The following is a 144179-nucleotide window of genomic DNA, read 5'->3' on the forward strand; positions in this document are numbered from 1 at the left end:
CTGTGGCCTAACAAATGGCAGCAGTCAGAGCTGTGGCGTTCAGCGCTGAAAGGCTGTGACATTTCAGAGACCTTCTTGAAACCCGAAGCAACAGCTTGAGTCTGGATGTGAAACACATTTCATTGTTCAGGTACCAGACGAACTAATGCCACAGAGATGTGAGACGTTGGTGAGGCTGGAGACCAAGGGTTTGTTAGGATGTCAGATGTAATTAGGAAATATGACACTTGTTTGATTTGCGAACCACGAACCGTAGATTGTTTAATAGATTGTGGAAGTAAGAAAGCAGCCATGTTGAGTATTTAGTCATCTTAGTTGTTTACTTAATAGAAGATGCTTTACAGTCTTTGATTAATGACTTTTAAATTAAAATAACAATTGAACTTTGAGTGAAGCCCAAGTCAGTATTTTAAATATTTGAAAAATGTTAAAACATATTGTAAAAGAAAAGGAAAACTTTTCAGTTGATTTAAATATTTTAGATGAAATGAGTTTTGCAAAAAATACAGTATTTTTATGAAACTAAAGAAAAACTGAAAAATGTTTCCATGTCCTGACTTTTATATGAAGTTAGTTTGGAGACATTCTGTCAAATAAGCAAATGATTTGGACCAACACACAAACAAGGTCCATCGTTAACTGCTCAGCAGAACCATAAGAAGGTTCATTAATCTCACAGTGACATAACTTTATTGTTTGGAGACTGAAGAAATACATTTATGGTAAATGCTTTGCTGACACAGTCACATTTTATAGCTTCATATAAAGCAAAATGTTTCATAATGTTGGCTAAAAATGTTTCAAAAATGGGCGGCGCATTTCTTTCAAATCTGCTTTTGCAAATAAGGACAAAATATTGTATTTTTATTTCTAAGACACCGAGGACTGATATTAAAACACCACAGTTCCGTTCACCACCTATTCAGATGCCAGACCACCCCTCCACCACAGCTCTGTGTTGTGCTTTTTGTCCGATTTTATTAAAATATCTCAAATTCTCAGAGGATATTTTCATTTTTCTCCAGCCGTCTTATTTGAAAAACCTCACACGCCGCTCCAGTGTGCGTCTGTGTATGAAATCCAGCAGGTTTCTTGTCTCCTGGCCCGGCCGACTTTGCAGTCTGCTCACACCCCCACAGCCCTCTCCTCTGGACAAACACAGCAGTCTCCTCTGTGATGGATGTGGAGTCTAAGTGCCACCACTGTTTTTAGCCTCCTAAATATTTCTGCTCTCGCACAAACGCCTCCATGTGCTTGACACTGGCTTCTTTGTTTTGGCCACTTTTTTTTGTGCAATATTTGCACCTGTTCCATTTGTCTCCACAACCAGCACGAGGAGTTTTGTGTTTTACCACATCATTTTGGTTTTGTGCATCTCAAAATAATCCACTGGAGACTTTCTGCTAACTTCCCTTGGCCAGGAAACATATTGCTTGTTATGGAGAAAAGAATCTGTGTGCGTACATAACGCCGTGCATACGCTTGTGTGGGCGAACATGTGTCCTAAATGTGTGTTCCTCGTCCTTTCCTCTCTGTATGTAAATGTGATCTGTATGTGTTTCGCTTTATTATTATGGCTCACAGGAGGAAACGCTGCAGGCGGCAGCATCGAGCCTGCGGTGCCAGACACGCTGCTCTCTGCGGCCTTCTGTCTGAGATTGGTTGGAATTAAGAGTGGGATCTATTTCAGAGGGCAGGCTGGCCAAGACACGGGCAGACAGGCAGGCAGGCAGGGAGGGAGGGAGGGAGGGAGGTTTAAGAAATGTGCTCTAAGGTTTTATGAGACTGAAGAAAATGGGAAGTCTGAGGGGTGAAATATAAAAGAGAGTTCAAATTACATGCATCAAAATCTAGGGTGTCAATCTTCACAGTTGTGTTCAATCCAATACAGGTACATTAATGGATGGAACATGTATTTTATCATATTATTAAGAGCAGTGAATGCACATTAGAGGCAGAGCAGTGGGTCATGATTTATAAGATGAATGTACCATTAATGGTTTATAGCTGAATTCTCTAATTGCCACCACATGATTTTTCCCAGAAGCGTTTTTCTTTCCCTGGTAATCACACAATCACACGCTTTTAGAAACGTGGCGGTTTTTGAACGGTGAAAGAAAAAATGTTCGTGCACACAACAATCGTGAAGAATGTGATGTAAACACGACAGGATGTACATCGATCCCCCTGCGCATTGATACACAAAACAAGACACACAAGTGGCGGTGTCAGTACATCAGGTATTGATCTGCTCATCCATGCAACAGGGCAGCACAACACGAGCCAGCGCTGCACTGGTTGGACACGTGTGTGCAGCCATGAATGTCTTTGTGATTTGTAAAGAATTCTCCGTTGCAGTACACAATGGACTTCTTGTTGTTGTGTTATCTATCATTTTACTGATAATCGCAACACAAAAACAACACAACTGCAGCTTCGTGCATTTCTGTAAGTGTTGACCTGATTGGCTCATAAAAACCAACATTAAACCCGATGGAACGGAAACCGGTCGGCGTAGTGTGGATATCGACCTGGCGACGTCCACGGCGAAATGAGAGGAGCTGCTTTGGGTGAAATAAAAAATCTGTCAGTGCTTCTGCAACATGCTGAACACTTCTGTGAAACACGGCGTCCCGACCATCTGTGTTTGGATCCTGTTTTTGGGGAGAAGAGAAGCTGTCGAACCTTTCTTCCTCATGGAACAGATACAGACTCGCTCCCTGGACGCTGCAGGTGGCTTCGTCAGATCCTTGGAGCGTCGCTGCTGCTAGAAAAACGTCTTGTGCACGACTAATGCACGACTGTTACCAGACACACAAACAGCTACCGTGTCATTGTCCGCAAAACACAAGCATCTGTGCAGAACACTCGTGTGAAGGCATCAAAGTGAAGCTGTGGTGTGACGAGTTTCTCTACAGTCAATGGGTGTTTTTAAATAAAGTTCTTACCCGTTCTGTGAATGGGACGTTTCTGGTCGTGCACGGTGGAGCAGTGGAGAGGCGAGCCCAGCCGGGACCGGGATGATGCTCCCACATTCACTTTCATTCACTCTCTTCCTCTTGTTCAGGCTCAACTTTCCACATCGAGATGAGTGTGAAACTTCTCTTAATGTTTCTCTGATCAGAACAAAGCTTCGCTACTTCCTGGACAGTTTCCTACTGAACACAGTAAAAACAACACATTTGATGTTTACTTTTTTCTTTAAGCTGCCGAGAAAAGAAAAGAAATTTCATGCATTTTATACAGTAATTACATTTTTATGCAAATACAAAGATATAGTACATTTTGCTTGAACATCATGAATCGCACAAATACAAACTTTAAAGAATGACTTCATTATTATTCTAATGTGAAAGGATTTATTAAACAAACACACACACACATGCACGACTTACTATAGTTGTGAGGACATAATGCATTCACTAGCCCCTAAGCCGAACCTTAACCATCACCACTAAATGTCTTACCTTAACTCTGACCTTAAACTAAACCTAATTCGAACCCTAACCCTCAAACAAACCTTTGAAACTGTGAGGACCAACCAAACTGTCCACGTCAACATTGTCCCTCATAAGTATAGATAGACACACAAACACACACACACACACAGATCTCCTGTCCCTCAGCTATACAGCGATAGGCTGAGGCTTTCTTGGGCTTTATTTCTTCCTATCTCACTGCACACACACACACACAGAGAAACACACACACACACAGAAACACACAGACACACACAGACACACACAATCACACTTTGACTCACTGACTTGCTCATACACATAGCACAGTATATCGGCTGGGGGTTTCTCTCACTTTATTTCTCAGATGTCACTGCACACACACACACAACACAGACACACACACACACACACACACACACACACACACACACACCCACACATAACACACAAACTGACAGGCACACATTCACACACTGACACTTACACATCTCCTGTCCCCCAGCTTTATAGCAGTTTATAGGCTGGAGCTTTCTTGCACTTTATTCATCACATCTCAGTGCACACACACACACACACACGCACGCACGCACGCACACACACACACACACACACACAATTCGTGTTGTCTTTCAAAAACAGCAGATATAATATGATCATTTTAAATCATACGAAAACTAGTTATTTTGGGGGATTATTTTATTTATCGGCCTCTCATGGTTTCATAATATTTCCTCGTTCTGTCCATCATAAGGAAAGTGATTAAATGTGGTCTAAGGTGCATAAAGTAATACGTCATGTAGCTGATAAAACCTTTTACAGGATGAATTCCAGAGTCAGATTCGACCTGCGAGCACATGGGCTCCGTGGGATCAGAGAATCCTGATTCCAAACAGAAGCGTCAGAGAATCAGCGTCAGAAACCGACCGTGAAGGGAAGACATCCGCGCCGAGCCGCTTCCCGCCTCTTTAGGGAGGACGGAGCGATGCCAGGAGACAGGCTGAGAGTCAGGGATCCACTGAAGGGTGTCAATAGAGTACAGGATTGAATTAAAGTGTAATTAGGGGAATCATTACCTGACACTTCTGCAGTTGGGGATTTGCTTAATTTACTGAACAATCCTTCAGCGAATGGACGGAGTCGAGAGAGATTCTTATGTCAAGGGTGACTGAGTGCCTGTAAGTGGTAGAGGATGAATTTATAATGCACTCCTAAATAATGGAGCACAGATTCAATCAAATCTTCTTTAAAAGTGTTTATACAGAGTTTTTAAAAAAATATGGCAAAGTCGCTGACAGAAGCATATTTTATCATACTGAAGGCGATGCAAGAATTATGAGGGCAAATGCTCTGGATACTTTGAAAATGATTGAGTTTGACTACTTTTTCAAGCATGTGACGGTTCTGAGTTAAATACACTTTTATATCACAGCTTTGATATCAGCTGAATTAATTTCCTTCCCTTTATTTCACCAGGAACAAATCTCATTAATATGCATCAAAATACTTTCTTTAATTAGCCAATTAAGATGCAAAATCGGTCGAATAAAGTAAAAACAATAAGTGTGAACAAAACCATTTTCCTCATTCTGTTCAAATTCATTTGACAAAACCAACAATGATCTCTTCTGAGTTTCAAGTTCTTCTGTGCATTGATCAAGGATTTATTTCTACACACAATTCAACCAATTGAAGTATTTGCAGATATGATTCCCTAGTACATTATGAATTCCAGGCATTTCCTCACTCACAGTTTCCTCTTTGAAATGAATCCAGCTTCTCTTAACAACAGCTTTTTCAATGTATAATTAACATAGCAAGTAATGATTCATAATAATTGCAAAACACATTTGAAAAAGTCGTGATTTTTTGGGATAGAGTCAACAACTAACTTACTCAGAGATTAAAACAAACTCAACAACATTAAAAGCAGACGTTAGGAGTTCCAGGGTTTGTTCTATTGATAAGGAAAACCAATATTTAACAGTGTGATCAGCATAAACATTCACATGAATAGAAAATATTAATGGCCCTAGAATAGAACCCTGGGGAATACCCTAAATATGGAGCGTTAGTTTTCCAAAATGAGTCAGTGTTGTGGGATCTATTAACCAAGGTGACATATTGTTGTGTATCAAAAGTCCTGGTCTTTAAACTTGTAATTGCTCAAACCAGCTGACGCCTCTGGATATAAACGTGGGGGCACTGTCGGTGACATTGCTGCTCGAGACCCACTGATCATTCTCAGGCTGAACAAAGTAGCAACACGCAAGTTACGTGACCGCAATTAGCCACAGCGGGTCCCTGTGGGGAAGAGATTTATAATCAGGTGCATGTGTTTGTGTGTTTCCTAGCATGTGTGTGTGTGTGTGTGATGCCTTTATTTTTAGAGAGGAGCTTTGTTTGTTGCTCCTTCAAGTAATTAATGTGTCCATGCCAGTTGAAAATAAAACCAGCAGAGGACCCTTGTGAGAGAATATGACGGAAGGGGGGAGGAACTGGAAAGTGTCAAGACATCTGCTGGTCGCGCTGCGTCCATTAACCATCACAAAACACAGGAACTGGTTCTTTACGGGCTCTAAGCGGTGGTGATACATGTTCTACTGTTTCATGCTTCATCGTTTTATTTGGCAGCAGTATGGACAAAACCTGTTTTTTGTCTCCTTGGAGGAATCGAATAAGAGTTTAAATCCTGAATCGCTCTTTCTGATTATTACCATGGATGAAACCATCAGGATTTTGAAGTGACAATCCCATGAAAGCCACGGTAAATAGCAGTAAAGGAGAGATAGGGGAACTTGTGTAACATTTCTGTTTGTCCTCCCTGTCAACGTAAAGACGTCCTCAAGGAGCGAAGGTGGGTAAAAACTAAAATGTGCCATTTCTTTTAATGCCTTTTTAAACCTGGCTAATCACCGAGAGCAAGGATACGACCAGCTAGTGCTCTGCGGGTAATGATGCAGCATGAAATGAAGAAAAGGTTTGTAAAATATGACCTTCAGCCGGTGAATACCACAAAGTAAACAACCACCAATAAAGAAGAAAAACAAATCTTACCTTTTAGAAAAGTGTTCAGTTCAGTTCACCTCCTGAAATACGCTCTGCACTAATAAAACACCCACCGATCACCTACAATGATAAATGCTTTCAATTAACCTCAGATTAGATTCCATTTGCACACAATTACTTCAGACGACCTCACACTTCACTATACAACCGTGTGTGTGTGTGTGTGTGTGTGTGTGTGTGTGTGTGTGTGTGTCGCAGCAAACACCTACAACCGTTTCCTCTCACTTTTCTTATCCCTCTCCCTGAGTCATGAAAAGCTCGGGCTCCTCAGTCCTCTCCTCCCACGTCAGTCGTTCTGCAGCGACTCCCTCAGATCACAGCATTCCATTTGTTTGTGAGTGTTTTTGATGGCACATAATTTGGTTTTCTGTGCACAGTCCCAGTGTCGATGGCAGCTGATGAGGTCTCGCGGAGCCAAGCCTTTTATTCTCCCGAGAGCATGTCCCCGACAGCATCTGGCCATGCCTCGCAGCCAAACACACAGACAGACACACAAACACACACACACACACACAGAGAGAGAATATATTATATTTAACTCGTTCAGCCTGCCTCACTGCTGCATTAGCTCCAACCGTGTGTCCATCTGCAGTCGTCCCATTAAATCTCACTGCAATCTGTTGTGTGCCGTTTAAAATCTCACTGCTGGGGTAATTTTCAATATTGCAGCGACATATTGTCTCTGATGAAATAACGATATTATTCCCCTCTAATATGAGAAGCGTTGGTTCATAAATGTCGCGCTGAAAGGATTTTGTCCCTGTAACCTGAAAGCTCGCCACATGAAATCCGCCAAACATACGAGGTCGTAAGTGATGAACACGGGAGGACACCAATTCGAGCGGGACAACAAAATATGCGATGATATATTTTTTGCAATAGTCCCGGCTCGAGGATGTAGCACTGTGTTTCCATTCTGTTAGGATTCTGATATATTTCCAACCTCAGCCACCGTATTATCTCAAACATGTCCTGCAGCAAGTGGCTGAGCAATACCCACAATTTGTAAAGGTAATGGTCGCAGGAAGTTTTAAATTATAACACCGGGGTGAGAGCGGTGCAGAATTAGTGAGAGAACAGAGGAGAAGGTTGAATTCGCAAATCTATCAAGGACAGTTATTAATTCAACCCCAAAAAGGAAAATGAAATTCCTCTTGTCTACACACACACACCAAAAAAAAAAAGTTTGCATTCCATTATAACATAACGAGTCAGCTCGCACGGCTTCTTCCCCCCCCCCCCCCAAATGAGTGCTGACCCATAATGAGGTCATTTGAGATCTAATGTGAGCAAACAGTGACCATAAAATCACTGCAAACATCTTGTGCAGCACATTCCAACTGTTCAAAAGTCCAATATTTACCTCATTATCTCCCAGATTTCCGTCTCTCACGACGCTGCCGTGGCCCCGCGGCACATGCAGAAGTGCTGCTGTTGAATTCGTGCTCTTTTTTCATCTCTTCATGCTCCCAAATATTAGACCCATGAATCATCATATGTATTAATCGGAGAGATAAAAACCCTGAGACAAAAGCAGCTCTGCTTGGTCGGCAGCAAGCGGAAATTGTTAATGCTGCGTTGGTGGAATTAAGAGGAAAATATTGTTGTTTACGTTTTGGAACCAAATGCAGGATTTATGGGAGGCATGGAAATATTCTAACCCCGCAAATAACCAAATTAAATAATTGTTTTGTACAAATCCCACAATAAACCGTCACGCTGAATACAAATATTGAGTATTAAAGTGGTTAGTTTTCTAAACGAACAAAAATAACTTTTCTTCAGGCCAATATAACGGTATAATGGTAAGTATATTATATCGATTTCATCTTTACCCCAACCCAAGTTAAATCAAAAGTTACATCCTTGTTTCTATCCAGTGTTTTAAACCAATTAACTTCATTGTCCTGAGAGTAACTGGCACCTGAACTACACAAAACTGGACAATTATAAAAACTGTTTATGGTGATTTCAGTGTATTCACGTATACATCAACACTAAAATGTCACAACTGCTTGTGTAGCTGCCCGACAAACGGTCACCATCTAAGTTCAGAGATACAAGAATCTGCTAATTAGCAATAAACACAACAACACACATTTGTTTTACCGAAGTCCGGTCGTGTTGGACAAACTGAAATGTCGGCTTTCGTGACGGGAATAAAAAACTTAGCAAAGTTACCAGGAAAGAGATATTTTATGAAGATATTTCAAAACTCTGGTCATCACAGAAGTCATTATTCCATTTCTCTGGGCAACAACGTCTGGAGCAAACTTCTTGGAAATCAAACCATCAGATATTTCAGTCTGCTCTCGAGACGTCTGGCCTGCTGTTCTCCTGACATATTGAAAAGTGTGTGATTGTCGGACTGCTAATCTGTCAAAAGATGAAACTTAAAAACATCTCATTCATAGGGTGATTAATTTGACTACTTTTGACATTTTGTGGAAGATCAAGAGACAGATTTTAACATTTCAATTTAATAATATGAAGATGGTGGATATGGAACATTGTAAACATCTGTTAAACTATTTGCTAAACTTGCTAACAAGCTCACATTAGCATTTAGCCCAAAGCCCAGCTGTGCATAGGTGCACATCCCCCCCCCAGGGGTTGTTGAATTATTTCGACAGGTGATTATAACAATGGAAGTTTCAGACGGGAGAAAGTCATTGTGAGGTTTTTTCTTACTTCTGCTGTAAACATAAAAATGAGCCAGATTTGGAAAGATGCATGTTTTCCCTTTGCAGTTAAAATCGTGCCAGTCCACTGACACGAATAAGCCGTTTGGGCCACTGTCCTACTCTGATGACACTCACAATGGATGAGCAATAGCCGTCCAGTCAGGCTTGTGCAGAATATGTGTGCCGCGTGGACAGGATTGGATCAGAGCTCTCAGGGTATTTCAGCTGGACACTGCACAAGACTGGAGGCTGTTTGGCTGAGGTCATTTATCAGCAGCCAGTCGCCACAGGCAGAGGCTGGGCACTTTCTCTCCCTGACCTCTGTTCTCTATAAACCAAGACAATGTCCTACTAACACTGGGTTTTATTCGGCGGGGGGAAAGTCGCTATGTCTGCGGTGGATTGTTCGCTTTTGTTTCCCCCCCGCAGGGAATGAATCGTCCTTGGCCCCCTACGGGCAAAATGCAGACCAGCATCAAGGGGGAAGGACTCTGCAGAGGTAACAAACACGAGGAGGAGGAAAAACATATCACTAACAAGGTTTGTACAATGGCCGGTGCCAGCCGAGCAATCTGTTTGGTCAGATAAGCATTCCCACCATGTTTTACGAGACCCTTAACCGCATTCAGCCGGGTTGGACAGAAAGGAAACTGGTTGCTAAGCTAAAAACAAGCAGCTATTGTTCTATTCATGGAGAAGTTACAGTTCGAACTCGATTTGTTTTGATTGTATATTAACATCACTTCAAGGGACAGTGAATAAATACATCTTGGACATTATTAATCGTCTTAGATGTCTTTGCTTTTCAGGAATTACTGTTTATTTGTTTGTTCTTTGTCTTTATTAATGCTAGTAATGACTCCAACTCGACCGTAGGTGTGAATGTGAATATGAGTGGGTGTTTGTTTCTGTACGTTGGCCCCACGTTACCCGAGCGATGTTGTCTCCACCCACCCACAACCCTCAAAGGATTAACGGTAAAGATAATGCATGTGCAAATGCTGAATATTCAAATGTAAATGTCCATGATGATAACTGCATGATGACAAAACACAATTTTTAATTTCCACCATCTTAAACTAAAAAAAGTCAGGAGCTCCCGTCGTGACCGAAAACTTGTCAAACATCGAGCTGCGACTCCCACGAATCAATTCAATACATCAGACTTAACAACAAGCAAGATTATATAAGACAGTGCAGTGAGTCAGCAAATAAATCTGAACCAACTAATGCTTCAGTCCAGGCTGCTGCAGTAATGGAGGAGTTTTTCAACATCAGTCCTCAGCTGCACATTCTTCCTCTCTTTGAGGTATGTGGATGTTCTACTACCTGATTTTGGTGATTTACGTCATGTATGGTGTATATTTCTAGTGATTTGGTTTTAATGCATGCAGAAGCGTTAGAAATCCCAGCTCCTTTCACCCTCTCCACACACACACACATGGGTGAAGCAGCATCATTTCAACAATTCAGACGACGGAGTCAATTCCTGCCTCCTTATTATACTAACAACTACTGACAACAATGCAAGAATAAAGTATAACTGCTATAAGCACGACTTATTGAAAGAAAGACGTGCACAAGGTCGCCTCCTGCTTGTTAGCCCAGTGTTTTTCCACTCGATAAAAAAATGCAATAATGTTTACGCCTTACTATGCAACACGGTGTATATTTCAATCTCTCAAGTTAATGGTTTTTCAACTGGAGTGACCACATTTGCGAAAAAATAACAATTTTGCTCCTGCAAATGAACACAACTCCCTGATGAGGTGAAAAAGTCTACAGCCCCGAGAATGATTTTCACGCGGGCTCCTTATCATATCATATCACATGATGCACACGCATGCACGAGCACACACAACCCCACCAGCTGTCACGCAATTCTTTTGACTGCGTGAATGTCGGAATCGTTCAGCGAGAGAGGCAACAACAGGGGGAGGCTGAGCATCTGGGGAGGCAGCGAGGAGAGGAGCGAGGAGAGGAGCGAGGAGAGGAGCGGTACGAGCGTCTCCCTGTGTGCAGAGGCTGACACATTTTATTAGTTCTCTCTCTCTCTCTCTCGCTCACCCTCCCTCTCGCTTTCAAACATGCTCCATTTGCATGAATGGGTAATGGCCATTGTGAAGTGAGCATATGTCAATAGGAGGAGGTGTGTAAACAACCGGCTATAAAAACTAATAAGATACTGTACATGAAACGTGTACACAGGGTTTGGGGGGGGTCGCATATAATACATGTATTTACGTGTTTTTAAATTCAGTTCTCACCAAAGTCACTGATCAAACAGGGATATCGTTACATAAGGACTATAATTATCATTTAATGGGTCAAATATGTCCTTTTGCAACAATCCCCTTACCTCAGTTTGAGCAGGAGATGGAACACAGGGGATAACTGTAGGATAAAATTGTGAAACTGTTAACAAATTAGATATCCTAAGGCAGAAGACACCTGGTACCTAAACGTCTGCCGACCCTAACCAAGCTGCCAACGCTTGGTTTTCAATAGGTGAATGAAAGTAGAGACGAACAGGCTCGTAGCTTCGCACACAGCAGAGGAAATGCTGCATGTGTCAACAGTAAATTTTTGCTGTCGTTCAGAAATATATACTCACCGAGATTCAGTTAACAGGGAACAGACAGGAAGCGCTTTGTGATTTATCTGCGCCAATGTTATGCCAAGATGGAAACGGAGCTAGAGAAAAGCATTTGGACGAGCCACAGTGAAACGCTTCCCTGGGATTACTGCGTCGGAGATGAACCTGAGCGATTCCCATGGTGAGAGAGCCCCCAGTCGGCTGCAGGAGAACTGAAGGATGATGCATCTCCTTTGTTGTAGTGAAATCAAACAGGTTCATTGCACTTATTGACCGTCTCACAGAGTAACCACAGCTGTCACAGACACTAGGTTCAATTTGATTAAGGCTTTTCGAGATATACGAGGCTGTAGTGAGTCGATTCTGACGAGGAGGCGGACGATCGAGATGTGACATTCACAGACAGACGCTGGAGAGCCGCTCTCTACTGGCTCTCACCCAGAAGAGCAGTTCCCTCTCTATCACTTGAGATGTCCATCACAGGAGCTAAACTTGGATTCAGGTAGTGATGTTGGCAAATGGCTGAGAACGTACACATCAGTCTAGAGAAACGCTGCCGGGAATCGTTCCGCATGCTGGACTCAGACCAGCTGCTGTACCTTGGCCTCTGAGCCTGTGGAGGATAAAGATAAAGAACAACTAGTCACACCGACGTCAACAAGATGGAACTTGCTCCATGATGTCGGATCCCGTGTGACCGACGTTCCCTTTGAGGAGTCGGACACCGCAGTGGAATGAGCCATTACTGAATGGGAGAATCAGTTCCTTAATGAATATTGCACAGTCAGGAAACTGCTCATTACGGCCTCGGACATATTACAAGATAAGGATAACTGCTACTTCGGGAGTTTCCTTCCACCAGTGCTAAGATGTAGGTGAAAGGGATCTATAGGCAGAAGTTTTATATAAAATAATCCTACTGACCCTTTAAAGAAGAGTTCCTCCAATAAAAACTGCTCCCCACTTGATTAGCATACATCTACATCACTGTGATATGAAAGTATGATGGTTTAATATGCATGTAACACATACATATGAAGGACTTATAGATGCAGTCGTCATATTGTTCCAGTCCACAGTTTTCCTGCAGCGAGGGTTGCAGTGTGTGTATCTCCTCTCTGTGTCGCGGGCCATCTGGGTGAGACAGCAAAGTTGCTCTCCTTGCTGCTGTCACTTTGCCACAGCTGAAAGTGTGATGGCCGAAACAAGAGAGGAGAGGAGCCCCGGGGACAGTGCTGACTCCGGAGTGACGCGTCGTCCCCCCCGCGCGCGATGAGCAGAATGCAACAATCCCCAGCAGCGGTGACACTGACTTCTTTGCATGGACGAGGAGGATACAGCTTCCCTCAGCTCTGACACTGACGTCATGGGATGTTTAACGTTGGGGTCAGAGCTGGAGAATTTTGATCCATCCAACCAAGCTCCTCAGCCGGGGGAAGACTTGTACTGACGAAAAGGAGGAGCAGCTTTTCTGACAGGCAATTTAAAGGAGGTTAACTAACGTGGAAGGAGTTGGACCTGTTTTCTACTGAAGCCTTGATTTGCTGCAAGAGATTCTGGAGCCTCTGATAGTTGAGCTCGTCAGACACTGTGGTAACATTTACGGGTTTTGGGGGATTAGCCAAGTTTTGTTTTGGGGGTAAATGATAAAGTAGTTTGTATTGAAGCCGAGTTTTTGATTTGTTGATGCAGGGGTTCCATTTAAGACCCGGTTCTTTGTCCGTCCATTGTTATTTTGTTCCGTTTCCATCGTAGCAGCAGGTATATGGCGGACGCACTTCTCTTGATGACCAGGGTTGGATACTTCTGGGTTCGGTGCTTCCCCCCCCCCCCTATATAAGAGATGGTCTTTTCTGACTGGGACAATCTTCCTATCGTAGCTCCTCATCACATTTGTATTTTGTTTTCAATAATACAACATCTCTGTCACACTCTACGCCCCTTACTTCTGACTTAGTAGAATCCATAGTTCTAGTTGTGTCAACTATTCTATTTTCTTTTAAATATTATTAATATTATACTATTTAAACATTTTATACTATTACTTGTCTTCATCCTGCATCTTCCTCACTTTTTTGAGGTGGTTTTGGAGCCAAGTCAGGACAAAGAACGAGGGACTCAAGTGATTTTGTGTGTTTTGCCCATTAAAGTCACTTTATATGACACTTGAACATGTTTTTTATCTTCTTACCTCTGTCGTTGTCTGATGATGTTGGAAAATCTCAGACTCTTAAATCACTTACTTCACTGATATATCACTTTGTGGCAGCTCACATCTGTATTTGGTGTATTTCACGAAGGCCGGGCTCTTTTATGCGACGCAGCTTTATTTGGAGGCAGTTACAGTCGACAGTCGGCGCAGCCTTGATTCTCCACATGCGATTGAAGAACAAGGCTTTGTTCCCACCAGGACACTTTTCTGTGAAGTGCTCCACTTCTGGCTGCTTCTCACCAACTTTGCTGGCGGCTTTTTTGTCGTAATACTTTTATTATATTGTTCTCGTTGATCCTGTGTTTGTGCTCCGGCTCAGGATCCGGATCTGCGCTGTAATTTTTTTAACATTATAACAAGTGGCAATATGTGACAGAATCGCACTGTTTGTTGCGTCAGAAGTGTAACAAATTGCAAGTAAGTACAGTCGTGCATTACTTTTACTTTTGTGTAACAATCCCCAGAGATTGTACATTAACTAACAACAGACTATTTCTATACGGTACAATGTGTGATTATATACTGAAGACGTAGTTCACAGGGTCTCCTCCAGCAGCTGCTGTATCCGATGCGATGGCAGGTGAGAATGTACTCGCAGAAATTTGTGTTGTTCATGTTTTTTCACACCAACCGACGCGTTGAGTTTTCACACATGTCCAGTCTTCGTATTAAAAACGATCTACTAGAGAAGCACGCGTGCAACAAACAGAGAGAAATATCATGTGTACATATTTTCTTTGTAACCTTTTCGTTCCACTTCTATATTGTAAGTGCATAATCAATAATAATGACTCTATACATACTGTGAGAAATTGCCTCATACATGCAGCGGCTGTAAATAATGCAGCTTCGTTTCATCTGCTTTTTTATCTGTGCTTTTCTTTTCCCAGTGCACCGATCAAGAAGTTCTTTTTTTAAAGGTGGAAGTGATTAACAGAATCAAACTGGATTTAAAAGCATTCAACAGAAGAGAAGGACGGGGATGATATTTTAATAAAAAAAACAAAATATTGCCACTGAAGCATTGCCAACCCTCCATTGTTAGGAAACAGCCTGATCCATCTCCGACTGCCTCTGCCCTGCGTGCTCAGTACAATAGTGTCTCCCACAGTCTCGCAGTGAAGCCGGCAGTTAATTAGAAAACAGGGTCTTTATTGAAAAAAGGTCTCGAGCTGCTCGTGTAGCGACGGGGAAGAAAACGAGAAGAAAAACAGGAAGATGATGATGATGCAGCCGGAGGACTGGACAAAGGGCTCAGCATTTTCTTAAGTTGATTAATGTTGGGTTTTGTGACCCAGATGAGCAATAAGTAACGCAGACACACACGGTATAGCCTCGTCAGGCTATTGGCTTTTTAATCACCGCATTATGTTTGCCTCTGACCCGGCTGAGATATGTGCTGTGGACAACATTAAGTCAGGATGATTCTCTTTTCACACAATTGACTGGTCGCAATTTATAATTCACGGGCACACAGAGGCGGTTAACTGTCATCCTGTAGCACTTAGCGCTCCTTATCCAAACAAAGGCGACGCGGCGTCTTCGCCGTCAAAGCTCGCAGGCGAGGAGAACTTAGAAGATTTATTTCCCGGCGTAAACACGTCTGCATATATAGCACAAGGAGGCTGATGTATTTCATCTCGCACCTGGAAGTGTCAGGGAAACGTGAATTTCCCGTCTCGTGGAGCGCACTTGGAGAAAACAAGCGGAAGCCAGCGCTGCTGTGACAAAGCCCTGACAAAGGCTGTCAGGTTTTTTCGGGCTAATTAAAACCTCAGCTTCACTCCGTTCCCTGTTCACTCCTCACAAAGACCCTTGAGTGGCGTCAATGAGCACGCTCCGGCTTAAGTGAATGTTTACCTCCCCTAATGACTATCTGTCTGGTGCTGAGTAAATGCGACTGACTGGGGTCTTCTTCTCCACCACTCGCCGAGCTCACACTCGCTCACGCTGAGACGAGACCTCGGCCCCGGGTCCGGGCGCCGCCTGTTTGTCGACACAACACCATTTGCCGGTTGTTGTTGTTTTGCTGATGATTGTTCGACATGCACGGCGGCGCACTGCTGCGGGTGAGAGATGCTAGTTTGAGTCCAAACCTCTGCTCGCTGTGCTCGGAGGTGCTTGCCAGCTCTGTTTGCTGCTTTAAATAGAATTCAAGTAGGTGGATGATGGAGCCTGAACTGTTGGCATGTGTGAATGTTAATATGAATGTGCTCTGGGTCTTTTCTTGGCGCATGGGAGACAACTGCCTTCGAGACGTTGTGCCAGCGAGCGGTTAATGTTGTGAAAGAGTCTATTTTAACCCAAACCGTGATCTCTTCCGCAGCCCAGTTAGTTTCGTAGCCGAAACCAAACGGCAGCTGGATGTTTCTGTCGGCGAAGGTTTCTGCCGGAGAGCTCCGGAGGGGAACTTCTCCCGACAGCGTTTTCTTCCAATGCCGCCCAGTTGCATGCTGGGATCGGCTATCCAGACCCACAACAAACAAAAGTAATAGAATGAAAAAAGCCTTTGATGATAGTGAAGGCTGGATGTGGCCCAGATTTTACTTTGTAGTCAAATTTTGTATATAGAGTCGACTGTTTTGTACTCAGGGTGAAGAAGTATTCACATCCTTTAATCAAAACGCCGTGTTTCCACATTACTCTGTGTCCGTGTGCGAGTCAACTGGACGTGTATTCGTTCTTAAAGCAACATCCAGGATCTCAGATGTGTCCTCACCTCTGGTGTTTTACCCTTTTGGTATTTGTCTTTATATACTTGATTCAGACCAGACTGTGTATTGTGCGCCTCAGGAAGTTAGTTTAAATGCTAATTAGGACTTTTCATTCAAGACAACTGTGAAAGTGTAAGTAAATATAAACTTGTTCAAGTTTGAATAATGTCATTTTGCCAAAGAAATAATTTAAGGATAAATAAAAGTCATTGTTACACTCATTTGCTTGAAAGAATCAATGAATATATTGATAATTATACAGTTATTACATTATTATTTATGCATTATTCAGATCCAAACATTGTCATTTCCATGGTATCATTCACAATTACATTTTCCAATACATATCTTCGAAGGCCATGTCATAAGAATGTGTTTATTTAATACTCTCAGGAAGAAGTCTCCATATATGTGGCACTTTGCAGTTTACGTCCAACTGATATGAAAACATACCATTTGATATATGATCTTTAAAACGAATCTAAAAGCTCAGCAGTGCTTGGCCGATAAACCTTTGTGAGTTCATCAGTGACTGACGCCTTCCACATTACACGGAGTCATCTGACCCAGTGTTCATATAAACATTTGATTAAAGCAGTACATATAATATATAGGGATTTATGCGGCCGTTTGCAGCACCCAGTGTGTTTTATAGAACTTTACTGCATGTTTAAGGTTTTTCATTATGTTGTATGTCATTTACGGCCTCGGTTTTATGTGCATTTCTACCTCCACTGTTCCTCAGTGTAAGAAAATAAATAAATAAGAACTTCCATCAAGGGACGATAAAAGTAAAGGGGGAAGCTGAACATAACCCTGAATACGAATAGAGCATTATGGTAAGAATAAATGAATAATGATTTACAAAACTCTATTAGAATTATGTTTTTGTTTTGCCGGTCCTGGATAATACTGGTTGCAGTGCCACAGAATTCCAGGCAGCGTTTTCTCTCCGGTGTTTACAGAATTCAAACCCTCTGCAGGAGGACGTCTTGGCTGGATGCAGTTGCCAAGGTTCCGCTTGTGCGATCTTCGGTGACTGTGGCCTCCGAGAGCACGTGGATGGCTGCTTGTTATAGGTCACTGCTCAGCCACTGTGACCTACAGCCTCCCTGCACCTCTCTGGAGCTGTAATGAGCCCTTTTTCTGAGACACTGTCTTTGAGTCTCTTCCTTTTCAGTCCTTCATGTGTGACGGGCTCCTCGTGGACATCCCGACGTTCCATCAACTGGCAATCAATCCTGCCTCATGCCCATCGCGCCTTCAAAAGGAAACAAGCACATTTGTCGTGTGCACGTCGCGGTAAACACTTTAACATATCTGCTCCTGCTCCCACAAACACGCACAAATTGATGAATGATTTATCCGAAGCGGTAAATATAAGCTGTGGGGACTTGCCTCCGCTCGGCTCATATGGGTTTCGGGGCCGTGGAACATGAGAACAAGGGTCTAAAAGCTCCCTAAAATGCAAAGGGAATCCACGGAGGTAATGAGCCATGACGCTCTCTCCACTAAAAAAGTCATCTTTTATTCAAAACTCAAAAAAAATTACCTGTGCTCGCAGACAAAGCTTTAAAAATGGTCAGCTACAGTGCAGCTCGGGGAAAACAGGCAGGTGGAAAGAAAGCCTGATCCGGAGTGTCAGCTGCTTTCAGGAGGTCGTCCTTCATCAGTCATCGTGGCTGCGAGGCGCAGGGTCAGAAGGAAGGTCACCCAATCCCAAGACGTGATGATGAAACCGTGACAAATCAACTCATTCTCTCACTCCGGGATCCTGCAAGTCGCTGTGCCGCGGGATTTCAGCTTCTTTTTAGAGTTCGGGAGCCGGAGAATCTCATGACTCAATAGTGTTCATTTTCTCTAATCCAATCCCTGTATGAAAACCTCCCTTTGAACACTCAAAAGGCTGAAAGGCAGCACACGCTTCCCTTCCCTGCGATTCGCCCGCTCTCTGCCTTCCCTCTGATCCAGGCTCAGTGTCCGACACACAAGCGGCGCGATAGAGTGGGGATAGAGCAGATCTAATTAAGTTTGCTGATGGAGAAAAGTGATGATTATTCTGCAGGAAGAAAGGGAAGAGAGGGGAAGGGGGCAAGGAGGCGAGCGAGGGGAACTGCAGGGGGGCCCTGGATGCACTCGCTTCCTTCTCATCATCTTCACTAGCATCACTTCAACCCACAACCATCATTACAGTCAGTGTTCAGAGAGGTTTTCATGGAGATAACTTCGAACAAACGGCATTTTAGAGATTGTAGAATGTGGAAGTATTGTTTCATTGTAAGGAACATTTCTGTTTGATTTCAACAGGATAATCTTACTCTTTTCTAATCAGACATTTTATTTTTCTATCTATCTTTCCATCCAATCCTATATGAAAAAGTGGCATCTTGCTTTTGATTCTCCTTTCCTCCTGTTTCCACCTTCCTCTCCTCGGTGATGCGCATTAATCTGAACCACAGGTGACTTGTATGGCTTTTCTAAAAAACGAGGCATGTGACTCCAGCTTCATCATTATCCTCTGACCATCGCCACATCCAGCCTGTTCCTCCCTCTCCTCCTCCTCCTCCTCCTCCTCCTCCTCCATCTGAACGCCTCCTACTCTCACTTCCTCCAGTTACGTCCCAGCCAACCGGGAGTGCGCTCGCTGCTGGAATAAATTAAACTGCGGCGGTGTGGCACAGGGAGGGAGGGAGGGAGCGAGCGAGCGCGTCGAGAGCCATTCACACATCCCGTGCGCCGGGGAGTCCAGTGCGCTCTGCCTGCGCTCCGAGCGCGTCTCTCCAGTCCAAGAGCAGGTGCACGAGGTGGAGGGCTGCAGCCAGAGATGCTCCTCTCGTCGCAAGGTGCTTCTCCTGGCCCCTGTGCATCCAGTCACTGGTGTGTGAATAACTCGTCTGCCTGGGATGTTTGACTCCTGAAGTGTCCGGGCGGCTGCGCCTCGTTCCGGGGGATTTGGACTTACACAGGAGCGACGACTGCGCATCTTTCGGAGGGCTGGAAATATGGCACCGTGAAAGACCGGGGACAGGAGTGCGCGCTCAGAGGAGCTTTGGATGTCCTCTTGTCTTTTGCGTTGACCCGAATTGTGCGTGTCTTTTTTTAAAAAAATTTTATGCATTTGTGGCGAAAGTCCTTGAAGGGAAAAGTCGTTTTTCCAATGCCGCCCCGTGTCTGCGCCGAGCCGAGCCCAACTTCCCGGTCCTACCGGGGGATTCTGAGGAGACCGATTCTGACCACAACACAATACTTACAGAATAAGGTAAATTAAAAATCAATCAAACAAAAGAAAAAATACTCTTCAGACCTTTTATTCACTTAAATCCAACATAGAATTTAAAGATATAAACGTGTTTCTTTGGTTTATTATGTGGGGGAAATTAATTATCAGCTCTATAATTGTCCCTCTGCCATAATTTCTGCAACACTGGACATAAGCACCCCCCCCACCCTCGGTTCATCTTCATCCCACTTAAAAACCAAAAGCAAAAAAAAAAAATGACTCTGCTCCAACTCCTCTCCCTCTCCCGCTCCTTCCTCCTCTCAGCAGGACGCATCCAGAGTGCAGGAGAATGAGGAGTCACCGGGGCCGGGGGAAGCAGCATGAGTGGCCCGTGCATCTCCCTTAGACTGACGGCTCTCATGTTTCTATGGAGGTGGTTAACACTAAGCCTGCTCCAGAGCTGGGTGTCGGTGGGGGCCGGGGCGCACGACCACGCCGGGGCCGGCTTCAGTGGCTCCGCCGGGCCCCTCGGCTGGCTCCTGTCGGACAAGGGTCCTTTTCAGCGCTCGCAGGAGTATGTTGATTTCACGGAGCGCTACCAGCAAGGATTCACCACCAAGTACAAGATATACAGGTGAGGGTCAGAGTCTGTGTTTTGAATCCCCCCCCAAAAAATGTTTCCCCAAATGTAGATGTGTGATGCCTGAGAGAATCTGCTCTCACATTCCTGGGGCCTTGGTTTGATGGGGAGAAGAAGCATTTTGCAGGATCTTTGGAAAAGAAAAAGGGAACAGATCCCACAATGCATTTCTTCAGACTATAGAAGATGCAGATTTTAGTAGGTGGGAAAACTGTGGGATGAGCTGAGAAGATTACTTAGTGGAGTTTTGCATACAAATGGCAGCTCTGCGTGTCGTCCATGTGTCGTCTGCCTGCTTCCTCTCTCTGTGGGCAGCAGGGACATATGGACCGGGTACGATACAGACCCACGGATTGCTGAATATCAGTGGAAACTCAAAGTGAAGATATACCGCAGGAGGGTTTGGGGCGAAGCAGCGGGACGTAACAGATATCTGACTGAGCCAGTTGATGTGTGACAGTGGGTAGACGGGGATGCCTTCAGAAGTGTGCTGCTGTGATGTGTCCTGGCTTTGTGCTCACAGGCAGCAGGATATTGTTTGAATGCTCACCACGGTGACATTATTCAGATTTGATCCCAGAGACAAGAAAGTGGAATTAAAGTCATATTTCAAGATGCAAACTCCCCCATAGGAACGCACGTAGTAATAATAAGCTGTCTTTTTCATTGTCAGACTGATAGAGGGGGGTAGAAATGGAAGGTGAGCACTGTTTCGAATGGAAATACTTTGTTTTGTTGACATAAATTGGCAATTGTGGCTCCTGTGTCTGAGAAGAGAGGACGACAGACTTCACACGTTCCACTCCGAAGTTCACTCGACGTGGAGATATAATGAATTATGCACACATGCGAACCTCGGCTGTGCGTGGCTGCTTTTTCTTCATTTGTTAGTCTGTGTGCATGCATGCATGTGTGTGTGTGTGTGTGTGTGTGTGTGTGTGTGTGTGTGTGTGTGTGTTCAGTACAGAAACGCCTCCGAAGCATTTACTCAGACTGATAAAATTCTTTTATGTGGTGGTTCAGTAAACTGTATGTTCACCCACACACTGTATATAACTGTCAGGGGAACATGAGTGTGTGTGTGTGTGTGTGTGTGTGTGTGTGTGTGTGTGTGTGTGTGTGTGTGTGTGTGTGTGTGTGTGTGTGTGTGTGTGTGTGTGTGTGTGTTCATGTGAGGGATACACCGTCTTTTATACACATGTTTATTGTACTAATTGCCCAAGTACATGTATGTGTGTGTGTGTGTGTGTGTGTGTGCTCCTTTTATTCATAGGTGCCAAGTTTTGTTTTTATAATCCAACAAAACCATTTTCCCCCAGTAGCTGAAATAAAGCTTGATTTCAGGCAACATGCTTCCAAACAGGTCACCGCACGTCTCAGTGTGACCACGTTGGCATTCTTGAGGGCGTGTGATGTGTCTGACGCCGTGTGTGTGCGTGTGCCAGGTAAGTGTTGTGATGCCCGGTGACGGGAGCGCTGCCGTCGGAGCGTCCACAGCTGATGCCAGCTGAACAGAGGTTTGACTGACACTGGCATTTAGCAGCTGACAGGGGTGACAATGCCAGGCAGAGATAGAGAATGTAGCGCTATTGGCCTGCACTCATCCATCACTTCCTCCTTCACTTGCTCTCTGTTGGCGTCTTCTCCCTGTCTCCGTTCCTCCCTGTACTCCCAACACCACCCCGCCCTACATGCATGCAAATCCAATATTTCCATACACAACACTCACCCACCACTTCTATTTCCAAAGCTATAGCACTGACTACTATACGACTTGCATTGACCTCTATCAGCAAATATCTAGAAATGCAAACTTGACGTGTAATCCTCCTTCCCCCCCTCGAGGTGCAGTGGCCTTTTCAGTTTCCTCTGAAGGATGAAAGAACGCTAATTAGAACAAAAAATCCAATAGGCACTCGAGTGAAGAAGTAAAATATCATCCCGTTAAAAAAGTGCAACTCTATTCCCGTGTTGTCATTCGCCTTTTTTTTTTAGGCTTTAAATAAATAAATAAATAAATATCTTGCCCCCGCAGCGGTGTCATCCCTCGCTGAGCAGTCGAGGACTAAAGAGATCACAAGTGCCTTCAAACTGTAATGGGCTGCACACTTTCTCTCTTCTTTTTTTTTTTTTTTCGGGCTCCAAAACTGACTCATGAATTTTGAAAGCCATAAAAAGTCCTTTTGTATTAGTTAGAAACTCCATCCTGCTTCTGGAAGACACATCACCCCGCGCTATGGGTCAGTTACAGGGGCTGTTATTTCCTCCCTGAATCGTCACAGCTTCGTTGTAAATCCCCAGATCCCGGTCCGAAGCCCAAAGTGGCCTCTGAGGAGTCTGGACAGTTCCCCCCCCCCCCCTTCGACGCTTCTGGTCCTCGCATGAATAGAAAGACTGCGGCGCAAGCACATTGCGGAGACCGAGGAGTAGCAATAAGAAATCATTTTTAATTAACCACAGGGTTTAAAAGAAGGTTAAATAGGAACATTAAAATCTCACCTCTCCTTCTCCCTATCCCCACGTCTATCTCGTTTTCTCTCTCTCTCTCTCTCTCTCTCTCTCTCTCTCTCTCTCTCTCTCTCTCTCTCTCTCTTTTCTCTGCCTCCCTCCCTCCCACTCGCCCCGTCCCTCGCTCCTTCCCTTCGTCCCCTCGTCGAATGATCTCAAACCAATTGCTCTCCCGCGCTCATAAATATTCTCCAGAGCTCAGTTGGCCTTTCCCGTCAGGGGGCAGGAGTGGGGGGGAGTCGGGGGGGGGGGGGGGGGTTGAGAGGAGAGCGGGGGAGAGGCAGGAGGAAGGGACTACAGAGGAACCAGAGATTTATCCCCCCCTGCTGGTTGCCCACTGCACTGGAACCCCTTGTCACCATTTCTTAATATAATAATTACTTTAATAGAAAAATACAGAAGGTCATATTTAGACTAGAGGCAATAAAGTGATTGTTTTCAAGACCAGATTAAAAACACTTGAAGAATCAAAGGTTTCTACCACAAACATAATGTGAGGTTTTCTTTTTTTTTAAATGTTTTAATTGTGATTTTCAAACTGCAAAGCCTCCGAGTGAAAGAGGTTTTCTCTTCTCAAGGACTGACCAAATATTATAATGGGGATTAATGGATTCAGTGGATTTTAAAGCGCTGCAAAAGGAGTATAAACAGGAAAACACTTCATCTTCCATTCATGTATTCGTTCTTCCGCAGATGAAGGTCACACACCTCACAACACTTTTCTGGCTTTTAATTCGTGATGAGAGTCAACTGGCTGCCACGTTTCCTCGTGCACCTCGTGCACCTCGCTGTATAATCAATTAACATTTCTCCATTGACTGCTTTCAATGAGAGCATGAGCTCAAATTAGAGACGGTGCTGCTGCTTCGAGCACATCAGAGGTGGGAATGGGTGTGAAATGGAAAAAAATAAGTTTCCTTTAATAATTCAGACGCCCGAGATGTTTGGAAAGCGTTTCTGCGGACGAGAGAAGCTGCTGCTCCGTGTCTCCTTTTGTGTCGTGGAGCCATATCCACAGACATATTATTCAAAATGTCAGCTCCTCCTTTCTTCTTCTTCATGGACCATAACTTTTATATCACGCCTCATCTCCCGTGTTTTCTCCTCTCTCCGCTCTCCGCCCGCTGGCTATTCTATCAACCTCACTTGATATAAGGAGTCGTCTCGTAATTATGGAGTGATTAGTGTTTCAATTATATGCAAACATGTTTGCGGATGAGATAGGGCGCAGAGGCAGAACATCACAATACCTGCACTGCACTGTGTAATCATGCCATTTTAATTTGAAAGAAGTCAGAGCCTATTGTGCTTTATCTGCCCCGTGTGCACGAGCGTGCCGTTGTGTTTTTGAAACGCTTCAGATGGAGGAGCACATTTAGAAGAGATTATAAAACGGGATGGAGTAAAAAGTGTAGACTGCTGCAAGAAGCAAAGAGGAGAGAAGAGAGCTTTAAGGAATACGTCATCATGCAGTGCAAGGAAACACAACGCTTCCACAGACCACACCTTTACTGAACGTGCACAGGGAAGTCAAATACAAAAACTCTTAAAGTCTTTAACTCTCAAGCACATTGCATTTTTTCATTTAACAAATTCAAGGCGCTGCTTGGTTTTCTTTTTCACGGTTTGGCCCAAACAAAGACCCAGCGAGGTTAAAACCTGGCAGGCACAAGAACCAAGATGCCCGACTTTTAAATAAAGGGCTTCAAACACGTCTCCTCTCGCTCGCTGCCATCGGAGCGTTTCCCTCTTCCACACTGCGGACAGCTTGTATTTTTGGATACCTTTGCATGCAGGTATGCTGAACGGTGATTGGCAGTCAGTGGCAGCAGCAACGTACAAAGACAGGAGGGAACAAAGACGACAGGCAGGCAAATATAGATGTAAAGAACGCAGCATTTCAAAGTTTTACAAATGTACAATGACAAAGGGAAAGTGTGAGTGAAATCTTGCAGGTTGGAAGTATTTTATTAAGTCGATAAAAGACTGGGCAGGTGAGCCGAACCAAACCTGAGCTGTCATTTGCTTAAAGGTGCATTTTAAATGTACAAAGTCAAGTTGGGCACATGTGTGAGAAGAGAATAAGATACAAAACAAAATCTAAATCATGAAAATCTCAGAAACAAATCACATTCAACATGTTTGCAAGACATTAAGGTTAAATATAAAAGTATTTCACTCTTCATGAACACATGCTAATGGTCTCGAGTGTAGGAAGTTAAACTAATTGGTTAAAACGGAACGAGACTTTAAATTTGATCTATATGACACCGACCTTTGACCGTATAGAAAGATGGACGACATGACATCTCCACAAAAGTAAAGCCAAATTTATCTTGATCACCCCCTAGTGGCTTGCTGCGGTATAGATCATAAACCCAGCCTCCTTCATGTTAGCAAGTGGGACATTAACTGGCTCTTATCACACCGATGTTCAAGTGTTCGTGTTTCTGATAAGTTTGGTTTTAATCTGTTATTTGATGATATACAAACAAGGTGAAACGTCTTGATTGACAGCTGAGACTGCCTCGCGATTGGTCGAGCATGAGTATTGGCGGGACCTCGTTACCTTGGCTTCCCTCCCTGATCTCTACTCTGCAGACACCATTAGTACAAGATGGCCGCAGCATATTGGCTCAGTTATTGTACAGCGGGAGGAAGAGGGGACGTGTTCTTCATCTTTATATAGAAAAAGACAGCCTGTCAGATATTAGGCTACATTCTGTAACAAAAGGTTTCTGAAAGGAGTAAAGTGCAGCCAATTAGCATCAGGCATGTTCATACCAGGAGCTACTCATGCTGATGATTGGCTGTTAAACGTTACATTACACAAACATGTCACAGACACATGCTGGAGAGACACTGTAGAGCCAATCGAAAGTGTGCCTCCATTGTATCAGGCCTGATGCCAACAGCCCACGATGCAACATATGCAAAAAGGACATTGCTGGCAATGAATTTGATGAAACACTTCAACGTGCGCGGAATTAATTTGAGAGCACCAACTTGATTTGTGTTTCAATCGAAGAGCCGGAGCTACTCTCAGGATCCGAGTCTGCCCGACGTTACAGAGCCTCCTTCAAAACCTCCTCCACCAGATTCCCCCTCATCTGAGGCCACTGAGGAGATTGAAGGATGCAATGTTTGGCAAACACTCGCCGCAGTCATCTGGTGATCAGATTTTTGTTTATTGTTATAATGTTAAAGGGATAGTTCACCCAGAAATGAAAATTCCCTCATTATCTCCTCCTTTGTTGCAGCCAAATCCAATACATTTAAAGACATTAGTGAACTATCTTCAGACGTAAAAAAAAAAGAAAAAGAAATAACATAATATACCTGCATACTGCTCTTGAGGTGTCATTAAAGTGTCCACAAGCCCCGACATTTATATTTGGGACAAAACAAGGTCATTAACATCGTGTTTTAAGCCACCAGAAGTGGCTAAGCTAGCAAACGTTAGCATTTCCGATGGTCCCTGAATGCACCTCGTCGGAAGATATCATCGGACATTTAAGGAAGTTTTTCAGGAACAATATCGAAGTCGAGGTTTCACAGATTTCTGCCTCAGGACGTTGCAAGATAATCACACATTTGTCCAATTTCACAAAAAACGAACTCACACAGTTGCTAAATCCAAGCGGCTTCGGGATCTTCTCAACTTTGCCTCTGGAATCTGTGCAAGTAAAAAAAAAGCATAATAAGGTGAATAGATTAAAACTCTTTGATGATTCCACTTTGGTATAATTACAACATATGAAAGAGACGATTAGATGCAGCAGGTTCATGTCACGCTTCATCTACCGTTACCGTCGTGTTTCTTTAAACGCGGAACACACTTCCCCTCTGCCTATTCCCCCCCGACGTACGTAACCAAATCAAACGTGACCTTGTGGTTCACAGTGTGCGTTGCAGTTGCCAGACGAGAGCCGTTCATCCTCGTTTTCAGTTGTCTCGTCTGTTTACAATCAATATATTAGCGCCTGGGAATTATTATGGTAAATATTTGTTCTGGGCAGAACGAGAAGAGGAGCTGGAGGTTTTTCTCTCTCGTGTGAATGTGGCTCGTTGGGTGAGAAAGAGACGAGTCCGTGTATCGTCCTCCAGTCAGAGGTTGAACGTGTCTCCGGGACAGAAGCCCAGTGGCCTCGTCCTGCTCGTCCCGATCACCACCAGCAAAGGCAGTGACGAGGACTTCACCCAGCACAGAGCTTATGTCTTCTGACAAGTGTGTGATGGGGGAGTTATCAGGGCCAGAGGTCCACGGAATAAGCTTTCATGAAAGAGAGACTCTGCATGAGGGGGTTTTTGTTTGGAATCGCTTCAGCCATGATAACTGGGAGTAAAGAGGTTTCATAGCAGTGTCAGGAGATATTGTTCTATCCCTTGATCGTCAACTTATAACATGCACTCGACCAATCACGAGGCAGTGTCAGCTGTCAATCATAGCATCAAATAACTTAAACTTACATCAGATAAGAACAAGCTGAAATAACAGAAACCATCTTTGGATCGATGACTTGACAATCATTTTTATTTTGGTCCATTTCCCATCTGGTAACATGGAGGAGAATACATGTATGAGCTATACTGCAGACAGCCACCAGGGGGGGATCACGATGATTTGGCTTCACTTTTGGGGTCCGTCAATGAGTCGAATTCCCCAATAAGGTCTTTTAATTGCTTGGTTCATCTTTGGTTTTCACTGATTATTTTACTCGGGGCTACGTTGTAGTTTTTAAATGCATCGTTAACACGCTGAGAGTTTTCAAGCACCTAAAATGGAGAAGTTTGGAAACTTCCTGTCTGTAGTAGAGACAGAAAGTGAGAAGTTTGGAAACGATGATGCAGTCGCTCACATTCTCCTCCTGATTGGTTCTTATCAGTCATGACTCATCTGTCAGTGGTGAATGCAAACAGCTGCTGTCGGGGAACAGGCCTCGGACTTTTCACCATTGTTGTTTCTCATTCTCATTATTTTCTGCAGAGTAGACAACCTTCTTCCTGTTTACACCACGCTCAGTGTACATGTGTGTGTTAATATGGACTGAGATACATTCTGACACGGAGGTAAAACACATATCTGGGCTGAGATCATTTCCCTTTTAAGCCTTTTAAAATGAAACCGTATTCGTGTGGATGCAGCCTGAGATACTGGTGTGCACACCATCATCTTTAAACTAGAGCCAGGTCACAAAACAGTGTTTAATTGTAGAATGAAATAGATGTTTAGATGTGAATATGTGTTGTTCTTCTGCATCGATGTGCTGCCTGGGCTGCAGCTGCAGTGTGCGATCAGAATTATAAAAAAAGTGTGTGTCTGTGTGTGGCTGTGTGTGTGTTTGTACGCGCCGTGTGCATTAACAGTATGCTCATGTCCCATTGTGTGCACGATGTGATTCCTGGCATTCCTTGTTTTGTGTTTGGAGGAAAGTGTCTTGTCAACAATGTTTTGACAAATTGCAGCACAAAAGGAATCAGCCGCCTCGATGTCAGCAAACCCTGCTGCACATTATCCTTTCTCTCTTTCTCTCATTGCTTCCTATTATCTGAGGTGGTAGGAATATTCATGGAAGCCAGAAATCAATAATACAATTACCTTTTCCCTTTAAACGAGGCCTTTCCTCTGAAAACATTTTAGCGTTTCACATTTTCACAAAGTGGGCTGTGAGCTTGAATCACCTCCACGGACCAAAGTAAGGTTAAATGGTGAAAATGAGCATTGTTTTATTTTTCTTCTTAGAGAAAGAAATAAATATCTACTACTTTATATGATAGATTAATTTAAGATGGTGTTAAGTAGTAAAAGGGTTTTGGTTTGGAAATGGAAGCAAGTTCAGTCGGAGACATTTACATACAGGACACACACACACACACACACACACACACACACACACACACACACACACACACACACACACACACACACACACACACTACCTCCTTGTGGAGTGGATTCCAGAAGTATAACCTATAAGCAGGAGGGTTTGAGCAGTAATTAGGTTGAAGTGTCGAAGGTTGTACAGCCACTCTGTGGGTGTTGCTGCTCGCCAATCAGCTGATGGGTGTGGCCCCCTGGTGGTAAAGTTTGAAGGAAACAGCCAATCAGTGTGCTTGTGTAACACAAAGGCTGTGTCTGATAATCACTCACTCACTAACCCTCTACTTCACTAGGTTGGGAACTGATTGGCAAAAGATAATTTATATTATCTGTCATTGTTGCAGAATCAACAACAACAACAACAACAACAACAACAACGTTCCAAATCCAACACTAGATTTTAAATGTTTATTTTACACTTAATACTTTTGGATAAAAAGCACAATGAACGAGCATCTTTCAATGTAGAAATAACCTTGTTTGTCTCAGGTTGTAGGAAACTATCTCTAAACATTCAGGCAGCTCTACAATATTACAGACCAGGGTGTTTCATAGTTTGAGCCTGTCTTCCTTCCCGGAGACAAAGTCCAATGTCTCAACGATCACGATTCTGTTGTTTGATCCCAACACTTGATCGATCCATTCATTATCTCGATCCTTTGAGGGAGGTCAGCTGGAGCCAATCCCAGCCGACAGTGGGCGAGAGAGGGTTCACACCACGGACAGATCGCCAGTGTCTCACAGGGCGAGAACATCCGGAGACAAACAACCATTCACGCCCACGTACGAGTGAGTTTCCAATCAGCCTGACCCCAATCTGCATGTCTTTGGAGTATGAGACACATGGGGAGAACATGTTCACTCCACTAACCGCTGTTCCACCGTGCCACCGCACAATTAAGCCACGATGTGATAAAACTGCTCTTTGACATAACTTCAGATTAAATCAAATACATAAAAAGGCTTCTTCTCTTTCTTATTTATCAGTTTCTGATTCTGTGAAAACAACGAACTCCCCAGAAACTATAACACATCTGTGACTCCATTCACTGAGCCTCACCTGAAACTGTTTGGAGAACCACCTCCCAGTTTGAAAGCCTTTCCTGTAGAGGTGGTGTAACCATTGATAAACTTATAGTTCTCCATCTCCTGATATTTCAGTTTGCATGATTGCAGCCTCCTCTTCAAAGCTTGACTAGTGTCTCCCTCTGACCAGACTTCGTTAGTAGTTTCATTTTGAAATTTCAAGTTTATCGTCTCCATTTTGACTGAAGTCTCGATATGAAAAATAAAAATAGTATCCATCAGATACCTCGATTTACCACAAACCGAACCAGGACAACTTCCTGACGAGGAGCAGGGAACTGATCTCCTCGTCAGTTTGTCACCCGGAGGTTTCCAGGACTCCGGGGAGACTCTTGAACAATGAGTAATGGTGACTCACTTCTTGTCGTCTGTGGTTTGACTCCAGGCCTCTTCGTGCCACGCGAGGAGCTTTATTTTTAGTCGAGTTTTTCTTCGATTGCCAAAGCAAGAAAAGAAGAAAGATGGAGCGCGTCAGATCTGTGTCGCCGCAGCGTCTCTTGTGTGAAGTTCATTTATTTTGTGCCATTTGGCGTCGAGATCCTCTTGCAGGACGAAGTGACAGCGGTTCTAATCGAGTGTTAGAGACACATCAGAGACGTGACGCAGCGAGACGAGCAGGAAGCAGTATGGCGTCTTGTTTATAAGACCTCTCAGCGGGTTTAATGGGATCTTCACAAATTATTGGCCTGATGTTTGTTTGATGTTGAAAAAAAAGCAGCTATTAACTCCGTCGTTACACTCGCTCCCTCCGACTCGATCTCGCTTTCTCTTCCGTCTGTCTCCACGTTTGGGCGGATGAATAAAACCGGCTCATCGGTGGCGCCGCTAACAAAGTTGATGTCTGGATACATGAAGGAAAACGCTCGCAATGCAACCGCCACGCGAATAATTCCTTTTGATGTCGCTTTGTGTGTAATTCTTAATTTCTCCAAAAATCACGTCTCCGTCGCTAATTGTGCAAACACGTCGAGAGGGATCAATGTCACACGAGATTAGAACCGAGAGGAGAATAAAGGGGAAACTGCGGCAAAGTCAAAACGGGGGGGGGAACGTGGCTGTGCTTTGCTTGTTGGGTCGTCAAAAATAAATGTAATTTGGTGCATCTCACTGAATCAAGCGTGAAGGACTTTTCGCTCATTTTGCACAATTCTCTTTGGGGAGATCCTTGAAATAACTTTGAGTCCACATCAACCGACTGTTTTGCGCTGCGGTTATTTTGGTATCTGGGGTAACCCGAGAAACACAACTATTTGTTCTCACTCAGGCCTGAATAATGAGAAGCAAATGTTTGTCCATCACGGTAAATGTCGCCTTTTTCTTCTACTCGCTTTTTTCCTTGGTAAATTTTGGATCAGATTAAAATAATAACAGATATAATGATTTTCTTTGAAGTGGTGCCATTTTTGACTTTGTGTTTACTGCCCATTTCATTTTATGTGATTGAATATAACTTTTTATTTTAAAGAACAATGGACAGAACCTCAAAGGGCTCTTGTCACAGCCAATTGTACTTTTTCCAGGTCAAATTCATCCTCTAAAAATAACTTATATATTTTACTGATTGAACAGCAAATGCATTTCGAAGACTTAAACGCTTTTTCTTTGATTTTCAATCCAAATAAGGTGGAAAATCTGTTAATATAATTATCTGCCAAGGCATAGACTGTTAATACTGAACGTGTGTGTTAGATTATAAAAGAAAAACATTTAAAAAATAATCTGCTCTTGCAAAGTTTACGCTATCGGCAACAAAATCTCAATTATTATAATTTTTTCTTGTCTTTTCTTTGTGAGAATGAAGAAATGATGAGAAGCGTGAAATGGAGGGAAGGAAAACATTTTTTGTGCATGTTCCTAAAATATGATTCGTACAAAGAAACCTTCTTTGCAGGAACAAAAAATTGCAAGTGAACATAAACTAGTTAGATGTATAAAATCATAATATCTAGCGGCTGAATAACATCCAAATATTCAACATAAGTTTATGTGCATACTTGTAATTTCACTACTTTATAAGTCAAGAGGTCAAATTAGACTTGAGTTTACACCATCGATATGGTTTTGTTATGCGCATGAATTACAGAAAAAGAAAAGAAAAGTATGTGCTACATTCCTCAGTTTCTCCAGAGTGTAAATATTTATGCATTTGTTTTCCTAAATCACCGCCTGACTCCAGCGTTTTGATGCCGCGGAGCGACGACGTGGACTTAACTGCTGTAAAAGTCATTTCACCGTGTCGGAGTACAACAGCGAGCGGAGCGGAGACGAGAGGAAACTGTGTTTAGTGGTAATCAGCTCGCCGGGAAACTGGGTATAAATGCAAATGTTCAGAACACCTGCAAAGTCGAGGCCATTTCACTTTCTATTCTTACCTTCCTCTCCTTCATGTTATGTATTATGATGGGTTGAAATGAGGTTAACGGTAAACCTTGCTCTCTGGACAACAAAGTTTGAGTAACGTGGACTCTGAATCGGGCCGTTTCAGTGTCAGTGATTTAATCCCACGAGCTCCTCACACGTTTGCTGGTCTCTGGTTATTTGCCGCCTGCAGGTTCATAGGCCGCAGATGAAGTCAGGCTAATGGAAACAAATAACACAACTCGTGCTCACATTCCTCTGAAATGATTCCAAATGGACCGTGCACAATTATGCGCTAATTTGAGACGGGTTTCCAAACCAACGTGTGAGCGATGCTTCTGGTTTCCAGTCATTTAACAGGATGATGAAGTGGTCACAACACAGCTTGTGGGCTTTTTATTAACCAGGGGTCAGGATTTCACCCTGAGGAGGCTCTTTATATAGACGCTCCCTACGGTGTTTCTCACAAAGAAGAATGACATTGAGGCCGATTCCAAACAACAGTGGATGTGGGCCAGTGCCAGCGAGTGTTGATATGATACACAAGGCCACATGAAAACAGAGCTTGTTCAAATACATTTCTATCAGGATACTGAAGTGATCTAACTTACAAAAGACACTTTAGAGGTAAATGGAAGTTTTAGTTCTTCCAGAGAGCTGCTGTTAAAATACAGATTTTCATTGTTTGAGTTTTGTTTCCATCCCCCCCCCCCCCCCCCCCCCCGCCTGCTCAGTGACACACTGAACTGACCGAACACAATCTGCATCTCTCTGCTCTGCTGCGTGTTTCAACTGCATCAGCAGCTTATTCGCTGGGCTGCTGCCTCCCTGATTTGTTATGTTGAGCGCCGAGCGGGCGCCTCAGGCCGTCTGTGCGCCGTGATGGATCCGAGACACCCGGGCGGTGATAGACAGGTAGCAGGGTACGACTCCCCCTGCTCTGATCGCTGCCCCCGCGGCTCCCGCAGCCCCTCACCTCCGGGTGCACGGGGCTGCGGCGCTCGGGGGGGGTGGGGGGGGGGGGGGGTGGCTGACAGGTAGCTTTGCATGGAGCCTCCCTGCTGCACAGAGCTACGGGTGAAATAAACCTGCTGCCTGAATGTGTGTGTGTGTGTGTGTGTGTGTGTGTGTGATCGGGTATTCCAGTCAGCACTCATCCTCTCACCGAGAAGTGTTAAGGGTGAAATAAACCTGCAGTTCTCCATGAAACGTCAGATGTATGTCTGAGTGTGTGGTTGTGTTGTGGGAAAGGTGAGGTTTGTATTGAGGATACTTCCACAACAGATCTCTGTGTGTGTGTGTGTGTGTGTGTGTGTGTGTGTGTGTGTGTGTGTGTGTGTGTGTGTGTGTGTGTGTGTGTGTGTGTGTGTCTGTATTCTGCAGCTTAACTGTGGCACCATTCATAAATGTCCATCAAGCGAGCTCCACAGCAAGTCGGTGGTGTCTATCACATCTAATCTCTTTCCACTCGCTCTCTGCTGCTCCCTGCTTCAGCCGGCCCCGGCGGACGGAGGGAAACACACTAATGGCCGATCGTTATATAGAAACGCAGACATGAAATAGGCCTTAATGAGCTGTTTTCTGCTCTGTATTTCTTTCCCGGGGGGGATCATTGTTATTGGTGGGATTGATTGGCAGCAGGACCCCGCGCCGCGAGGCTCTCCGCGATATTCTGGGCGATAGAAGTTGTCGCAGCAAGGGCAGCTTTGTTTGGATGTTTGCAGCTGCAGGGTGTGCGTTGCTGCGTGTGTGTGTGTGTGGGCATGTGTCTCCGCTCGGCGTCTGCAGGGCTGTTGGAGCGCTGCAGGTTCGTACGATTCTATTTGCGTCATCGTAAAAAAAGACGATTCTTTTTTCAAGCCGACTGTTTATATCTTCGACGGCTTGAGGGACTTCCACATAAGCTGGCAGTTTTTTTTTTCTCGAGATGCGGTGTTTGTGGATGTCAAACAGCAAAGGAGCTGAAGTGTCACGTTGTGTAGTCCTGTGCAACCTGCAGATTGTGTCTGTCTGCATCACACAACAGCAAATATTTGGACGGGAAAGGGATTCACGAGTGCGGATGCTGCAAGTTGCTCATGATATAGACAAAACTGTCTAGAATTCACAGAATGTCTTTTTTTTAAATGAAGCTACTCATGATGCTAATTTATGTAAAAATCACTTAAGACCTCTTCGAGCTGAAATAACCCTCTGGGAGTATTTTTTTTTTTTGGCTAATCCAGTGGAAGAAATGTGTGAAAAATCAATGTACTTCACATTAGGGCAGAGATACAACTGCTTAACCTTCAATAATGAATCAATCCTCAGAGAATTATTACCCAGCTACAGCCCCGCGGAGATTCTATTGTTTTCCTCAATCCCAGTGGCCTCTTCAACCCTGTTTTCAGCAAACCAGCGCTGATAAACCCATCGTTTGCGAACCTGCCTGCTGCCAAACACAAGACGTGCAGAGTTCAACTCAATTCAGCTTTATTTGTATAGCGCCACTGCACGGCGTACATTATCTCAAGGCGCTTTACAGAGGGAAGGGCGAGACCTCACGATATTATAGAGATCCACAATGAGCAAACATAGAGATAGTGGAGAGAGGAAGAAAATCCTGGAGCGGAACGGGACTCGGTGTGTGTGTGCGGCCGTCTGCCTCGGCGTGATTTAAAGGAGAGGAAGATAGAGATAGAAGAGGAGGAGGAGGAAGAAGAGGAAGAGGAGGAAGAAAGGGAGAGAGGAGAGAGGAGAGGGACACCAGGCACAGCTGCACATGCTGTCATATTGGAGTATTTCATTTTTAATACCAATACCTTGAGGACTTATTGTGTTATTAATAATAAGACTGAGTAGATCAGCATGAAATTAAATTAATTACAAAAAAATAATGGTGCCAACAGTGAGTCTTGAGGCAGATTTGGATTCCTGCAGCTCTGGAGTAAGAGAACCTGCAGACGAGGAAAAGAAAAGAGGAAAAATCACACATTACAGGAAAGAGAACAACCGGTGGAGACCAAACCAGAGCTCAAAAGACAGGATATGTATTGAGAAAACAGGAAATATAAAAGACAAAGTAAAAGCTTATATTGTCCCATGTCTTCAGGACAATTGGACTTTATTTTCTGATGAATTTACAAAAACCAATAGATGTAGTGTAGGTGACTTTGTTTGAATTGGTGCAGTAGAATACAGACAGGTCTTATTTGTTTCATGGTTCACAGATTATTGTCTCACGCAGCAGAAACACCGTCCCCGTCCTATTTTCAAGACAAGACTTTGATTATATTGATATGGACACATCGGCCAGTTAAACAACTTTCATCCTTTGAATTTCCGGAGCCAAAACTTAGTAGAAGTCGTGGAGAGCAGCTGATATTGGAATCTGTGTTGTTGGTTTCTTCCAGGCGACATCATCGGATAATAAAGTCATTATATACTGTAACAGTGCAATATTCTATTCAACCACCTCTCAACATTTTGTATTTATTCTCCTCTAAATACCTGAATAGATAGAACCAAGTGTTTGTGTCGTAGATGTTGTGGAACCATGTGGATCTGATAACGTTCACATCAGAGATCGTAACTTCTCTTTCTACAGATTTTCAGGTTCCACGAACATTTTACCGTATTTAGCTTTTCTGCTTTTGTTTCATTAAGAAAGATGATGCGTGGTGAATCTGCAACAAGACAGCAGATAGTTATCTGTTTTTCTAACTTGACATTGTAAGTAGTGTAAATATTGTACAGGTTGAAACATATGTCTATTATTTTGCGTATATTTATATAAATGTATGCAAAAATGTGGTAATACGTTGTGTTGCAACCAATCTTTGACATATCCTGGTTATTTTTGCATGTAAATCTTTGTTATTTCAGACCCATACCTTCCAACTTGTAGAAAATGTACCTTTTTATTCGTATTTCCTTTTTCCCGGGAGATAAGTCAACCTTCTACCCAGCAGTGATTGAAAGGTCTTCAATTTCTCCCCTACTAGGTTGGGAAAGAAGCATGTTTATTACCGGCTGTATTTGAATAGAGCTAATCTATGCATCAAGCAGCAGCTCACAGTCTGCACTTGGTAGATAAAGGCAGCTGGCATGCTCCGAGGCCAGGCTGAATATCAAACGGCTTCAGATGAGGCCTGTTCACGGCAGAAGAGGCCCTGGAAGCAGCAAGACTCCAGCCATGATTATAGCCCCTGTCGCACCGCGGCGCCTCTAAAAAGTGACTTGAGATGAGAAAAGATTGCGCTATTATTTAAAATGGGTGGAAAGCACAATGTTTTTCGCCGTGGCGCAAAAGCAATTCACTGAGCCGGAGGTGGAAGCAGCGTGACACCATTCATCTTTAAAAGGGTGGCACAGAAGATTCACTCAGAGGTCGTACGGACACGACGGTTCGCGCGCGGCGAGGAACCGATCTGAATGTGAGCCTCCTCCTGAGGGGCAAGCTGTGTCCTGTCCACTTTGAAATCCCAACGACGCTTTCCTCCTTTTCACCAGGCGCAAAACAACTGCTCAGATCAACCCCGGTGGATTTAGACTTTTCATTCTATGTCTCCAAACAGTTTCCAGATTGCCGTCAATTTGAGCGACGCTCTCTAAAACACGTATCCTCTCTCCGACGTCTGCATGCGGCGTTCTGGTGTTGTGTGTGTGTGTGTCTCGTGCTTACACTGTGTTTGTGTGACATTGCAGGGAGTTTGGCCGCTGGAAGGTGAACAGCTTGGCCCTGGAGAGGCAGGAGAACAATGGCTTTTCCTTACCGCTGGACCCCGACTTCCTCCAGACCATTAGGCAGCTGGGCAGGAGGCCCAGTCTCAGCGCCATCACCGACAACATTATCAGGAAATACGGAACCCACTTCCTGCTCTCCGCTACGCTGGGAGGTGAGACGAGCTCTGTATCTTCTATCTGACCTACCTTTTGCAGCACCATGGGGGGGGGGGGGGGGGGGGAGAATCTGGTGTTAGGGCGGACAAGCGGCTCTTTGAAACCACGGGAAATGTTCCAGGAACCTCTTTGTGACCTTGCTCGTGCATCGCTGCCATTGTGGAGCATCGACTATCAAATTAAAACCCCAAAAAAAGGAGAATTCTCTGGCAAACGCTCGCTGCGAAACGTCTTTTAAGCTCTAACGCTTTGTGCATCGCGCTCAAACAGCCAAGTCTTCCACTGAACATTGGCCCAGCTGTGAATATGAGATGATAAATGATTGTTTAAGCTCATGTTCTCTGATTCAATGAGTACAATCTGTGTTTGTGGTTGTTTGACAAAAAACTGTCTGCTTCCATAACAATAGGTGCAAGTTAGCCAAAGCGCTGTAACGCCGAGCAAAAGCTCCCGCGGTTATCTGCGGCACGATCTCCTCCCAGCTCCTCGGCTCGGCTCTTTTCATCTTTTGTCTCTGGTGCACAGACTCTCCGAGCCACGCTGGAAACCAACAGTATTTAAAACAGATAACAAACACAATTCTCTGCATTATGTGAGGAGAACAACAGACTAACTGAGGCCTGATATAACCTAGTATCCCTTTGCTTGGGGATGTACTTTATATGTATATGACTGGGATTATTATTAATAGCAACTACAGGCAATAAATGAGGCATTTTAAATATTCATATATCACCTTAAAATGTATTCTTAGTAATGTGTTACGACTTGAAAATGCTTTTAATGCTTTAACGTTCAGAAAACACAACATTCCTCAGACAGTCCATCGCTGCAGCTCCTCCTTTCAGCCTCTGTCTGGAACACTTGGTTTTATCTTCCAGCGCGTATAGGAAATGTCGGCCAACACTCTTGTTGGGGTCGAACCAGAATAGCCGCTAAAAACATGCATTATGCAAAAATGTCGGGCATCACAGCGGTGGAAGTTTCGGCCGCACAACCGATGAAGCGTTTTAGGAGCTTTAGGAGCAGTGTTTTCTGGGAGGGAGAGAAGCTCCCTCGCACTTTGGGGATTTTAATTTTGCAGACTCGGGGAGTGCATCCCTCCGCCGAGCGTGTTAGAGAAAGTGGAAAGAAATTCCTGGGATCTGCCCCCGGAATCGTGCACCGCATCAGTTCTTCCCGGGCCCGTCAGTTCAGTTGTTTTGATGTAATCCTGGTAAAAAAAAAAAAACGGCAATTAAAACAATAGCTCCTCGGCAGAGTTGAAAAACCTCTGACACACTACAGGAAAGGGAAGAACTGAAAAACATGTTTATTTGCTCTCTTGCTGACGATCAGATACGAAGATGGACGCCACTCTCGTCTTTTTAGACTAAATATTAAAGATGGAACCAGAAGATAAAAAAATGAAAGTAGGGGCCTGGCTTTGACCTCAGGTTAAAACACTTCATCTACCACAACCTCCTGTAATTAACACGTTGCATTGTCCAATACCTGTAAATTGTATAACACATGTATATCTCATAGCAGCAGTGATTTCCCTGCTCTTTAAAGGTTTCAGTGACGGAGAGAATGAGCTGTGACGCACGTTTAACCTTTCTCTCCTCCCGGTGTTAATGTACTGTATGTCAGCTCTGAGTGTCTCTCCAAATTAAAACCCCATCGCCCATAAAACCTAACGTTGTTAGAAAGCTTGTCTCTATTGATCCTTCACTCCTTCTAGCGTCTGTCAATACTCTGTCGTCTGAAAGCCTCGGCTCTGTTTGTATTGAACGACAGCGTCTCCATTCGAGTTATTATCACTGAATTTTGGATTTCTCTGCAGCTTCTGCACTTTCAGACGTCCTGTTTTTCTGCCTGTGTGAGCGTATGAACATCCGACCACCTGTCCTGGGTTAATATTCACAGCTTTGCCACCGGGAGCGTTTTTGTCTGCGTTTATGTTGCAGGGGGATGAGTCATAAATGAAGTTTATGGATGTAACTGTGCACATGTTGTGTGTGTGTGTGTGTGTGTGTGTGTGTGTGTGTGTGTGTGTGTTTGTGTGTTTGTGTGCGTTCACAGGGGAAGAGTCTTTGATGATCTTTGTGGACAAGCGGAAGTTGAGTCGGACGAGCGAAGTGAGCGAATCCAACGGCACGGCGGTGACTCTGGAGGCTCTGCACCAGCTGGCCGCCTCCTACTTCATCGACCGGGAGAGCACCCTGCACAAGCTGCACCACATCCAGATCGCCTCCACCGCCATCAAGGTAGAAACCTGCTGCTCTTTTTTACGCACTCCAACACAATGGAGAAATATCTGAAACTCATTTATTTCAGCTTTTAAATTGCCTCCATTGTTGAAGGGTTTCTCTTTTTTTCAGAGAAACTCCGTGAAGACGTTGTTCAAATTAGATTTTGTCTCGGTGGATAAACATGATTATTGTATTTTCTTACAAAACATGGCAAGTGGTCCAGATTAGCTCTCGCTGAAGAATTAATGAAATCTCGGCTGATTCGGAGAGTTTGAAAAGAAACTGCACACTCAGCAGGTTAAGTTTCTTTTAATGAGAAGAAGAAGAAGAACTTATTTCCGTCCAATCAGGGCAGTTATTTCTTGTGGATTTAGTCTCCAAATTAACTTAGTACACGATAAAACCATGGACTGTAAAAGGCATGAAGGGAAACCAGAGTGTTTAGATTGCCCCCTGGTGGCTGGCTGCAGTATAGGTCATAAACCCCACCTCCATGTCAGTGGATGGGACCTGAACCATCGTCCTGGGATCATGTCTGGATGGTGGGAGCGAATGAAAACGTGTTGTTCATCTTTACTTACTGTTTCAAACACTTAATTTTTACTTGCAAACGAAAATACACAGTTGAGTTACGGACATCTATAAAGTGTAAATATAAACCGTATAACAGATTTATAATATTGTCTGGGACCGGGTGACAGTGCATGAAATCCTGCAGCCCTTTTGCTTTTTGTTTTATTACACTGGGACAAAATGTGGCGACCAAGTGTTTCCTGTGATCCCGAAACTTGTACTTTCTGATTAATAGACTGTGAGTCATTGACTCAGACAAACAGCTGATGACGTGCTTGTGTTTTGGAGACAATAACGCTGCTCGTGCTTCCCTCTGGGAATGACTACGGGAGCAAATTAAGAAAATTACCCTGCACAGTGGTCCGTACTTGCCAAGTACTTACCACTTGCTACCAATTACTGAGCGCAGTTTACGACCCATCAATCGGCCCTTAGTGGACGACTGTGGCCCGTTTCAAAAGCTGAATATGCTGCAGATTATTAAAACACGCTTTAAAGGAAACGTTAAAGGAAACCTCAGTTCGAAGGGTGACAACATTACACCTTCATTTACATACTCCAGCCTCCGTAAGGGCTGATAAAAAAAACACGGTGGTAAACTTTTCATATGTGACCGACATTCTCTCGAGGAGCAGAACTGCTCCAGATAAATATTTTCACGGGGCTGTATGAGATATTCAGCGAGTTGCAGAAAAACCTCATATGAATAAACACATTTACTCCACATTAAACTGGGGAGCAGGCGGCGGAACGTGTCGCACAGCGGCGGTTCTCAAACTTTTTCTAATCGCATCGTGCTTTGATTTGGCTTTTTTCCCCTGACTGCCGTGCACCTGCGTGTCAGAAAGCATATTTTTCTTACTCGCCCTCTTTTATGATGTGGTTAAGCTTTATTTAACAGTGAAGAACCGGGTGTGACTCTTGCTGCACCATTACCTTCGTTCTCCTCAAGGCGCCACGAGGAGCCACGTGATGCTGCTCGTCCTGCAGCTCGTGCGGCGTTATGAAAAAATCGTGTTCGCTCTTGAAAACGATGGATTTAACGATTTTTGTCGATGAGCCACAAACGTATCTGACTGGATGGAAGATAAATTAAAGATCATGTTCTTTTTCAAATCATCATATTGTATTAGAGATCGGAGATTGACTTTAAATTCCTTATTTAGCTGCGTGATTAAAAATATCAATTTGTCCCTCCTGGCCTCCCGTCGTCTTCGCTTTACGACGCTTTGATGTGAATCCGGAGGGAACATGCACATTTGCACGTTCAGCGAGCGAGAGAAAGAGATGAAGCGAGCGGCATTGTTTACTCCCCTCCTCACTCTTTCATGTGTGCATCCACCGCTTTGTATAGGGAACAGCACACTGTGCATATCAAAATATGCTTATGATGTAAATATCACCCCTGCATCTTTTACTGCTTAATGCCTTCAGGGTGTGTTCATTCATCACGCTGTCAGCAGTTATCAAGCGGAATGAATTGAATCTACCGGGTTTGCCCTTCGTGCCGCAGACTTAATTCTCTGCTTTCCCGAGGAATCGGATTCCTCACATGGCTTTTTGCTGTGTTTATGTTTGCCTGCGATAAATAACAGATTAACGTCACGAGTGTAGGTAAAATCTGAGACGCCCATCGCCGCACGTTCCTGTTTGTTGTGTCATTTATTATTCTCCAGGCTTTGCTGTCTCTGCAGAAGCAAATCACAGTATGAAGCAAAAACAACTGGACGGATTAGCACAGAACTTGGTAGACAGATAAAGGTAAAGGGGATAAAGAACCAATTGAACTGCACGATAGACGCTCCGACACAGGAAACTGAGTTTTGACTGTCTGCGTGGACGGTAAAAACTTCATGGATGAAGGAAGAGTGAGGCAGCAATCACGCTGTGAAAAGTGTGACCAACAGCACAACACACAACTGTACAACGCAGCAATGGAGCAAAACACCAAGGTGGAGATCTCTAACGTCATTATGAGAAGTGTACAATTTATTTTTGGGTTTAGTATGTCTATATTACAGTCGAGACACTGCTTGGATAATAATGAAACCTGGTGGACAGAGGCAGTATCGTTCAGGAAAGAAGCAGTAACGTTCTGGTTTGGATCCAGATCAGGGGGCAGGTGCAAGATTTATAGATCTTAAATAAAGACGTCAGGCATCTTGAGCGTTAACAGTTTGTCGCAGTTAAAAATATAAATCTGGATCTAGTGAATTTAAAGTTGGTTTCGTTATGAGACTTTTGGGGTTTATAGTCTACTACTAAGTGCCGTTCTAGCTTCTACATTGTAAAATGTGTCAAAACGGGGATAGTACTTCATATTCCAGGTGGAACTCCTACACACAGCAGGTGGTTGGTGGGTAACATGGAGCCAGTTGAAGCTCTAATACCGAACTGCAGCGGAAAAGTAAGAACATCAGAGTGTGTTTCTCTCATTGTGACTCTGTGGCTGCAGCTAAGAGACTAAACAGCTTTTTCCCTTTTTCCTGAGCCGCGGCCCATTTTTCATGCACTCGTCCTTATTGATGCTCCACTATACAGTCCATCAGAGATAAAACTGTACATTCTCTAAAGTGAATTGGCAAGAGGACGTCTGGCCGATTTGGCAGCAGCAGCCACTGAACCGGGGTCCCGCTCAAAACCCCTCTGATTGAGATGAATAGAGGAAAAGCTCTCGGGGGTGCGTTTGTTTGTGAGGCATTTTCAGGTGACTGATGTAAAATACTCACAGCGTCAGCAGCCTTTAATTCCGAACACGGGGTTGTTACCTCGCCCGCGATGAAGACGGATGCCAACGCAGAGCTGCATTTAAGAGCAGCACTGGTCCCCTGGTTTTTTAAGAGATAACAGATTTTAAATGGTGGAGATGTCTGGCCCCGGAGACCTGCAGGACGGAGCACATTAGCACCGGGAAATAATGAAAGACGGGGAAAATGAGATAGCAGCGTCGGGAGGGGAAGGAAGCGGGGCGGCTGTTAGACGCTGGGATGAATCAGCTCTTTCATCTGGGTAATTTTCTTCGAGAGCCTCCGTCATTTTTGCGGCGTGAGTCAAGGTGTCGCGAGACGGGACGAGGACGGACGGGCGGTGTTTAGTCCAGGATCCAGACAGGTACACACGAGGTGCTGCATCAGTCTCATCGCCTTTGATTTGCAGCTCTGGCATATTGAAGATTCATTAAACCAAAGTTGGGAGGAGAAGATCATTGACGGGGAGGAGGAGAAGCGATAACGAACGTTTGACCCAATTCGCCGTGCGAGGCCCTGAGTGTTCAGTCAGTCGTGCAGCGTCATGCTTCGTTTGTCGGAGTGGGAAATAAAAAGTTAGAGCATCGGATAATGGCCGAGGAAGAGCTGCAGAGAACAACGGCACAAATCTTCATCACTCTCGAAGGAAGATAAATGTTGTTTTCCTCTTGTCACAAAGTTCAACTGCTTCAACCTTGCACACGAGCCGGAGGTTTCTCTTGCTGGACACGTTCGCAGCAGATGCCTCAGGTCGTTGAACGGTGGATCGATGGCGGCTTCCGGCTTCAGTCTTGTTTCTACGGAAAAGTACCGGGGAGGCAAGATTAGAGTTTTTATTCTTCCTTTTTTTCCATTTCGAGAATATATTTTAAAAGTAGAGAATGTAATATAACGCAATCAGAGGATTTTTAGCATTTTGTGAATAAAGTAAGAATCCAAAGATTAAAGTCGACTCTTCAGGTTCATCAGATGTTGGATTGACAGCAGATGCACTTTTTGGCAAAATCTCAAGAGCAAGAATTCCCGTGTTTTGTATGGATGTTACAATATCATTTTACGCTTCCTGATACCAAGACCGATTCCTGGACTTTGCGTATCGGCCAATTCCGAGAACCGATCTGAAACCGATTAAACAAAATCACATTTTCTTCACTACTCTAAAAACAGTACATTACAGTGCAGCTGGTGTTTAAGTGATTTTCAGGAAAAGAAGATTTCAGTTTTATCTGGATGAAGCTAATATACTTAAAAGGCCGTACATAGATTTACGTATTTGCCGATGCCACACTCAGCATTTCCACAGTATCGGAGGTATCGAAGTATCGGTATCGTGACATTTGTAGCATTTCGTAGAGGCAGGAAAAAGTTCATCTTTACTCTTGATTTAAAGTTAAATTCTCCCCTGATGTAGTTCAACTTTATCGTCTGTACTTCCGATTTTTCTCAACATTTCCACCTTTTCTTGAAATGCAAAATAGCCCCAGTCCTTCTCTGTCGATACCCGGCTGTCGATGTTGAGATTTTTCTTTTAAGAATTTCCCTTCCAGCTCCGTCTCCTCTAATCTGCAGCCGGTTAAAAGACGTGAAGCCCGGAGAGAGAGAAAATAAATACACAGGATCAGAATTTCTCTCCTGGCCCCTTTTCAAGTGACTGGTGCTTCCTGTGAAGTCGCAGAGCTTAGTTCCCCTTAAAGAAACTCAGTGAATATGACACAACGTACAGTATTAACTTCCACTTTCCCCCAGCGAAGGTTCCCCTCTGTTCCCCCGTGGCTTTGAGTGGCGTTTTGGTTTTTTTTTTCTTTCAGGGCACACAATAATCTCATTCTGATGCTATTTTCTCCCTCTTCCCCCTTTTCTCTCGCTCATAGTTGATAAGCTTATCCCTCGCCGGTTGACATTAGAGTGTAAGCCAGTGCAACAAAGTGGTCTTAAAACATGCATTGAAATCCTCAAAGACTGAATAAACAGGCGGAAACACATCTCTGATGCAAATGTGGATTTTTCGACACACACGGCGCTGCGGTGATTAAGCAAACGACGATTCTGGAAGGTGCGGCAAATCGGACAATTTGGAAATGAGCGATGATTTCCCCATGAAGCGTTTGGTGCCGTCTCGTAGTTCTGCAACGATCAGAAAAAGTGCAGCCATTTAAAGTCCATTGTTCCTCAGATATCCGACATCAGCGGCTCACTAAGTGACATTTTAGTTTTTGTGGAATTATTCATATGAGGGATTCGCAGCGGCGATGAATCTTCATCAGTAAAACGCTGCCGCCCCAACTGCTCTGATAATACTATTAAAGCCGTGCGTTTTTTAAATAATGCATGTGCCTCGGAGCGATCTGCGCTGGTGGACCATGGTAACAGGCTAAGTGCTGCGATGCCCCCCCCCGAGACCACACACCAATAACACAAGAGGCTATCATCTATCTGTGCACCGTGCAGAACATAATCTGATTTAGATAATACGGGTATTTTAGCAGCCTACTTCTTTTATCACGGCCTTTTTATTCAATTTATAAGCTGCAAATATTTAGTTCCAGCGTCTGCAGAAATCGGACACGTACAGCGTGGTTTGGGCAGAATGAGAAATCTTTATTCGTTATGTTACACTCTCCTTTTGGCACAAAACTATTATTTTGTGTCTTAAATAAAGCATTTGAGGTGTGTGCGTGTGTGTGTGTGTTTGCAGAGTGTCTCCAGTGGGAACACTGGACCCCACAACAGGTAAAAAACGAGCTGCCGTGCCGAGCTCGCTCCGGTTGCGATGCCAAACACTGGCTCTGGCTCTCACCGGCTCCAGGAGTTGAAACAACACGACGCTGCTGTGTTGTCTGAAAGTGGAACTTCTCCAAGCAGCAGTGTTTCCCTAAATAACGGGTCTGGCAGCGGGCAGAGCTGTTTCCTCCGTCGGGCTGTGGGATGGAGCCGAGGAAGGGGAAGCTAACGGGGCTCGTTTGGGAGTATTTGCTCGCTGCTTGAAAAACACAGGCTGTAAAATGAACGAAGGAACAAGTGTTTATGTTTTTCTTCTGGATCCAGAGAGATCAGTGGATGATTTGATGAAGACGACGTGAATCATAAAGGCTGAGGGAACATTATGACTTCAGCAGTGACGAGATGTTGATCTGTTTTGAAAGAGCGAGTGTTTCAATATTTGAAAAGAACGAGCTTGTTGAATTGCACAACATCCGTCCATCCATTATTTATATCAGATGTATTTAACTGTTTGTCTGCTTTGTTGCTTTCTAGCTCACTAGTATAAGATTCTCTCTAATTTATTGACTTATTGTATGAATGATTAATGTTGGTGTTTCAACACAACACATTTATTGTTGCTGTTTTACTGTCAAACTCCGGATTCACGGGCTGATATGTGTTGTTCTGGATTAAATTATAGTTTTTAATATGATTTTCTAATATAATGGATACACTGGTCACACATGGTCATTTAAAATTAGATATTTTTCCCCATATTTGCCAAATCATAATATAAGAAGTATGTCTTTCTGTTGAAATATATAATTTCACGAATGCAAGTTTGGAAAGACTTTTTTTGAGTTGGGTTAATTGGAGACTTTAAATTGACCATTGGTGCGACTATGGAAGTAAAGGGAGGTTTTCCTCTGCATGTCAACCTCGCCCCCCCCCCCCCCACAAACCTTAAGGATAAGCTCTATGGATGGATGGATGGATGGATGGATGGATGGATGGATGGATGGATGGATGGATGGATGGATGGATGGATGGATGGATGATGGATGGATGGATGATGGATGGATGGATGGATGTTCAGCCATATCAGTAAACCATGAAGACATAAAGGGTAACAGATCTTCTGACTGTAGCAGTTTCAGGACTAAAACGCTCTTTTAGTCTGAGAGATGATATTTAAAGGCCGGAGGGCAAAATTAAATTCATAACGATAAGATAAACAAGTCACATCCGCAGCATGTGTAAGCACCAAAAACTGCTTATTCCAGAAAAGCCTTTAAGTGCAATTAAATGTTCCATTAAATGCAGCTGTTAGTTATTCCAACACAGTCAGCACAATTATCTTGTAGTCAATTATGGCCCATTAATAATTCCCCCACCAACGGCTCTGTGTCATTTACATATCAGCTTCTTTTTTTTATTATTATAGAATAACTTGTGTGTTTTTCTCCCTTTTTAGATTAAATTGAAAAAGAAAAAAAGAAAAACTGTCCCACGAGTGCTTGAAAGTAGAGAAATCCAAAAAGGGGATTTTTCTTTTTGGGGTCGATTTCTAATGGAGGAGCTGACTGTGCACACATGCTCTGCTCCACTGGGTTTCCTTTTTGCAGATGGTCTCATTGCTATGCATAGAAAAACCATCTTTAGATTTGCATTTGGTCAATTTTCTTCCCCTTTAAGTTAGACATCTGTCTGTGTTAGGGACTAATCCCCGGCTCCCAGTGGAGGCTCCTCGGATTTTAATTAATTGTGTTAACGCATCAATATTAAAAGAGAGAAAAATGGAAGTGGGTTTCTCTCGCTCTCTTTCTCGCTCACAATGATGTCTTTGTATTCACAAGACCCTATTTTAATGATTTTAAACTGCACAACTCAGTTTATTAGACATTTTTTTCCAGCGGGAGAAGGACAGTGGACGGACGTGGACGGCACACGACAGAGCTCCCAGCTTTTTGTATTCCCTCTGCGCTTCGTTTCCTCGTTGACCTTGGAGTTGTGAAAAGTAGACGTAAAAAAAACAAACAAGAAACAGTTTTTCTGCCCACGGCGGCAAAAGTCTTGCGTTTCCTTTTTCCCCTCCCGGGTGTAAACCACCGCTGCTGTCATTAATCTGGCAAGGAGATGTGGTTACTGTTATTGAACCTGTGGGAAAGTATTAAAGGAGACACGGCCGTGGTGCTGGGCGATGATTCGCCGGTAACGGGGGGGTGGGGGGGAGGAGATGGATGTCCCTTCAGGTTTGCAGTTCATCTTTGCCGCCCGCGAAGCCTGGATGTGTGTGTGTGCGCTCTTAATCAGGCTTTTGTCAGGGATGACGGAGCCGAGAACAATCCAACACCAGCTAAAAGCGGAGATGAGAGATTCTCGCGTGTGTTTTTTCTTTTCATCTGTGTGTGTGTGTGTGTGTGTGTCTGTGTTTTGTCACCATGTCCTATGCGGTCTTTGATCTCGTAATTCAGGATGACGTCCCGCACTCGAGGCAACGATCGGTTTCCATACACGACTGTTGTTTTTTGGGGGATTTCTCACTCCCTCGCACGGCTTTTGTTTTCGCTCGTCATCCACACGGATGAGGTTTAGTTTCAGGAGTCGTGACGTTCTGACGTCCGCGGTTTCTCTGGAGTTTTTCGAGCCCCTTAAAACAAAGATCTTTGAAAACGCTGCTGGCCCCGTTTCAGTTTGAAAAGCCTGTTTCAGTTTGTGTTTGAGTCTGGACAGGTAGAAACAGAGCCGTTTGAAAACAGTGCAGAAACTGACGTGCACTTCTTAACTGACAAATGGACAATCTGCTTCCTGTTTACACCCCCACACACATGACCGGTGTTCGCTGGTAGTCACATGATATGTGTGTGTGTGTTTAGATATAAGTTTTCTGAAAAGTTGAAGATCCCCTGTGCACAGCAGTTCTTCTCCTGGGTGCCGGCTGATTCAGGATCAAACAGGATAAGAAAAAGAATTTTAAATAAATCCCAGTGCACGGCAGGACGCCAGGTTTGAATTTATTTATTCAATATTTTGCAATATGACAGGGGGAACATATAGTTCACACATCGCTGTTATGGCTATTTCAAATTTCTCTCTGAAGGACAAAGGTGTAAAAAGCCTTTTTAATGTCAGATGAGATAAATGAAAATGTTGCTCAAGCTTTCAGTGTTGATTTTATTTGCAGATGTTAGCTGCTCTTTGGCCCGTTTTTTTTTTTTTTTTTTCAACTTCTGTTTATTGGAATTTTACATGGATAATTCACAGTCAACATTTGAAATACATCCTACATAACTCCCTTCCCATGTGCCCTCCCCCCACCCCAACCCAGCATCCCCTTGACAGACACACCACCAAATATTTAAATAAACATCTGTATACAATGTTGAGTAAATAACACACAAAACAAAAACAGTGAATAAATAAACATGTAATGTACACTCCTTATAAAACTAAGTACATCAGCACTGTGCTATACCAAAGGAATTATGAATCCTCCCAGTCTGTTATTTGGGTTAAATTGTCATAGTATGCAAGAAAAGGCCTCCATACCCTTTCAAATGTATCTGCAACTCCCCTCAGTGTATATTTAATCTTTTCAAGCTTCAAATAGAACATGATCTCTTTAAGCCATCTTGTATGAGATGGTGGCACCGGCCTCCTCCAGTTAAGGAGGATAAGGCGCCGAGCTAACAGAGTGGTAAAGGCGATCACAACATGCATGCCAACCGGCCATACTGTGCCTTCGGGCATCACCCCAAAGAGTGCAATTACAGGTTGAGGTTCAATCGTCATGCCATAGATGTCACTCAGCGATCCAAAGATTTTCTCCCAATATGTTTGGAGGCTCGAGCACAGCCAAAACATGTGTAGCCAGGTTGCAGTAGCTAGCTTACATCGGTCACATGTAGGATCAGTATTAGGGTATATTCTTGCTAATTTCTCCTTGGTGAAATGGAGACGATGAACTATCTTAAACTGTATTAGACCGTGCCTAGCACAGGGGGAGGAGGAATGAACCCGGCCAAGGATTGAAGCCCACTGACCATCAGCAAATGACAGGCCTAGGTCTTGTTCCCAAAGTGTCCTTAAGTTATTCAGAGACTGTGGGTTTATCGCGTCAATTTCCCCATAAATCCGGGAAATGGCGCCCTTGAGACCGGCATTGAATCCTAGGAGACTATCTAAGGGCGTGCTTGTGGGTTGTGCAGGGAAAGGATGGTAACCCCTTTGTACAAAGTGCCTAATCTGTAGGTATCGAAAAAAATGGGAACGGGGCAACGCATACCTCCCTGACAATTGATCGAATGAAGCGAACACCTTGTTAACATATAGATCCTTAACAAGTCTAATCCCATTGCCATGCCAGGCCCGAAAGGCCAGATCTGACTTGGAAGGGGTGAAAAGATGATTTGCCAGAATAGGAGCCTGTATTGATGCGCTCTGCAAGCCAAAATGCTTCCGAAATTGTACCCAGATCTTCAAGGTATTGGCAACTACAGGGTTTTTGAAAGAACCAGAATTAAGCGGTAAAGGAGCTGTGACCAGGGAGTGGAGTTGTAATTTAAAAGATTCCAATTCAACCCAAGCGGGAGCGTCCACATCTGCACCACTATTAGCCCACATTATGACCTTTTGAACATTGCAGGCCCAGTAATAGTGAAGAAAATTAGGCATTGACATTCCTCCTAACTTTTTCGGCCTTTGTAAAAAAGTTCTGCGAATACGGGGGGCCTTTCCATCCCATATAAATGCAAATAGTATTTGGTCCAGTATAAAAAAATGTTTTTTAGGAATGAAAATCGGAATACATTGATACAAATACAGAAACCTAGGAAGAACATTCATCTTGATTAGGTTAATCCGGCCAGCTAATGATAAGGGTAATGTGCGCCAGCGGTTTATGTCCTGCCTGCATCGATCCAATAACGGTGTGAAGTTTAGTTTATATAACTTGTGAAAAGACCGCGGCACCACCACCCCAAGGTATTTAAAATGGGAAGACACTCTCTTGAATGGGAAGGCTGTGGCCGGGATATCGAGAGCTGCTTTGTTTATGGGATAAAGTTCGCTTTTTTCTAAATTCAGTTTGTAACCTGAAAACTTTCCAAATCGTTCCAAGGTAGACAGGACGTGCGGCAAAGAATATACTGGGTTAGCAATGTACAAAAGTAAATCATCGGCATAAAGCGAGAGCTTGTGTGTTGTGTCCCCTCGAGTTATCCCTTCAATTGCCTGGCATTGACGAATAGAAGCCGCAAGCGGTTCAATCGCCAGAGCAAAAAGCAGGGGACTCATAGGACAGCCCTGTCTCGTGCCTCTATGTAGTGGGAAATATTTTGAGTGAGAGTCATTAGTATGGACAGAGGCTAAGGGAGAGGCGTACAACAATTTAACCCAGGAGATAAAATCATCACCAAAGCCAAATTTCCTCATGGTCATAAATAAATATTCCCACTCCACCCGGTCGAACGCCTTCTCTGCATCTAAGGATATTACAAGCTCAGGATCATCCGAACTGGTGGTAGTATAAATAATATCGAACAGCCTACGGATATTAGAATAGGAATGTCTGCTTCGAATAAATCCGGTTTGGTCAGGTAACACCAGCTTGGGAAGAGCACTTTCAAGCCGCAGAGCAAGGGACTTAGCGAGAATTTTACAGTCCACATTTAGAAGGGAAATCGGTCTGTGAGACCCACACAACAAGGGGTCTTTGTCCTTTTTAGGTAGGAGACAGATGGAGGCTTGGTTCAGGGTTTCAGGGAGATGGCCAATTGAAAATGATTCATTAAACATTGATAGTAGTATTGGGGATAAGTCTTCTGCAAATTTCTTAAAGAACTCCACTGGGAACCCGTCTGGTCCAGGGGATTTGCCAGATTGCATATATTTAATGGCACCACAAACCTCCTCCAGCGTCAGGGGGGAGTCGAGGGCATCTTTCTGAGAGTCCTCAAGGGTTGGTAGGTTCAAATTCCGAAAAAACGACTCTGAATCGGAAGCCTCATCGTCACATTCAGACGAGTATAAGTTTGTATAGAACGCTACAAAAGCATCATTAATCTCCTTGTGGTCTGTGGTCACTGAACCCGAGGTGGTCTTGATTTGAGTTATCTGGCGTGAGGCTGCGGTTTGGCGGGCTTGGTGAGCAAGAAGCCGGCCTGCTTTGTCGCCAAACTCGTAAAACGAATGTCGGGACTTTAATAACAGCTGCTCTGCTGCTGAGGTGGAGGCTAGATCAAACTCAGTCTGTAGGTGAATCCGCTTTTGATAAAGTTCTGGAGTAGGCGTTGAGGCATACTGATTGTCCAGCTGTGAAATTTTGACAGAAAGCTCTTTCAATTTGGCCATCCTCGCCTTTTTGGTATTTGAGGCATAGCCAATAATTTGGCCTCGCAAGTATGCTTTCAGCGCTTCCCATATGGTGCTATGAGATACCTCCGGTGATGCATTGGTCTCAATAAAAATTTGTATGTGGGTTTGGATGAATTTTACAAAAGCGCTGTCAGAGAGTAGAAGAGGGTTCAGGCGCCACTGTTTATATGGGGCAGGATGATCAGGGAAATCTAGTTCAAAGGATAGGGGAGCGTGATCAGATATAACTATACTATGGTAAGTGGGAGGGCTAGAAGAGGGTATAAGCCGGGCATCTAGAATAAAATAATCAATCCTGGAAAACGTATGGTGAACTGGTGAAAAGAAAGAAAAAGCCTTTCCTGTAGGGAAGTGTAAACGCCAGGGGTCAACCATTCCATACTGCTCAATAAAGGTACTAATAGCTGTGGCCATTTTAGACAGTGGTGCATGTTTGGTAGAAGACCGATCCAGACTGGGGCAGAGAACACAATTAAAGTCACCCCCAACAATCAAGTGGTGGCTATTGATCCCAGGGACAGTAGAGAAAAAAGAGTTAATAAAAGCGCTGTCGTCCCAGTTTGGAGCGTATACACTGGCGAGGATAACAGGTTTATTGAAAAGCTGACCGGTGACTATGACAAACCGGCCATTCGTGTCTGCAATTACCTGATCACTATCAAAGGTAACACTTTTGTGTATAAGAATAGCTGCGCCCCTGGCCCTAGCGTTGAACTTGGAATGAAAGACTTTCCCCACCCAACTCCTCTGAATACCCGAAACATCTGCCCTTCGTAGGTGTGTCTCTTGGAGGAAGGCTACCCCTACCCCAAGTTGACCTAAATGTGCCAGTACCTTGTTCCTCTTCACGGGGTGATTTAGCGATTTCACATTCCAAGAGATGAACTTCACTTTTCTACCACTATTCCTAACTGTACTCATACTTTACAGAGTTGTGCTGTACTAGCATATATAGGGCAAGAAGACAGAACATTGCGCTATGTAGTACAAAGAGTGTCACAATAAAAAAGGATGGCCATAGATAAGAGTAAGACATTAAAAAAAACAAAAAGATGCGACGTGTACATTACATTACAAAAAGACAAAAAAATAAAAAGGATGCTTCCCCCCCTCCCCCAGCACTTACCCAAACTAAGTGCATTAAAACCCCAGAAAACAAGTGCAAAAAGGTGCATCTTAGCTAAACAACGCTTGCACCTAACTCTCCTCATCTAACAGAGGATAACGAAACACGTTTAAAGAGTCAATTATTATGTTGTTTACCTCCTTTGATAACATATCTGCCTGGTGTTTGTCACGAGGCTATATTCTGCCTGACACATTTTGCCATCAAACATCCCACCTTCTACAAACAGGCCATTGAGCTTTAATATTCCAATATAATTAGGGCAGGCTACTATTCCCAGATTGGCCCATTCAAAAGAAAATAAATAAAAAATACGGAAAATATTGAAATATAGAACACAGGGCATTATAAATTCTGAAGTAGCATTAACGTAGACAACTGTGCATTTTGATGTAACGTTAGCTTACATTTGTCTCACGGAGTGTGTCCTCACGCTATAGATTGGGTTACATTGTCACAGTCTTGTACTGGCTGTAGTGAGCCTACATACCATCACTCTCCGTCGTTTTCTGATGTCACCGCTGGTAGAATCTTGGCCTTGACAAAAGCAGCCGCCTCCGTTGGGGTTTCAAACTCGTACTTCTTTCCGTTGAAAAGGAACCGGAGCCTTGCTGGGTGTAGCAGAGAGTATTTCACTCCCGCCTCCCGAAGCTGTTTCTTGACTGGGAGGAACGCGGTTCTTCTACGTAGTAGGTCCGCGCTGAGATCGGGGTAAAAGCTGATCTTTGCTCCTCGGTATTTCAACTGCCCTTTCTCCCACGACATGCGCAGAATCTGCTCCTTCGTCTGGTAGTAATGCATGCGCACCACCATAGCTCGCGGGGGACCTGTCGGCTGCGGCGGTCTCAGAGTGCGATGGGCACGGTCCACCACAGGTGGGCGAGTGAAACTGTCCTCTCCAAACACCTCGGTCAGGAACTTTTCTATAAAGGCAGAGGGGTGGTTTCCTTCAATTTTCTCCTCCAGACCAGTCACCCTTATATTATTCCTCCTCGAGAAATTCTCCAGAGTGTCCAGTTTAGCGTGTAGCTTGGAGTTTTCAGCTTGCAGTGCGGTGTGGGAAGTTTCAAGCTCAGTAACTCTCTGATCCACGTCCGTCAGAGAGGTTTCGATGCCTGCAAATTTTTCAACGTGCATGGAGACGGTCGTTTGGAGGGTCGAAACAGATGAACGTAGCTCTGATAATATCTCGTCCCTCACCGCAGCCACATCCTCTTTGATGCCATCTCGCAGTTCTTTCAGTGCCCCGTGCGTTAGCTCCAAGCTAGCACTGCCCGACGTTTGCTTGCTAGCACCGGCTTCGGGCGGCATGGCCTGATCATTCTTGCCAGCTTGTTTACCTCTCCCGGCTTTGTTTGACATATTTACTGGTCAGACAGAAACGATTAATGGAGTAGGAGGTTTAAGTTAAGGAAAGCGACGCGACTTTAAACTAAATACGTGTTTCTAACAAATAAAATATGAAATAGGTGAGGAGAGTTTCCAGAAGACGTCCTCACTCCGCCATGACACCGGAAGTCTCATCTTGGCCCGTTTTTTTAATGAAAAACTTTTCTGACGGTCGCGATAAAATCAACAGCCGGAGATTCAAAGAAGTTCACTTCCAAGGTTTGACTCTTCTCTTAGTGGAAGTCGCAGGATAATGGAGGCACTCGTGCTGGATGCTGGAAGCCACCTCACACTTCCTCTCAAGTGCAGAGTACAGTGAGGAATAAAGTTTGCATGAAGCGAAGCCCAGAAACTCACTTTAAGTCTCAGCCCAGAAACTATTTCCCAAAGCACAGCAACAACCCAAGGTCTTTTCTTTTTTCTTCTAAATGAACGAGTTGGGAAAATATCCAAAATACTTAATTGTTTTACAAAGCTGCACGGGCTGAGTTTGGCCAGAAGAAGAAGGGCCACGTTAATTAAATGTAAACAGAGAATACATTCAGTGCAATCAGTGTCCTCGCATTACTGTCAGTTACCTGGAATTCACCTTAATGCATCCGTCTGTGATTCGCAGCAGATTAATGGCCTCAGCAAACGGAAGCACTCTCCACAGAACGAGCTGTGTGGTTTTACTTTGTGTTATTGTGTTATTGTCAACCCACACACTGAATGACAACTTTTTTATTCATAATACATGCAGAAGGCTGAATGTACTTTGGAAGTAGGCCAGCGGTGACTTTTAATACATCACCCAGCTGATAATAGGAGTCAACACATTTGGCTCGGGCGGAAGCTTTGGATGGTTTTGCCTGAGCGGCTTCAAAAGCTTCATTTGTCCCAGAGAACCGCGTCGTCCTGGCACTCGGGAGGAGATCTGATTAAAAACACACCATAAATAAATCCAATCAAAAAAACAGATGTTATACAAGATGTTATTATCTCATCTTCTGCCGTCTGTTACGTTTGCTGCCATTAAGATAACATTTTACATCAGACCCTGGCATAAAATCTACATTTTACATGATGGGAAAGGGGATTTCGTCAAACTGAAAAGTACAAATCTCTGAATTTGAATGAATTTGACTACCTGCAGTCACACAGCACAAATAAAAGGACATAATCTGATTTTGTTCTTCCTCTTCCTCCCATATTTCCTCAAATATTCCATAAAGTGAGCTGAAAACACATGGACATTGTCTTCATAGCTGTGTCTCGATTCGGGGGCTGCGTCCTAGATTGTCCCAATTTGAAGGCTTCTCCAAATGTGTCATTCCACCCCCGAGCAACGGAGGCGCCACCGGGTGGATCCCTCCTGGCCCGACTTATCCCATGATTCAGTCATTCATTCACACATCTGAACAGAAAATCATCTTTTCAATGTTTTTAATCGTCTGTAGCTCGGTTGCTAGTCGACGGCTGTAAGGGCGGGAAAAGTGACCAGATCGTCCCAGTTCCACTTCCTCCACTTTTCAAAACATGTTGCTTCTTGTGCTTCTGGCGCCACCTGGAGGCAGAGTCTGTGCAGTTGTGATCATGGGGCGGAGCTGTGGTGTCAAGCACCAATCACGAGTCTCAGCTGTCAATCATTTCAACCTGTTTATATAGCAGCAAATGACTGATTACTGGGAGAATCAACACATTGCAAACACAGTGATAAGAACTAGATAAAACAACAGAAACAATCTTTGGAAGAAATTATTTCTACTTTGAGTTTTTTACTTTGGCCCATGATGTCCCGTTTGCAAACATGGAGGAGGCGAGGTTCATGACTGCAGCCACTTGGGGACAATGAGGATGTTTTGGCGTCATTTGTGTGGAGCTGTCAAGTCGTCCATCTTTATAAACAAATCTACGTTGTGCACTGATGTGATTTTCTCGGACTCCCACGTAGTTGAAGGTGAATAAAACTGAATTAGAAAGCTGTGGGTGTGGAAATCAAACACACTCATCTAGTCTCCAGTGCCTTTGTGGATCACAGCCGTCGTATTTGGCGTAAACCGTCCAGTTTTCATTGCTAATTATGAACACATAGCTGTTCTGTGACAGATCGTCAGATATACAAAAACGCCGTAGTGATCCGTGGCGAGCGGATAACAAAGTTGGCCGTATCCTCTGAGGACTTGCTGGTTGATGACCCTCCCTCGGAGCTAAACCAACAGTTTTCTGCCAATTTGTTTGGCGCCTCCAATTTGTGTCAGTGAACCATTTCCTAGATTTGTTCAAGAGTTCTCCTGGGATGCGAGAAAACTGAAACTAACCAAATGTGTTCTCTCTCCTCGAGCCCGCAGTCCTCCAACGCTCAGCAACTGACTCGGAGTGTCAATTATCCTCTGGCGGAGACGTTACCCCTCCCACACATGCAGCCACATCAGCCTCCTCTGGGAGCTGTTGTGGTAAAAACCTGCTCGGCAGCGTTCGCTCCGTCGCTAAATTGTCAAACAGCCATTTTGAGAAGCGCAGGGGAGCGGGAGAAGAGGGCGGCTTGATTGGTCGTGATTGAAGAAATCAGTGTGAGCTCACATCACATATATTTAATAGAGATTTGTGTTCCGCTGATTAGAAAATAACCATTATGTCAGCGCTGTATGTTGCTGTACGTTCTCTGTTTGTCTTCTTGGCTGCGTTCAGACATTTAATTTGATTTATGTAAACATAAAAAAGGGGTGCGTTCAACACCCGAATGTAGGAGGAGACGCATCTATAGATCTCTAGAACGGAACGGAAATATGTATTTTTTGTTTTGTTTGTTTGTCTCTTCCTCCGCACACTGTGTCCTGCTACCTATCTACAGTGTATCCCTATCTATGTCTATGTAGATGCACTTATTGGTGAATGAAAGTAATTAAAAAAACTAGAACTAGAAAGGGGGCGTGGCCGCACGGTATAGGACACCTCAGCTGGGGACTGAACGCTAGCGACGGTTGTTAGGGACGATCTGATTGAGCGGACTCAGACTGGAAGTGACTGAGGAGGAGGAGGAGGAGGAGGAGGAGGAGGAGGAGGAGGAGGAGGGTTCCAGCCAATCACTGAAATGACAGCTGACAGCGAAGAGGAACACAGAATCAAAATGTGATTGGTTTACTGTAAACATCCAAGTCAGCTCATTAGAGGAGGTGGAGAGTGACAGAGAATAAAACGAGTGACAGAGAGAAAGTTTTTACTGAATTTACACGGAAGCTTCATTTGCAATGCTCACAGCTAGAGGTCCAAAAAGGGTTTATTGTTTTATTCTATGTTTAAATGCTTTAAAAATACAGTAAATTACTTTTATTGAAAATATTAACCTCAAAAGTAATACAATGGAAACTTGAAGGATTATTTAACCGCTTGATGGTCTTGAATATCAAATTATTGCTGAATGTATGTATTTGAATTTGCAAAACTGCGTTTAAAGAAATCTGTAAAATAACTAAACGTACTTTCTACTGTAATTTGACAGGAAGTGTTTTTCAGGTTGTACTGTCCATTGTACTGCCTTTTTTAAAAACAGGCGAGTTTATATACATGTTGCTGCTGATTGGATGAAACCTCTGAATCAGCCTCCAGACGAGAAAACACTTTACCTGGAAGTCTGTTGCACAAACAGAGCAAACGATGACGAATATTTAATTTATTATTATTATATTTATAATGTATTTGTGCCCGGGGTGTCTCCTCTGTAGCTCCACCCACTTGTTACCCGATCGGCCCTCAATGAGGTGCAGTCAATCTCCTGCTGCCAATCGGCCGGGGAGTTCAGTGTGTGTTGCAGTTGTGTTGTGACTGTGTCTTTATGTTAATGGTAAACTCCACGGTTTGTGTTGTTTTCTGTGGTGGATGTGGGTCAGTGGCTGAGGGCCGACACCCCGTGTGGCAGCCAGAGGGAACAACAGTTAATAAATCCATGCTGGTGTGTTTGCATTCAGCTCGAAGCTCCACTGCTCAGTCCCACACGTCCGCTGGTCACAGACTCTTTGTCTTGTTAAAATAACACAGCACTTTTTATTGAAGGTAACTTCATCCAGGACCAGAAAAATGAATCCTCCAATTGTTTCAGAGTTAATGTTTGGTTGTATAACAGTGAATCAATAAAAATGCAGTTCAAGTTCTTTTTTACAAGGGAATAACGCGTTAAATTCAAAGATCCACGACACGTCAATGAGAATTAACTGGATTATTTATCTGGCCAACTGGATGTCGGTGAGTTTTCAGCAGCTCCAGCTCACAGGTCTGGGAAAGTGCGGCTGCATCTCTGAGAAAAGTTGATGTTCATGGCTCCGGGGGGGAAACTGAGCAAAATCTGAAAACGCCTCGAGCTTGAGACAGTGTTGACACGGGCTGAAGTTTAAAGTAGAAAAAGTCCTGGTGGTGCAGGAGTCTGAGAGGAGAGAGAGAGAGAGAGCGAGAGAGAGAGAGAGAGAGAGAGAGAGAGAGGGAGAGAGAGAGAGAGAGAGAGAGAGGGAGAGGGAGGGAGAGAGAGAGAGAGAGAGAGAGGGAGGTGTGGCCTGTTGCTCATCCCTGAATCCACGGCCCCGCCCACTCTCTGGTTATACAAAACAACCTTTGTCCACTAGCTGCTTTGTGAATATCTGCTCTCAGGCTAGAGAGAAAACAGATGACAAATAACTTCAATCAAAGACATAAGAAGAGAAACTATGAGCTAATATTGTTTTGAAGTTACTAAGACAAAGAAGAAAGGGCTCGAAATGTTTGATGGATCATCGATGTGGACGTTATCGCCACCTACTGGCCCGGCATGCTTGTTTGTGCATTTGTAATCATTTTTTGTGTTCTAGTCTGGACGGAGATATTTTGTAAAACAAAGGTTGGGTGGATATCGTATCTTGACAACACCTTGAGAGACTCATGTTCACTTAGACACACGGAATAAACTGACTTAGATTCATGTTTTCAAAAGGTCAAGGTCGCAGTGACCTCTCCAAACAGGTTTGAACGTAACTCAAGTCTGTACTTAAGGAACTTCTTCAAATTTTGCCCTCAAAGATTAACAGACCTCAGGGGTCAAAGGTCAGGAGAACCAGTGAAAAAGACTGAAGCTGCACTGGTTGGCAGGGGCAGGAAACCGCAGAGTGGTAATAAAGCTTCATTTGTAGAACGAGTCGTATTGAGCGATGATTTTGTCGCCAACTCTCCGATCACATTCCAGCCTTTTGAAGTCCTGTTTACAATATTACCTCCATGTAAAAGTTTGCATCAGGCAATTACACGAAACCCCAGGTACGTCTATAATTGAGTAGGACACGCGTACACCGGCATCACAATGGATGTTATGTGTTTGTGTGCGTCGGTGGGCATCGTAATGGGTAAACACAACGCAGAGAGGAATTTGACAGATGACACCGCAACTTACTCATTATGCTTTTCTCCGGGGATCCTTATCGCAAACTCAATTTCCAGCCCACTAGCTCACAGAGTCATTATCCTAAATATGATTTGCACCACGGAGAAGTCTAAATAATGCGTGATGTGTTTTGTTTCTCCGGAGAGCACGTTGTGAACAGGAAAGGGTGTTGTTCATCTTATCCTGCAGTGACGTTTCACCGCGTGCTCCTTTCTTTTTTCCCTTTTTATCTCTCCCCCTGTTTATTTAATGACATCAGTGGCATCTTTCTCAGTATGGATTATTGTTTTGTGCCTCTGTTCTCCTCCCTTAAGGTGACCGAAACAAGGACGGGCCCTCTCGGATGCAGTAACTATGACAACCTCGACTCTGTCAGCTCCGTTTTGGTTCAGAGCCCCGAAAACAAGATTCATTTGCAAGGTTGGCCATCCATAATTGAACTCCCCCAATTTCTGATGGAATTGTCACAGTGTCTGTTCTCTGGCAAGCTTATAACTGCAGCGCAAGAGTGTCAGAACGAATTTGGCTTCAATCACTCTTCCGCTTCTTCTTCTTTCCCTTTTTTTCTTGCCACGCATGCTTGCGGAGTTGTGAAGTGAATCCCAGACAGTAATGATTTGGAACAAAAGAAGCAGAACTGCGCTGTAAAAATAAAACTTTAAGCGAATCTCAGCTTATTGCATGTGACGCAGAGCATATGTCTAACGTGGCAAAGAAACTGTGATTTTGCAGATGTAGCGTTCAACAGCACATCTCAACACATTTTCTGAAGTACCTCGAGCTCCGTCCTCATTCATCCGTGTGTCTGTCCCCCGCCTCAGGCCTGCAGGCCGTGCTGCCGCAGTATCTGAGGGCCAGGTTCGTGCAGGCGGCTCTCAGCTACATCGGCTGCAATGAGGAGGGCCAGTTCGTGTGCCGGGACAACGACTGCTGGTGCCAGTGCGCCGCAAACTACCCACAGTGCAACTGCCCCGAGGGGGACCTGAGGGCCATGGAAGCCAGTTTACTGCAAATCCGAGATTCCTGGAACGTGGCAAACCAAGACTTTGAGGAGTCAGGTCAGTGTGTTTTTTTTCTCTCTTTGTGCCCATTTGACGAGTGTGACGGCAAATTACAGCCCGTTGTTATGGAGAAGCCGACGGGCGAAGAGAACAATGACAGAGGGGGCCATGAAAACAAGGGACAATTGCATCCAATCACTGTAATGGGAATTCATCAGGACACGGAGGAGCAACTTTTAAAGAGGCATCTTGCAGAAATATACAAAAACAACAGAAGAGCATCTCACCCTTATTAACTGAAATGACATTGATTTGCTTGCTTTCTTTTCCCAAAAGTCCCACAGTTACATGTGGTTATAGCATAAATTCTAACACAGAAAACAAAATATGAAACCGTCTCATAAACCTAAAGCTCCTTTTACATATTTTTTATGTAAAACCTACCAAACAGTCACAAACCAAACTGCAGCCGCACCAGTAAGTGGATAAAATAAATCTATTGTTTGTTTTTTACGGTATCATCATATAAACTGCGAAACTGCAAAAAAATATCTGCAAATACACTTGATGAACCGTCGAGACGCTCAAAACGTTCGCTGGACAATTTGCCAAATTAAAAGTTTGACAAATTGGAGGCACTTTAAACACGAGTGGTGCAAAAAAAAAACCTTGTGAATCCAATACGGCCCGAGAAGCAGCCCTGCTTATTGATTGGCAGCATCCCCCCCCCTCCTCGGTGGCCTAAAAAGCAGCCAGAGACAGTACAGACCAGCGCTGACTCTGTGGAAAGCGCCGAGCAAAACCTCTCAACATCTGTCATCTCGCAGCGTGCGTTGTCAGAAACAAGCAGGCGTCCTCTCCTCGCAGCAGACAGATACCTTTCCCCTGCCGTCCCAGCTCGTCTCTGCGAGGGGGGGGGGGGGGGGGTGGAATTGCACGGTGCAAAAATTTCAGTGTCCGCAAAACGAAAGGGCAGTATTTACTCTAATGTGACTGGGTCAGCAGTGATTCAATCAAAGGACGGTTTCCCCCCCACTCCATCACAGGAGGAGGAACGAGCTGCCGCGGCTGCAGCCGGTGATGTAACCTGCAATTTAATACTTTCCTGCAGCTCCACTTGAAAGCTGTTTTATTTATTTCTTTTTTATTAGCTGACCCAATTTAATGTCGGCCCGGGTAACGTGGCAGAAACGGGCACATCAGCCGACCATTGTGCTCACGGTGCGAAGATGAAAACACGAGTTCACACGAGCCTTTCTGTTTCAAGGGGGGTTTATTATGTGCGGCGCCCGTGCTGACCATTAGCAATATTGTATTTTAGAACATCCCTCCACATTAAGTGAAGGCGTGAGCTGCATCCACCGGCTCTGAGGGCATCTCGCAGCTTCAGTCATTTCCCAGCCCCCTGCCTGAAGCTGCTCTCCATGCACCTCGCTGGCTGAGATTCTTATTACCGGCTACAAGCTTCTGTACCGAGGGCAACTTGATTAGCGCGCCCAGCTGGCGATAGCTCAAGCGGCGAGGTGCCCCGAGAACCGCGGCCGCAGCGCTGCTTTAAATAAGGAAAAATAAGTAAGTTCTCTTAAAAAAATCCCCCACGGATCCACTTGTAGAATTGATTTTAATACGTAACAGCAGAGAGATTAATAATCAGGACTGTTTTTAAATGAGGTCTCACAGTCGGCTGGTGGTGGACATGATTTGCTTTCGACCCGACACTGAGTGTTTTAAGGTTTCCTGTGAGGAAACCTGGATCAGGATCTTAATTATAAAAGGTTTCTCCTCTGCGTCGTACAGGTTCCGTTGGACTAATAATGCCCATATTCATAATTATATATTGTCATCGTGTAACAGATGAGACTGATTTACGAAGACATTCATTATTTATAACTTCAATCATTCTGCAAAAGACCAAATTCAATGCACCTCATTACCCTTCAACCCCAATCTTGTTGTTTTTAATAATGTCCGAGCTGTAACTGTCCTCCTCCCCAAATCTGACCATACCTGCTATTTTTAAAATCATACTGCAAAAAAAAAGGGGGGGGAGCTCAGTTTCCTTCCTGGATTCGGTGGCTGACAAGATAATAATGGTGGGTAGAGAGTGGGTGTCCAGGGATGAGCTATCGTTGTCTTGGTGATAAAATAACTGTCTGGTTCAGCAGAAACCTGCAGTTTGCACCTTATTGTTTTGTCTACTGGTTTTTGAATTACCAATATCTTTTTATTATTTATTTGAGCCTCAATTTCACCGGAGAAGTCTCTGAAGATGCGACGTCTGTTTACTGGAGAGGTGTCGGGATAAATAGGGCAGAGGAGGGGAGGACGTTGTTCAAGCCCTTTGTCTTAATTCATTTCCTGCACATGTCTCTTGAGCTTGATTATTAATAAAGATACAGTAGATGAGAGCGTAGAGACCCAACCTGAGCCCGCGGGGAACCGACAGGTCTCACTGGGTCCAGACGGCAAATCGGAAAAAGCTGCAATCGACTCAGATCACATGTTAAATTATGCTTTTGATGGACATTTTCAAGATGGTCTCTGCCCACATGTGTAACCAGGGTAAAGAGGCAAACTGTGACCATGGTAACAATAACTGTGGCGCCACCGCTTCTGCCATAAACCAGACAAAGAATGAAAGGACACATCGGGGGCTGCAAACAGAACATCTTAAAAACACAGTTAAAAACTATAATTGTTCTTATTGTTCGTCAACAATTACCTTCAAATCAACTGATCACACAAGTAGTTATTATCTGTGTGAGCTTTGTTCAAAAGATATTTAAAAATATGTCCCTGAGCCACAGTGTTGCTTTGGGTGAGATGTTTATTTGAAGTTTATCCCACAAATACTATGTTGCTGTGAATATTTTCATTTTAATATTGGCTGCGATATTTAAGCCTTTTGGACAAATGAAAATCAAAAATACTAGTTATAATTATTGCAAAAAAAAATATGTTTGCATTCGTAACTTATTTTCATGAATATTTACAGCTTGAGGAACAAATGGACTGATCAAGAACAATTTATTAATTTTGAATATATTCGTTAAATTTGCTGCCATGAGCAAAACAAATACAGAACAACAGACCTGGTTGTTTTAACATTTTAATTTTTATAAAACAAATGCATTTATCAGGAAGCAAAACTCTTTTTATGTGAGGTGGAATCAGAGGGATAAACACGGAGGCTGCGTGTGTCTCCTCAGGAGAATATCTCTCATTTAAAAAAGTAGGCCATGCAAAGACCCCCAAATACCCTTTAATATATTTGAACACAAGCTGTTTAATCAAGTTATTAATTTCACAGGAACATGTAATACACCTTGCATAATCACCAGGGAAGCCATTGACACATAATTGGTTTTCTAATCAGACGCTGTATTATCAAGATAACGTCAACTAATTACAAACAGTCGCTCGGCCAGTTTCTCATCAGCGTTGCATATGCATCGATTTTCCATTCAACCAATCAAGATTAGGACGATGATGATGATGACATTGTTATTGAAAGCCTTGGAAATGTAATCTGTGTATTGTGTGTGTGTGCAGCTCGGAGGGACTTCAGACTTCAGATGGATATTATCCTCTGTGTTCCGTGTCCATCCTGCTTCTTATAAACAAACCTTTATTAAAGAAAGGAATAAAACGTACATCTTCGTATTTGCATCAAGAAGCATCACTTCCAGTTTCTTCCTGTGGCATTTCAGCCCATATGTCCGGTGCAAAGTGATTCTCTTGCTTTTGCTCGGACTAAATTAGCCAAATATTGCAAATCTGACTAATTAGATGTCTAAAAATGTCCTCAATCTCAATTCGGATGAGACAGAAGTCGTTGTGTTAGGAACTGATTGTTTCATTAGGGAGGTCGGCCCCTTTAATGGACTCCTGGCTCCTGATTAAGAGGCGTTTATTCAAGTGACCGGCCTCGACGCTCTTCTGCCAGTGGCCGGTTATCTGTTTCCTGTTCTGATCTGAAATCCAGAGATTTCTGCTCCTAAACCTTTGGAACTGCTTTCCTCTTTCCATCGGATCCGCAGAATCTGTGGTTTGTTTTAAACGACTCATTTCTATAGATAAGCCTTTTTTAAAACACCATACATTTGAACAGGATTTGCACCTGAGTTGCATCAGGTAGATTTTCATGATCCCACAATACTTTTGTTCTTGTTTTGACAAGTTATTGTGTATTTTGGTTGTAAACTGAATTCATGTGTATGTGCTTGATGGTTTAACTTGCACCGGAGAAGGAGAAAGTTTGTCCCTCACTCATCCCTCTTCCTCTCCTGCCTTCCCAGAGGAGTTCCAGACCTTCGTTCGGAAGCTCCCCACGTTCTACGCCCTGAACACGTCGGCCATCCAGTACTTCTGGACGACGGAGCCCAGCGTTCACCAGCGCTACAAGCAGCTGGAGCTCAACGCCCAGCAGCTGCTGAGCAAGGCGCGGCGCATCGTCAACAAGCTCTTCACCCTGAGCAAGAGGTGTCGGACGCAGCCCAGGATTATCATGCTGAGGGAGAGGTGAGAAGCTGATACGTATTCCTGCTGACCTTTCTGTGGAAACCTGGGAGCGTGTACGTACATGCCCAGTCTGCGTGTTTGTTACCCCCCTGAACTCGGCATTGTACTAATAACACAGTGTACCTCGGCTTTGATATTCAACTGGAGTGAGCTTTAGTGTCTGATGACTTGGCCGCACCCACCCAGCCCCCCCGGCCTCCTTTACGTCCAGGAAATCAAAGCTATCCGCCTGTGAAATTAAAGTTTGCAGTGTTTTACAGGAATATGCTAAGTTTGGGAGATTTCTTTAACGTTGTTTAACGAGCCCGCGATGGAAATCGTAGACGGAGAGGAAAAGTTTCCCCTCCTCCTCCTCCTCCTCCTCCTCCTCCTCCTCCTCCTCCTTCTCCGCAGCTCACTCAATCTATTTTTGTCTTTCTCTCGCAAAAAAAAAAACTCAAGTCACGTCGTGCACACAGACTCCAAAGCTTCTGAAGGAGGAGTGTGATTAGGCCGGCGCAGCTGATGCAGCCACATTTATTTTAGGAGTCGTTTCAGGTGAGGATCGCTCGTCCTCTGCGATTTCGAGCCGCAGCCTCAGTCCCCCTCGTCTCCCGCCCACCCTCACTTCCTGTTAATTAAATGAGGGAACATCATCCACGGCGATTCAAAAAGGTATAGCTTACTATTCTCCGTGCCAGTATTTCATCAGTCACCCGCAAAATCTTATTAGACCGTACGATATGTATTGTTAACCTTCGAGCTGCGACGATTTTCTGGCTTCAGAGAGAGATTTTGATTGTTAAACGGGGGGGGGGGTGAGCTGAAGTTACGGGTTTGATGCAAGAAGGGCACGGAATATAGGAGGAGAGGATGAAAACACACAAAAGGCTCGTTGCTGAATGACCTCTGTGAAACTGAAATCTAATGTGTGGTGTAAAAATCAGATGCAAACAGCCGGAGAGGGAGGGAGGGGGAGAGAGCGAGAGAGAGACACTCAAAGAGAGAGAGAGAGAGAGAGAGAGAGGCACATTAAAAGACACATTAGGAAGTTCATTAAGCTGCGATGCATTTACATTTAAACTCGCTTTTATCCAAAGTGACTCACAACTGGAGGACGACACTATAGCGTCAGTATAGTTTGAGACCTGGAGGTAAGAAAGTCCATCTGTTCAACAGCAGTGGAACTCAGAATAGTGGAAACAGTCCCTTTAGGAACATTTATATTCACTAGATCTGCACTTTTCATTAAGATCCATAAATCGTTCTCTGAGAAATCAATGAAAATGTTGAAAAACTCCCCATCGTGCAATGTTAAAGAATTCATGGATCCATCCCCTAATGCAGATCTGCACGGAAATTGAACTGGTTCTTCCCTGGGTCATGCTGGGTCCCTCTCGTTGGGGTGTTTGGAGAATAGTTGCTCTCTGGAGAGATGAGTCTTCAGGCTCTCGAACATGGAGAGGGATGCTGATCTGATAGTATTTGGTTCCTCGCTCCACCATCGAGGAACCATGATGGAGTTCAAGTAGATCGGTGCCTGTGACTTTCAGACATCGTGAGTTAGTCGGTGAAGGTCGAAGAACTTCAGCTTCTGCTCGGATTGAGGAGGAAGTAGTCGACCAAGTATTGCAGATGTTCCTCTGTCCAGCCACACTCTCCAGCTCCTCCTGGGTCCAGATATGAAATCAATATCCATTTACACTTCTGAGTCTCATCTTTTCAACTTATAGTTTTAGCTGCAGCTTTTCTCTGCTCCTCATAAATCAGGTGATGGGATCTGTAGTCTCAGAAAATACTAAATTAAAGAACTTGCAGTGGCACAAAAGTTTCACACGTAATAAACGGCTTTAGGAAATCTCCTTCCAGATCATAAGTAAGATCCCAACATTTTAAAAGAATCCACCCATTCATTGTTTATAGCACTAATCACCCTCATGTCTTTGGACTGTGGGAGGAGCCTTGAGAAAACCCACTCAGACACAGGGACAACATGCAAAGGATCCCGGCTGAAATGGGATCTGAACCTGGTTCGGCAAAGATGCTGCACAACTATATAGACAATAAAAACAAAATAAAAAGATAAACGATACTGTTAAAGAAGACATAACCATAATCTATCTCTGCCTCAGAAGACGTGCAAATTACAAATCCAGGGCTAAAAATGATATTGAAAGTAACGGAGGAGAAATGTCTTTCAGTGTAAAACAAGACAGATTCACACGCGCAGCACCGCAGGCGCAGAATCTAATATTTAATCTTCCTCAGCACTTGAGCTTGAGCAGAATCTGGGGCAAATTTGGGAGAGAGACGTAAACACAGTGATACGATATCGTAGCAGTGATGAAAGCAAATACTTAAAGTGGGAGGTTTGCATCCTGCTGTGATTTAACCTGCTGCTCTCTAAGGATCTGAGGGAAGAGTGTGACGCTTCAAAGCTGAACGTTCAGGCTCCTCTCAACCGGAATATTGCACTTTTTCCTCTTTATCAAAACTTCAGTGTGGGATATAATATCTCATTTTCTCATTTAAATGCAAACTTTTCTTGTTCTTGACTGAAAAGAACAATGATTTCCTCCATTTCCACAACATGTTTCCTCAGGCCCTTGTGTGTAAATGACCTAGTTCACTAAGGATTAGTTTCTTTCTTTGCTCTTTATAAAAAGACGATATTCATCCTGATGCATCTTCGCTCCATTATTCATTTGACTGAAGCGTCGCGGTCTTTGTCAGATGAAGAAAAGGCAAACAGAAAAATATATCGTACTTTATTACTTGACACAGTGAAAATCCATTTTTGGACTTTTCTTTTATAAGTTTCAGGAACATGGAGATGAGGACAGTGTGTTTCTTTTCCAGCTGCAGAGAAGAGAAGAGGTGTCAGAACATCACTGATGGAGATCTGCTGGTTTTTTTTCCCGCTTCGCCAAGTGAATAAAACACTTTTAATGTGAAAAAAAAAAAAAAAAAACTGAAGTGCATATCCCACAGGGGGAAATAAAAGTTTTTGCTCAGGAGTGAGAAGTGAATCGGCGTCGGCAGGAGGAAGTTGTGTTTGCGTTGATCCGTGTGAAATGAGCTGACAGACGATGAACAGATTGCCGGCGCGAACACCCGGCTTCTCTCTGGCCTGCACTTCACACTGCGTCTCCGTGACAGTTTACACGTCCTGCTGACACGCCCGCGCTTCATGATGGCGTACCGCGGCAGCTTCCCCCTTCCCTCGCTGTGCACAGCCGCCGCTCTGCAGATGAGCTCTGCACGGCCGACTCCACCCGGCGACTCCTCGGAGTTAACACAACACATCGGCTGCGTTTCCACAAATTGTCTCCGTGTTTCAAACTCGGCTGATTTGAGGGAAAATGTCTTTTTGCTCTTTTCTCTTCCTGCGCGTCATGATGCGACTCTCGCGCTCGCTGTGATGTCGTTAGAGCGTCTGAGTGCACACATGTGAGTGGAAACCCCCCCCCCACAGTTTAAGACAGTGGCTCTTTTTTTCCTTCTGCACATTAAAAGGTGTAATTAGCTCATTCTTCGGCAGAATGAAACACATTCCTGCAATTTTCTCCTGTTTTTTCACGCTGCATAACAAACTGACAATTATTTATGATGTGTGCCAACATTAAAGCAGTAAATGCTTAAGTATAATGTGCAGCTGCGTTTGAAATTGTCACTTGACGCAGGTGTCTCTCCTCTGCAGCATGAACACAGGTTCACCATCATCTTCAGAGCACATCATCACAGTAGCTCTGGCATTTCTGTGCCTGTTTCCTTTACAGTCTTTGAAATGTGTCTCGTCAACTCGGCCAAATTTGTTTTCACCTGCATGTGTTTGAAAACAAAAACTACAAAACCCAATCCAATGACCTTTTGGAGCAGATCCTTTTCAGCCATATGAACTTTGCATATGAGCTAATGAACTAATCCGAGGGTCGGGTGTTTGATTCCTGGCTCGTCCACTCTGCAAATTGCTCCTGACAGCTGCGCTCCCAGTCTTAGAATTAAATCCACGTCTTCTTATTCATATAATTGTTTTTTTCGGCGGTTGGCAAAGAAACCTTCCTGGTACATTACGGAACTGGAGGATGGATTAGAACCATCCTTGGCTTCTTCTACACCGTGAACGCACGACTGAGACAAAGCACTAGACATAGAGGAGCTGTGTGAATGTAAATGGGCCAATGTCAACTGTAAAGTGCTCGTTAAGACTAAAGTGCCATAGAAATAGAGTTAATTTACCATTAAGCTTCATATCCACAGTATCAGAGTCTTCATCTTCCGAGTTGAGGAGATTTTTTTACACATGATGTTGTATGAAAGGATTTTATTTGTATTTGTTCTTATTGTTGCTGTTTTTTAAATGAATGAATTCATCCATTCTGCTTTGGAAACAAACCACAAAAGCTGGCGTTCAACATTTGTCATTTATGGGACATTAGGGAACAAACTGTATTTGTCCCTGTGTATAAATGGAACTTGGTCCTTTCAGAGGATGTACCGAGGTCGCCACTTTATTTTGATTTGCTCTAAAGCTGCTATTTTAATCTGTGGAAGTGGAAATAAACCTGCCTGACGATCATTTAGGTTGAAATCCTCTATGCTGCACATATTACGCAGCTTTTATTCAGTCAAACAACTGTTTGGACAGATATTTGTTTCCTTTTCTCCCTCAGAAATATGTTTTTTAAATGTAAATTGCTTATACATGCACCAGTGTTTCCCCCCCCAAAATTAATTTAGCAGTCGCACACGGCCGTAATAGCAACACCGCTAAGTGCCAGGGAACAAAGAGCGGATTCAGAGACGTGACAGATGTGAAACAAAGAAGGTGAAAGGCTGATTTATCACATTATATTCCTGTCATCCAGTCCATCTGCTCCTCTCGGCACAAACAGGAATGCTGATTTACTCCTGGTTTGTCAGAATACATATTTAATTTTTTTAAACAATTGCTGCTTTCACAGTCCCAGTCACAAACTCCCAAATTTGAATCGTGTATCAGAAACACAGATTGTAATGTTTTTATAATCAGATGTTCTATGAGGACAGAAACTAGTGGACTTATTAGCTTCCCACTTAAAGGTAGTGGGGTTTTACTTTAAATGCTAGATCATTAGATGTTTGTTATTGCTTTTGGTTTAAAGTGGACATCATGAGACACTTTCAATCATCTGATGGAGAGAATGAGCTCGGTGACGTTTTTCAGGCTGAAACCAAACATCTGGACAGGTTCTCCTCTCTAATACGATTTAATTGAGATGTTATGGGATTGTTTATACCTTGACTTCTTTGAAATCACGACCCACCAGTAGAATCAGACGTCCCCCCCCCCTCGTAACCCACTGCTGTCGGACTGGTTTGGGTCTCTGGCGGCACCGAGTGCGTAATGCAGCTCTCTTCTTCTGCACTAAATCTTAACTTCAGGATTAAACACTTAGGAGTGTTTTCTCACTTTAGGAGCGAATGAGTTGTGACTTCTTTCTCCCCCCCCCCCCCCCCCCCCCCCGAGTCGCCACTGTGCCGCAGAATCCAATTTCACAAGTGGTCTTTTTTAATTCCCGTGCACACAGATCATGACTCTCACAAACACACTCAATAACATACACACTAAAGCACAACTACGAGTGCAGACTATGTACTTTTATAGTAAATGGATTTTTTCAATTTGTATTTCTCCCATGAGGGTCGGGACCCCCCCCCCCCCACTGGAGAATCTCTGGATAATGTGAAGGGATACAGAGCTTTTGGACGACCCTCACCCCTTCAGTGTATAGATCGTTGACCTGAGTCACATTCATTCAGACAGATTTATGTATATGCCCCTAAAAACGTGGATAAATGGTTATTTTATTGGATCTAATTGTGTCTATTTCTTATTCAATCCCAAATATATTTGTCGATTGCCTTAAAACGTCCTCATTGCTTCCCACATATGTTTTATAAATGTATTTATCTTGACAGTAAATTCAACCTTCTCTCTGTTGCAGGCCCTTCAGCTACTGGCTGCACTACATCCTCTCCATCATGTACTGCAGCGAGAACAACCACATCGGCTCGTACCTGGAGGAGACGCGCAGCTGCTCGTGTCCCTACGAGCACCCGCCCTGCCAGGGCGTCATCCCCTGCACGGTGGGCGAGGGCACCTCCTGCGCGTCCTGCTCCTACGAGAACCGCTCGCGCTGCGCCACCTGCAACCAGGGCTACATGCTGAGTCAGGGCGCGTGCCGCAACGAGGTGCCCGACTCCACCGACCACTACATCGGCTTCGAGACGGACCTGCAGGACCTGGAGCTGCGCTACCTGCTGCAGAAACGCGACAACCGCATCGGCATCCACGGGATCTTTGTCAGCAACGACGTCAGGCTGAACAACTGGTTCGACCCGTCGTGGAGGAAGCGGATGCTGCTGACGCTGAAGAGTAACAAATACAAGTCCAACCATGTCCACATGCTCTTGGGGATGTCTCTACAGATCTGCCTTACCAAGAACAGCACCCTGGACCCCTTGCTGTCGGTCTACATCAACCCGTTTGGGGGGAGCCACTCGGAGAGCTGGATCATGCCCATTGACCAGAACAACTACCCAGACTGGGAGAGGACTAAATTAGACTTTCCCTACGACTGTTACAATTGGACTTTGACTTTGGGCAACAAGTGGAAAACATTTTTTGAGACTGTCCACTTTTACCTACGGAGCCGGATCAGGGGCCCCTCGCCGAGCGGAAACGGGACAGTGTATTACGAACCGTTGGAGTACCTGGAGCCGGGGCGGAACCTGGGCTACATGAAGATCAACAGCATCCAGGTGTACGGCTACAGCATGCACTTTGACCCGGAGGCGATCCAGGACCTGATCCTACAGCTGGACTACCCGTACACTCAGGGATCGCAGGACTCGGCCCTGCTGCAGCTGCTGGAGATCCGGGATCGGGTCAACAGGCTCTCCCCACCCGGAGCTCAGCCTCTGGACCTGTTCTCCTGTCTGCTCCGGCACCGGCTCAAACTGTCCACCACGGACGTTGCCAGGATCCAGGCGGCACTGCAGATATTCGCTGCCAAGCAGCCCAACTCCATGGAATACGAAACAACCAAATTATGTAGCTAATAAGTGGGCAGCGGGCCAGCTGCACAGATGGCGGAGCAGTTATCACACACGCCTGATGATGGCTAAGAGCAATTCTGGAGCCGTACAGGGGACATCTGGGTGACATTTTTGTTGTTGTCATGAATCTCAAGAGTGCGTTCGAGATTCTCACGTCAGCTTTTTCGTATAAATTTGTACAACATCGTAGAATTAAGGAGGATTTCACCAAACTTGCCTCGTAGCTTTCTTTTTCCCCCCCCTCCCCTTCTCTCCTGATGAAATAATAACTTTGACAGTCGACAGTATAAATCTAAAGCTCTGCCATCACTGATGTGTCGCCAACGTGCTGACGTTTGTATATTGCACAAATCTTGAATCACTCTCATAAACTCAAATACAATAGCTTTTTTGCAGATGACGTATTATCCGAGCAATGTAATCACGACCATCTCGACACCAGCACGTTTTGTTTTCTCCTTTTTGATTGATTTAGTTCACGTTTATTTTCCAGGTGCAAAATATCATGGACCTCTCTTTTAAAGCCGGCACGTGACGGACACCTTCATTGTTTTTCTCAGCTTTTCATTCAACAAAAAAAACTCACAACTTTTTTTAAACTCTAGTAAACATTTTGTAAGAAATAAACTGAAATAAACAAGGTGAACAAATAGATGCTGTGCTATTCCAGATCTGCGGAGAAACCACGACACCGTTATCATAACAATATATGTTACATGTGCTTTTATTTTTATAATGCTGTTGTTTGTGAAACAAAAGTTATAAAAACACTGTCTATAAAATGTATAATACAGTTTGTTAATACACTAAATAAAATACATTTTTATGTGTGGTCTATAGACGCTGTACGTCTCATGTGTGTGATACTGACGACACATGATTGTTAATCAATATTTGGCAAAGCACAAAATGGAAAAATTTACATAAATCAGCAGCAATTATTTTACTACGTCACAAACAAGCAGTTTAAAAACTATTTCTAGGAGACAGGATTTCTGAAAGTGAAGGACACATCAGATTCTTTTTAACAAATCAACCCAGTGCGTTTTACATAAGATAATCAGTTTTTTTTAAATGTGTTTATATGTTGGTATTTAGTAGTTTCAAGATTTTAAAACAAATTGTTCCAAGTAGAAAGAAAAAGCGTTTGAATCGGAGAGTTTAACTGGAATGCGACAGTTTAAACATCTGCATTTCATTTATGAGAAAAATGTTAAATCCGCTGGTTTGGTGAATATCATTTGGAAACGTTCCCCTCGTCTCTGAATGACACCTTTCGAAAGAGCATTACACAGAAAGAAAGAAAATCACTTTTTAGAGTGAAACCTCGCAGTGATTTTCTTCGAGAGCTCAGAACCGAGGACGAAAGAGGTTTAGCAGGAAAAAGACGGTCGCTGGTATTTCACCTTTAATATCGGCTTCACCTGCATCATTAAATTCCCCCTGGACATCAAACCTGTGTATGTGTTGTGATGCACCAGGAATCCATCGAGCACGGATACACGTCGTTGTTCATGCACACGTTGCTTTGAAGCCACAGGAAGATCATTCCTGGGCCTTGGATCTGTTCTGGATTCTTGCCGATGGACGTCTGTTAGCGGCGTTGAGCACGGCACGGCATCAAAGCCCCGTTATCTCACGTGCTTCCCCCCGCTGTTGTAATTTGCAAGGGGGGGTTATGTCTTACTCCACGCCGTGAAATAAAAGCATCCCACTCCCGGTGATTTGTGCCATACGCGCCGTGTGCAGCCCTGCACGGCGCCGAGCCGTTCTCTCACTCCTCTCTGATGTTCAACCGTTGTGTGTACGATGAAAGCGAGGCCGCGCCGAGATGCGGATTCAGGGACTGGAATCGCCCGGAGCATTCCCCGTATTCCCCATCACACGTTCCGTCAGCGGTGATGCTATCTGCCAGGAGTGTTCAGAGGAATGCAAATGGCTGCTTCCCAGTAGAATGGTGGAATAAAAAAAGGGGGCAGATCAAGTTGAAATTACAAGTTGGACTTCAAAGACTTCTCAGGCAGTGGCTGACATTGCGTCGGCACAAATGAACAATTAACTTGTCATGTTTCACAGTTTCTGGTGAATACATTTGCACTTTTTTAACTTAATAATGTCAGAATAAGCTGCAGATGCATTAAATGAAAAGGCCGTTTGGTTTAAACTCGCACTGACATAAACTGCACGTTTCTATTTTGGTGGAAAACAGACATTTCTTGGGGGGGGGGTTAAATCGAATCAGACACGCTGCAATATTTCACCAGATTCTTCCGTCATATCTGAGCCGAATCTCTGCAACATACTAATGCTGTGATTACACCCGACCAGCAGGGAGCGAACCCCCTCCAACATTTAATGGAACAGAGCATAAGCCCCATCATGCGCCGGAGTGTCTGGTGTTATTCCTTTGTCATTATTTCTGTGCATAATGATTTGGGTTTGAAATCATCCGTGCATCACAACAATCAAAAGCAACATCTGCGTGGAATGTTCTACTCCGTGGCTCGTGAAGTGGGAGAGCGAGCCGGGGCTTTTGTTTGGATTCCCACCAAATAAGGGATATTTTCATTAAACCACACGTCCTAGTGGGAGCAGGGAGGTGGTCATGAATTGCATTTCTTCATGCTCAGGCAGCCATCATAACCCATCCATCAAAACAAAGCCAAACTAGAATGGCACTTGGTCGGGTTCATTTCCCCCGCCAAGGCCCCACAGTCCCCCTTAAATTCAATCTCGCCGCATCCAAATTTCACACATAGATATCACTCGCCGAGATGGGCCAGACTTTTTCTTTTTCATCAAGATCGATGAATTATATCCTTGGGACTATGGCGGAAAATGTCAAAAGATTCCTATCGCATCTCGCAATGTCAAAGAATGTGATTAAAAAAATAATAATAAAACCCTGGATGTGCACCTTTTCCCCCACATCTGTGCCAAAACCCTAATGTTTTCCTTTCTTGGCCCACGTCCCATCCTTCCATCAAGTTTCAAGGAAATCTGTTGAGTAGTTTCAGCGTAATCCTGCTGATAAACAAAACCGCGGACAAGGGTGAAAATAGCCTCCTTGGCCGAGGTAAAAATAAAACGGTCAAAGTGCAAGATGAGCGTATGAGACAGAATTTTAAAACGGGGCTGTCGGTGTTACTGCAGAGCTTAATGGGAACATTGAGCTCAGTGAAGGTGGGAGCTGAAGCAAAAGGCATTAGGCTTGTTTATTATAATGGAAAAAATGTGTTTTGTGTCACAAAGACTTTTAAATATTAAGATGTTTCTTTGACCTTTTGCTGCTTTGGGACACGACTGAGTGATGAGGAGTTTATGTCGCCGCCGGTCGAACTAAAAGTCATCCTGTAATAATTCAAAGCAAAAGCCCATGAACTCTAATTTGTGGACACAAGTTTCATGAATAGACCATTGTGGTCTTTGTTACATAGAGTGCAAGGTTATAACATATTTTAGTTTTCACAAGACAGAGCAGTGACGCACACAAGGTCTGCACGTACAGAAAAACTGACAGTGTTATTAAAAACACCGTCCAAGATTAAACTACGACAAAAACTAATATCAACAATCCAAAAAAGTGGTGGAAAATGATACAATTTCAAATATAACCTGATTTCAAGATCACATGAAATTCTCATGTGGGTTTTTTTCCATGTTCCACATCAGAGCATCACAGCTGATGCCCCAACAGAGCTCAGCGCTGATTGGCTAATGAATCTGTGGCTGCGAGAGTGAGAAGTTCTTCTTTCTTTCAGGCTGTGGTGACTCATCCTGTTCTGAGGTTTTTGGGTTTTTTTGAATTCCACATTATTTAAAAAATGGATGATGTGTTAAATGCAGGATTTCACATGTGGAGGCACAGAGCCAGACTACTGCTGAACGTGAAGTTTCCCACTGTTATCGAGCACCATCCTCATTACATTTACACACCTCAGCACGTAAGTTACACAGTTAACAACACTGAGCCAACATCCAGAAACATAGGCTGATAATAGGTATGAAACAATCTAATCACAAGGTGTGGAAGCCACGTAATTGGACGAAATCTCCTCCGAACGAAAAGTGGAATTCGTTAACGGAAACGATTCGTTATATGTAGCCGCCGCAGCTGCAGGGAATCTAACCATGGTTTATTTTTTAAAATGCTGTATTTCTAAAAGAAAGCGTTTGTGTCCACATCTTATCAGAACTCCAACAGCTCCGGCAAACGATGGGTTTCAACTCTCAGGCAAGAACCATTTCCCTCCTCGGGAGACAGACATTCAGTGATTTGAGAGTCAAAATATTTCCCCCCATCAGCATGTGCTGCTTTTGCTTTTTATTGTTGAGCGTTGTGTTGTTTCCTCTCTGCAGCCCGGCCCTGGCTGCGGCCCCCCCTCCGGAGCAGTCTGCACGCCTCCTTGATAACGTACTTCATACTTCACCACACAGGCTGCAATCAGACACAATTCCCAAAGTGACCCCCGGGAGTCGCGGCCCCTCTCTCTCTGGCGGGGAGAGGAAAAAACTCTCGTGCAAACTCATAATGCCTTAATAGTGGCACTAAAACGTAATGTCGAGGGAGGAAAGTGAAAGAGCACCGTCTGCAGAGAGTGCGGTGGGTGAAGGTGACCATATTATCATCATCATTGTCTCAATGCCAGATCCTCGGAGAAAACGTTCCCCTCAGAAACCTGAAGCCGGCTGACGGCCCGGTGCAGCGGCCCACGACTTCCAGAGGAACCTGAAAGACAAGATGAGCAAATCACTTCATATCAAAATAAACGTCTGGGGCGTGAAGGAGCTTTGAAGGTCACTGACACGCGTGTGGCCCTACCTGCCGTGCACTCGCGCCATATTTTTTTGAGAACACATGTTTAGGGGGATAAGTTATTTTTATGCACATTATGCTTCCTTGCCAGAGGGGGTAAGTGAATCTAATTTAGCGGCAATAAAACTAAATTAATGGACTACAAGCATCGGAGCACATAAAGAGCTAATTCCATCTGAAAGAAGCATTAACACGGAGAATATGTAATTGCGAAAGGGGGTCTATAAAAATTGTGATTTGCTCGGCCAAATGCAAATGTGTCCCTCAATCAACTCTGCCAAGTTCTGCTCAGGCGCGACGCACAAGCCGGGTCCAAGTCGAGCTCCTTTCCCCCAAATCATCAGATTTGAGTGCAGCCCCGGAGTGAATAAAATATTTGAGATAATGCAGTAGAAGAGATTAGAACTGAGCAAACTAACTTTCAGACTTCCTGAAAACAGTTTCAGGAATTACCTACTGCAAACATCCCTGCAGGTTCCTGTCGGTTGATGGAGCCACAGATAGCTGTCAATTATCTTTCAATGCAGACCCACGTGTTATTATATCTGCTTCGGGTGTTGGAAATCAAACCTGATAACACACTTTTCTAAAATGTAATGTATCAAGAAACTCTGATGTGAGATATTTCTGCCGTGAGCTTTCAGAAGCTCCTTCAATGGAAGCAGGACGCACCGTGCTCCCGCTCCTGCTCTTATTATTATTCACTTCTCTGATCTTTGTTTTTTTCTTATTCTTAAAAGAACACACAGAGGAAATGAGACCCAGACTCCTGTAACAAATATACGCTCACCTCATTTCTTTAGAAAATAAAACATGTCTCATTTTGTTCCGGCACATCACAATTTGCCCTCTCGCCCCAACCTCCTTATGAACGCCAGGAAAAAAAAAATACGTGTCCATCTCTATTCCAATTGCTTATGATAGCAGCAGCGCCTCGGTTACCTCTGGGGCCAAGAGATGCTTATTTGAAAAATCGCCCAGACGTGCATGGAGGTTGCCAACCTCAATTTTTGATGCAGTTGCTCATTTCAAGTGTCTTCCACGGAGTCGTGGTCCGGCCCCACCGGAGGCCCGGCCGCACCAGCCAGCCTATAACCGGCACCTGCCCCCTGCCGCTCTGCGTGTGGAGCAATCAAAGCTGATGCCACGCTACAGGTCGACTTCCGACGGAGCTGTGGTGTCGTGTAATGAGGAAGGTTCAAGTATTTTAGGCTGCGGTGAAGGCATGAACCATTTTGGAAGGTGGCCACTAGCTTTAGCTACTTCGGCTTAATGTTGCTTCTCAAAGATGGTCACAGAAAATGATTTTAATTTATCCAATGTCTTGGAATCTGAAAGGATTTCAAATGTCATACAATTTTAAAAATATATATATACATTCTTGCTCCAGGGAACTAGTTCTACATATCTGATGTTGTGACATTCAAACAAATGAAAATGTGAAAATCTTTTTGGCTTTTGCTTTTTTTTTTCTGCACAAATTAGAACAGAAGAAAGTGGCAGAAGCTTTTTCTGCTCTGTTGGACACAACCAGTAAGTGGCTTTCTCCCAAATCTGTCATTTCCCGTCTCCCCTCGGCGTCCTGACTCTCTTCTTCACCATCTCTGCCATTTACCTTTTCTAAAAACTGGTATTTTTTGGTGATGATATTTTGGAAATCCACGTTTCCTTTTAATCTGAGTGCTGCTAATGGGGAGAGTAATGTGTGCGATGCTGCACAAACACAAACTCTCCTAGAAGCTGCAAATAACACAAGATAAAACCACACACCCACTCTGTTCATATACATATTGAACTGGATAATGAATAATGTTGCAAGAAAACCACCATTAGTCGTTATATAAATATAAATAAAGTGCCTTGAGATGCTGCATGTTGTGGTTTCGATGCTACAAATAAAATCAAACTGAATTACTGATGCAACTCAAGGTGTCGGGGAAACAATGGTAAATATCGCAAGGATTCTTTTTGTTTTCTTCTTCCAACCTGAGATGAAACAAGCGACAAACAACCAGCGATTCCTGTGTGTTACTGCTGAGTTTGATACAAGAGGAGGAATTTGCTGTCTTTGCAAGTCATGCATGCTGCAGTAAGTGCAACCTGAACGCTGCATTTTCCTGCTCCTCGAGAACAAAAACCTGCAGTGACATCTGAATACGCCTCAGGCTTTTTACTGAGACGTTTCAAGACATGAAGCGTAAACAACAGGAACAGAACGTTATTGCAACGTTGCTCATTGTGGAACCAGCTGATGCGACCGACAACCTGCAACACAACATCGTGGAGCTGCAACACAATGAGCTCAGAGCTACAAAAACCTCCCTGTGCTGCAGTTCTGTAAACTCAACCTGTGTCTGTGTGCATTTCTTGACACTAAAGACTTGTTTCTATTCAAGACAGATCTGGAGAACCAGCTGCCAGGAGCAACCTCATCACCACCATCTGACATCGGACGCCTCACCAGAGATGAGCAGTTCCAGCTTTCTCATTGGTAAAGTTAGTATGATGTGTGTATTCAATAATTTAGTGCAGCCTCGAAGAATACAGAAATCTAAATGGCCCCCGACACAGACTCACGTAGTGTCTAGGCAACAAGGGCTTGAGTAAATATTAGTATATATCAGCATCTCATAAAACGAATCCGCCTGCAGCACGTCTTCTTTTACGAGGAGTCTCGTTTCTGGGATGTATTTCTCCTGCAAATCACATGAATCCAGTGCGGTGATCAAAACAGACTAACTGATGAGCGTCGTCCTGGATGTAAATTAGTGTAAGTCTCGTTTTTTTTTCTCCGTTCTTCAGCCACATGAGACACGGGAGATTGAGTGTGGATGAGATAAGAGGAACAAGTTGTCAGAGTGAGGAACGGCTGGGAGATAAACTGATTGGACTTTAGATTGGTTGTGAAAATGGTCTGCATAAGTAGTTCTGTCATTCACAATCAGTTTCAATGCATGAAAAGAATCTCAAATGGAATTTATGTGTCCGCACTCCGGTCGTATTGTTTTCTCTCCGTATGTGAAGTGACACGTGTTTGCTGGCAGAAGATCCTGCATGATGACATCCACCTCGTATGGCTTCAAGAGAAAACCTATGAATGTGGTCAGTAAAACATATTTTCTATTTTTTACACAGATGTTAACGACAGAACATTTAATCTTTAAGAGTCGAGTCGTGAGTGTGGGCGAAGAAGCTCTTTACTCGATATTTGGGGCTTTTTAACTTTTTAAAAAACCGACACAAAAACCCCAGAGGAAAGAAAAACAGAAACAACGTCATACATCTCCTTTTAAAACATCAGAAAACAAATCCCCGAGTCTTAATGGAGCCTAATCTACTTTAGCTTTCAGGTGTGTAGTAGTCGTACTTCAGAAAATGTTCATCATCCTCAAACTACTGCCAAATAAATCACTTTTAGAAAGTGCTCGGATGCAAACGGAGCCAACGCCTGCACTGAATTAAAGATGTCACCGAGGCACATTCATTTGTCAAGGTCCTGCTGAGTCACAGCTGACTTCACTTGCACTTCACCACCTGTAAACAAGGCGGAGCCCGTTTGTCATTTAACAAACAGGAGATGCGTCGGAGCACGGATCCAGAAACACGGACATTATCATGCATGGGGAGATGTTTCATTTTACTGTGGTTTTGTGTTGTAAATCAGTTTTGAATTCACTCATTCAAGTGACTGTATATGTGCCCAAACAAACACCGGAGCCATAGAGGACGAGCAGAAACACGAAGGGAATAAAAAGAGGTGAATTCCCCCCCGAGCGAAGTCGATTGACACCAAACACACGTCTGCATGGGTTCAGAATCTGCACGCATCCCAGGGCTTTGTGAATCCGCTTCATAAATGTAAAAGTCAGGAGGATAAAAGAGGGTTAGAGCAGTGGAGGAGAGAGAAAACAGGAAAGAGCCGGAGTTAACGCTGAGTTGTGAGATCAGAATGGAAAGTCTGTGTGTACCTCAGCTAGCTTACAGCTAACGTCTGTACAGACAGTTCATTTGCAGGTTGGGGTAAGGAAGTCAACTTTGTTCAAAAGACATATTAGGTGAAAATTGAACTTTTAGCCTCTGAACCTGCAGAACGATGTGAACTGGCTCGTAAAGCATGAGCCTCAATTTGCTATCGGCCTTTGGCTTTTTCCTTTAAATATCTAATCTGTGTCTGAAGATTTAAATAAACTGGGAATGTTGTTATCTCAATTCGTCCTGAACCTAAATGTAATAATTGTTCCACTTGCAAAAAGGCTGAAATCAGAAAGAACATCAGACTAAACAGCTAAACAGAGTTGGAATCACAGACTATTTATAAAGATGGACGCCATGACTGTTCCCTTAAAGTGAAGCTAAGTCATCTGCATTGCCCCCTGGTGGCTGGCTGCAGTATCTTTCATAAATCTCCTCCATGTTAGCAGATGGGAGAAACTGAAACAGTACACGTCTTAGAACACGATGATCTAAATTCATTGAAATGAGTCATAATGTTGTATTGAAGACGTATACAATAACTATAAAATGATGTTCCATAAAGAAAGTACACTAAACAGAAGTGTCTACACCAGGAGCCCCAAAATATTGTCTGTTGACCCAAGATGCTTGTTCCTCAGAGATTTGGTCCAAAGTATCAACGTCACCTCGACACCTTGGCTCAAAGCCACGACCTCCTCTGTATCCCGGATATTTGTCCCCCATTTTTTGTCCGATATAAGGAAGTAGAGACACACCGTCCATCTTTATATTCAGTCTATGGCTCATACAGTTACGCTTGGTCACTCTAGGACTTGAAAATCCCTCTGAAAGGAGAGACAGGCCTGTTGTTGCACAAGGTGGACGTGTGATAAGTCCCGGAGACACAGATGGACCGTGGTCATTTGACTTTCATATTTATCAAAACGGCCACAGCTTGGCGTATTACCTTGACGGCGGTGTGGAAGTGTAATGAGTTGCAATATACTCTGATGTTCCAAAATGGAAAAACAATATTCAGTCGATACGTGCACAGCAATGCTCTGGCAAGATTTCATATTGATATAATCTCATCCGCTGATGGATGGATGTGCAATAAGAGTCGGTCTGTGCAGCGGCTGATGCCAAGAAAAGTCTGAGATGATTATTCATGATGTGAAGTAGTTAAATGCCTTCATATAGATGTTTGCTGGAGCTGGCCTGAACAGTGGTTGTGTGGGATTTTCTAATACAGCAGATTTATTGAGTCAGGGAGGAAATAAGCACAAAATATTGTAATGCAAGCTGCGCATTTTTTAATATCCTAGCTGTGTTATAGTAGAAATATCCAGTGGTGAAATAACAGCGGTAAAACAATGCAATTTATAACACAGACAGAGAAAATCTGTGCTGACAAATAATAGCATTTGTCAGAGTGAGGAATGTTATTAAGGAACATTAGGTTTTCTGCAAAACGCTCATAAAGATGCATACAGTATGTAAGTGAAAATTAATGTCTAACGAGGATTAAACGCTCTAATAAAGCATAAATCTTTATCTGAGAAGTCAAACGATTATCGAGATATATTCAGGACAAGAAGAAGAAGATGAACGGGAGCTGATGGATGGTTTTAAAACTCCCGAACATACCAAGCCCCCGAGCTGCCATCTTGGGTTTCGCTCCTTCCTGCTTCAGCCCAGCAGACGACACCATGTAGAACCAATAATACCTCATAAAACCTTTCAGCTGATATAAAACATATATTCTCACCTGGTTTGATCCCATTAAAACCAGTTTTTTGGGACTTTATGCTGGAACACGGCGAGTGTGTGTGTGCAGCTGAACGTTACAAGCACTCTTTATAAACACTTATAAAAGCAGTTCTTTATTGTACAATCTGTTGAACTGTGCGACGTGTGCATTCTCATGATTATGTTTCTGGCACCGGCAGAGGAGGCTGTCACCGTCTCCAAACAATATGAATGCATGCTGTTTGTCATCGGAGCCCAGGCCGTTACTCGGGGGTATTTTCCCATTTATGACAGGATTTATTTTTCTCTCTCTCTCCCTCTCTCCCTCTCTCCTACTCTTTCTGTTCCTTTAATATATGTCCTGACTTGCGGGCACTTCCTCATTATTCCTATCTTGATATCTGCCACTGTTAATGAGTGGAGGGACTCGAGTGGCAGAGTTTGAACATTTGGATTAATGTGGGCGCTGCAGTGGGGAAGTTTGGGAATAGTGCGCGCTCTCACAGTTCATTACTGTGGATATATGACATTTTAAGGCTGTGAGACGCCGGGCTAATGATGCTCCTCTGTAAACACTGGAGACTGCCAGCCACTGCACCTGAGAATGTTCCTCTAATAGCAGGAATGTCAACATGGTGACAGGTCCACTTCCTTCTGCACCGGCTACTGTACTGCTGCTTCTTTTACTACGTCAACCCTGTCTCTTCCTTCCTTGTTAATTGTTAATAGACTGTAACTTTAAGACAGCACGGGATGTCCAAAATAACCCAGGCACCACTTTGATACAACAACATCCGTACCAGCTCATAATAATGAGAAGACTCAATTTCATCCAGTGAGTCTTTATCTGTGCTTCAACACCGCTCAGGGAAAGTCATGCATTCTTAAATAAAGGCCGCACTTCAACTTGTGTTTGGCAACTTCATTCTCCCCAGCACCGTGCACATGTTTTCTTCTTCCACACAGCAGCCGCCAGCGCTCGCGCATCAACGACAACACAGACTGTGTCACTGCAGTAAAGCATACTGATGTAAGACCTTGCTTCTTTTTCACTCAAAGCAATGGTATGAATAAAAACGCCAAGCCCCAAAAAAAGTTGAATTAACAAAGTTAAACAATGAAGAAAACCCCCAGCTAGATTACATCTTTGTAAGAAACTATTTTATGCATAAGATTTATGAGGCAGAAATATTTGCAGGTCACATCATGAGGGACGAGAGGAGTGAGAGGCTGGTGGAGGACGTTTCTTTGTTAAAGCCATTAGCATTGTGATGTCAACCGAAAACTATTTTAATATATTATTGAGGGAAAGCAGGAACAAATTAAAAACCACTGGATAACAGAATTTTAGCTAAAGTTGCTTCAACCACCAGAAAAAAACTGTCGACCAACCAACAACCCAAAGTCAATATTCAATCGACTTAATTGTATCTTTATTATTTATATTTCATAAAAAAACGATGATGATAACTGGTAATGACCAGTCAAGCCAGTAGCTAATCCAGTGGTGTATGAGGTACCACACTGGGCAAATAAAAAGTAGGCTTGTCAGTAGTTTAGCAGGTATCGTACTTTTACTACTTACTCTCCAATTTGTCTGACTTTTTTATTTGACCTAATTGTGCCTCAGATTCTTTAACGTTGATCTATTTCATGTTTCGAGCTCCTTCACCCTGATCAAGACAATACAGAGTTGTTCCAGAGTCTTTTCTCTGAACGTGTGTTTTATTTTTTTGTCTGGATTTAATATATCTGGGCCAAATTCGAACGTGGCGACAGCATCAAAACTCCTGCATCACACAAACGCGTCTCCTGGTGAGCTAGCCATGGAAGTGGAGTACACCGTGTAATAGAGGTCTCATGACAGAGTAGCAGGGCTGTGTGGGTGACAAGCAGAGCGGAATAACCAACCACACCTTCCCCACCAACAGGAGAAATGGACCAGACTAAAACATACCTCTTTTGTGACAGTAGTGGTGGAAAGTCTCTTTGTCCCGTGTCATGATTTTGTGCTTCCTGTCGTCCCTGCTGCCGAAAGTCTCTCTCTCTCCCGCCTCCTGCTGCTCTCTGCCTGCACATCTTCACCTTCCACCTCCTCCCTCGGCGAAGTATTAGGATTATCCATTTGAAAGTGACAGTGTATCATACATCAAATGTGCGGCATTGAGGGGAAAAAATACATCTACAAAAGCACTTCTTTGGTAATCTTCAAAACCATTAACTGACAATGACACACCCCAGTGACAATGCAGAATCCACTCTCCTGCCTCAATGTGCTGTCTCTCAACTTCTCAAACTTCGCCGCACAGAGAAAACCTGCAACCTGGTGAACAAAAGGAAAAGATATTAGTGTGATAACCAAAAAGCTGAGCAGAATAAAAAGGGCTTGGATATTATTTCATATGGCCGTTGAATAAATATGTCTGTGAAAGCTTCCCTTTGCTAAATTACTGAATAAAAGCTGCTCAAAGACACATCCCGTCTCCCTGTACGCATATAGGTGAACTGAGGTGATCGGTAAGACAACGTATACTGATTTGAAAACAGTTTGCTCATGTGCAAGCGACTGCTAATTCTTAATTCCCAGGAAAAACAAATAATAGTTCATGCATGCAGTGATGTCAATAGGTAGAGTTGAATCTAGGGCTTGATTAGCTGACTTGTCCGTAGCTCGCTAAAGCAAGTCGCTAGTCGCTAGTCGGATTGTCCACTCCCGGTGGCCACTCTCTATTTTCCTTGTATTTAATCTGTACTTAGAATTATCTGATCATATCTAAAATATATTATATATCTTGTCTTCCGTCTCAACAACAAGCTTAAATATTGAATTCTTGCTGCAAAGTATTTTACCAGTATTCTGAGTATTTGAAATGTCAATGTTGCTAAAAAGTTGTTCAGACAACTTTGTGTTTTTTTCGCCTTTGGCCTTTGTATTGACGCAGCACTGTGTCAATACCCTGACTCCATTCAAATAGATGAGAGGGCTGAGTTCTTCTTTCATTCCAGGACGTGGGTCTGTGCACGGCCAAGGTAACAGCGTAGCAGCGAGAACCCTCGAGTGCAGTAAACTGAGCAAGGATGCGTTTTATAGCCCATGAATTCAACTTTTTATTTGTAAGAGGAACCTTTCTTCTTTCATAAGGTGCATAATCTCACTTAACACCTTCCAGTGCAGCCCGGATCAGATGCTGCCGCGTTCACCCCCGCGGAGCATAAAGAAAGGATCCATAAAAAGTGTCGGAGCAGAAGTTGTCGTGGGGACCATGTCACGCCGGATACAAAGCATTGTCATTCACCTCTTAGTTTCATTTGCCTGTTGGGCATGAATATTTTATTTGCACCGGTATTGATTTGGCCATGAAAACACATAATGGGCAATGAGGGATTCGTTGAAAGGCATTGATCACCTTAGAGGCCCTGACAGCAACCTTTTTTTTTTCTTATATATTTGAAGTAATGTCATTTTGCAAATGGAGGTCATATTTCAACTTTATCGAGTCCGGCCCCGTCGGCGCGGCAGCAACATGGAGTCAGCATAAAAAAAAACGCCTTCGGGTGGCAAACCCCGCCTCTTGTTTGGGGATAAAATATGCCATCCGAACCCGGGGAGTATTTATCAGGCCTCAAATTGATAATGTCAACAGCACAACCCAACCACTTCGCATTCTCACCTAATAGAGCTCCTGTCCTCTGCTTGAGCAGGAGACAAATTATCTTTTGATTTGAAATGGACCATTTCCTTAAATACCTGTATTCCTAATGAGTCCACCCCCGTCCTCCCTCCCTGCACTGGTTCTCTGCTTGTCTTGCTATTAGTGTCCAGGGAGCTTGCGGCGAGTTGCCCGACTGCCTGGCTGCCTGAGTGATTAACTGAGGCTCGGGGCTGACAGGCTAGCTGCCCCTGATAGAAGCAGGAGGGGGATAATGTGGGTCTCAGTTTAGCAAGGCAGAGAGGACAGGAGAAAAGAGCGGATGGGTTAGAGAGGGAGCAGAGAGGAGGGAGAGGCCGAGATGATGGAGAAGAGAACAAATGGACAGAGTGAATGCAGGGGCGAGAGGAGGATGGAAATGAAGGAGAACAGAGTGGAGAATCAGAAAAAAAGAGTCGGGGTTTTCTACCGAGCGGAGACGGGTTGTGTGACGGCGATGAGGAGAATGGCCGCGCGGCGAGGAAAGTGAAGGATGATGGGGCATCATCGGGAGCAGGGATGTGAGGAGCGGAGGAGGCACCGGGAGAGGGAATCAAAGCACGGGGGGCTGCAGATGGAAGTCCCTCTTGAGATAAGAGTAAAGTCTATGTAGTGATAGGGGCTCAAGCAAAAGTAATGATCTCGTCCAATTGAGAATAGGCCGTCTGAGTCTCGCTTATAGCTCCTATCTAACGGATGATGCAGTGGGGGCGCAGGTGTTTCAGATACAGCCTTTAGAGCAGTTCTCCCTAAAGCCTTCCCTATGTGTAGCACATTCGTTGGTATGGGATTCCTCTAAAATCACACATTTACGGCCAGAGTTTGTATTTTTTATTTTTTTATTTTCCTCCTCCCATGCCAGGGAAAGTGAATCAACCTGACAGCTGTGCGTTGAAGCCCATGAAGAACTGATGAGAGGGTGCAACTTTACACACAACTCTCTGGTGGATGCGGCGCCGAGAGTGAAAACAGGTTCATTAGCACAATGGAAGCGGTTCCGTGACAAGATAAGGGATCTGCAGCTTCTATCCGTTGGCCCGCACACATCAGTTTTGTTCTGATGAACATGTTTGAAATCAACTCAGTCTCCCCCCCCCCCACCCCCCCTTACCCCCCCTGGGGGTTTTCTTAATTGACACCGACGATCAAGATGCAGCAATTAAAAATTTCCATTTATAACTTCACGGTTGTTACATTAGCCTGGAGAATTTAGACTTTAAAGCAGATTTTTTTAGACATGTTGCAGTCGTTCAAACGCAGGAGTTTCATTCTCACTTGCAGTGGATGTGTGTTTACATGTATATTAATGAGCTTCACCCACTTTGTTTTCTGTAAGAGTGGAGGATCTCCTCTCTGAAATAAACTACTGACAGAGACGTCGGTCAGGAGAAGGAGAATATTACCGAGCCGGCACATTGTCAATCATTACCCATGAGCTGCAAATGGAGAACACATCACACTGAGGGTTTTATTTTTTTAAAGCCGAGAGAAATCCGACAATTTCGGTGACAATAACTATTGAAAAAATTCTGAGAAGACAGATAAGATTCAGGATTCATTTTTCTTTTCCCCAAACATGAAATCCCAGTGGCAGCATTTTCCCCCCCAAGAAAATGCTTGGCTCTGTATTTTGTCACCTTATTAGTGTCTTCCTGTCCGGGCGCTGCTGTGGGTACTTTCCATATGTGACAGTGTGACAGGATGTGGAAAAAGCCACTGGGCACTTTCAGGTGAGGAGGTGTCATCGAGGACCAACGTGAACTATGTTGGGAAATAATAAGTTCTGTGCTTACTGAAGCCTATGGGGCTCCGTCTTGGCGTGTGCCTCAATACCCCTGGTTGTTGTAATATGTAATATTAATGTATAGGTGGATATTAAAGGCTGACACTTTGCCAGGAAGACGAAGGCTGGTTCAATTCATATTTCAATGTGATATAATAGGTAAGAAGAAGGATCCTGCATGAAGCGTTTGTCTTTGGTTTCTGTTAAAGCAAAGCGGGAACTCGGAGCTCATGCACTATGTACACATCCCCTCACACACACACACACACTTATTCGCCGGCTTTTATTAAAAAAATATCATCAGCCGCGCTCTTTCTTTGCAGGCGCCATGGAGGCGTGAAACAACTTCAGAGGCAGCGAGGGAGGAAAACTCTGCAAAGGCTGATTCAACAACTTGAGATGAAAAATACTGCAACCTGTCATTTGCCATCGCTGCCACACTCCTGGCATTGTCTTTTGAAGTCCTCTCCCAGGCATTAACTCATGGTTAATTAACATGATAGAAATGTTAATGGCGGCGCGGCAAATCACAACAACGAGCAGCCATTAGAGGGCTCACACACACAGACACACACACTGACAAGGATCGATTTTTACCAGCGAAGAAGTTGAGTTGTTGTGAAAGAGATGGAGACGTCCCTCTTTGATTGTGGTTTTTTTATTACGAGACACTTAATTCCAACATCTGAACGGAGCCGGGGAAGATGCACGTTTCATGGGCGTTCATCACATCCACGGCTGCACCCAGGAAGACTGACATCTACACCGTTGCACAGTGCAGCCAATTATTTCCCCTCTCCAAATGAGAACTGCTGTGCTGACGCTCAAATGCTGACATATTCAGCAACAGCGTTTGAAGAACATCCCCCCCCCCCCCCTTCACCTTCACAGTCTCTAGGAAGGAGAAAAAACGAGAGAGAGCTTCAAGTGTGGGCCTTTGGAATCAACTCGTTTCAATCAGACTTGCATCCGGCTCCTCTAGAGGTTTTATTACAAATACATTAAAAGCGGCAATTATTGTGTTTATCCTCTCGCCCATGTTGTTGCTGTTCCTGCAAAAAGCCCCGAGGAGAAGTAAGAGTTGGAGGCGGAGGTGAAAGTAGAGACGACGAGGAAAGGAAATCAACCCTCGGGCCCAATCCTGCCTCCTCATCTGTTCCTCCATCACGAGCAGAAAAAAGAAAAGGGGTTCACGTAAACTTCCTTTAAGTGTCAATTCACAGAAACACAAACACCCTCAAATCAACCTATAGCACTTTTCATTGTAAACAAATGCATGATGGGAAACGGCCGGCAGGCATCTGCCGCCGCAGAGCTCCGCTCCCTCTCATAAGAACTAAATCCGCCCGACTAATCATCAGAAAGATGACAGTTTCTTAAAAAGCGATGATCACACGCCGGATTTGCCTGTGTTGACTTTTATTCTGCTTCGCCTGAGGGGGAACCAGGAAGATCTGAGTGCTCCCTGCTCCGCGCCCCTCCATCACTTCACGTCTTTCTGTTTCCGCTCCTCGTTAATAATCATAATAAAAGCAAAACCTGCTTGCGTTACCACCCAGGTACTGGTAAACAACACGGGTGAGTGTGCCACGTCTTCAGAACTGTACAAACCCTTAATGCTTTTAATGTGTTTCTGCTAATTTAGGAATAGAGTGGCTGCTTTTAGTGAAAACGTCTCTTTTTCCAATTCAGCTTTTAATGTTGTGTTACCTAGAAATCATTTCTTCTTCCCACTAAGAGACTTTCCACGGAAGTGATTATGGAGCCACTGACGGTATCACCTCAGCTTCTGGAGAAACAAAAGCAAGGCCAAGGAAGAAAAGCCTCTTCTACATATCACTCAGCCAAACCACAATTAGGAATGAAAAAAATAAAAACCAGTGACAGGCTGTCAAAGTGCTGCCTTCACCCCCCCAACCCCCCCACCCCCCCACCCCCCCACCCCCCCCACCACCACAATGCACAGCGTGATCCTCCGGCTGCCTGCTTGCCTCTGCCTAAATGCTGGATTTATGAGTCTTTAAATGAATACTTGAGGGAGGGAGGATTTACATCCTGCTGCGGGGACTTCAAGTGTTTTCTGTTGAGTGTTTGCTGAGACGAGATGACACTGAATATTTATGATTTCTTTTTTAATTTGCAGAAGAGCCCTGCAAACTTTGTGGAACACAACACGAGACACAACAATGCGACGGTGTCAGATTGTCTGAGACACTCGTCCGTTCTTTTTTAAAGTCAAAACCAGGTTGTCAATGTAAACAATAGGTGAATGACACGACCAATCACAAGTTAGTGTCAGCTGTAAACTTTTTATATCATTAACTAAGGAGTTTAAACCAAACTTACCAGGAACATCAACAACTTGAACGTACATCAGTGTGATACGAACTACAGAAAATGACAGAAACCATATTTGTTTGAACTTTCACGTTTTAGTTTGGTTCCCTGAGTTTTGCTTTCTTCCCTGACTCTTTAAAAAGCTGCAGATTATTCAGAAAACACTGAAGACCGAACAAAGACAAAGACTCGGATCAGACAAGACTTAACAATCGTGTTTTTCCAGATGGTTGGTTTGGTGATCATAGTTCTGTCATGACTCGGCTGGAGAGAGAGAGCGGGTCAGAATACAAATGAGACTGCGGGCTTGTCAGTGGAGTGTCTCTGCTAATTATGTCCAACCAGACGGATTTCCACGTCGGGCTCTATTTCCAATACCAATGTTCCCAGTGTGCCCTTAATGGAGCGAGACGAGAAGTAGTGAAGTGGGAGAGTGCAGCGGGTCAGACTTCATGGTAGAGGATCTGTCAATATAAAGGTTCAACTGATCACAGACCAATTTTATTTCCTTTCCTAATCTGAAACAGACCTTAAACCTGAATTGGTAACTTGTGCAACCGCTATGACAATTAGTAAATTTGTCTTTTTCTTTTACACACCTAAGATGTGAGGCAACTTTATAACTTATTTGTTTGTGTCCGCGATTATCAAGTTGAATATTCACTGTCAGTCTGGTCTCCAACTCACTTCTCCTGGTCAACTCATCTGTATCTCAAGGTATCAAATGCTCCATAAAGTTCACCGCAAGAGTTGCTCTCTGAGTTTGTCTGCTGATCGGTGTGTTTTGATATTTTAAAGGTTTTCTGGCTGAATATTGGAGATAAACGCTGGTTTTTAATTACTTCTAAGTCTCTTCAACTTCACAGCACACGTCTAACAGGAGATCGAAACCCACTGACCGAAGTTACACTGAGCAAAAGAAGCTATTTGAAGTCAGTGTTCCATCAAACTAACTGTGAAGCTGCCGTTTCCAGGTTTAGTGTTGATGTCCAATCCAAATAAAGAAATCAGATTGTGATTTTCTTTATCATAAATTACTTTTAATATTCAGAGACTTTTGATTTATTGATGATGTTAAAACACTATTGATTAAAGCCTCTTTAATGCTGAATTTGTTGATTATTGGATTTTTTTCCTGATCTTTACAGTGGAAGCAGAACAAGTTTTGTGGTTTATCCGACTCAACCAACATCAACACTTCTCTCTGGCAGAACAAGGTTAAAACTAGATTATTAAACAGACCATTGTGATTGATACTGTGTTCGTCTGACGTCCTCTAGGGATCCAGTGGTGTTGTTCCACCAGAAAACAGCTTTAGCTACTAAATTATCAATAACTAAGACAAAACAATGTAGGGTTAGGATCTAGAACCATTCGTTGTGCCCCAAATCAAACCCTGTCATGATAGAAATGCTTTGAGCTACAACGATCTGCACAGATCTGGACACAAAGTGGATGTGTACTAAACGGACCACACAAACACAGCTGCCCCTTCCTGTCCCGAGTGTGTTTTGTTGAAAACAAAGTTTGACGGTTTAATTGACCCTCAGGACTCGTAATTTCATACAATCGGCCCGATCATCTGACCTCGGCCTCCTTCAGCCGGGAGGGAACGCACCAGACGAGCAGGATGCAATCAAAAGAAAGGCCTGGTGTTATCTGCCCTCTCCGAGTCACAGACAGCTCGCATTAAACACTCAACATTTCAAGTGTGCTACTGTGCTTCGTTAGCACCGCCCGCACCGCCCGATCCACGCCAAGGACGACCCGCAGAACGAGGTTAATAGGGTTCAAGTGGTTATCGGAAGTAATTCAATCCTAAATCTGATTTAAAGCTCAGCTATGTTTCATTTGAACTTGGATTTTTTTTATTTATTATTATTTACGTAGCACGTTCAATTTGTTCCGTCTGTCGTGATAAAACTGTGATTGTGGAACACGGATTTTCTTGCTTGATTACAATCTACATGATTGCTCTTGGTTGTTGTTGCGTCTATTTTTAGTTCATCGTGTCCAAAAATCTCCGCAATGACTGTCGGGGACAATGTCACATAAAAAAACAGCAAAAAACAATTTGTAGTAAATTATATTTTCCCATGAACTGAACAAACTTGGATTGTTCCTCCTGATATGAAACCTTTAGTGTTTACTGGAGCCCACCTGATGTGGGGTGTTGGGGCCAATGACGACATAAGGGAGCCAATAAATATATTTAGAAAATAATAATTGTGACTGATTCCTCAGATATTGGTGTTGAACCCTTATGACAAAGAAATGTAACTTTATATTTCTACAGTTTAACCATAAACAATATTATAAATAACAAGACAACAACAAAACAACTTGATATATAGAAAAATATATTTAAAAAATATATTAAATTTAAATATAAATGCAAATCTACATTTTTCATATTGACAGACAGAAACAGCTCGTCCAATAAGTCTGTGAAAGGCTGATATCACTGATATTATTGGCCTGATGATATATTTATCAAGTGGGATCTACTATAAATAGTTTTCATATGAATTCAAACATCAGCGCGACTCCTCATGTCTCCCCCATCTCAGATCCTGTTCCTCTGACTGCCATGTAAATTTAGACCCAAATCTTAATTGGCTCGATTTAGGTCAGAGTTTTGACAGTTTTCGTCTTTTACTTCTTGAAAAGTGGGAGAAAGGCTCCGGAGGACAGACGGTCTTTCTGTCTCTCGTGCTGTTTTGCTCAGACAGGTCTCATGACTTGAAAGCATCACATTGACGCAGACTTTTTCAAATTAAATGCGAGAAATTGGCTTCGGGTTGCAAAAGCACTCGATTGGTCCTTGAACATCACGTTCAATGAAAAGCGAGGCAACAGTGAATCCACCAGTGGGCTTCACAACACTGGAGGGGGGGTGGTAAAGATTGAAGAGATGCTCATATCACTGTCTTCTGTCTGCTCACGCTGTGGGCCATGAATATCAGCTTGAGAATACCAGCCTTGTGATTTCTGACCTTATCTAAGAAGTGTTTTATGAGTGAGCGTTAGCACCTCCTCCGTCACACACACACACACACAGACACACACACACACACAACATCCTCCTACTGACAGGAACGAACACACCTTTGACATTCAGTAAAAATGAGCAGCAACAAACTTAACATCCGTCATAAAATCCTTTGAATTAACACAGCTAACGATTTGTTTTGTAAATGATCTTTTTCTGTGGAAAGTGCTTAAGATCACATTAATTATAACTCAAGAGTAATATGCACATAAATGCATTCTTCTTACTTGCACTAAATGAACATTTTGTATGATATCGTTTCCTCTAGGTGACCTATTTTAGAGCTTTTCATGCCCCCCCCCCCCCCTCGCAAGACAAGTGCAGTTGTCTTGCGAGGCCATCGCTCACCAGCGTGCTGCAGTGACCCGTTCTCCAGGCAAGGGGAACGACTTGAAGAGCAGCGCAGACGACTTCATGGGGCTGCACAGTCCACCCACCTTTAACTAATGACTTGGAAGTAATGGCCTCCAACAATTTTATATTTTCCATTGACAGTCCACATTACAGCCGGCAGCATAATAATGGAACCCGACTGTGATAAAGGAAGAGGCAGAAAGAGATGGGAGGAGAGTTCAACTATAAAATAAGTTCCCTTAGAATAATTACCCTCCTCTGTAGGTGTGACATGCTCCAACAGCTGCAGTCATTTACATAGATTTTTGCAATTTGAATTAGTTTTGGGAAGTATTTTATTATTTATTATCAGAATTAGAAAACATTTCTTGAATAAATTTGTCATTGACTATAAACGTTTAATTTGTTTTCCCTATAAAATCCATACTGGGAACTGGGCAGCCCACTCCTTCTTGCCATATCTGGGCCGACGGTTAGCCAGAGAAATACCACATGACAACCATAGGTGGCCTGAACTTGTTTTGTGCTATTTGAACCATATTTACCATTTAGCACATGGGCCACTTCAGGTTCATAGCCAGGTTACATCTTCCATGTTTGCCAGAAAAGACCCCACATTTGTTTTGGGACATTTGGTCCACATTGGTTGATAAGAAAGCCAGATGTGCCGCATCATCGCCTGAAGTGGCCCACACATCTGTATGCGACTGCATTTCGGCAACAAGATTAGGGAGAGGAGTCTTGGTTTGTACCTTTTAACACATGTTTCCCAAATTTATCCTAGCAACAGTCTCAACTTTCAACAAAACAATAACCAAAAATGTTTGTATCATCTTCATTGTAATGCTCGTGGAGGCGATACCATTAGACACAATGGATAGTTTATGTAGTTTGTTGTTTTCTTGTTTTTGATTCTCGTAAAAATCTTCGGCAAGAAATGTCGGCATGTAAGAGAAATGTCTGCAGCACCGGAGGCTAAATATTAATTAAGAATAATTTAAAAAACACCTTGCCACAGTAAAGTCGCTCTTGTGTAAGTACATTAATATTGTTGTCATAATCACGAGGCTTGAGGACATGAACTTCTTCGTCCACGGTGTGTACTTTCTCTCCAGCCTCGCGTTGAGGAAATGCGTTTTTACTTCATGAATAAAACATGCTAACTATTTCTTAACACATTCACGCGGAGCTACTCTTCAGTGCAGCGCTCCGGTGCCTCTGCCTCAGGAATACAAACATATACCATTGAGTGCGTTTCTCCCTTAAAGGGATTTCACATGTATTCTGCTCAGTTCCTCGCGCTCATTTGGACTTGCTAAGTTTTTTATAGATTTTTATTCAGAGTTTATATTTCTCACACGGTCAGTTTGCTGTGATTCCGTTGACTTTGTGTTCCGGGAACTGTTCAAAACTTTTACTTAACTCACGATAACAACGTCTAATACGGTTACATTTTTGTTTCCTTACCCCTAAACACCAAATCCCTTATAAATCCCAAACACCGTCTCTAGTACGCATACTACAGCACAGTCTCATTATCCCAACATGGTGTGATATCATTTAAATAAAACATAATTCCTCAGTCTCAGAAATACCCTTCAAACTAAAATATTCCACTTTTACCTACACCAATACATCAGATATTCCTTATCACCCCATGATGAGCTTAATATTGTTGATGGCTTGTTTGAAACTCACCTAATAAATATACTTACAAAAGCCACAGAGGTTAGCACATCTAAAAACGTTTCACATCAGCCAAAACTGTATGAATTCGCTGACGTGTTGAATTCTTTAATGTCCCGCAGAGGTCACGTGGTTGCTCCTAGATACAGAAACGTGGACCAGAGGGTGAACTCCAATTATTGGTATCAGCTTAGCCTCCCATTGGAAAAGCTTACTGAGAAGGAGGCTTCAACCAATCATTTAACAACGGCGAGAGCAATTCCCTCCTGGCTGTGGAGCAGCGTGGGTCGGCGGTGAGATTCTTCTGATCTTGTTCACGAGTCCAGGGTAGAATGAAATGTGAGATTGACACACGTGGATCTGTGGGCAATCAGAAGAAGTGTCGACGCGGTGCCAGCGGTGAAGAGCTTTGGATTTAGCAACCAATCTGGATTCCAACCTACGTATGTCATTAGCTCTGGGTAGCGACCAGAAGAAGGACATTGCAGGTATTAGTCGTAATTATATATATTTTTTGTCATGTTCAAAGTCACAAAACTGAGAAGCTCTCGAACCTTTCTGTCTTTTATTAGCGTGGTCACCCAGGTGTCTTGTTTCCATCCCCTCCAGTTGGAGAAGGAGCCGATAAAAACCCTGAGTCTTCTGTGGAGTCATTTCAATGCCGATATTATCCATGAGCATTTCAGACAAAAGGCCAGATATTCATAGGCGTTAGTGTTTTTTTTGAGGAGTGGAAAAGGGGATTTAAAAGTGTTAATATTTAGTTGGATTGGAATCATTTCAAAAAGTAGCCTTGGCCACATATCCATCAAGATCAGAGAAACTAACATGAACTGACAGAGATGGAGAAGCGGATGATTCTTAGTCTTCATGAACACATTTAAGTTTGGAAGTAACAAATATACCAAGTTGAACGAAGTTGCATGAAGGTCACTACGATAACAAGCATTAAGGACTGAGGCAACATATCCATTATTTCTGGTTGTATGATAAACAATAAATCATCGTCTGCAAAGAATGAGAATATTTTATCATTTCTTTACTGTGAATTGTGTATTTACCATTTGTGATAAACGCCCAGAGCAGAGTTTCATATAATAACTTGACCCAGTTATTAATTCAAATTTTTCTGCATCCATTTATACTACAATACCTGAAACATCAGTTGAATGTTGTTGAGTTACAGACCTAGTTTGCTCATTATTGATATGGAAGGATTTTTAGACTGGGTATTTTTGATAAAAACTTTAAAGTTAAGTTGACAGAGTTGGAAGGAGGATTGTTTTCCAGCCTTAAGTCCAGTGTTTGAGATAAAAGCTTGAAATCTCAGTTCAAACAACGTGATGGTCTGGAAGGATGAACTTTCATCTTCTGGTTTATTCTCATTGAGGATCAGGAACATGTTTGCTTCTGGAAGTGATTGAAGAAGAGGCCCCACCTCATGGAGTTAACTAATCGTGTCCAGTAGAGCTTTTATGATCAGTGATTTAAATTATTTATTAAATTCGAAGCTAAAGCCACTAGGACACATGAAGTTCTCTGATTTCAAGATGCAGGCAGCTTCATATACTTCCTCTAGTGGTGATTCTGTTTAATCTGTCGTTAGGGATGAAAATACTTGGATAAGACATAAAAAGTCAAAAAACAGAAACTATTATTTACTGGGCCCAGTTGCTTATTCTATTCTATTCTATGAAAAACTTATTTTGCCTTTACTTTCCATTTAAGAAAACTCTGCCCTGTTTTAAATGACGGAATAAAAAGCCCATGTAAAGGAACTATGCTCTTGTGGTCTTTTCCTTTATGTTGCGCAAGATCAAAAAGATTATAAAGATTAAAAAGATTATAAAGATTAAAAAGATTATAAAGATTAAAAAGATTATAAAGATTATAAAGATTAAAAAGATCCATCGCAACAAGTGGTTATTTAATTCTTCAAAGAACTATCCCCTCTCAAGCATATGAGAGGAATTACCTCAGAATTAAACTGAAGTATAAAACTTGATTAAGCGTTTTTCTTTAACTTCCACTATCGTTGCCTCCTAAGAATAAAGCCGAGGTATGAAAAGATGACAGATATACAAAGTGTAATACATATTTAATCACTCTTTAAAGCAGGCTCTTAACACTGTTTACCATTTTGATGGGGATTTACCTCACATGAGAAGATGAAGAAGCCTCCTCAGTAACTTTAGGATTGGTCCTTTGGGGTCTCGTTATTTTACAGAATGTACTTTTCTTAAACACGTATTTTACTTTGCTCTGTGAAGCTGTTCAGGCGACGGTACGGAGACCAAAAACATTTATTTTTATTTCTCTAATTTGCAATTCTTACTCGTGCATTATTCACAGAATCTATATTAATCTCATTGTTTCTTTTATTTATATGTTGGAGGAATATGTTTAACTGGGACAGAGGAGACCACCTCTTACCCCAAAGTGTTATCTCCTGCTCTGAAGCGAGTGGGTTTTGTAATTAAAGCTGAGAAATAGGAAAGATATTGAGAAGAAAAAGAAAATTCTAATAGTGTTGACCAACAATACGTCAATTTCAGACAAGAAACCAAAGGACAGACGATGAGCTACTTTAACAAACAGGAGAAGTAATTGAGAGAATCAGAGAAAAGACTGTGAAGCCTTTTACCTATTTAACTGAAATGTGTTGTTTTTCTACCGGATGTATTTATAGAGTATTCTGGTGCTTAACTGGAGCAGCACACAATAATTTAACACAGCCGTATGTTAATGTTAAACTGTGTTTGCTAACAAACGCTAAATCAACTTTGCGAGGTCATAGTGTTCTCTTTGGATCTGTGGTATTGAAGTGCCAAATTCAGTATTTATGATGCTGTTTGCAGCCGACAACTTCAAACAAAGATTGCACAACCTCGACTGCAAAGTGTAATTGTATTTAGTTTGTGGGGGGGGTGTGTTTAGAACTCACTGAGCAGACAGAAAGGCCATCGAGGGATGATTTGATCTACAGACATTTTAATTCTCTTCACTGTGAAACTGGGTCGTGATTCAAAACATCCAAAGTGCAATGACTCCTGCACAAAGAAGCTATAATACTGTGTACCATGGGTGTGCCCCAAGGATCAATGTTAGGCCCCTTATTCATTTGCTGATGACACTGTTTTATATACATGTGCAGAAATAGAGTTGACATTTTTCTTTCAAGGTGGAATTATTGATGTAGTTTATATGTGTATAATAAACGTGTATTTGTGTCAATCATATGCAACACTTTTCCTTGTATGTTGATTTCATGAAAAATAATATAAGAAATTAGATAACATCTTTCTACGGATGAAGTCAAGACATTGATGTGTGTTGTGATCTCATGCAGAGAAAAACACATTAGACCTAAAGTCCATTAGTCCTTCAAACAAACAAACCTAAATTATAGATGCTGCAGGATATTGTAGAACCATCATCTTCTAAACTTTGAGAAATTTGGATTTATCTGTGTCTTAGGTATAAAACATTTTCCATTACATGACTCTGCCCAAAATTAAAACATTCAAATAATTCAATTTGTACTTGCACACATAAAGTACATGTACTGAGTCACTTTCTACAGCTGCAGCCGTCACCTGGTTGAAAACTAACAATCCAGTGACACACTCTCTAAGCAGCAGCGCAGCCGGCAGTCAAAATTAAACTGCCTGTGACGTATAACGCCGGGCTTTGCCTTCACTTTGGTATTACACTTTATTTTCCTCATATCACAAGTAATGGGCTAAAGCAACTAAGGCATGAGAAGACACACTTGTCAACTCACTGAGCAACATAAATTCAATGGTGTCCTCGTTTAAATGACCAGAAAAAAGTCATTAATTGCCGCGGCTCCTCCTGAGCTCCCTGCAGGGGATCGGAGATGACAAGAAAATGAAAGCCCTGACAGCGTGTCTGCGCTTATTTGCTGTGTTGCTGTGCATCTGGTGATGAACAAAATCTCTGAAAGGCTCTAAATTGAAGAAAAAGTGATTCATTTTGCTTTTCCAGTTGATGAGGCATCATACTTCATCAAGGTCGTCCACTTCACGTGTGATGAAATTGATCTCAAGGCAACAAAAAAAAACCATTTCAGCTTCTGACAGGATACAAGTCACTGAAAATGAAGCTCATACATTATGCAAATAGGAGATAGTAGTTAGATGGTAATTCAACTCTATCAGGGAGCCGAGCCAGCAGCTGCGTTAGAGTGAAAATGACATCTTCATTGTGAAACACATTACTTTCCTGACGTGTTTATACTCGTCAGGTTTGCTACTTAGGATTTTTCTTTTCACAACTATCAGCTATGTTACACAGACACCCTGATAGAATGGGTCAACTCTACATCATTAGCAACCAGGGTGGAAGATGTGAAAGATCGAGCAGAGTAAAGGAGCAGCGGTGCGTATGTCTGTGTTTACCTCTGACCACACATCCGCTCACAGTAAATTAGTCAAGACGCTGTCACACTTCGCTTTCTCTTTGCGTTGCAGGGAAACTCAAAAAGGTAGAAGCCCGATAAGACAACTGAGAAGTTGTTGTGAGTCGAATCACATCTCTCAGAGGTTCAAAGCTGTTTCCCACCTGCACCTCCACAGGAGGAACAAACATCCTGCGAGCTCCTCGTTACCTCAGCCGAGGAGGTGATGTGTTCGACCGTCCTTTTGTTTGTTTGTTTTCAGCAGGATCTGCTCAACACATTTTAATGAAACTCCGTGAACGGTTGGCACGGATCCGGACAAAGGGATGGATCCAGGACATTATTTATCTCTTACCTTAAAAATGAAAGATGGGGTGCTTCAACTTTTTTTTTGTTGACATTTTCCCAAGGAAGAATTCATGGAGCTCGATGAAAACAGAAACACAGTATTCAGGGGACTAATGTCTGAGTACTTGGCGTATGGATGCGCTGTAATGAGTGCCATCCTAGTTTATGTTTACTCTTGGCATTTATGCAGAAACATACAATGTTCTGGTACGTCCCAGTTTAAAGTAGCTTCAATACATCCTATGTATCGAGATGAGCTAGTTCACTCACTTGCTTACCTTCATATTGGATCCTGGATTTGAATGAAAAGACCAAACCCAACAATGTGTTCTCCCATCTGTCGTCGTTCTTCTCTTCACGGCACCGTTTGTTCCTGCCGAAGACAGACGTCTACAAAAGTGGGTCACCAATGTTGTGGTTCTTTAATCAGGAGTAAATTGTGTGTTTGTTGGATCGATGCATTATTTGATGCTCCGGTGGGCATCTATGGCAGCAGGAGGGCGTATGTGGGATTGATTCAGAGTAAACTGGTCTCAGTATTCATGGTAATGAAGGAACATGTCGCCCAATGTTTGTACAGCAACAGAACTCTATGGTGCAGGGGAATAAGCTCTGTGGTGCAGGGGAATAAGCTCTGTGGTGCAGGGGAATAAGCTCTGTGGTGCAGGGGAATAAGCTCTGTGGTGCAGGGGAATAAGCTCTGTGGTGCAGGGATATAAGCATTGATGGGATCAATTCATTGATAGTTTTGTTCTGTTTGTGGGATTTGTTGGCAATTAGATACAAATCATTCCCTAACTAATTATGTAAGGTCTGCTAATCTTTCCTTTCTGTGGCATTAATACGCGTTATTCATATTTCTTCGCTAGCATCATAAATGGCGTCCTGTTAATCACCTGAATTTCTAAAATACATCTTACTCTGGGTTGGGGTTTCAAAAACATTTAAGTTAGCCTTAGGTTTAGGTTGAGGTACTCATTACATACATGTGCCACAGGGAATAGAAATCTATTGATGGTTAGTTGTAATTTGACTGAATCAACCCTTTAAATATGAAGTAACTGAGGGAATTTATTTGAAAAACTTGCTCCAACAGTTCATCAAACACAGAAGAGAGTTATTGGGGGACACAGGTTCCTGCAGTTACCATTCAATCCCTGCTCTGATCTATTTGCTTAACAGACTGTTTTCAGGGTAATCTGTTTAGGATGTGAAAGGCAAAGTCATTTGCTGCGAAGGAAGCACTTTGTCATTTGTGATTTTTTGTGATAAAATGATTTCCTCTGAAGCATCGCAGGTGTGTTACAGATCACAGGCTGCATTTGGGTGGTGTCAGCCAAACAGCAGGCTCAAACAGATGGAGACGGGACTGAGCACAGAGACTCGGAGGAGGAAGCACCGGAGATAGTGGTTCTCCACAAGTGGGCTTGAATTATTGCAAATGTAATATTTTCTGAAAGGCTGTTTCGACAGTCCAGTGAACCTCTAAGTTAAAACTCAGTCAAGGGGGGAGTGGTGACATAAAAACACCGTTGGACCAAGTAAGCCTTCAGCACATAAAGAGCACTCAGCGGCATATTCTGCTCTGCTCATAGCTTAGTTTCTTTTCATTAATTCCCCTCTTGCCGGCTCAACCCATGACAAGCATTTCCATACTGCTGCTCTGGCTGCACTGATGTGATCGAGAAGTGTTTTTTGCGCTGGGTTTGCAGTATTGGAGGTGCATGACGCAAAAAGTGAACTAATGCAGACCCAAGGGGAAGGGGAAATGCAGTATTTCATGTCTGAGCATCGTCTAATTTGTGTGATTTAAGCCACATAATGAGGATTCTCTGTCACAGCGAAAATCTCTGCATTTAATTCTGTTTTGAGTGACGGCTCAATGATTTGGTTTGGTTCTCAAAGTCATTACTTCTTATTGGGAGCCGGGATGTTACATGCAGCATTGGCCATGTCTCTGAATGTCTATATCTTGTATGGGTGGGGGGGTATGGGGGGGAAAGGGAAGAAGAAAGACGTGTGGATGTGATTTGTGTCTGTTTGAGAATCCCTGGAGGGTAGAGCTGCTCTGTTGCAAAGCCTGTAAAACACCACCCAATTAGAGAGATCTGTCTCCGGAGGATACACATGCAAAAACCCTGTCAGCATTTGCACGAGAAGAAAGGCAACCTTACTCACAAAATATTTATTTCATAAAGGAATGGCTGAACGCGTCGAGAACAAAAGAAAGTGCTGATGAAGGTGTTCCTGTCTCTCGCCGTATTTTTAAAAAACAGGGATTTATGAGCGAGTGCAGACGCTCACTCTCCTCTCGTCCCCACACGAACTCACTGAAAAGCTCTCGTGAAAGTAACGTGCAGGATGTTGCCTCTTGTGTCGGAGGACTCTTGATGCAAATCAGCACTAATGATACACAGCGGGCGATCTCCAAGACGATTACCAGGGTTGAGTGTTTTCCCCCAGAATCATTCAGCAAAACATGGAACTTCATTCATGGCAAAACTTTTCACAACAAATCCAGGCTTAAAGGTTCAGTGTGTGGAATTTAGTGACATCTAGTGGTGGAGTGTCATGTTGCAGCTGAACACCCCTCACCTCACCCTCCCCTTACAAACATGACAGAGAACCTGTGACCTCCTTCCATTGTCATAAAAAACAAAAAAAAGGTTGTTAAGTTCGTCCAGTTTGATCTACTGTAAAAAACATGGCGATACAATATAAAGTATTTGAATATAAAGTATTTAAATATAAAAGGCCCATTCTAGGGTACAGAAAACTACAGTTCGTACAATTTAGATGAAACACACTCGTGAAAACATCACTAGGATTATTTTATATTCAATTTCTGCCATCAGATCCTTTTAACCTAAATCTTACACACTGAACCTTTAACATTTTATTGACCTTTATTGATATTTCATACCTGGAGAAGCACCGGTGTAACTATTGATATGAATTTACTTGTGTGGTCCAGCTCCAAGGTCCTGCTGTTATTTATGCTTTCTTCACACCTGCATTAAAAATATTAGCCATGCTTGTGCTTTTCCATTTAAGTCCACATCTGCTGTGAATAAAATCTACTGGGTAGAGTCAATTAAAAAATGCAACCTGTAAGCAGTTTGGTTTATGGGAAGTCTTGGGTCACGGGTTATTAGCAGCGTGTAATTTAAAATCTGCTTCAGGACGACGTCACAAACATCAGGAGGAAACCTCAACTTTTCCTCTTTAGCTGAGGAAAATCACCCATCACCAGAATTCCCTGACATCTCAATGGATCTGTTCAGTGTGCAACCTCCCGAAGAGCCATGAAAAGAGCCTCTGCTTCAATACGGACGGTCACTGGGCTGTCAGCCACATGTAACAAGCACATGCCAGATCATCTCAGCATGATGGATTGTGGGCTGCGGGGGGGGGGGGATGAGCTGGTTGAGAGGCGGCGCACACAGAATGGCGGAATTGTATATGTTACGTTTCGCCATTCAAGTCAGCCAGAGTCGTTAAGGGAAAAGGTCAGAGCGTCGTCGTACTGGCGCGGGAACTGGTCGCGAGTCACACCTTGTAATTTCAGTTTCATTTGAAAGCAGCAGCTACTTCTTCACAAGATGAATGCCTTTCTCGCCGTAGAGTGAATATAATATGACACATTTTGTGGGTTGTGTGAAATGTTGTGCACGAGGCGACCAGATGGTGTAATTCAGGATTTACAAACCTGCTGATTTAAGGAGATGATGTGGAGCTCGTTTTACTCCAGACACACTCTGCATCCACCTCCTGTATCTAAATCAATCCCAACTGCATTTCAACTGAGAGCTACCGTTATGACACCCACACATTTTATGGGATATTACCTATTTATACACCCGATATCAACATAAAGCAATAAATACATATTTTTTATATAACTGAAAATGTGTTATTTGATTCCGATGCATCATGTGTTGGCATTTAAAGATTATTGGGATCATCGATCTTTGGAGTGGACACAGGATTCTAACATGCAGCGATAATGAAGGAAGTCATCATTCATTCCTGCCTCAGGCGCTGATGAACTATTGACACAATGCAGATAGAGGCTGAGCAGCTTCCTTGAAACGTTGAGCACTCGGTGTCCGTGTTGCTATATGGAAAATACATATATTTCAATAAATGGCAAACTGACGAATGCTACATAAATCTAGCCGTGTTTAATTTGGTGAAAGATATGACTAAACAGATATAGCATCGGGGGGAATTCATGTGAAGAGACAGGCGACTGAAATCCAGGTAAATGAGACACATGTTCACAAGACCATGAGACCACTGAGCAACCCAAAAAAATCCGGTGACTTGAAATTAACGATTGGGGTGAAAACAAAACATAATTTATGATTCCACCAGTAAATAAGACTTCGGGAGCCATCCATGTGAAAAACAATGATAAAGACCGAAGCTCCGCTGCAATCGCCAAAGCTTGAATGTATAATTGTTAATGCTTGCAGCAGCAGAAAGGACTTGACAGAGTGATTAATAGTTTTCCACGTATATGGAAAGTTAGAACACGGTGTCTGTGCCAAATATTTCTCCCCAGCAACCGACATTCTTAAGTGGTTGTTCATCAAATCACGTCACCGCGGAATTCGGTTCTTTGTAAATATAAAACAAGGCAGAAGCAAACACATTGTCCCCAACAAATCAAACGCTCCATTAGTGACAATGTGTCCGGCTGTATTGACTTTTGATTTAAGAATTCCCCCGTAGCCCAGTTTTGAAAATGACAAAATAATGCACCATCCTACGTTGGTGGATTTCACTGTATTTACGTTTTAGGGATTAGACTGTGGGAGTGCCATTGTTAAAGTGGAAATATACAAGACTTAATCCGTAAAGGATTCCGTCAGATTGCTTCTAAAAGAGACGGACAGACTATTCAAGCAGGAGAAATACCTTGTTTGGCACATGTCTAAAAAAATGACACAAATATTTGGAGCATTTGGATCAGTTCTGAAAGTACGAGTCATTTCTGTGACCGACTCGCTTCCTGTCAAAAGGAAAAACGTTACATGATATCATGAAATGTCTGCTGCTATTAACTTCGCCGATGATAGATCATGAAATGTCTGCTACATGGAAAATAAAACTGAAGTCAATATTTCAGTGATGTCAAAAAACGGTGGTAAACAGTGAGGTTACAATCTTAAGTGAAGTATCACCTTTTACTGTTTTGGTTCATTCTCACAACTCACAAAACATAATTTTCTGTTGTGGCAGGTTGCTTCCAGCGAATAAAATCCCAATGTACACCAGCTCCACACCGAACGGCAGACAGACGTAACTGGTGAACATGCTGGTGTGAGCGTTTAGCATCTTAACAGCCAGATATTTCCCTCGGGAGCTGGTCAGAGATCAGAACCGGGGCTAAAGCAGAATCAATGTCGGGCTTACGTTTGCTTTGTGGCGAGGAAGGGCCCCAAATGAGGGATAATGTTGCTCCCTGTTGGGTATTCAAATATGCCAATGCTTGAAAGGCAGTTAGCAAAATTTGTAATAGCTACAGTCTGCAAACGTCTACCCTAAGCAGAACCCTGATGTGCACCTCCTCAAAAATGTAACTTTGTGTCGAGGTGAACGTAAGTGCTGTTAATGGGTCCACTTGGTAGCATCGCATTTCCGGCAGACAGCATTTCCTTACTCTCGTGCTTTGTCTTACTCAGTTTAATAGTTGTATAGAACGCACACACACCTACACACAACTTTGAATGCTCACAACAACGTAGGCCCCCCCATGCATAGGCTAACTGCGTACCTCTGTACACACGCAGAACCACGCATTAGCCTTAAGTTAGCACATTAGCATGTCTTTCATAACAAAAAGGTCCCGGCAGGTGTGTTCTTCGTACATGTCTTGTGAGTTTCCTCTGGGTGCTCCACTTTCCCTGAGATGGATATTGTAATGTGTTGTTGCCCTTTAGGTGTGAATGTGCCTGTGTTTGTAAATTTGTGTTTAGCCCGTGAGAGCGTAGTCGGCTTTCTGTATAATCTCTCAGAATTAACCCACTAGCCGTCCCCAGGGTGAGAAAGTAGCTGTGAGCCCCTTGTTGAACCCCATTGCTTGTGTTTTCTGTGCATCGTGTGTTCACCGTGTCACCTTGGGGTGGTCATCCAGTACAGTCCTCACAGCAGACTACATGTGGCAGGTTCATTACATTTTGCCGATAGGCCCAGAAAGCAACCAGCGCTCTTATATTACCACCCCCCGGGTCGACTGTGTGTAAATTACTTAAAGGGGAATTTGATTAAACACCAAGTTATCTGGGTTGGTGCATGTAACCGTGTAAGCACAATATAAACAACTGATAATTTCCTCCACACGACAGGCCCTCAACACCAGAGTAATGCAGATGTCACCTTAAGTCCACCTCGGAGCTTGATGGTTGAATATTTCAAAACAAATTTGCAAAGAAATCACATCACCACAAACCAAACAACGCACGAAACCTGTGGCTCTCAACCCCCCGGGGCTCCGTGGCTCTGTGGGCATCGTCCGCTCTCCCTGGCTGATTATCCAGCCTGGGGTCACAAGGGTAAAATGTAATTTCATCACCGGGACAAGATGGGCATCAGTAATTACAAGGCTATTGTAGCATCATGTCTGTTTAATCAAATTTTAATATCTAGAAATTCATTAATTTATCACACTTACCCTCTCCCCCCCCCCAGGGCAATGAAGCACTATATATGTTGCCAGGTCGTCGCTGAGCTTACACTCTAATTTCAATTCAAAATTACTCTGGGAGATGTGGAGTCTCCAGTCCACTTGCATGTTTCTGTAGACCCAGGGTGCAGCCTGCAAATACTCACAGAGAGGGAATCAAACCCAGGTTCTTCTGGCTGCGAGGAGACGGAGACACCGGGACTCTCTGGTTTAACTGAGTTACAAACACTGCTTCAGCTCTGATGCGATTTTCATAGATTTCAGAAAGTTCCCAGCTGAGCATTAACAATCACATCAAGTCAAAGCTCATTTGTTTGACACATTTCATAGACGATGACGATCAGGGTGATTTGAGATGAAGATTAAAGTCACATGCTGCGTCTCGATGGGTTTTACGGGCCAACTTCAGCAATTAGTCCCAACCCGAGCTCTGAATACCCTTTATGATAAATAACATAAGCTGCTGAGGTGCAAGAGCAACACTGCTTCGTGACGACAAGTTTTAAATAGTATTTAAAATGTCACAATTATACTTTGCGTGAAGTAAATGGAACAGATGTCAGACGTGTCTCGTCAAATTAAGAGTGTAGCAGCATGACATGAAAAAAACAATCATTACCTCAGTGAGTTTAAAGTTTCATGAGATCTGTAATAAACACAAACATCTGACTGTCTACACTTTTACTATAGGATGTTATCACTTTTATTTTGTTTTTCGTAAGGGTTTAACAGTTACTCTGCATTTCTTTGCACATAAAAACAGCTCATGATTACCACTGGGGTTGAGTTTGACCTGTAACGTAACCTGGTTTTTAAGGGCCGAAAAGAAAAATGATAATAATGTGCTTTATTGTTGATCAAAAGGTCATTGTTGTTGGGGGATAGTGCTTTATGCATATATAAACGACTCTTGTCACACGTGTATATGATCTGCTCATGTGAAACTCTCCTTTGCAGAGAAGCTCTCTCTTCTGGCAGATTCACCCTCATATGAACAAGCTGCCACCACACGTGGCTTCCAAAGGGAATACGAGATGACCACTGATTGGTTTACTGTATGTTACACCCATGATTAATCCAGACTCTGAGCACAACCCCTTTGAACCATGTGTCTGCTGCAGTGTCATTTTCTCCTGAAGTTACACCCAGCAAACCCCTAAATGCACCAGTGCACCTCAGACAAGGTGCTGAGGTGGTGTAACTGGATCCTTTTACCTGAACGCAAAGTGTTTGAGGATGATTTAAAACAAGCGAGATGAGCAACTCTCCTGAAACTGTTACCATGTCAACACATTCACGAGGAAGGGCGGATGACGCTAATTTATTATCCGACACATCTGTGGCGGTGTTGGGTCCTGTTCTCGGAGAAACCTTTGGCCAGTCAGCGGGATGAGTCACTGACACATCAACCGAGGCGGCACTTTCGAAGATGCCGAGCTAATTATCACATCTGTCAAAGCTCCCGCCACTTCAATGCCGCGCGACACAGTATCGGGAGGTGATGAAACCAACGCCACAACTTCTTCACATGATGTCTGCGTTAACATGAGACTTCACAGGTTCAGTCTTCTGGATGATTAGCCAGTTCAAGGATTCATCACCGAGACGCAGATGGCGTATCTGCACACGTGTGCGGCACCACGACGGTGAAGTCTTAATTTTGTTTGACAGCGTTTCCACTTTGAATTAGTTTGTTCTCGGTGTGGCGTGCCACGGCCATTTAATGAGGGAGAGGCATGATTTCAGGTAGACACTGAATTAACGGTCCTGGCTGTCGTCGAGGCGTCAGCAGGAACATGTTCTAATTGGCCGAATGCGTCAGTCTGCGGGATGAATAACATGAATAAACACTGACTGTTCTGTCAATGACAAAACTCCTCAAGTTATAAAACAAGCTGAGGCCGAGCAGAAGTAGAATCATGGTTCAAAATAACACAAATATCAGGTTTTGATTTCCCGTAAAAAATCTGCAAGTCGCATTATAAACTCAAAGCTGACAGAAATCTGTTCAGGCAGATAAATGTATTGTACTTTCAGAGGAGATGTATTCATCCACGTGTGATGGGCCGGGGCTCTCACCTGTGGGTTATCTGCTTGTTTGTGTCACGCTGTTGTTGTTGTGTTGTGTTGTTGTGTCTTTGACCGGTTGGGTGAAGCCGGAGTGTCACCGGTGAAGTGGAAGCAGGCGATTGAAAACCAGAGCAGCGGTTTGGAGGCTCTGTCTCTGTTCGGCTGGCAGTTCGTTTATTTATCACAGTCAGCTGGCCTTGGAAAGTATATGACAGAGCCTTAGGGCTGTTGTCGGGTAAAAAGATGATTTCCAACATTATAGAGACACATTTACAAGAAGGAAAATGTGGATATTATCTGTGAGGAAAAGAGGGAAACGCTTGGAATTCTGAGAATTATGAAATCCCTTGATCCAATCAAAGGATTATATAACTGCATACTTGCTATAAGAATAATTTATGTTTGAATGGGGGAAACTTAATTGCTGAACACAGCTACAAGAGATAAAGTAAAGATTTATTGATGAGATGAGGCCACATGGGGAAGAGAAGCCAAAGAAGGCCGAGCTGTGAGGGGGACTGGACCAGTCTGAATGAGCTCAGCATGAAACATGATCCTGAAGCATAAAGAACGTTAGCAATCATATTTTAATTGCTCAAAGATGTGACCAAATATGTGTTGTAGGTCTTGATGCATGAAACTTTGACATTTGTGACTTTAATCTCAGAGATTTTCTGAATTTCCTCTTATGAATTTCTGAATTTAGTCTTAAAGATTTGAGGGCTGTTAAATGTTCGGATTCCTCTTTTATTTTAAGCTACTTTCATTTAGCAAGTATATTTTTATAAATACAGTTTGGTAGCAGAAGTTAATCTCAGAGAGTTGGCTGGTCGGAGACTAATGGGGCATGTGGAGCGCTTTTTAAGCATTTGACACCTCGGGGATAAATGACCAGTATCGTTCAACGAGAACAGATTTTAACGTGTGGGGGGGGGAAGTTGGTGACTGTGGATTCCACTGATGAGCACATGTTGGGGTTTGGGAAATAGGTTTTTCTCTCTTGTTGTGGTGGAGGAGGGACTCGGGAAGGATACGTCACGACTCCCTGAACTATCCATGTCCTCCTCACTTGTGAGCTTTTCATATTTTTGGAATAAAAGACTCACTTTCCTCTGAAACATTCAAAGTTTCCGATGATGGCGGCATAGCAATCATCCGCCGGTAAGCTGCTGCAGGAGATTAGCATCTGAGCAGTGTGTACGTGGGAGAGTATAATTAGGATTCACACTTTTGACCTTGTCGGTAAAGCTTTGTTGATTTTCCTCTTTGTCTTTCTGTTTGTTTGAATGTGTTCAAACTGTTTAGCAAATCATCTGCACATTTTTCTCTATTTGTTCTCCCAGCAGATGCCAACACCTCCCTGACACACGGGGATTTAAACCCTCCTAATGGAATAAAACGGAGACATAACAACAGTGGGTTTATTTCCGGAACACTTTAAACTCTTGGAAACAAAATGAGGAGTTTTGTTTACGGTTCAGTTGCAGCCACAGATTCACTATTTTATCTAGAAATCAGAAAAACAAATCCATTTAAAATCTTGTTTTAAACACTTTGACACCTCGGTCCACTTAAGTGGTAATTTGTGATGTGATGCAGTTGTGGATGAGTCCGATCTCCAACAGTTTGAATTAAATCGGTGTGTAATTGCGGTAAAAGACAGCTGCAGAGGCGTCCTCCGGTGGTTTCCTCCTCACTCCTCCATCATCCGGACAGAAAGAGGAGCTCTGGGAGCCGCCCTCGAGATGGAGCCCCCGAGCGATTTCCAGGTCAAGCGAGGATTGAGGAGCTGGGAATGATCGAACGGGGAACTGGGACATTCTCCTCCTTTGTGTCTGGGCAGGTTTTTTGTTGTAGGTAGTAAAGCTAAGTGTGAGACGAACGAAGGGAAGATTTAATCATGGAAATGAATCGTACTGAGCTTCAGGATTCGCTGGGGTTTGTGTAGAATAAATCTAACTTGCATACACTCAAAGTCAAAGTGATGAATTTTAAAGTGTGACTACAAACTACTAAACCCATGTAAATCCAGAATGGCACTGAGCTCAACTCCCTAAACCCAACTCTCCCATTGAATTCAATCAAACTGCACTAAATTGCACAAACTAATCGATATCACCTCTCCAGGTTTGCCTGATTTTTCATTAAGATATCTTCATTCTAACATTTTGTGAGCATTTCTCAAGAAATAGTGCAAAGTGTTTTATCTTGCAATGTTAAAATAAAGTATAAAAGAATTCCTGATGCTCCAAACGTTAATGTGTTGTTCCGTGGCCCCTGCCCCATCTAATCCCACCGATAGACAGACAAAAAGCAACAAACACATAAATCCATGGTTAAAAAAACAGAAAATAAGAAGTCAAAAAAGCCTGTAATTCATTCACAACTCAATAAATCAATTTATTCTGCTGGTTTCGTCGTCTTTTATTGCTTATTCGTTTGCTATTTTCTATCCATTTTCTTCTACTTGTGTGAAAACATGGTCGCCGGCAGGTTATGGTCAGAAAGTTAATCACGAAAAAACAGGGCTCTGTCAATAAATGGAGGGAAAAAAGCTTCTCCTCTGATGAAATGAGAAAAGCCCGTCGGAGGTCACAGGAGTTATAAAACATTGCATTAAATTTTATCTGCCGTCTATTAGGTTCCCGAACGCGACGGCTGAAATAGTCCAGTATTATCGTCTCACCGAACAAAAACAGAAACCAGGAATCGCACAGCGTCTCCACGTCGCTGATCCTGCTTCCGCCCAGTTTTTGTTTGAGCAGACTTAACGACCGGCCTCCTCGGGGCTGAAGTGGGGCTCCCCGCAAGAATTACAGGAACTTTATGGCTCCGGAGCAAATGGGAGCCTCGGCCTGTGACACCCATGAAAGATGACACTTACAGCAGCATATTTCTTCCGGACATTATAAGGGCGATGATGAATGAACGGGGGACCCTGGACCCGGAGCCTTTTCAAGGTAAGGAGGCCTGAACCTGATGGCCTCCAGGGCCAGGAGGGGGGAGGGGTGGGGGGGTGGTGCACATGGGAGTCCATTCTTCTGTGCACTGATGACGGAGAGGGACTCACCTCTCGCTAACCTCTGGTGTCCAGGCCCCGTGAAGCAGTCAGGCCTCACCTCCGGGGAGAGAGTTTATGATTTTGATGAAATGCCTCCAAACGGCTGCTCGGCACCATCACAGCTGCCATTATTATGTTTTCAGGGCAGAAAATTGACAAAGACTTTAATGGGCTTTTTCTCCATCAAAAATAAAACAGACTCATCCACGTCCTCGTTCTACATTATATTATGACGTGTAATGTACTGCACGGCCTTAAATTAGCAGTGACCTCTTGTCTCCGAAAGGCCACTCGCTCGGCTGCAAAGCCCAAAAGATTTCTGGGATGACTCATTGTGTGAACATTAAAGTTTTACGGGTAATTGCTAAATTTAAAGGGCTCCTTTTTACGGTTTCATTAAAAAGCCATTACAGCGGATATAGGAAGCAAAACATTGGCGTTGAGGTTAATTTCCATGGGGATTTAAAGACAATCTCTCTCCCCGCACCGCAAGTCATTCACTCACATTGCGACGCCAGTTGGTAAAGGTCGATGCAGAAGGGCCCGGGGACCCTCAGAGTGCCTGAGTAAAAAAAAAAGATTAAGATCCAGAGTATTGATAAACCATCACTGACAATACCAACCAGCCGCTGGGAGCCGGTGACATGTTTTCACTGACTGAAGTCTCTTTCACCGTCCACCGGGGACGGCACAGTGTAATTATAGCAAACAATGTGATGGTTCTGTGGCGTGGATCTATCTACACCACTCGGTCCTTTTCATTCTGGGGAAGTACCTCAAACTGGGAGCAGGGGGGGGGGGGGGGAGGCCTGCTTCTTATCAGTGTCCCAGATGCTGTATCAAATACTTTCAATCATTCTTGATCTTTGTAAATCTTGAAGAGTAAAGTGACGGCGTGAAGACGTGTGAGTAATGATCGTGTGCTGCATATGAAGATGAATGACTTGACAGGAAATCGTCTTTATCGCCCCCTGGTGGCTGGCTGCAGTGTCGGTCCTAACCCCAGCCTCCTCCATGTTAGTGGATGGGCGACGGGCAAACAAAGTACACAGTAAGTGCTCTTGCTTCTAGTAGATTTGATTTTATCATCATCATACATCCCGGACACCGTCTATTTAAGCCCCTCCCATCAATGCAATATTATCACATGTATCATGTGTAATATTTATTTCTTCATCACCCCCCTTAAAACACAGCAATAGCAATTGTATTTATCATACCACTTGAGTCCACTGTATATATTCTCTTTATTTAATATTTTACTGCTATTGTATTAACTCTCATCAGCTCATCTATTTATGTTTACTTACATTTTATTGAAAAACTTTATTTCACACTTCTTTAGCTTTTTCTTTATATACATTTTATTGGACTATTGCTTTTTTCACATTTGCAGATTTCCTTTGTAACAGGCACAATTTGATTTGAGGATGACTTTAGTAATTTTGTCGTGTTGCACAATCGCATTAAAGCTGTTGAAGCTGTTTGATTTTATAAAAACAGGGTGAAACATGATGATTGACAGCTGAGACTGACTTGTGATTGGTGGAGTTTGTTTATCAGCTGAATGGCACCATAAAAATGTTCGTTTCTGCATCTGTTTAGTTCGAATCATCACCGTAGTTTAACTTTACTTTGAGATCTAAAAGGTAAACTCAGCAGCTTCTGCACACAAAGGTCAGTTTGCTGCACAGCTCAGCTGGTGAAAACAGCTGAATAATATCTTCGGTGGCCCTGGAGAGAGCTTTGTGAAGTCGGAGTAAACAGCCCTGGGTGATGTCGTCGGGGGGTTATCTGGCCCTGGGCTTGGAGGCTACACATCACAAGAGGAAGCCCGTGTTACAAACTGCCAGGACCGAGTTGGAGAGATGATAGTATTTCACAGAGGGGAGGGTGTAATAAACAGAGGCCGGACCGGACGAGTTATGAAAGTCCTTTCCTACGAACATACTCAAATACAGGATGTTTACTGAAGGAGCTTCTCGTCTGATATCTCCGGCGTTGGTCTTAATCCTCTGAGCATCCTTCAAACACAAGGGAGGAGGTGGAGGGAATAACCTCAGCGAGACCTCAGCGAGAGCAGCAGAGAGAATGATCCAGGAAGACACCGGCTGCCAAAACAATGGACTTACGCTGCGTTCGATTTAACTCAGAAGTCTCAGCTGGGAATGGCATCGCACCCGAGATGACCACCCTCCAGTCCAGCAAGTCGACGTCAAGTTTGGGTTTATTTCACAGGGTCGGGAAAGTTGGGTTTGCTCAAAATGACCGGATCCAGCTCGTAATCAGCCTCGGGACAGAACCGACGACTACACCACACAACTGGTGTTCTTCTGATCTGTTCAGCTGTGGCTTCACTCCAGAGTCACTCCTCCTGCACAGCCTCCATGTCCCGGATATCTTGGATTTTAATTTTTTCCGTACGATGAGCGCAAATTATTGTGTAACTGCTCGTCTGCAAGGGGCCGGTTCTTTGATACAGCCGATATGAGCCCTTCACTGACGTGTCGGGATCAGGAGTTGTGTTTCTCGATATGCTCTGATATGAAAACTTTTATCTTAAAGAATTAACGATGCGCATTTATGTTTACATTTATTTTTTATCGTATTCAGACCCTTTATATATCTGGTTGTATTTGCTTTTTTTTATTATAAGCTTTGTGGTTAAACATGGTCAAACAATTGAGTATATTTCTGTCATATGGGTTTAATATCGACATCTTGGGAATCACTGCTAATTTGTCCTTTAGGGTATTTATCGATATATTGGTATTTTTTAACTCCCTCATATCTGCATCATCATCAGTGCACCTTTGTTTTTTTAAACATCGCCTTAATTGCATAGTTTGGACTCTGATGACAGTAAAGAATGTTTTTTGATCTACACCTAGAAAAGTATCTGCTTATAACTGAGTCCAACCTTTAAGCAGACTCTCTCTCTCTCTCTCCCCCCCCCCACCCCCCAGGTCCTCCCTGGTTATGAATGTGCTCTCCTCTCTCCCAGCAGTACATTTGGCCCCTCAGAGGCCAAACATGTGTTTGCAAGAACAACTTCATTATGCTCCTGTTAGCGTGACAACACATAAATCACCGTGAAGTTGGGCTACCATCTATAACACAAACACTTATGCACAAAGACACACACACACACAGCAGCAGCAGCAGCAGCAGCACGGCCACAAAACAACAACTGTGACGGAGGGGGAGGCGCTGGCTTGACTCTAATAGAGAGGAAAGAAAATCCTTGGGTCAGCTCTTCGTGTCTTTGGGGACAATCAGGGGAGCAAAAAAAGCAGATTGCTGCACACAATTTGATCATCCGCTACCGGGCATGGGCTCTCAATTACCTGACTGAAATAGGCCTCTCCCTGGGGCCCTCAGGCCTCATTGAACAGGAGAGGTGGGGACGGTAATTATATCTTGGGCCAACCCCAAATCGCTTCCCATTAGTCTGTTTCCAACATGTAGCCGTGGTATCCTCGATATGTCACTCGCAGCCCCCGTCCCGGGCCGCGTTGACACGCTGCTGCTGCTGCCGCCGTTAACCGTGCTCTAATTTATTAAAGGCCTTAATTGTGTGTTGCCATGTTGGTTTTGGCCCGTGCTCACTCAAACATCAGTCTGTCCCAATGTGGGCTGAAGCGGGCAGATAGTGCCAGAGGGATTTTGTTTCTGTCTCTGCAGAGTGGAGATCTCCTTTTTCTGTCCAAACACGTCTCCATCCCTCTTTTCCAAACCTTCTTTCTATGGAAGGAAATCTCATCACAACAGGAGTCACCCCTAATTCCCACCGTGGGAAATGAAGCGTAAAAATAGTTAAAAACTCATAAATAAAAGGAGGGAAAGCAGATAGTCGGCGCCTGAGGCCTCGATACAGAGTTCTTTGTAAAACACACATTGGCAGTGCAGGGGAGTCTGGCCAATCAGAGACGCTGCACCACAAACCAGGTCAAACAAGCCCGGTTGCAGGTGTCGCACAAAATCCCAGGTTGTGTTGCTAACACCCTCCTGGGGGGTGGAAAAGTGTGCACATGTACACGTGCGCACACTCGCTTCCTCTATCGCACACACACACTCGCACAGCGGTGCTCGTCACTGGAAGAGAGACACCTGCTTTCCCTCGGCAGTTCACCTGTCGGACTGAAACTCGTCAGCTCCGCCAACCAGAAGCAGCGTCCTCACGGGGCAGCAGTGCATGATGGGACCTCAGCACCTTTTGGTTGACTCATTTATTCCATGGGTTCGCTTCTAGCCTCCACATAAACGGGTGTTTTAACGGCTCAATGATGTTTTCTTTTCTGAAATGTTGTTATTTTTTGTTTGATTTCCTTTTAACGTGAGAGTTTTGCATTTTGGGAAACTTGCTAATGGTCTTTCTTATTGAGAGCTTGGTGAACGGATGATGTTTTATCTCTAGATCAGATCCGTGATGTCATCTTGCAAAGGTTTTCAACCCTGTTTTCCATTTGTGAGCTTAAACTACTGAATGGATTCCCATCAAACTTGGTGGAAGGACCAGGAAATAACTCATTTTGGTTCTTTAGACATTACGACATTGGGCGTTTCTTGAAATCTTCACCATTTTTCCTTGAGAATACTTCATGGATCTTGACGGAATAATAAATGAATCAGGTTTTATTGGCACTTTACTGATAACATGAGTGTGTGTGCAATCTGGTGCAGCTTGACTGAATTCGAAGGATTTATAGTTTAATCTTTAATCTTTTCTAGAAAAATGAAATGTTGCAGGAAATTAAAGTAAAAGTTTAGGTGCTTTTCAGGGTTTTTACCAAACATCTTCTAAGTTAAACAAGGCTTCACATCTGCAGCTGAATAGTAACTGAACACATTTATCTATGTAGCACATTAAAAACAAAGTGCTTAACAATCATAGCACATGGAGGCAACAGAAGCACGAATAAAACTACTTAATGAACTTTTGGCAAGAACACAAATAAGTTTATTTCCTCAAACACAACAAAACAATTATTTACCATTGTTTAATTGATTTGTTGTGTTTGTATTGTTGTATGTTTTCCTGCCTGTTTATACACAGAAATAATAAAGTTTTGAATGAAATCATTGCTGCAGTGAAACCCCCCCCCCCCCAAAAGCGCCGCAGCATTGTCCGATGTATTATTGAACATGGCCCGAGTTCTGTCTTTCTGTCGTATTGAATTTGACTGAGGGATATTGAGTTAATGGCAGAACAGTGAAACCCCGGTGATACGGCGAGGGGAGTCGTCCCCTGTCTGCTTGCAGCCGGAGCATATTCACACTCCGGCTGACAGCTCCGGCTCTGAAACACCAAGTCATCCAGTATTGATGAGTCTCGCTCTGCACACGACGCCGTGAAACCCAGAAGTGAAGGAATATATGCAGAAAGTTGCCCACACCACATGATTCTATTCAGCGTCCACTCGCTTTTCCATTCCCCCCCCCCCCTCACCTTCAACCGGTCCTTTGCTCTCTGTCTCCCGTCTCTCTCACCTTGGAACATCGGAAGTATCCCCCCACCGAAGAAAGTGAAGAGTCGCTTTTTTTTCCCCTACACGTTCCGTCAGTTTCTCACCAAAGCTTCCTCTCGTGTAATTGCTTTCAAATTGTCAGAGCAGAAAGCATGAAAGATCCCTGCCTCCCTCCCTCCCCCCCCCTGCTCACCCAACCTTTGCTTTAAGCCTGACAACCATCTGATGGCTGCTCAACAGCGAAAGCCATCAATAATTGAAGCCGTGATCACTTTGGGGATTGTTGTTTTCTTGCAGTTGAGATGACATGATTCTCTTCTTTGCCAACAACCAGTAAAAAAGGAGTAAAATACGCTTGTTTATTGTCCCGATTTCGATCTGACACAATTACAAGAATCACGACGGCACAGAGATCCTGGTGGAGACCTGCCAAGCACCGAGGGTCTGTTCTGATCAAAAACAAGCCTCCGCTCCTCCTCCTCCTCCTCCTCCTCCTCCTCCTCCTCCTCAGAAGACGAAGAGCGGCAGGCAGTGTTTGAGTCGCACGGGTTCTATATGAATACTGAATGAAAGATCTTACTCATCTACATAGATATTGAGCTGGAAAAAAAAACTAAATGCATATTTAAGATTCGCTCTCGCTCTCCGTCTCCTGGATTATTCGCCCGTTTTTTTGGGTCCAAATTTACAGAGTATTTATCTTGGCTCCGCAGGTCAGGGTGCGTGTGCTTTGGCTTTAACGCACACCTGTGTAGTTTTTTTACAGTGCATCAGTGTGGGGCATGTTTTATGTACGAGCTGTGTGTGTGTGTGTGTGTGTGTGTGGGGGGGGGGGGGAGCCGCAGATGTGCGGGCTACAGCAGGTGTCCTTGTGGTGCGAGGGCATTATTCAGGCCCGGCGTGCAGGTGCAGCCCCTGACACCGTCTCTCAGGACTCATTTCTCAGCCCCAGCTGGACTTTAACAGCACTGATGCTCCTAACCTGAAGAAATCAAACCCCGGCTGCACACGGCAACGCTCCTCTTCTTTTCCAATCTTCTCTTTCTTTTAGTTTTCACACCTTTCTCAGGCTCCAGCGCCGTTGGAGCGTGGGGGATCTTTTTTTTATTTTTTTTTTGCAAAACAGGCCCAAAAAAAAGGGAGCATCCAAGTAGGTGAGCTGGGAAAAGTGATTACTTCAGAATATACACACCTTCACGCAATGAGCCAAACGTGTGACTTCTCTGGACGTCTATGTAAAGCGTTGCTAAGATACAGACATTTCTGTTGCTGCTGCCTCCATCAATAACACGATGAGGGGAAGAACCTCAAAAATAATGGCCGTGGCATTTTTCATATTTGTTACTATGGCAACGACGGTAAATCCAAGCCCAGGAGTGGGCAGGTGAATGAGAGGTGCATGGGCTGCACACAGTTTGTGCACATGTGTGTGTGTGTGTGTGTGTGTGTGTGTGTTTCTGCAGGTGTAGATGGGTTTTGGGATCATCTTTTTGCAAAACTGGAGCAACAGAGGAAAGCTTTCACTGAGCCGGTCTCGGCGGACGACAGATTTGCTCGTACACTTAAGTTTTAAAATCACGGTAAATGAAACTCATTTAATCATCCACCCCCCCCCCACCCACTCGTAACAATTCGTAATTGCACCGCGCTCGGCGACCGCGCAGCTGCTTTTGTTAAAAATCGCAAAGTGTGAATTCTATGAATTCTTATACCTCCAGAGGTGACGCTGGAGATCATTTGTTCTGGGCTAAGACAAGCGCACGGGGCTCAACAGGCTTTTTAAATGATAATACTGTCATGCATCAGTGGCGTACGATTGCAGAGGTTCGGGATCATTACAGGGTTGTTAAGGTGCAGTGGTGCCCCAATCACTATGAATGAGCGGCTGTGCAATCAGAGGGTGAATACTTTATTTCATGCTAGATTTAAGCCGGCTCTTCAGCTCATTTTGAGATGTTGTGCACAATTGCGTCTATTTTTGTGCTTTTAATTTTTCAAGATTCATCACTGCCGTCAATCAGAAAGGCAGTCGTGCATATGCAGAGCCAGCACACGGGCCCGGGCCCGAACATCGGTGTAGTTGTTATTACTTTCAGCGGAGTTTATTTCCCTCTACACCCGATAATACATTACAGGAAGCTGCTTTGATATAGATTTTTTTTACAGATATTCTATGAAGTAGGTTGGTTTTTCTTCAAAGTGACTTCCAGAAATAACCCTGCGATGCAAAGCAATAAATAAGACTGTCAGAGACCGTTACCTTCACGGAAGTACATTAAAGGGAAGGGTGCCCAGGAGGTGCCGGTGACAGAGAGTGAATGTTCATTATCATAATGACGCTTTACACAAAATGCCAGCCGTTCTCTGACAGCTCGAACCTGCAGCTTTTTGAAACAGCGCCTCCTCATGCTGCTCCGCTCCGCTCGGCCTGGCCTCTCGCTGCTGGGCGTCGCGTCGTGAGAGCTCTCTCCGCTCGCGTGTTTGTGACGTGAGAGTTTTTCCATCTCATTTGTCACAGCGAAGGAGAAGAGACACATCGGAATTGAGTGTAGCGCACGCATGAGAAGCTCTACTCATAAGATAAATATGCTCATTTTATTTTCCGCACAGGATGTCAGCGGTGGTGGCAGGTGTGTTTAGAGGAACGCGTCTCATTTGGAGTCTCGTGGAGCAGTGCGGCGAGCGGAAGGAGGGGAAGGGGGCGTACCGGGTGTTCGGGGGAAGTCACGCGACGCTTTGGGCCGTGGCGGCCGACATGAGAGGGTCTGGTGTGCGGGGAGCGATGAACCTGAGCACCTGAGTGTGACCTCAAAACCTGTCCAGAGGGGGGGGGGGCAGGGAGCACGGAGCAGTGTTGACCTTTCACCTCCCGCCACGAGGAAGATGACAGCGAATTTACTCAGTCGAATCAGAAACATCCAGATTCCCTCAGAAGACGGATTTGCGAAAATCTGGGTCAAAAGAGACGGGAACATGAAAAGATTGAATTAAAATGTGTTTTTACTGTTTATAACTCGCCCATTTCAGTTAGATGATTATTCCCAGTGTTGTTCTAATATCTTGGAAGCGATGCAGGTTTTTTATTCTTATATTCTACGGGTGGACTCGAATGGACTAAGGCCTTAATTATACTCTCAGATGTGGACACCACGGATGCGTAGCTGTTCTTATTATAGCTCCTTGGACTTTGCTTGGAGGAGCTGATCCACCGCTGCTGCCCTTGTGGAGTCTCTGCCACCGGCTCAGCTGAAGGCTGCAGGCTGGAGGTCGGCTTCTGTCAAAAGAGAAAAGAAAATGTCATCCAGTGATTCCAAACTTTGTCTTATTTACATATTGTGTAACTGACGGCGTCACAGAAAACATCTCCCTTCTCTTTACATTGTGATTTCTACTTATTTATTATCTCTGTGCTGTTGTTTCTATTATTACTTTCCCATTTGCTGCTGTAACACAGCTAATTTCCCCTTAGTGACACTAATAAAAGGATTATCTTATCTCAATTAGGAGCGTGCACGGTTTTCATAATAATGCTCCTTGCATCACCACTGAGCTGAAGGCTGTGTAGATTAATACGCTGTAGAATAAAACTCAGAACAGCAGGGATTTGTGGACGGGCATAAAACTGACAATGTGCTTCTCCACATGCACGAGTACACGAGACACAAGTTTTTGTTTTTGTATCATGTGTAATATCTATTTATGGATCATATTCAGAATGTCACCTTTAAAATACTGTAATAAATAACCTGTCTATCATACCAGTTAAATACACAGAGTAATATTCATTATGTATCATAAGTACTACTCATTACCGTTGGCTTGTGTTTACTTAACTTTTATTGAAGAGCTTATATGTATATTTTTCTTATAGTTGTATATTTCTTTTTTTAAATCTTTGTCAGAGGCGCAATGAATGTAATTATTGTTCTTGAATCTTGAATCCTGCAGAAGCAACGTATTGATTTCAGGCCCGGTCACACATTCGTCAATATTTCAGAGACAAACCTTCACCGACACGTTTATAATCTGTGCAAGTGAGGAGGCGAATAAAACATCTGCAAGTGGCGGCGTGGGTTTTGCGTGGAGTCAACACTGGTTGACCTTTGACCTGCGGTATTCTGCTCTGCGTATGTGTGACCGGGCTCATATATCAGACTTCTGTTACATTTATATTAAGAGCTGTTCATGATCTATAATTATTGATATTGTTTTTATGGCCCACCCCCACGTGGGTGTCTCTGCACATGTCCATGTATTTTTTTCAATTTGTTCTCTCTGCAGCAACTGCACATGCACTTCCTCAGGTGGAGGAGTAGGTGTGATGAGACCAACTTTAACGTGTCCTCATCTGTCCCTGTGCACGTCCACTAAGGAGAATAAATGACCAGCAGGGTTTATTACTGTTATCTACAGATGCATCCAGCGCTGATGATGTGGATTTATGCCGTAATTTACAGGCTTCTGCACATTTTGAGTAAGTTTAGTAATGTCAGCAGCTATCACCGTCCTCCACTGACCAGGTAACATCTTCATAAATCAGCTGTTTGCTCATTTTAAAGAGTGAAAAGGAGAAAGGAAGGAAACTGATGTGATCTATTTCAAGACAGACGTTCGACATCCCACATCTTCTTTCTCCCTTTTAATGGTTCACTCAAAGCTCGTTTCTTTTAATTTGCGAAGTCTTTGCCAAACTAGTAGGAAAAATAATTCATACTCGTGTTAATCCATTTAAAACTCGGCTGCAATTTTCCCCCCCCCGTGGTTGTCAGTCCAATTTGGTGCACTGCCACATGATGTAAGGGGCTCCAAATGCTCTTGAGTGATAGAAGCGATGATGCAATGTTCTCGTTTTTCTGCTCGGTGTCAGCCGGTGGCGTCCTCACAAAGCTCATTTTGGAATCCATCACTCCATCAGCGCCGTCCGCTCTTGATGGGAAGCGAGTGCCAAAAAGGATAAGGTCACACTTCCAGTCAAATTGTCTCACTCCATCAACACAAGAGAACAACTTCACAAACGTACAGCCGTGCACATGGGGAGCTCCCTAATCCGCCCTTTTTTCCTCCCACCGGGGGGGGGGGTGCGTTCTGGGCTACCGGGCTCCCACTGGAAGGGATAAAGAGATGAAATGTACTGGTGGGGGGGGAGGTTTTCCAGACAGTGCAGAGTCAGAGTATCATCCTGTCACAGCAGCAAGTACAATAACTTTATGCTGACAAAAACTATCACCTCCTCTGCCCATAAAAAGCCTCACAAGGTCACAGGAGGCTCGCTCTCTCTCCTCGACCGACCGGCGCCACAGCTCCAGCTCCCGCACCCCCCACGAAAGGTTCTTCTCTTCGAGGCGTGTCATCATGGCGTTGTCAGCTTAATGAGCATTATGGGCTGTCAAAGTGACGGCGAAGTGGTTCAGGAACGAAGCGGGGGAATTCGCCCCCTTACATTTTGGACTCCAGTGGCTTTAATGTGTTTGTCCTCTCTCTAATCTCCAGCGGTACGGAGGAAAATGGCGTTTAATTCATCAGCGAAAATAAAAGATGACTGTGCTTGGAAAACATTTCAGGAGGATTCAGCGGGACGGGCGTGCTGAACGCAGTCAGCGGCTAAATGCGGCGAAAACAACCCCTCTTGCTGTTGCTCCGGTCGACCTTGGGAAGTGCGCGCTGCCAATCTGCGGCCGGAGTTGCCAGGGTCGTTGTCTTTCCCTGGGATACGCCACAGCTGCCTCCTCGGCTGTCAGAGAAGATCGAGCTTCCAAGTCACTTTAGGTCGTTATGAATCATACATTAAGATCCAAGGAGCCAGGCGACCATGTTAGTTATCTCATTAACATTCACTTGTCTTCCTCGGTAAAACTCAACTTCTGAAACCTTAGTGGTTGCAGCTTCATCTCGTATTAAATCTGCTTGGAAATGATTTATTGGCATTTTGTAGTTTAGAAACATGGAAGCGAAGATATAAATCTATGCATGTTTAAACGTTTTTGAATTCCAAATGGATTTAAATTTATTATTTACTTACTATTAATAATTTTTATATAATCAATAATTCAATATATTTAATAAATTATTTAATAATACTTAAGATGTATTATTTTGATTTGTATTATTTATCCATGTGGTTTGTTGACTTTAAATTTAATGAAGAGAAATCCTGAGGTTGATTTGTCACTCGCTTTAAACTAATGATTGGCATCTGCTTAATCCCTTAATCAAAATCATGTTATTAAAATACATAGAATAGATTCTCAAATATCAAGCGATGATTGAGCTGAAATTTGTTTCATGTCCCTGTTCACAGATGTCTTCGTTTCCCATAATATTTGATGAAGGATTTGAGAGGATTTGGATTCAACAAGAGGATTCAACTCTGCTCGGATTCATTAAAACGTTATAATTCTCTCTCTAAGCTGCACAAATATAAAACAACATGAAGCGTGTTGTGTTTAGTTGTTTTTTTTGTCTGGATGCTACATTTTAAATTGCTGTTATATTATGTATGAGAACTAGACATTCATGTTTTCATATAGCAGCAGATGTTCTCCGTGCACAACCCTGTGTTACAGAAAGACCTTGATTACATGAAGACAGTGTTGCATTGTGGGTTGTTTGTAGTCTTCACGTTTGCTGGATTCCGTGTCTGTTACAGTTAATGAGCACTAAAGCGTCAGGAACCCTCACTTCAACCTCCGCTTACACTGCGAAGTGAAAATGAGTCTGAAGTGTCTCTCAGACACAACTTAAGCCGCGTAATTACGAGTGTCAGGTGTTGTCACGATGAAGAGCAGCAAAGGTTTGACTGGAATCATCACATCGTTAAGTTGTTCGCTCGTTGAGAGAATGAGACAGAAAGAATAATTAGAAACTCTCGAAATCAAACCTGCACATATTCAGATGTGGTATTTCGACTGCATCAAGCTCTGACATAAGAATTTCTTCTTTCACAGCACCTCAGGGTAAATGTTCCTTATTTCTATCATATATGTGAGTCACTATATCAGGTGGGCCGAGATATGAACCCTGTGGAACCCCTGATAACATTGTTTAAGCGTAGTGGAAAGGGGAAACTCTCTTTTAGGTAGAGAAGCTGACCTACTTGTGACCCGATCGCTCAGGACAGATGTTAATAACAGATGTGAACAGGGTCTGAGACACATGTGGCTCCTCTCCACATCGAAGGACTCCAAACCGCCACAGCTTCATAAGGAAACGAGTATTTTTCAGTTCCCGTACATTGATTTATTTATACAAACACTGAATGATTCCTCTTCCACAGTAGAGCTGCATTGATTCATCCCCCCCTGGCTCTGCTCTCTCTCACACATTAACACATTGATAAACTGTTCTGTCTGTACAGTCTAACTACATGGTTGTTTGGTTTGTGGACAGAAATGACGTATTTCCATATATCATAAGTGGTCACAGACGTCTTTCCTTGTCCTGTTTTAATGCCACGTGAGAACATATGTTCTCGACTCTGTCCACTTTTTCAGGATGGATGTTAAAACCAGATCTGAGCGGCGCCAAACCCGGTAATTTATGTGTAAAATTGCCGCTGAGTGTTACACGAGACCATTTTTTAAAAGTTCATCTTAAAAGTCCAGAACACAATTTTATTTCATTCCGCTCCCCCCCCCCGCCCCCTGCAATCATTTATGTGTCAGCCTCTGCTTTTTTTTTTTTCCTCTATATTCCTGCACGGCTCCCATCACTTCTCGTTGCTACTCAGAGCAGTGCACTAATGGCTTTTTGGAAGAGTGAAAAAGGACATTGTCCCCGTCTACGGTTTAGCTCAGCGCTAATAAATCCCCTGGCAGGGGTTGTTTATAACGTCCCTCTCTGATGCAACTTTCTTAATAGGCCAATTTTACAGTGCGTATGTTCTCAATCCAGCAGCTCGCCTGTTCTGCAATCCTGATTCGCCGTCTGTGCTAATTTCCCCGACTAAAATCTAATGGAGTATGCCAGTGAGGTAAATCACACAACATTATTTTCGTCTTGCTGCCGTTTCACTGTGGCAGATGTATATAATGAACCATTATGAAGATAAATTCTGCCTCGGCAGCGTCTCGAGGACGAGATGCTTCTGAGACAATGGGTTTGTGTAGGAAACCACAGGAAGTCAGAAGAAAAGCACAGAAATCTGAAATCTCCACGTGTTTGTCACCGGCCGCTTCTGTGTCACTCCTGCAGGAAATCAGTAATAACAATGTGACCCTGTGAAGTCATCTCCCTTTTTTCCTCGAGTGAGCCGTTACAGTGGCAGCTGTAGGAATTAATGATGGAAACAAACTTTCGAGTCCTCTTGGAAAAAAGCCATGGGTCAACTCGGCTGCAAACAGAAGAGCGGTGTAGCGTGCAGCATACAAACCAGAGACACTTCATCCATATGCAGAGCGTATGAGTATGATATCCAGCTGATAGCTCTGTCTTCCTTGAGTTATTTCAGGGATCCGTCGCTGCGTCTGATATGATAATCTATTCTTTAATCCTTATGTAAATCACTGTCGCCCGCGTGTCAGGAGAAACGCGTCGCCGGAGACAAGTGAAACACACAATCTATCAGGTTGGGTGCAAGCAAATTAAGGACATTAATCACAGAGGAGAAAAGGACACCTGGTCAATCACGGGCGACACTGGCGAGTGCGCCGGTTTATCTCCAAGGTCGAGCCTCCTTCGGCTGACATTGGTCCTCATGGCTGTTCCCGTGGAGCCGTAATGGGCAGTAAACTCCGCTTCTCCACAAATCTCGACACGCGCTGCTCCAGCCGGGACCTCGTTGTGTCGTGTGCACGTGGGCGCCGGCCAGAAAAAAGATTCTGTTGTCATTCTGCACAGATTCTACAATAATTTCCACCCTTTGGGCTTCCACCCGATGTGATAGATTTATTAACGTGGCGCTCCCTGCTTTTATGGCATCCATTATCAAAGCTAATCCAATCTTGTTCCCGTCTGTAATTCGGAATATTTTACAGCCGGCCCGATGAAAGACAGGTCCTGGTGTTGTCAGTAGCCGACCACAGCCGCGTAAAATATATTTCAAGTTTGATTTATGTTTATTTTCTGCCTCTAAACACCGTTAGTGACACGTTCAAGGGCATCTGATTGTCATTACAGCGCCATCAAACTCTGAATCACAGCACAACACCTAATGGCTTATTATAGAAGCGTATGCTAAATTAAACATTACTGCATCAATAAATGTTGCATGACATTAACCTGACAGTGCTTCATAAATATTGTGCGTTTTTCCTCCAACCCTCCGCCCCCTTTCACCCCGACTTCCTCTGTTCCCTTGACTCCTTCGTGCACAGTAGCCTCCGCGCCACGTGTCGTTCCCTGTCTTCATCCTCGTGCACGGGAATTACGCAAATGAGCATTAAACAATTTTCAATTCCCCAAATTATCTTTCAAGTATTTTAATTGGCGAGCACTTTGCACACCTTCAGCAGATGGGTGTTCATGTCAGCTAATTTCTGCAACAGGCAATTAGACATTGCACATTAGCATTTCGCATTTTCATCACCCAAAACCTGTGTGGAACCTCCACTCAACCCCCGTCTCACTCACTCGGGTTCTCGCGTTTATTCCCGCAGAGTGTTTGACTTACAGGTGGTGAAGGGCTTACCGAGGATGTGCGGCTAATTTCTGAGCTGAAGTGGCTCTCCTTGAAAAGGTTAAAGCATCTGAGGGATATTCCCCGAACAGATTTAATGGTGCGGGAGCGGAACCGAGGGTGAAACGACGGCATTTCGGCGACGACGGAATATTGCGTAACGCCGGCTCGAGCCCCTGAACATCAGTCAGGATTAATTAGAGCACGACGTGAAACAAACATTGACCACGTGGACTTATCAATGCAAATTACCTCGGGGATTACAGTTTACACTAATTGGATTTGTACGTGCAAAGTCATTATTTCATTATAATGTGATAATGTATGACGGTGTTGACGGTGAGATGAGAGCCTTGAATTCCATCTTTCGAGGATCCAGTAAAGACGAATCTTTCCTTGCTTATGTGCCATTTTGCATTAATTAAATTGAATATGTTGTTTGGAGGAATTTAGGTTTCAAGGTAAAGAATGAACCAACATGAAATGGCAGTTATGTCCAAAATCAATGTTCAATACCAGGGCAACAAATTCTATTTATTGATTTAATGATGATATACACTATATTATATAATCAAAGAAAATAGTTGTATTTAAATTCAAAATTATAAATAAGCTTTTATTTGAAGTGTTTTATTTTAAAACACTTTTTGGTCCTCGACACGTTTCTGTATTTGTGCTCTGGTCTTTTGCTTTGACTCGTTTTCACACATCAATCTAAATTTAGCAGGAATCTAAATCTGATGACAGCTGCCTGGTTGTTGTGTCGCTGTCACTCAAATCTTTTTTGCGAACGTCAAACTTGGAAATAATACTTGAGGATATTTTTGTGTAAAGTTTGATTGTTGATTTTTTGTGGATTATACATGTGTGTTGTTTTGACAGGAGTATAAAAGATGTCTCCGTCTTTTATACTCCTGCATCACTCCACTAGATGCATGTTTAAACTGAACCATATAATTGTATTATATAAAGATTAGTGTGTCTCTACTTCCTGTCATTGTACAAAAATGAAGCTAAAATATTCAGGATCCAATCTTACACTTTTGACTTAATGACGCACAGTAATGATCGTGGTGTTGTATCGACGTTCCCCTCCAACCAAACGCGAGTCAGTCTCAGATGTCAATCATGACGTTTTACCAATTTTATTACATTAAACCAGAAAAACATTTGAACTTACTTCAGTGGGACAAGAACCTCCTAAAATTACAGAAAGCATTTTTGAGATACATTTACTTAATGTGTAGCATTCATTGATTTTGGTCCATATCTCACCCATTAACATGGAGGAGGCAGGTATTGTGAGCTATACTGCAGTCAGCCACCAGGGGGAAATCAAGATGATGGGAGTCGTCATGTTATTTATCTTTATAAACAGTTTATGACCAAAATACCTTTTGCTCCTTATCTAGTGACTCTGCTTCTGTCTCCTCAATTTACTTAGTAGGTTTAAAACAAAAGGCAGAATAATGTAAACTTATTTTTCAGAATAACATTTTTATTTGTCAGGAATTTTATTATTTTACTCGTATTTTCCGAGGTGGTTATTTTTTGATTTGTGCAGCTTCACACGCTCTCTTCACAAAATAAAAAATAAAAAAACAGAAGACCTGTGAAACCTGTGAAACCTGTGAGGTCACGACAGCTGCTCAGGCATTCATCCAGGAGCCCGGAGCCCTGTCACAGCTCGAACTGACTTCTGAGCCGTGGCCAGAAACATTCACCAGTCTGGAGACAAGCAGCCCACCAGTGCTCATTATGTGGAGACGCTGTGTGCTCGGGTGGCCATGACAGTCCTGCAGCCCCCGTGGTCTGTGTGTGCTCGGGTCACGACTGTGAATTAGGCGGCACCGCCGTCCTGCGAGCTGTAGCGCCGCTGTAGCTCGGCTGCAGTCATCAGTGTCAACACACTGTCCGCTCAGATCTGTTTCCGAGCCTTATTGACTGCTCGGCTCGGCAGCGACGGTCATTTCTCCGCTTAATTGCTTCATCGAGCGAAGCATGTAGAGGCACACTGACACGTCCAGGGTCACGTCCAAGAAGCCGTGAAACTGCAAATACAGTGAAAGGCTCGAAAACAAGGACTGAAAGGATGTGAGGAGAATGATAGTTTCTATCCCAACTTCCAGCTGCTGCTCTGACATCCCCGGAATGAACTGCAGCTTTCAGTAAACGATATAATACGGAGGTAGCAGCCGAGAGGCAGTTCACTACGAGCTGATGGGCGTACCGGCGATGCAGTAGAATTACAGCAGAGCCGCGGCGCCAGTTATCCCTGCGTGCAGTGGAGCTTTCATATTAGAGCTATAAAGGCATGTGGGCTGGCTGTAAATTCAGCTAACGCATGATTTATTATTCTAAAGTGGACGTGTGCACACTGTTGCAGCTACGGCCCGACAGATTATCAGCACGTCAATAACACATGGTCGATATGAGAGTATTAGGTATTAGTACACTGATCAGATATTCAATCAACTGTCTTGGTGAAATTTACACGTGGGACAGGAAACAATCAGTATCATAGGATGTAGAACAGAGGGAACGCTGGTAAAAGACAGGAGGAGACAGTTCAGTTCTGTGCCGGAGGTCTCTTAAGGTCGGACTCAGAAGCAGAGGCGAAACACACGTACACACAGAGGCTGGCAGGGCAGCGGCGCGGTACGAAGGTCCGACCACAGGAAAACACAGTTAGGATGGTCAGAAGCACACTGAAGCGTTGACGGAGGGAAACACCAAACAGCCCGGGGCAGACAGACGCCAGGAGCGCTAAGGCAGAATTCAAGGTCAGGGACGGAAGTGGCGATTTCCTGGATTCAGACGAGGCAGGGTGGCCGGTGACGGGGAATCAGTCCGGAGAAGAACGCTGGAGAAAGTCTCGTATGTGAACAGGTGAGTGGATTCACGCTGATGATGCAGAACTGCGACACTAAGATGCACGACCTCTAGATCGCCACCTGGTGGCTGACTGCAGGGAAGGTCGTAAACCATGTTAGCAGATGAGGCATGGACCGTCTCAAAAGTCAAATAAATGTTTCTCAAATCATTTATGGTCGTTGTTATCACACTGATGCTTCAGGTGTTTCTGATAAGTTCAGTTTTAATTAGTTATTTGATGACATAAGAAGAAGGTGAAACATTGTCCTGGATCGACTTGCACCATGAAGGAGAGACCTCGTGTCAAAGGGCAGCAGCTGTGTCCTGTTGCACCACCAGAGGAAGTGGAGACACGTTGTCCATCACTCTACGATACGCCTGCATAACAAGGAGCTACGGCCAGCAGCATTTCACAAGTTCTAATTAGTTCATTCATGTTTCTAATGGTTGTTTTAATTAGTTATTTGATGCCCATTAAAAATGAGGTGAGGCGTCATGATTGAACGACGGCACAGACTCCAGCTGCACATGAGTATAGAACCTGTAACCACACATTACTGAACCTGGCCCGGCTGACAGCTGGGTAACAGCTGTATTCCAGAGGTTTCCGTCCATCTTTACTCACCAGGCAGAACATCTTCCTCTCTGATGCTCGTTTTATTTGTCTCACGCAGGAATCGCAGTAAAATCTATAAGCTATGATTCAAACAATCTATATTTACTGAATATGAGGTCAATCCTCCCCCCCCCCCTCTGTCCACATGACTGCAGGTTAAAGAGCCTCCCAGTTGAATTCAGCGCTGCAGAATGAGAACCAGTGCTGCACCTTCATGGATTCGATCGCATGTTACGAGCAACAACAAAAAATGCGATTTGATAACTGATACATAATCTCTATGAGAGCCTAATCCTCAAAGATAAATCCTGTATCAGCTCTGTTTTTTAATAATCTTCCAAATGAATGAAGCAGCTTCACATAAACTACCTTCACCTTTATGATTTTACTACAAAGACCCTGATTGGATATCCCTGATCTTTGTCAGCAGCTGATACTGATATCTTTCTTTTGTCATTAACAGACGCTTCACATCGACCTTATCAGCAGAACGCGTCGCACTATATGGAGAAAACTCTCCCCAGAATCTTAATCCAATTTAGCTGTGTTGAAAATAAATTAAATATGGATAATATATGCTCAGCTGGAGATAATACGCGGCTTCATCAGCGTGGCACGCTGCAGCTCCGGTGCTGAACAGTGATGTAACATTAAAGATAAAACGTGTCACTGGATGTAATCCCTTCTATGTAAATAACACAGTATTTCACATGCGTTTCTCCCTTGTTTGCATGCAGAGAATTTGAAAGTCATTTGTTCTGATTTGTCTGATCAGCGCTTGTTGTTTTTAAATCCTTATATTTTGCCGTACTTACCTCGTCGACACTTGTACTTGTTTATAGGACGGAGGTAGGAGCTCCGACGAAGAACAGCACATCTGTCGAGATTCATTAATTTCGATACAGCCACAAACCCCTGCACCGCTCCCCCGGCACAGTCCTCCTAACAATCCTTCTCCCATCAATTATTAAGGTTAACCTACAGTTACAATGCATATTTATTCATCTGCGCTCTTCTTGCACGAGTTCGATGCCTCGTCTAACCGGAGCTGAGATCTGCCCCCGTGCACGTGGAGAAAAACAAGAGCATCCTCACTTTTCTTTTATCTTCCCAAGGCCTTGCTCATAGTTTATTCAGAGCTGCTCTTTTGTCCGGTGTTCGTGCCCCTTTCCTTTCCCTCCTTTATGTGCTCATTTGTTGATTCCTATCAAGGAGAAGATGAGGAGATATAGGTTTTCTTTTCTGTCCCCCCCCCCCCCCCCCCCTCTCGCAGATAAGATATTCTCTGCGTGGAGCTCCTCTCACCCATTTTATTCTCGGGAGCCTCGGACCTGCTGCTCTACACAGAAATGCTTCTTTAGGGCAGTAATAGGAAACATGTTTCCAAAAGACCCCTGAGATTTTTATTTTCACATTCCAATGCCCATTTATGTTTAGATATAAATAGATCTCTATATATTGCAAAAGAAAAACTAATATTTTTTCAGGCTTCTACTTTCTTCCGGGGAAATGGAGAAGCCGGGCTCCTAATGCTCCTGCATATAAGTTCTTTTCAAATATCTGGGACTCATTTCTGCAGTTGATGGCAGAAAATGGTCTTATTAACATCCCATGTGGGAACGGCAATTCTGTGTTGTGATATGCATCATTTACCAGCTCTCCCTCCTTTCCAAGAGCAGGAACCAGCAGCCGATTTTGAATAATTGCTTTAAAGTGGAGTAACCAGACTGTTTCTCTCAAGTAGGCATCGACTCTGCCGCCCCGCTCCGTCTGTTTTCAGGTCAATACGTTAACACGGGAGGCAGCGAAGCACAGATGCAGCCTGGAGACTTGAGAGACACCGTCTGTGCACGAGTTGCCTCACGTGCAGCGGCGTTGATTATTAGCTGTTTATTTATTTGAGTGAGCGCCTGGCGAGATGCGCCGGCCACTTGTAGTAAAATATGCAATCATCAGCCACATCTCTGCCCCCCTGAGCCCTCATTTGATGGTAGCCTCTTAATGAGGAACAAGCCAGAAGACTTGCACTCGTCGTGTCCTTGCCGCTAACCTTTATGCAGAATAGATTAACTCCTGACACAAAGTGTGGCTGCAGGGGGACGCAGAGACACAAGGCATTGTGGGGGGTGCGCTCCCTAGTGAGGACAACAGAGGGGTCCGGTCTCACGTGGACATAAGGCACGGCAGGTGGAGGAAGCAGAGAGGTTTGAGCAGTCAGGACCCCTGTCGTCCTTCCCCCGCGTCTCCCTCGTCCCCCTCGACCTTCCTCTCCGTCTTCCCCCTCTGCGTTCCCTCGTCCCCTCTCCCTCACATGAAGCTGTAAAAAAAATCTCATTGGACAAATACTGTTCATTAAAGTTGTGCAGCACGCTCGCTCACTGAGTGACAAGGACAGATTGCCACCTATTGGTCGTAACTGGTCACTGGTGGCAAAGCAGGAAATGTAAGATGACATCATTCCTCAGGAAGGTAAGATCACTTCCAGCATCTAAAGCTGCGCGTGTGCAAAATATATATTTAGGCTCCTCGCCGCTGCTGTTCTCTTTTCCTGCTTCAGCGCCGTATCTCAGCGGAGACCAGACAAAACAACAAATTAGCATAACAAATCATCTCTCTGCAAATTGATCATTTTCTTTGCAAGCGGAGCAGACAGACGCCGTTGCTCACAACTCGCCGAGATGTCATTATACTTCTATATTAAGATTCAGCTCCCCCCTGTAACAGTTCACTTTCCCCTGCTTGCACTTTCAGAAAGTATAGAAATTAAAAACTTAGCGGCTCCCCATTTATCCAGCCCCATTTCTCATGGGGCCCTCGAACTAATCCGGAGCCTGGGTGGATTTTTCTCCCCCGGAGGAGTGTGTCATTGGACTCTCATTTGAATAATATTACTGTGGATAAAGAAGTGCCATTATGAGCAGGGACCGCCTTAATAGCGCTCCACAATCAAATCACAACACTGCAGGAGACCAGTGTTGGCAGCGCGGCGCCCGGACTCATTTAGCGGGCCTTTTAACTCGGCTTCTCTCCAGCGAGCTCACCGTAACCTGCTAAGCCGGTTCGTCCTGCAAATCCCCCCCCCACACACACACACACGTCGTGGAGTGTTTTGGCTATTTTGCCTTTTTTTTCCTAGCTGGCGAGCACGAAACACAATGTCGCCCGAGTTCCTCCGGTTCCAGTTACACTTTTAATCCTGTCTCGCTCAATCATTTACTACAAACGGCAACAGCACGGGCTCAATCCGGCACAACACGCGACACGACAGCGCTTTTCTTCAGCTCGCCATTGTGCACGAGACGTGTGACAAACTGTTGGTCGGGCTGTGAATAGCCGTTCTGTGGAGGAATGGGAAATGACCCAAAACACATTTGGACGAACACAACTATAACGGAAACTGCAAAATTAGCATTTTTTTTCCTGAAGATGATGATTTTCTGTCACACATGTCAGCTGGTCGGCTCCGGCCCCCTGCGGTGAAGCTACTTGACGGATGATTCTGTTATAGACAGTTCTGTATTTTATCAAGTTCTGAACTTAAATACTGATGATGCAAGTATTTGTTACTTTACCTGAATATTCGATCGTACTTTAAGATGTTGTTTTTTATTTTCATGCCCTGATCGAGCCCCTCTGAGGGTTTCTTTGATTTCTGTTGTGTGTAAACCTATAAAAATGAAAAACGAGACATTGAAGGCACATTTATAAATATTTTATCTTGTAAAATATGATGCACTGTCAAACGATGCAACATTATAACCTTGAGACGCTGCTTTCAAAACACTTCAACCTGTGTCAGTCAACATACTGACTACTCATATTATCTTATAATTACTTGTTTACAGAGTTATGAAAACAAGACATGTACGTGTAATGTGCAAATGATTGTCAGGGTTGGTAGTTTGACTCCTGGCTCAAGACACCGAGGCGTAAACTGCTTCTGACGTGTGAAAATAAAAGTTGTGTGTGATGATGTAAATAAAATATATGTGAAATGAAAGAATGGATATGATTATATATATATAAATATGAAAATGAAATGTTAGATAAAGCTTCTTTTACTGCAGTAAACGATACGAGTGCTTCTCCCACCACCAATAAATGGTTAATAGGAAATACGCATCAGCTGCCCTTCTTCTAAATATCCTCACATCTGACATGAAGTTAAATTGCTGTGAAATGATCCCCAGAGTGCTGTCACACTTTCAGACGGACAAATGAGGGGGAGAGCGAGAGAAAGAGGGGGAGAAAGAGAGAGAGAGAGAGAGAGATAGTGAGAGAGAGTGAGTGAGAGAGAGAAAATGTCAAGGATAAGTGCAGCACACTCTCCAAACAATCGAGCCACAAGAGGCAATATGCAGGAGAAATTAAGGCTCCGGTCTGAAGCAGCATTAACAGCCTCTCGTGTTCCCAAACTTCTCATCAGACGGTGGCAGATTTACAGATGTTTGTGCCCGCGAATGTGCAACAGAGACAAAACACAGACTCGAAAACGAGGGAAAGAGCAGAAATCTGTGGAACGACACTCCAGCGGCCGCGGCCGGTCCCCGAGCTCGCTGCGCAGCTCCAAACTTTATTGTTATTTATTGCTGTTTGTGCGATTTGAAGTGAAAACCTAATTATCTTTATATTAGGAGCTCCATGTAAGTTAGATGATATCACATCAGCCAAAACAATGTACCGGATGGAAAATCTGATTAAAAGCAACATTTTAAAATGTTGTGTTGAATCTGCATTGACATTGAAGCCAAATTGAAAAATGCTCGTTATGTTTTACCTTCAATAGTTTCCTCTATGACGGACGCTGAATAAATAATGATCCACTCAGTATCTAGAAGTCACCTTGGACTGGGTTTTACTTGATAAAATAATTAGTACCAGAAACCAGACCTTTTAAAAAACACTTTATTTATTCAACCTTTTTACAGTCGCTCTCATCGTGTTAACAAAACATCCATCTAGAAAAAATTAAATCAAACACAAAAAGTGAGCCGGCAGCACAATCAATTAAAATTCCCACATTAGATAACAAATGTAGTTCATTGTTCCCCAATTATAAATACTGGAAATACAATAGCTCAACAATAGTTATACTTGTAGAACTAATTAATTTGTAATTCACGTTAAGCTCTATTCACCTTTAATTAACATCTGTCCAATGTGTTCTGCAGATGTTGAACAACTAATTAAATCCTATTCCAAATACGTACACATATAAACAGTTAAAACATGGACACTTAGGACGTGGACACAGATTGACAGACCATCACTTCTCCTGAGTCACGCCAGCACTTGATAAAAGGTACAAACATGGTTTGCAGTCATATCAATGACGAACCACTTCTTCCTGGTTGTGCGGGACCACGAGCTGTGGAACTGGCCTGAGGTGGATTCTGTGAAAACACATCATCGTGTTTTGCAACTCGATGAAATGACTTTTCATCGCCGGGGCAAACGAGGACATGTCGGGCAGCAACACTTATCTTTTACCTGAAATAGATTTGAGCCATCGTTGGTGACTAAGTCAGGTGCAGGAGCATCGCTTTTTAAGTATTTGCCTGCACACGGCTTGGACTGTAGATGGCCCACTGTTGATATCAATCACTGAAAGGTATAGAAAATTGGATTAGCCTCAAATAAACAACACTCCAGGGTCAAATGACTCTGCAGACACAGGTTTTTATCGGCTCCAGCTCCGATCAGCGCTGATGGAAACGTGACACCAGGGAAAAGTGGCTAATTTCCTCTTCTTCTCTTCTTCTTCTTCAATTTCGCACCTCAGATGCTGACACTGCACAACATTATAACACGCATTTAACTTCTGGACATTAGTGCGTAAATAGATAGGAGTTTTTTTTACATCTCTGGAGCAACGAGCAAAGCGATTTTTCCTTCATATCGTGCAAGATGCAGCTTCTCTGGTTCTGGTGACGTTGAACATGGCTCAGCGGGGAAAAAGGAAACAGAAAGGCAAACTCCTTGTGATTTAATACCACATGCAGAGGCTTCAACTTCTATTGAACTGGCTTTTTTTGTGCAGGAACTGGTACGGCCTCCCCTGGCTACGATCACACACACACTGCCCAACTAATTCCCAGTATACGAATAGTATATCGCCCTATACTGGCCCTGGACTGTAATACCAGTAATATATACCAGCAGTCGTATACCAAACAATCATGACTCTGCTCTAATGGTAACGGCAAAGAAGTCAATCCCCCTTTTGCAGCAAGTTTAAAAGTGTATTTCAACCATTAATCCGAATCAGAAGCTGCGGTTGCTAGGAGACGACTACCACCATAAAAGCTGAATATGAGGGGGGGGGGGGGGGGGGTTGCTGGATGGAATCCGTCCCTCGTTAATGACGCTCATACCCTCTCACTATATGCATGTTTGGGCTGTTTGGTACTTTATAGTAAATAATGCCACAGAACGAACACACACGGGGAGAGAAGCTTGCAGCTTGGCCTCTGGGAAATTGGTGTCACTCCCTGAAATTAGCTGCTGCTTTGTGAATCTGAATAGAATAATTTGCGGTTGATCACTTGTGCCAGCAGGATCCGTTCCTTGCATAATTCTCTCCCATCTTTGGACAATGCACCGGAGTGGTTTGACATTTCTGGGTCACTTCTCGCTGCGGAGGCTTTTTTTTTCTCTTTTGAAGGGTTCACTGGTAAATTGATACATGAAGATGCCGTGTTTCCAGCGCCGCGGCTCCACCGGCTGGAACGAGGGAGCAGAGTTTTGAATTCAGTGTCACATTGTGCAGGTAATAAGACGATGCCCCGGGGCGGCGCCACCTTTTCTCCTGCTCGCTCTTCGTCTCCTTGTCTTTGTCTCGTACACAAAAGACAACACGGTCCAGTCGTCTGTGTTGTCTTTGCTTTATTAAAAATGCAAAAAAGGAATTTATCCCAAAGTCCAACTGCCGGTGAAGGGTTTCCACTGCACATCCCAGTTCAGAGATGCAACACACACACACACAAACACAGACAAACACACACAGGCGCCGCTTCCTCCCGACACTCTCCGGCTTTATGGTCAAATGAGATGCGGTAGACGGGGATGGAGGAGAGAGTGGTTCCAGAGAAAAGAGGAAAGGTCGATCTGTCTTCAATTTGCTCTTTCATTCTCCACGGCGGCAGGTAATCAAAATGCCATTGAAATATTTCATTGAAAGGAGAGAAACAAGTACAGTAAAACCTTTTCTCCGAGGGTCACAACTCATCCGACACGGAGACCTTTTACCCAGCGAGCTGCAGTGTATACACTCGAATGTGAAATCACAGCTGTGCAGGTATCGTGCAGGAGTATTCGGTCTTGTAAGAACCGGACGTTTCCTTATTTTATTCAACAGGGAGCAGATCAAAGCGGCGCATTACCATTTCAGACAAACTGGGCCAGCAGTAGCCCAGAGGTTAGACCCAGTGTGCTCGTGACCACAAGGCTGTCGCTCTAATTCCCCGAGATTGGCTGGGAAAAGACTGGGCCGTTAAAGGTCCCTTGAGCAAGGCATTCAACCCTCTGGATGGGTTTCAGAGCGGCGTTCTTATACAAGTAGGATCAACATGGAAAGTGCTTTCCGAGGCTAAGATGTAAATGTCCAAAACAACGCAGGAACATGTTCATCGTCCTATTTCCTGTGATCTAGTCAACTATTGCTGTGCAGGGACGCTGGAGGTCGGTCAGACGAGTATATAAATGAAATACTGTTACGGTTATGATTTTTCTATTAATTTAAACGGCATCAAACATCAAACGTGGTCACCGACATCCTGCGAGCAAACAGCTGATCAGTCGCCTCACGTAATGGAGCCACGTCCACCATGAAAACATTTGGGTAAAGTTGTTTGTTTCCAGGAATGAAGCTAATAGACTTGATTGATTATCTGCGTATTCTAAACAGATTTGTAAATTCCTTTAGTAGAATTCCTTGTGTTTCAGTTTGAAAGCAGGATTTTCATTCATGCACCTTTTGCTAAAGCATGTTTTCTTGTTTTCATGCAAACGTTGTTGTTGCTTTAATCCTGAGATGTTTTTAGACTCGTACACACAGCAGGTCGGGGGGTTTTCTTCCCGAGGAGCTAAATGTTTGATTAGCTTCATGCAGCATTAGCTGTTTCTCACTGGAATATGTGTCATGGTTGCTGCCGGAGTTGTCCATCAAAAGCTGGCGTGTGGGTTAAAGAAAGAAAGAAAGAAAGAAAAGAGGTTTGCAGTGTAAGAATCAGTCCATTGTGTTTCCAGCAGCTGTTTGAAAATGTGTTTTCTGCCTGAAAGACGTTCGCACAAAGTCGATTGTTTTCAAAGAAACAAACAAATTCAGAAATCACATTTTACTTTGGAGTCAACAAGAATTTGGACAAAACAATGTGAAATGTGGAGCTTTTCCCAAGATGCCCACTAATGCGTCTTCAACAACGAACCCTGTCTGTTGTTGTGCTGAAAGCTGCTGCTCGCTAATTCAGAGCAGACCCTGCACATTATGTGGAGCTGACCGGAGAGAGGACACTCTTACTGTCATGCCGCGGCCTCCAGAGAGACACGGGCACAGCGAGGCAGAACTCTCCTAGCCCCCCCTATTTTCAGCTTTGCCAGCCAAACGTGTTGGAGCTGCTGTCATCCCGCTGTCTGTCCTGGTGAAGACATCCGGACTCTAATGGCCAGTGTGGACCTGTATTGGAAAAACCAGCAGGGAGGCTGGAGCAAAAGCCTCAGCCCTGTCCCCAGAAGCTGTCAGGTCACAAATATTTCCGTCTCATGAATCTATATAACGATTTCAAGCCAATTATCTCCTGCAGGCGGTTCAAGCTTTAACTATTTACATGTGATGGATTTCTTTTGCTGCTACACTCAGTATTTTATCGTTATTCCTTCCGACAGGTCACGTTTCATCTCATTTATCTGGCAATAATAATTGAATAAAATGTAACATGTACATCTGCTAACAGGGAGAAGGCAGGGTCAATGGCATTCTGGAGCCAGCCACCAGGGGGCGATCCACATGGCTTGGCTTAACTTTTAGGGAGCCAACTTTTTCCCCACAGCCGACTCTTCACCTCTGTTCATCAACACAACCAAAGCACAGGAAGTGATGGGAAACCCACAAAGTGCCAAAATCGGATTTCACCAGAAATTTAATCATTTGTCTTTTGCCAACTAATTACAGGAAGAACACGAAGACAACAGCTGCTTCACAATAAAACCCTTTTGTCACATGAGGGAAAACAATTAAATAAATTTAAAAAATACAATGGTTAATGCAGCCGTCAAGTTGCTCGTATTCAATTAGAAAATACACAAAGAGCAGAAATCATAGTTCCAACACATCTTGCTGATTATAGATAATTTGCTGTCACGTGTGCAGTTAATTCCACAGCAAACATTTCAAAGAGAAACAAGTTATTTGTGAAGTTGGTTCATTTTGAGTTTCTCTTCTGTTTGCTTTGTGGGTTTTGTTTAATAATAATAATAATAATAATAATCTTTATTTATAGCGCACTTTTTAAAACATGTTACAAAGTGCTTCACAAAGGCAGGTGGTAAAACATCAGGTTTAGAGGAAACAGGTAAAATGCGTTATTGTATAAATACAAGTGCTGTGTAAAATCTCTTTAAACGCTCTAAACACATAAATACAGCACATTTCCTTACGTTTTGTACGTTCATATTTAAGAAACACATGAACGCAGCAAATCGAGTCGGAACAACCTGCACCTTCCAGAGGAGCGTGAGAGTTCACGGCTCATTTAGTCCGAAGGGTCGAGTCGGGTCGTCGGGGAGATTTGACTCACCCGGTTATTTAACACTCTTTTTAAGATAACGGCCGGTCGACGCTTCTTCAAATCCACGGCTGCAGAACGACTCATATAAACCTTATCTCACTTTGCCTGGATGCAATTTCCTTTTTGCTTCTGTTAGATAAAGAAGAAAGAACTTTACCTTGTAACTTCTTTGTTTTCACACTGAAGCAGAACTATGTTGAGTTTGCAAAATGTTAATAATCTCCCTTTAATCTGGTCCTGCACGCTGAACAAGGTTTAGTTCCGATCGAGCAGTTTTCAGTCAGAGCGGTTTGTTAAATATTGTGATGCACGTCTAAATATTTCATTCTTGTTTTAACGACCAAAGCTGACGAGTCAATTAGTATTTTTGTCGTAGAGCTGTTTACATATCATCACGTCTTCCCGTGAGACCGCCTGGTTTGCGTGAATCCGACGGTTCAGGTGTTTACGTTCTGCCGCCTCAGGTCACAGAGTCTGTTCAGTTTTTTCAAAGTGGGGATGATTTTCCTCGAGTCCCCGTCCCAAAGCATTTACTCAAACATAATGTGAATAATGGAAAGCGGTTTCTGCGCTAATCAATATTTATGGACTTCTCCGTTCACTTAATGACTTAATAGGGAATAAACATTTTTGTTCAGTGTGATTTTATTCATTTATTTCAGCACCGTTTGGCCTCTTTTCATTTAGACAATGTGAGGCAGAGATCTACTGAATGTGTTTAAAACATTAATGTGTAAATTACTTTAATTTACATTTGCTCATCTCGCCCAAAGTTAAATTCAATGCCTGAGATGGAGAAAAAAAATGGTCGGCATTTTAATTTCTTGTTACTTTGAAAGTGTTTTTATCATCGGAGGGGCGAGTTGAGGCGAAGCTTCCAGACGTCTCTCCCCCCAGCAATGCTTTCTCTTCCTGGGGGCGGGGGTCCTGTGGCGTTCCCAGGTCAAATTCCCAGTTTCTGCCCAGAAAACCTTCACTTCCCATGAAGGATCTTGCTTGTTCATATTATTCTCTGTTGTCTTTCGTTCTTCTGTCTTTTTTCCCCTCAGGCGCCACACAAACACTATCAAGTTAATTATTTCCACTTTCCTCTCACCTCCCAGAATTAAAGGTGAATTTGTTTTTGCTTTAGGTCCAAAGTGAGCATCAATGGCATCTGCAGAGAAAACCGACTCCGATGTGCTTTCCCCCGTTCGCAGATTCCTCTCTGTCTGTGTGGTGAACAGAGTGAAGGGACCAGAGAAGAAACTCTAGTAAGAATCCGCTCACTTTCTTCAACAAGATGCCAAAAGACAACGTATCCAGCCCAGTGCTCATCCACCTCCGCTCTCCAGCCTGAAGCCTTTTCCCTGCAGCGCCCCTGCAGCGCCTGGAAAGTATTAAAAAAAACTGCTCGGGAAATTTAAAACTCTGTAGCGCACTCTGGAAACTGATCAGCAGTGATGTGAACATGTGCTAAGTGGGAAGAAAGTGTTGCTCTCCGAGGTGATTGCTCGTCCCAGAGCTGCACATCAACAGGGGGTCACGGCTTAGCTTCTAGCTTGAGGGTAGATTAAAGCCTGTGGTTCAACAAAAGAGAGTTTCTAGGTCATGTTACCCCTTTACTGCATCGTCTAAACAAGTAGAAGTATCGGCTGCTACTAGAAATCCAACAAGTGAGTAGAAAATACACACATTTATACTTCAACTGTGAAAGTCTGTGTATGATGTACGTCATGTATGATGGAGTGAGACCTGGGAACCTCTATATTCAAGATGCAACCATATTGTTTTCATAACAGAAGAATAATTTAATGGAAATAAAATTACTCAAGGCAAAACCCCCCCCCCAAAATCTTAGGAAAGTGGTCGACAATAAAATAGAAATGAAATATAATAACTTCTTTATCTTAAATTCTTGTCCATTTCTGAACCTTTTCTTCAAATAACTGGTCTTTAAATGTAATTTTCCAGGTCTGCTGGTCATGAAATATAATATTTTACTCATTATACATAAATGAGAAAGTTCAGAGAAAGTTATTTGACATTGAGACTCTGTTGACTTTAAAAGCGGTTGTTAATTTCCTGAGGAATTTTTACCTTGAGAGAATCGTTCCATTAAATCCTGGATAGAGGGAAAGAAAAAAGCCATTTTCTGCATTTTCAATTGATCTGCTGTGAAATTCTTTAAAGACTCGGCTTAACTGGAATTAGTAAATTGGAAATGTACCAAGTGAAAACTAATTTAGCCTCTAATTAGGGCCAAATAATAGGAGTTGGAAATGAGCAACATGGCCGCATGAAGCCTCCCGAGGGCCTGGACCTGAGACAATCCGCCCAAAATCAACGCAATCCTCAGTAATGTCTTCTCCAGACTGCTCATTTGGAGCAGCTGCATTGTGTTTATTCCTATTGTGTGTGTGTGTATCCTGCATTGAACAAATTAGATGTTTAACTTTTGGATCAGTCTAAATTACCAAAGGACTTCTCCCTCTCATTGTAAGAGTGAAATCATGTCCAGGAAAGTTACAACAGTTACAACACAAGAGTTAGATCTGACCCTAGTTCAGGTCACGAGACTTTTTGGAACTTCAGATTGAACTAGTTTTGTTTGGATTTCATGTTTTTTGTGTCTGACTTTTTATTTTTATTTTTATTTGGCCTTTCCCAGTCATTTCCTGTTTTAGTTTGAAGTTACCTGCGTCTCTTATTGGCTTCACATCCTGTCTTTATCTGGTTTCCTGCCTTTGTGATTGATGGCTCCGCCCTAATGTGTTTCACCTGTTCCCAACTATCCTGACACCCCCCCCCCCCCCTTGTGTATTTAGTCTCCCACCTCCTCTCAGTCTTGTTTGGGTTCAGCAGGTTCTCCACAGTTCCCTCTCTCTCTGTGTGTGTTCACTTGTTTTTGCATTTGCTTACTGCCTGTAATTTGTGTTTTGGGGATATTTCTGTTTTGCTTCTGCCTGTAAACCTCCAAACAGAGAGTTGTTTTTTTGGGGATTAAACTCGTTTCTGCACTTTCAGCTTTCTGGCTGCGATTTGGCTCCTGTAGCTGCAAACAATAAGTTCATATTTTGCAAGGACTCACTCCAACAGACAGGAGAAAAACCCTCCCTGCTAAATATTTGTCAGAACATTTGTGGACTCCTCCAACGAAATGAGAAATTTATCAGAATAGTCAGTAAAACTCGACCACAGACAAATGGAAGTGGAGCCAGTGGGAGACCACACAGGGAAATAGTGGTTTTGAATAGGCTGAAAGGAAGTAAAATGTCCAAACCTCTTGATAAAGCAGGATTATCTGGTGTGAATTGATCTCCGTTAAGAAAGTGGCCACATGAAGAGGAAGGAGCTGCTTATCTGAGATGAGATGAGATGATTAGTCACATTGA

At 43.5% G+C, this 144179-nt stretch overlaps 1 protein-coding gene across 3 annotated transcripts; it reads left to right on the top strand.

The window, feature by feature from the left end:
- The first annotated feature begins 19443 nt into the window (after nt 1–19443).
- On the top strand, nt 19444–73271 carry brinp3a.1 (bone morphogenetic protein/retinoic acid inducible neural-specific 3a, tandem duplicate 1). 3 transcript variants are annotated; one of them, XM_034583330.1, is made up of 9 exons: nt 19444–19992; nt 20278–20587; nt 37113–37303; nt 39372–39556; nt 60152–60257; nt 60659–60895; nt 65137–65359; nt 71326–72468; nt 72500–73271. In XM_034583330.1, the coding sequence occupies exons 2-8, from the start codon at nt 20334–20336 to the stop codon at nt 72440–72442; spliced, it is 2313 nt and encodes a 770-aa protein (XP_034439221.1). In that variant the 5' UTR covers nt 19444–19992; nt 20278–20333; the 3' UTR covers nt 72443–72468; nt 72500–73271. The 3 variants fall into 3 exon arrangements, with proteins under 3 accessions (XP_034439221.1, XP_034439220.1, XP_034439222.1); XM_034583329.1 differs by having other exon boundaries at nt 71326–73271; XM_034583331.1 differs by having other exon boundaries at nt 20281–20587; nt 71326–73271.
- Nucleotides 73272–144179: the final 70908 nt, after the last annotated feature.

The sequence above is a fragment of the Hippoglossus hippoglossus genome, chromosome 4 (assembly GCF_009819705.1).
Source record: "Hippoglossus hippoglossus isolate fHipHip1 chromosome 4, fHipHip1.pri, whole genome shotgun sequence".
Lineage (NCBI taxonomy): Eukaryota > Metazoa > Chordata > Actinopteri > Pleuronectiformes > Pleuronectidae > Hippoglossus > Hippoglossus hippoglossus.

Coding starts and splice junctions, on each gene's coding strand:
- brinp3a.1 (XM_034583329.1), top strand. CDS start 20,334: ATGAGTGGCCCGTGCATCTCCCTTAGACTGACGGCTCTCATGTTTCTA. Junction 37,304..39,371: donor GCTCTCCGCTACGCTGGGAG/GTGAGACGAGCT, acceptor GTGCGTTCACAG/GGGAAGAGTCTTTGATGATC. Junction 65,360..71,325: donor ATTATCATGCTGAGGGAGAG/GTGAGAAGCTGA, acceptor TCTCTGTTGCAG/GCCCTTCAGCTACTGGCTGC.